A 120799-nucleotide genomic window follows, 5' to 3' on the forward strand; every position below is an offset into this window, starting at 1 on the left:
ACAAGAATGCTTCCACTTTGCTGGGATGAACACATTTTAGGTAAGGCCCTGAGAATGACTTCTTGTATAATGCCAAAGATGGAGATAGCCAAAATCGCTGCGACTTTGCCCTTATTCTGTTGGCTTCTTTTTTCTCTTCTGGTAGGATGCCGTCTTTTAGGAACAGGATGATGGGATCCATCCAAGAGGGGCCTAGTTTTGTGCAACATACTTCTTCTGCTTCGGGGTCTTCTATGCTTGGTCTTGGTAAGTAGTCGATGAGTAATGGATGAGGGATTGATGTATCTGCCATTGAGGCCAGGCCTGCTAGTTCGTCCGCTCGGGTGTTTTCCTCCCTTCCAATTTGTTCTATCCTTACTACATCAAACTTCTTGATCTCTGTTCTGACCAATTCTTGGTACTTGGCCATCCTGTCATCCTTTGCTTCGTAGTCGCCAGAGATTTGGTTTACTACCAGTAGGGAGTCACTGTACACCATTAGTTCGGTGGCCTTCAGGTAGTAGGCTGACTTGAGTCCTGCGAGAAGCGCCTCATACTCCGCTTCATTGTTGGATGCTGGGAAACCAAGGTTGATTGCTTGCTCTACAACCAGGCCGTCTGGGGAGATGAGGACTATGCCAAGCCCTGCACCATGCCGGTTGGATGCTCCATCCACAAAGAGCTTCCACATCTCTCCAACGAATAACTTCCAGCAAGTGGAGGGGTCAGATGATGTCGTGGGGTCAAGGATGGTGTTTTCTTCAAGGTCCATGTTGGCTGTCTGTCCTTCGTCCTCTGTTTGAACTGTTGGTGAGCCTTTGTTTGTCTCTTCCTTGTTGTCCTTAGTATGGTCTGCCTTGGTGCTTGATTGACTACCTTCTACTAGGGGTCGTGCTATTCCGGCGTCAACTTCCGTCCCTAGTTCGGTTGTGTCAGTTAGGTCGACTGGGCAGATATGATGACTTCCAGGAGTAAACTCTGCGACGAAGTCTGCCAAAGATTGGGCTTTTATTGCGGTCTTGGGTTGGAACTTGATGTCGAATTGTCCCAACTCTACTGCCCACTTCAAAATTCGCCCACTAAAGTTCGCCCTTTCAAACAGAGCTTTTAGTGGAAAGGCTGTGAGGACGACTATGGTGTGGGCGTGAAAGTAGTGCGCCAATTTTCTGGATGCCATCATTAATGCTAATGCTAGTTTCTCCAAGGGCAAGTACCTTGTTTCGGCTCCCAACAATGTCTTGCTGACATAAAAGATGGGCAAGTGTTGTATTCCTTCTGCACGAACCAACACTGCGCTAACTGCGTGCTGAGAGACTGCCAGGTGCAAAAAGAGTTCTTCACCAGGTACTGGAGTAACAAGTAGTGGTGGGGAAGACATGTACTCCTTCAAGCTTTCCAGAGCTTGGTCGCATTCTTCATCCCACTCAAACTTGGCTTTTAAAGCTTGGAAGAATGGTCGTAGTCTGTCTGATGACCTGCTTATGAACCGGTTGAGCGCAGCCGCCATACTAGTGAGATGCTGTACTTCTTTGACTGAGTTTGGTCTCTCCAACTCCTGGATTGCTTTAATCTGAGAGGGGTCTGCTTCTATACCCCGGTTGGTCACAAGGAAGCCCAAGAATTTGCCAGATCCAACTCCGAATGCGCATTTGGATGCATTGAGGCGTAACTTGTGCTTCTTCAGGACTTCAAACATCTCTCCTAAGTCCTTGAGATGGTCATTCTCATCCTTGCTTTTGACCACCATGTCGTCGATGTAAGCCTCCATTGTTCTGCCTAACAATGGTTCAAACATCTTGGTGACCATCCGTTGGAATGTCGCCCCTGCGTTCTTTAGGCCAAAGGGCATGACCTTGTAGCAATATAATCTCCTTGGTGTTGTGAAGGATGTGACCTCCTGGTCTGGTTCATGCATGGCGATCTGGTGGTAGCCTCTGTATGCATCCAGAAAGCTAAGTCGGTTATGCCCTGCCGTTAGGTCCACCAGTTGATCTATCCTTGGTAGAGGAAAGCTATCTTTTGGGCACGCCTTGTTGACTGTTTTGTAGTCGACGCAGACACGCCATTTACCATTCTTTTTTGGCACTACGACTGTGTTGGAGATCCATCTTGGGTAGTGTACTTCTCTTATTGCTCCTGCCTCCAGCAGGTTGCCTACCTCTTCTGCCACTATTTCGGCGTGGTGGAGTGCCGATCTGCGTGTGCGTTGAATGACTGGTCTGGCGGATGGGTGGACATTGAGTTGGTGTCTGATGAAGTTTGGGTCAATACCTGGCATGTCGTAGGGCGTCCAGGCAAACACTTCGATGTTAGAGGTCAAGAATTCCAAGACCTCTAATCTCTCAACGCTGGACAACGATGAGCCAAGCAAGAAGAACTTATCCGGGTTCTTCTCATCTATTTTTACCTCTACCAAGTCCTCCACCGCTTTCTGATCAGCCTCTTTACCGACGTCTGCGAACAGTTCATTACTTTCTGGTTCTTCCACCGAATGAACGTATCCTTTGGCAGCGCGGCTGCCATTCACCGTGGCGAAACATTGTTTTGACATGATCTGATCTCCATAGACTTCTTCAATTATACCGGTGTCGTTGGGGAACCGCATTACTTGGTGGTAAGATGATGCCACCGACCGCATGGCATGCAGCCATGTTCTGCCCAGGATGATGTTGTAAGTGGAGGGGACTTTCAACACCCAGAACTCCACTTGTTTCGTTACGCTTCCTGCTCTGACCGGAAGGATTATTTTGCCGACGGGCCACTCTGGCATGGAGTTGAATCCGATTAGGGGAGAAACTGCAGGCGCCAAGTCTTTGTCTTGTAGCTTCAATTGTTTAAATGTGTCGTAGTACATGATCTCACATGAACTACCCTGGTCAATCAGAATCCGCTTGACGTCAAAATCCTTGACTCGGAGAGTGACGACTAGGGCATCATTGTGGGGACAATATATTCGATCCAAGTCTTTATCCGAAAAGGACATAACATTTGTTGCCTCTGTCTTCCCCTTCTTGATGGCAGGTTGGGCACTTAATACTTCCCTAAAGTGCTCAGCCTTCTTGATTGATCCCCTGAGCTCGCATACACGCTCAGGTTCAAAGACTCCATGTATTACATTGATGATGCCTTGTGGTGGGGCGTCGATCGGCATTCCATTGGGGTTATTATGATCCTGGGGGGCTGGCTGTGTACCTCCTTCAATATATTTGTCCAAGTGGCCTGCTGCCACCAGTTCTTCCAAGTGTTGTCTTAGTGGCGTGCAATTCTCAGTTCGGTGCCCCTTTTCTTTGTGGAAGGTGCACCGTGATCTGTCGTCGTAGTCTTTCTGAGCTTCTCCTAGCTTGGCTGGCCACTTGACGAAAGGCTCATCTTTTATCTCGCTCAGAATTCGATATATTGGTTTTTTGAACACTGTGGTTATGGTAGTGCGGATCCTTAACCATCTTTTATCAGGGTCTTCTCCGTTATCCCGTCTGCCATGCCCGTTTCTATTCTGACGATCCATTGTGTTGACCTTTGCTGAGGCCTTCTTCTCTGGTACTGTGGTCGCACCAGATTTTGCTTTGGCACGTGCGTCGTCCTCTTCTACCCTGATGTGCTGATGCACTCTTTCCATCAGGGCTTCCATGGTGAGGGGTGGCGTCATGGTGATTGAGTCCCTTAGTCTGTTCCCGACTGGAAGGCCTCTTTTATACTGCGCAATGGCAAGATTGGTAGGGCAGTCCCCAATCTGATTGAATGTTTCCCAGTAGCGACTGTTGTAGGATCTAAGGGTCTCTTTATCCCCCATGTCGATGGAGAGTAACTGGTCTATCTCCACCGGTGTTTTAGTGTTCGTTCGGAACCTTGTTACAAATGCTTCTGCCAATTGGGCCCATGAGGCTATGCTGCCCTCTGGGAGCTTTTCGAACCAAGTCAAGCCTAGGTCGCCAAGGCTTGATGGGAAGAGTATGCACATTAAAGCCTCGTTTCGCCTGTACACAGCCATGACTTGGCGAAAGTGGCTCAAGTGTGAATACGGGTCCGTCTTCCCTTCATATGTAGTGAATTTCGGCTGAAGGAAGCCTGATGGAAGGGGCGCGTTCTCAATTGCTGGAACAAACGGCGAAGTCTGTAGTCTTGCTAAGGCTTTGTCCGTTGGTTCATAGGCTGGGCGCGGTATTGGCATTCCAACCTCGACGCTTCCATGCGTCCGAGGAGCCAACCGCTGTAAGGCAGAAACTCGGTGCGGATCCCTTGCCCTGGCATCCTCCTTGCATCGTGCTTTTTCTTCGAGCATGGTTCGTAAGTCGGATGACCTGGGCAGCTCTGTCTGTCTAGATCTGGTTTGGTGTGAATGTGAAGGCCAATATGTGCTTCCTTCAGTGTATGATCTCTCAGGTCTCGTCCTCTCAGACCTAGAGTGACGAGTTCTGGAAGACAAGGAATGAGTGTCGCCTGTCCTGAGGCTTCTGTTCTCTCCTTGTGAGGGTGTAGTATTCCTACTACGATTTTCCGAGTGGCGAGGGGGTGTCTTGTGTTTGAGCCCCTCTCCTGTCGCCACTTCTTTGTTCTTCATCTGGCGTTTCAAGGCCTCCATGTCCGCCGCCATCTTTCTTATCAATTCATCTTGTTCCTTCACGCGATCTTCCAGAGTTTGAGGGTCAATCCTCCGTCTTTGTCTGTCGGGACTTTGGGAATGGGATTGACGGGGGCTGTGAGTCCGTCTCCCTCTAGCATCCCTCTTGGAGGTATGTCTTTGGGGCTCCAAGTCCGCCATGGGAGGGACAGAAGGTAATCCTTCACGCCTTGCGCCCCCTTCTGGAGTTAGTCCGTCGACGGCGGACTGCGGCAAGTCTTCAATGTGTGCCATTGAATAAGAAAAGGAGAAGCTTAGTCAAGAGGTTTCGTTCTGTCTGTTCTTCCCACAGACGGCGCCAATTGTACGGGGAAGAAATAATTCTCCTCGTATAATCCTGTTGACTAAGTCCACACTCCTCCGTACGACGTCGCTTTGTCACCTGAAAACACAAACGTGAGCTAGCCGGCGGGTGTGTGCCGGAAACCTCTCCGATGCCAAAGTCAGTAAGCTTGACAAATAGACAAAGCTTTATGTTCTCAGAAAGTAAAATTGAATTACCTCCTCCAAGGTGTTGCTTGTGAGCTTTTATAGATTTCGAGTGGCACAATCCTAGTGGGACTCTTATTTCTCCATGCAGAGTCCTCCTAGGATTCATATTCCTGAAGGATAATGCTTATCCTTTTACAACCCCCCCCCCACTGCTTAAACCAAGTGGGATGGTTTTTACTATGGCCGAACTATCACACGACCGAAGTAAAACTGGCTATGCTGAGCTACAGAGTAGGCCGAACTATCACACGACCAAAGTAAAACTGGCTATGCTGAGCCACAGAGTAGGCCGAACTACCCTTGGTTTGATTCTCACTCTACTCCTCCTTACATCGGTTTTCTCCTGTACAACCAATGGTACGGTCTTAGTCCGAACAAATGGCTTTCGGCCAGCACAATTCCAAGACCGACATAACTCTAAATCGTTCCCAGACCGAAGTATCTTAATAATTCCTGAGCCGAAGTAATTTTACCTCCCTGGCCGGAGTAACTTTGTTTCTCCTAGGCCGGAGTAACCTTGCCTCTCTTGGGCCGGAGTAACCTTGCCTCTCCTGGGCCACAAAGCCCAACTCGCAGCTCGGCCCAATTTTTTCCAAAAATTACCCTCTCAGCTCTTATATGTGTTGGTGTTATATATATGAACTTCCAAAGCATGAAATTTACCTCTGTTTGAACTGTTTTTTCCTAATTGCTGGGAAAAATCATGCAAAGTTTTTAATCTTTTGGACACCCGTTTCGAAATTTATTGGATAGGGTTTGAAGAACATGAGCATTCAACTTTACCAATGTCTATCCTTTCGTGGACTGGGCATAGTTTTGGATATGAGAGATAAGAACTGCATTATCCACTGTTATGATCAAAGTACTTATGGGTTTTATCTTCTGGATTAAATTTGACACTTCCTCTGGTTACTAGTTGCTTTGACACGATAAGTACTAATATCTATATATGTTGTCTCTAGTAGTTAGGCCACATTATTCTATACTAAAACAGGTATGACCTGCAAAGTCATGATGGATACCACTGAGTTCAATGTTTTTTTCTTGGTGAGACCAATCTAACATTGTATATTATTATTGTTGTTGGCATGCTGTCTAGTTTTGTTTTATGTGCTAACCTAACTGCATCTATTTTATCTTCTATTGTATCATTTGCAAAACTTAGGGAATTAGTGTTCTTTTTTGTCTTGTTGGTTATCATGCTCGTTTCTCAAAGTAGAAAATATATTTTTTAATGACTAGTCTGATATTTTGTACAATGCTTTGATTATATTTGCATGCTTGTTTCCGGTACGTTAATTGTTGGGATTGTTCGTTACTGACATTTTTCATTAAATTGATGACTTGTAACAAGACAGCTATGGCATCCATTGATGTTTGGATGAAGAATGCTTCTGGAAAGGCTCCCGATGTTAGTGCGATCTTCATGTCAAACAGAACTACAATAGAAGAGTGTTTTAAGAGAAAACTATTTGGTCTTCCACGTGCTTTTGTTGACTTTGTGAAAGAAGTCAAAGCTGGAATGGTTTTATTTCTTTTCGAATTTGAGCAAAGAAAACTCTATGGTGTATTTCAGGCTGTAACGGATGGTTCAATGAATATTGTACCCCATGCATACCGTTCATTAGGTGCATGCTGGTTCTTGTTTTTGGCTGCTATCCCATCAGATCTTAACGGAGGTGAGTGGGTTGAAGCACTGGGTTCATTTTAGAAGCTTCTCAAACAGCTGTTCAAGGCAAGGTGTTTGGCTCTATAGCTCAGAAAATCTGTATCATCTGATTGGTGCCATTTTCAGTACTGTGTTTTGTCCGTCCTGGTTTTGGGGATCTAGTGCCTAAGCTATCTGGTTTTTCTGGTTCTTTTCTTTCTCTGTTGTGTTAGCTCGTTGGTTTCTCACCAACTTGGAGGTTGGAGCTTGTTTTAGCTCCAAGCTCCACTTTATTGATGTATTTTTCTTTTTCCATCAATAAAGTTTTCCTTTTGCCGATCAAAAAAAAATGCATACCGTTCAACAGGAAAATTATTTCCTGTACAGGTATCAATTGATGATTGTGTGATTTTTTGTTGTTTTCCTCCTAGCTTCATTCTTTCATAGTTTTCATTAGGCTCAAATTTATTGTTGCTTAATTATATATTTTTTCCCCCTTTAGCCTATGTGAATCACCAGATATTGGTTCTTTGAGATGTAACGTAACCTCTTTCCTTTTTAGACCAATTTTATGCCTGTCATTCAATTTTGTCTTGTTAAGGTTTCGTCCTCTTTTTTAACATGATTTCTGTGATGCTATTGAAGATAATTACTATGCAGCGACAAAGTTCAACTTTGGTCTGTCTAAAGGTCAGGTTGGCTCTTATTCACATTTCTTGTAGAATCTAGGCTCATCATTTGGCAAAGGATTCATATTCTGTACAATATGCAGTGTAAGTTCAGTTCAGCTCAATCATAGAATGACATAGCAAGGTACTAACACGACCACTTATTCCTTAGAGAAGTCAAGCAAACAAACATACTTCTTAATGGGATAGTTGGTGTGACCTGATGAAGCTTATTGTGGGAAGCTGTGATTGACTGATTGTGAAAGGAAATGAACTAAATATGTAAGAGTTGGAATTGAACATTACATGTTGGTTATAACAAGCCATAAACTGGACCTGTTTTTTGAACACTCACTTTCTATTGTTTGAGTATGCAGGTTCAAAGGCTCTCATACTTGTTTCATTCTAGTAAGGTCAGAGTACAAAGATCTCTGAAAAAAAAGAAAGTCAAATCTTATAATAAATCCCTTTGGCTGATTCTGGCAAACTTGAGCTGGAGAGAGATGACTCCATGGTTGAAAGTCAAGCTAGGAATTCAGTGGATGTACTCCAGTCACTGAATGTAGGGTTGTCTTTTTTCCAGGCTCTGTTAATGTCTGGAACAAACAACGAGATCACCTCATTTCATGAATGTGCCTATCGGTATTCAGCAAGCTCATCTTTTTCTGGAAGTCAATCGGTCCCATTGCAAAAAGAGTCAGAGCACATAGATATCTCTTCTTATAACGCTTCATTGGTCCTTGGCGATTACATACCACTGTCCTCCCCTAAACATCTTGATGCAAAAGAGAATGGGAATGCTTTCTCAAAGGCTGGGGTTTTGGAAGATAACCAAATAGAATATGCCTCGTGTGGTGGTTATATAGATTCGTCCTCCTCTGAAGCATGCATATTTCCCATGCCTTTTGGACTGATGGATTCAAATCAGCCATCTTTTGTATTCAGTCCAGGGAGGGATCAATGTGACGAAAAATATTGGAGGGTCAAGGGCCTATATATTCTAATACTCGAGGTGAAAGAACAAGTGTATTTTCTCGTTTGAATTTGGTGTCAAAAGCTGATGTAGAAGATAATGAAGACGACTCTGAAGTACTGAATCAGTGCATGAAATTATGGAGAAGTTGCAGCGGTCTCATGAAAATTGGAAAAGGGCGACGAGGAAAACTAAAAGATCTCACGTGAAAAGGAGGGAGCCATCTGAAAAAGAGAGCTAGTGTGTTTTCTCGCTTAAATTTGGCTTCTAACAATGCTGTGGAAGAAAACAATGCAGCAGAAATATTTCGGGGGAATAAGAGAGAAATGCCAAGTAGTTATAAAAAATCATGACAGTGAGAATTTACAGATGACTATCCAGGTGTAGACGAATGAAGATGCATCTCAAGTTAAAGAGGATCCGATGGATACATGGAATGGGAAACAAATAGGAGAATGCATTCCACTTCTGGATGTTAACGAGGAAGGCAAAATGTTGAACATAGAGTGTGAAACTGAGGGAAGAAATCGTGTAGATGGTGAAGAACAACAGAAGAGAAGATTAGTTAGGTCGATGCCAAGAAACAAGTCAAATGCCAAAACAGATGATAATCAAACCAGCTTATCTCAAAATGACATAAAACCAGCTCTAATATACCCAACCATCAGTGATGGCAATGGTGAAGAGTAGTGGAAAGGCTTGACCAATATGGATTCAATGTTGAGAAAACAAGATGGTCCAGGAAAGAACTGCTTTGGAGAGGTGGGCACAAAGCCATTGAAGGCGACAAGGAAAACTAGAAGTATTTCACGTGAAAAAGGAGAGAGCCATCTCAAAAGAGAGCTAGTGTGTTTTCTCGCTTAAATTTAGCTTCTAACAATGCTGTGGAAGAAAACAATGATGTAGAAATATTTTGTGGGAGTAAGAGAGAGACACACGAAGTAGTTATCAGAAATCATGATAGTGAGAACTTACAGATGACTATCCAGGTGTAGATGAATGAAGATGCATCTCAAGTTGAAGAGGATCCGGTGGATACATGGAGCGGGAAACAAATAGGAGAATGCATTCCACTTCTGAATGTTAACGAGGAAGGAAAAATGCTGAAGATAGTGTTAGGAGTATGAGACACCAGAAAACAATCACACACAATAACACAAGAGATTTACGTGGTTCGGCAATTGCCTACGTCCACGGGAGAGATATCACTATAGAATTATCCCGGAGGGAGATTACGTTACTCACACCTCACAATTCTCTCCATAGCACTCTCACTCACAGATTACACTCTCTGTATTTTTCTCTCTCACTCTATGTATTCTCAGTGTGCTCATTGCATTCACTAATCAACCCCTCCTCACTCATCTCAATTTATACACGAGAGAGGAGGAGTGGTTAAGAAACAACACTGAGTGGGTTTGGTTGTGCTGTCCCCACCATATTCCTTTAGCTATCCACCATCTTCCTTTAGCACATGGTGCCACCCTCACCATGTGGATAGTAGGCTCCTCACCTTGTGAAGTGTGGGCTGGAGCTAACAGATAGAGTGTGAAACTGAGGGAAGAAACCGTGTAGATAGTGAAGAACAACAAAAGAAAAGAAGATTAGTTAGGTTGATGCTAAGAAACATACAAATGCCAAAACTGATGATAATCAAACTGGGCCATCTCAAAATGATATAAAATCAGCTCTGATATACCTAACCATCACTGATGGCAATGGTGAAGAGCAGTGGAAAGGCTTGACCAATATCGATTTAATGTTGAGGTCCAAGAAAGAACTGCTTCAGAGACGTGGACACAAAGCCATTGAATGTATACCAACTTCGTTGTCTGTCTGCATCAGCTGGTAACAAAGATCTGGACAAAGAAGTACTCTCTGTAGATGAAGGACAAGCAGAACGCACAAAGACATTTTTTGGCACTAGGCATGAAGAATGTGGTGAGCAAGATTCTGGAGTTATATGTGAACTGGTGTTGTTTGATACCTATAGAACTGGTTAATAACGTCTGACTCCTTTTTGTGTTATGGTACATAATAAGGGAACTTGGAGAATGTTTGAAGGGTAAATTACAAATACATCCCTAAGGTTTGTTTAAAGTATAGATTGCCCCATGTGGTTTGAAAAATTACAAAAACCCCCTTGTTAAAAATTTTTATTTAACAAAATTAACTAAAAAAATGAAATTCATAATTGCTCTCCTATACAATAATAAAATTACCTAAATTATTAATTGAAACATATTTCTAACATCATTAAAAACTGTTAATTGACTTAATGATTTATTAATAAAATGTGCTATTTGTTATGAAATTAGAAACCTTAGGGGGGTGGAATGTAATTTCCAGAATAACAGGGGGCGATTTGCATTTTAATCAAACCTCAGGGGATGTATTTGTAATTTACCCATGTTTGAAAGAAATTGTTAAGTGAAGGAATCACTTGGTATCCTGGTGGTATGCAAAATTGTAAATGAAAATAGTTTTGGGAACACAAATGTTAGTTTTTGTTCCAAGAAGAATTAACTGAAAGTAGAGTTATGATTCCATGTCCATATCCATACTTCTTAGCGGCTCCTTGATGTTGTTCTTGCATTCATTATTCTTTTGCAATTATGATTGCAAATGAGGTGTAGTGGTAGAACATCATAGAAGTGCTTATGTTTAAGGTGGCTCGAAAAGGCTTATGAGCATGCTTGTTTGCTAAGTCAAATTCATTAATCAATCAAATGTCATAAAGGAAGTGCAACTTGTACACAAGATGTACACACATTTAAAAAAAAAAAAAACTACAAAATCAATCATGGCAAAAAGGAAATCTCTCTCAACCATGAGAATGGGGGAAACAAGAAAAGTTCCCTTCACGTTCAAAGATGACTTCTCACAACTATCAAAACATCTTTTCTCTTGTTCCAAAAACACCACACATGATCCAAAGAGAAGAGACCTTCCATAGCTTCATAAAAGGTCTATGATGTTATAGTTAACCAGAATATATATGGTTGTAGCCATGGCTGTTATAACCTTACGATTTATGATTTGATTCATGTAGTTGAATCTTAACTTGAGTGAATCTATGATTCAATTACGATTTACTACTATTCATTGCGATTTATTACGGTTTAAGTGAATCAGTTATATTTTGCATGAAATTGTGTCATTTTTTGCAAAATAAAAAAAAAAGAAAAAAGAAATAAACTAATGGTATTGATATATGTGATTTTGTTTATATTTAAATATGTAATTTAGTTATATTGATATTTATTTCATTTTAAACAATATATTTTTATATGCATATATAAAATTATGTGTTATGCTAAATAAAGTGAATTCTAAGATTCACAATTCGATTCCCGATTTGACAATAATGGTTGTGGCCACATTTTTTGATATAATATCTGGTGCTTGGGTGTCACTTCTAGTATATGGGATGTTTTGATTATTGTTACTGTCCGACTTGTCCCAAATTTAGATATGTTCAAATATTTTTCTAGTGCTATTGGGTTTTTGATGATATATATATATATATATATATTAGAGGACGTGATAAATTGCAATCTATGACTTGAGTCTTGATTTTAGTCCCAAACTAGGCGGGAAAAAATATTCATTCCATTTGTTAGTGCGCTTAATATAATAGGTTTGTGTGTATATGGCATTTTTCACATCTGCCGCTTGTCTTAGTATTGCATTTGTGTTATCAGGGGATGTGGACATGAGATGATATTTGTTCTACTCCTTGAAACTGCACAGAGATCATCTTTGGAGCAGGAGGGACAGAAAAGATGATACCAGAGAATCTTTGAGAAAAAGGCACCGCAACATGAACTAAAGTGAGAGCCCACAATGCAAATCATCTAGCAAAGATAGGGATAGGGAGAAGGAAAGTGACGCGGATAGGGACCAAGAAAGGGATTGTGATAGAGACCGAGGTAGAGCTCATGATCGAGAAAGTGGGAGGGGACGGGAGAAGATGTTAGGATCAAGCGCTTACCATCTCACCAAAATTCATAGGTAGTGGTAAATGCGCAACTTCATTTCCTTAAAGGGTACAATGCAAAGCGCCAGAAGTCGACTGTGACTCGGCCTCAATCCAGACCTCCTCCATGGCAGGATGTTGGCTTAAACCCAGGTCAACAGAAGAGAGAGGGACAACCACGATAGAGATAGTGTTGAAAAATCCAAACCCAATTCCATCAAGAACCAGAAGCTTCATACTTAGCAATGAAGCATCACATGTTAAATGTATAGAAGAAAAGAAGAAGCTCACAAAATGATGAAGAAGATTGAAGAAGAAAGAAGAAGAACCCAGAAGCATAAAGAAGAAGATAAGGAAGCTTCATGGAAGCTCGCCTCCATTAGTGGTCAAAAGCTTCACTATGAAACAAATGAGGAAAACGTGAAGTTATGTGCTTTATACAACTCACACACGTGGTGAACACACGGATTGTAATCCTATAAATAGATTGCATTAGTTATTGTATTAGATCATGAGATATGAGATAGATCAATGAGATAAAAAAACACTACATGTATCCATAAAATTAAAGAATTCCCAAAGAGGTCGAGGAAAATGAAGATTCATTTGACCTATTCAACAATCTAGAAGAGTTCAAGTACAGTGCCAAATAATCAAAATTTTGGACACTCTAAAAAGGACTGTTGGTATCAAAACACCAACACTAAAGAAGAGAAAGTCCATTTTATCAAAGAAGGGAACATAGGATCCACCAGTTTGCTTCCATACAAAGTCAACAAGACACCAGAAGAAGCCTGGAGCAGCAACAAACCAAAGGTCAACCATTTGCAAATTATTAGTTGCATCGCATATGCCAAAGTGCCAAAAGCCAAATGAACAAATGCTCAGACAAAGAGCTTATCTTTAGATGACAATCAAGAAGAAGAGTCACCAGACATGGAGACCACAATGACCCCAAACTTACCGCAAAAGGGGACAAACAACATTTCAAGTGAAGGATCACCAATTCAAGATATCTATGATGTAACCAGACGCATGGATGAAAACTTTGAATTACTCTGCTTTTTCACAGGCAATGATCTGACAAGAATTGAAGAATCTCAACAAAAGGCAAAGTGGAAAAGTCATCAAGATAAAACATCCACTAAATGCCTAAGAATGAAGAAAGTCCAGTGCAATGCTCATACTGGAAAACAACTAAAGAATGCAACATTGAAGGTCTACCACAAGTACAAGAGAATAATCAAATATGTGGCATACAAACATTTGAGGACAAGAGTAAAGATCCTCACAGCAAAAGAGAAAGCTTTAATGCTTGCAGTTACTGAAAGAATGAAGAAACCCATCGAATTGGGTTTGAGGGGGGATATTGAAAATCCAAACCTAATTCCATCAAGAACTAGAAGCTTCATACTTAGCAATGAAGCATCACATGTTAAATATGTAGAAGAAAGAAGAAGCTTGCAGAATGATGAAGAAGATTGAAGAAGAAAGAAGAAAAACCCAGTAATGGTCAAAAGCTTCACCATGAAGCAAATGAGGAAAACGTGAAGTTATGTGTTGTATACAACTCACACACATGGATTCTTATAAATAGATTGTATTAGTTATTGTATTAGATCGTGAGATAGATTATGAGAGATGAGATAGATCAATGAGATAAAGAGATACTACATATATCCATAAAATTAAAGAAATAAAATCAGTATGTTTGTTTTTCCAAATTCATTCTCAATATATTAGTGGGATTCCATTCTCATATCTCATCAGTGGAATTAATTTTCCATAAGTGGTATCAGAGTATATAAAGGAAATTGTCATAATTTTCTAATAGATAGAGATAGAGACAGAGAGAGGGACAAGGATAAGAGAAAAAGGATGAAATGAGTTTGTTGATGGCTATGCATTGAAGCTTTTGAGTGTTGTGGAAGAAGATGAGAATTCTAATCATCAGAAGTGAAATTATTCAGTCAGAGTGGGTTTCGAAAACTGGAGGGTTGGAATGGTTTTTGGTGATATCTCAATTAATCAATAATCTCCTTAAGATGTGACATAGGTTCTGATGTCTAACCGTGGAAGATGGTCAATGTATTATGTGATTGGAATGACATCCATCATTTATATTTACAGTCTGTAAGACAAAACATAGCCACCATAACACCTGTTGGTAGCCAAATGTGTAGTTTGTTCTAAATTTTTTGAGATGTTGGCTATATTAGAATTCTTATAGTTTAAAGTGGACAATTAGGTTGCTAAATTACTTGTTTTGTTATTGAGATATTTTTTAGTATTCAACATTGCTACCGCCTGTTGCACATCATTTTTTTGGGGGTTTTCTCTTTTAGATGTGAAATGATGTTGAGAAAGGTAAACGGTTTGCAAATCTAAATACATATACTTTAAAGAATATATATATATATATATATATATAAACAAACAACAAACAAAAAGAAATTGACCCAAAATAAAATAAATAAATTTTTTATTTACATGTATATATAATCATTATAAATAAATAATAAATATTTTTTGTATTTAAAAGTTGTTTGGGTACGATTTCAACATTTTGGTGTTTTGTTTCACTTTATTTATTTAAAAGATGTGGGTTTAAAGTTTCTTTGGACTTTGGGTCACTGAACAAATTGAGATTGTTTGTCCTTTAATAGTCGAACAATTTAAGTTTGTTTGGACTCCTATGGTCGAACATGACTAGTTAATCAATTTTGACTCGCTCGATGGACATGACCAAACAAACTTGATTTGTGTGGCCATGTACCGAACAAACTTCGACTTGGTTCATCGAACAAAACATGAAAGCTGAAAAAAAAAAAAAAACCAAAAATCTTGAAATTGTCATTTTTCATTTCAATGGACGAGTTAAAAAAGTGTTGCAAATCAAAGACTGTGTAAGGGAGGCAAAGATGATAACGGGTGCTATTTGGAGATGATGGATGCGGGTTAGGGTTTGGAAAATTAAGCGTAAACAGAGGAGAAAGATTAACGATGAGATTATTTTTTGAATTATTTAAGGTAGCAGAGAGATGAAATAGAAATTTTAAAATTTTTGAATGAGTGAAAAGAAAAAGGGTGTCAAGTGGAAATTATGTAGTGGAAATAGAAGCTCCCCAATTGCCAACCCTGTTACATGGCACAAGCTTTGAGAATGCAATCAAACAAAAACAAGACATTACTAAACAATTCAACCTTTTATACAACAGTTGGAAAAGATTCAATCAAACATACTTACACAATCATGTTCAGAGAACACAAAATGTAAAGGCATAACAACTATAAATATAGACACATTTAGACAAGAGAAATAGAAACAATAACAATATTGTAATTTTTCTACAAATCACTCCAACACACTACAATTCTCACTCTAAAAAGATTAGGGTTTTAATTAAAATAGTTCAAGAAGACCATAACCGGGCTCTGAATATGGTTCGGGATCAAAGGAATGAGCGATGACCCATGTTTTGAACTCCATTTTACTTTACTTTGAAAAGTAACTAAAAAATAAGAGAGAGAGAGAGAGTTGCATCAACACTAGAATAATGGCTCATGAACAATTTCTTGCAAGCCAAACCTGCTAAAAAATTTGTAGGGAATATTAATATGAACAAGGTAAAAAACCCAGAAGCTATGTTGCCAAACTTGCTAAAAAGAACCGCTAACCTAAACTGTCAGAACTCTTCAAAGTAAATCAACATTTCAGAACATACCACACTTGAACAATGGCATAGGCCCCTAGCGGCCAAGCTTCCTAAGTAACCATTTTTTCCGAAGGTTGACATCCAAAGCCAAAAATGTCTTTGCTTTCCTCTCATCCTCCAAAAGGTCACAACCATCCAACAATAGCTCATCATCAATATCCGATATTGCTTGAAGTGCATCAATGGCATTTTCTATTGAGTCATAGCTCTTTTCTTGCTTTTTAACCAACCTTGTTACTACACTGGTGGTATCGATACAAGGCTCTTGAATTTCTTCACCAGTTTTCTGCACTTTTCTAGATCGTCCCGAGACTGATGGCATTTTAGTTGGCCATTTTTTCCCTCGATCAGAGGTGTCAACATCCAATAATGGAATTTGAATGCACCCAGAAGCTTGATCCATTTCAATTTCTAGGGCTTTATAGTCAATCTCTGTCCCCATATCTTGACAGCTTAATCCTCTGTCCGCTATTTTGCTCCCAAAAAGTATACACAAGTCATTGTAATACCCCAAGGTTTTATTTTTGTAAGCGATTGCATCTGTGTGTTCCTGCAGAATATCATTTTTATGCTACAGTAATAAGTAACATCAATAATCAACTCGAAGTCAAAGTGGACATATCTCTAGAGCAGACCGATACCAATATGTATAATCCAATAATAGTGAATGGTAAATATAATTCGTTGCTTTGATTTTTAACTGCATTATAGTGAAAAACTTTCAATAGTGGAGAACCAAATAAGATACAAATGGATAGCAGGAATCACCCCTTCAAACAAATTAGAACTGAAATAATCTATATGCCATCTTATGTTTTCGACTTTTTGTGTTTTTTCTAAACTTGTTTTCAACTTTTAGAGTCAACTTTTTCGTTTTTACTTTTTGGGTCCGTCATGACTAGATGAATCTAAACATTTTAAAAGAAAATTTTGAGTCAATTTTGAAAAAAGTTCACTAAAGAAGAATAGCCCATATTACACACACACACACACACACACAAACACATATATATATAAACAACACCCAATTAGTATACATTAATGTGTCTAGGAGGGGAAAGATTGGATACACCCTTAACCTTTGGTATAGTGCACAAAGTGGTTGTCCCGTGATTTGAACCCATAATCTCAAGGTTACTAGGCCAAGATTTTACCATTGAACCAATGGTCACCCTCGGCGTAGCGATAAAGCCCCCCCTTGGTGACCTGGTGGTCACAGGTTCGCGTCGCGGAGGCATCCTCTTCGATAAGGCTGCGTACATCAACTCTTCCCCAGACCCCACTTAAGCGGGAGTTTCGTGCACTGGGTACACCTTTTATATATATAAACTTACAGAAATTGGTTTATTTTCTTCTTTTCTGAGTGTTTTTTTTTTCCATAAAAAAAAGGGCAAATTACACTAATAGTCCCCTATAGTTTGGGTCACTTTAGTCCCCGACTTTTCAATTGTGACATATTTGACTATGAATTTTGATTCTTGTTCTAAATAAGGACAATTGAACATACCATTGCTTAATTTCAAGTGCAAAATCATCAATTTAATAAAATATAAACTAATTTGACAAAAATAAATGTCCAAAAAATATTTTAAATTTTTTTAAAAATTAGTTCTACCCACCAAAAATAAAATTATGTAAAATTGATAAAAATTAATAAAAATTACATGATTAATTTTTAAAAATTAATTTTACATGATCGTCATCCAAATACATAATAAAAATTAATTTGGCAAAAAAAAAAATGTCTAAAAGGTTTATCAATTTTATATAATTTTATCTTTAGCAGCTAGAAATAATTTTTAAAAATTCAAAAATATATTTTTGACATTTATTTTTGTCAAATTAATTTATATTTTATCAAATTGACGATTTTACCCTTGAAAAATCCAATAGTATCTACAATTGTCCTTATTTGAAACAAGATTCAAAATTCAGGGTCAAATGTGTCACAATTAAAAATTCAGGGACCAAAATGACACAAGCCCAAATTATAAGGACCATTAGTGTAATTCACCCAAAAAAAAATCACATTTTTTTAATTTTTAGGATAGTTTAGTCAAGGGCTTAAAAAGTAGAAAAATTAAACAAAATTTTAAAGAGAGTGCATTAAAGACAAAAATAAGCAGAACTAGAAAAGCCAACAAAGCCAAAGAAATGAACCTTTATATAAGCTTCCCATTTATCATCATCAGCCACAACTATTTGCAGCCTTTCATCCCATGCAAATCCGCTTTGATTGAGAAGATTGTTGATGTCGTTGTAATGTTTCATCAAGCACATGTACTGATTTTCTAATGCATATTTGTCACACTGGACACCAAACTTTTCATTAAATGATGCATTCATGTATGCCCAAGCTTGCTCATCGAATGTGTGATTGATGTTATCCCTTCTATGCACCAGCTCCAACATAACGTCAATAAAGTAACGATCCATTGATGGTGTCCAATCCATCACCGGATGTGCACTAGCATGGAACTCGTCTTCCTTCCCATCACCTAGAAATTGAGAAAAACCATTTATAGGAAGATCAAAAATTTAATAAATAAATAAAGGAAACCTTGCTTTAGACGTGCATGTATATCACAAAAAATGCAATTCTGATTTGCTTCAAGTAGAAATGAAAATGGAGCTACACATGGATAAACATCCTTACATTTGTATACCATTAAAAGTTTAAACATTCCAGGATAAGTTATACAAGCCAATGGACAAGTATTTTGCTTCTGTGTGCTGCAGAATAGTGCAATGGTGTAGATCACATGTAACCTAAGATTAAGAAGCACAAACACTTTTAAAAATTTAAAAATACTAGTACACATTTGGATTGTGTTGGACATAAGTCCAAGAGTTTCCTATTATTTTCTTAAATTTTTTAGACCTGCAAACACTTCATACATTTGGGAGATACATGACACATTAAACACATTACAAGTTTGAATAAACTAACTTGGGAGATTCAATGATAACAAAACAACGCATATTTATGCCTATTAACTACAAGTTACATGGGCTTTTATAAATTTGTGAAGAACTCATATCAGACACTTGATACTTGGGTATGCGCTACATGTCCAATATGCCTAATTGGTCATGCATCCAACAAGGATGTATGAGCAATCAAGTTTACTATATAACTATGCATAAGACTTGCATTTTAAATATAAAATGTATTTAATTTTGTAAACATCAATTTATCCTTGAAACATAAAAGTAGTGTTTAAGAAATACGAATTATAGTCATGTCCAGTTGTCTTTAACATGAGAATTAAATGAATCCTACACTTTAGAAACATATCTACACCTAACCCCATATCCAAGTCCATGTAACAGCCAATCAATCTCTCGTCCTTCAAATTTAGAAATGACTTTTTTATTTTTTTTTTCCCATTTGGGCAGTGTCAAATTTGTATATAGACCACAAACATCAAAAATAAGAAAAAAGAAGCCACATACAATGCAAAACAAGGCTAAAAAATTAGATTAGTAGGATCATACCTGAATTGAGATTCCACAACCTAACAAGATCCAACTATCAGGATCAAAAGATCCTACCTATTAGGGATTTTCTACACAATTGGGATCAATTTTGGCCAAATGAATCATAAAATCGTTGGATCCGGATCAGGTTTTAACAACCATGATTTATATTGGTGATTAATTAATTGATTCAGTAGTCTCATTTTAGTATTGTTAATTTATTATTTGTGATTTTTGGAGTAGCGTGGATGATGCTAGCCTTAGTGGAGTTCTAATAAAATTGGGCACATGGGAATCATTTAAAGAGTTTACAAAAGGCGTGGATGGTAGTGCCTATGTGCTTGATGTAGTGTGTTTGGAAAGAGAAAGGAATAGAAACACTTTTGAAGATATAGGGATGGCCATTTATAGAATATCTTCAATTTCTTGTGTTCATTTTTAGCTTAAAGGGAATTTTTGCAAGCCTTCCTTTCGTTTGATTCTTTGGTGTAATCCATTTTGCATAGTGGCTCTAGTTTTGTGTTTTGGATTTCTTTCTTGGTGTATATGTCTAGTTTGCATGGGTGACTCCTTTCTTGAATCTCTACAAATGTACATCCATACTTTATCTATCAAAAATAAAAAAATAGTTTCATTCATTGAAAATTTACTTTGATAGTCCCTGTTCTAGTAGAATCTAAAGAGAAATATGAGTATATATATATATCTATAAACTCATTTAGTTCAACGGAGATGAAATTATAGAAGTTTTTAGCTGCATTTTAGGGGTTACGTGATTGGATCCCAACCTAGTGATTCCAAAAATTTTCTTTGACAAGATTTAATTGTCTTGATCACAATCTGTCCCTAATTTCTGTACCAAAAAACATCATAATTTGATGAATCTACTGCTTTTCTTAAATATTTCTCTTTTCCAAGCATCAAAAACCATAGGATAATATCTGTCTGAAATTTTAGCAATAAATGATCTTAATTCCAAGAAAATCACTTCCACTAAAACTAAGAATTTTTCAACCAATTTTGTATTATACCTTTTATTACACCCTTAAAGCCCTTTTAACCCTATTTTTCCATTATTATTCTTCAATCCTACATTAACTGCAGGATGCATTCTCCTCATTTCTTCAGGATTGTCAATGTCATATATCAGGCAGTGCCAGTGCGTATGAAGAATTCGGAAACAAATCAAGAATGAATTTGAAATATAGCCAATTTATGCAAGTTAGAAAAAATAAAAATATAGGGAAAACAAGAAAAGGCATATGTTCACACTCGAGGAATGTTCAGAAAATCAAATGAGCTTGGAACCATGCACAATATCCAATCTAATATAAGAGATTGAACAATGACATGCATAAGATCAAGTTATGCATGTTAAAAATAAATTCCCAGTAGAGGAGTTATGGGAGAGGGGAAAAAATGCAAATCAATGAATTTTTTGTGCAAGATTCAAGAAGTACTATGGCACCAGAAATTAGACTTGAAAGGCAGGCTGCAAGTCCTAACAAAGACGTGTGTTTTACTAAAAACAATATTCAAGCAAATTCTACGTATCTCATAAAATCACACAAATTGAAATTCATACTTGCTTTTATAGTAAACAGTATTCATTTTTGTCTTATACAAAGTTCATGTCTAAAAGTTGCGCCTTTCCAGTTTTACCACAAAAAAAGAAACGAGTGTGCAGAAACACAGAAACAGAATATTCTTTTCCCTATCTATTATAGAATATTTGATCAACTTGTCACAACCAATAGATGGAACATACCTATCATCAGAAGGGGAACTTCACAGTCTGGGTCTACATTGCGAGCCAAACGGCTGTATTTTCCATCAGATGTGTCTTGTCCGTATATAACACACAATTTATGATAACTTGGCACAGTTTTAACTCTGTATGATCGAGTATCAGGATGTGCCTGCATGAAAAACACTTATTCATAAAACTTGGATATAAGCAGAATGACATAAATGAGTGAATAGAAAGAAGTTCACCTTGGTATAAGTATCCCAAACATGATCTTCAGCTGTTACCATTTCTCGTGTTTCATCCCAAGAAAACCCATTCTGCTCAAGAAGAACCTTAACATCATTGTACTGCCTCCTCAAATGTTTGTATCGATTCTTCAAGGCATCTCTGTCATAATTAGATTTGAATTTGGCATTGAATGATGCAACCATGTCATTCCAAGCCTGGCTAATGAATGTCTGCCCAATTTTATTCCCTTTATGGACCTGGTCTAGCAACAAGTCAATGAGGCAACGGTCCATAGGTGGTGTCCAATATGTTCTTGAACGTTCACTACCTACAAAACCAACATCCTGTTTGTCAGACTAGCCCTTCTTTCATAGAAGATTTTAGGTTTACAAGGAAAAAGTACAATAGTAAATCAATGATGACCTTTTGACACTGCATAACCGTTCTTGGATTCTAAACTAAAATTTTGCAGCATTTATTAGCTCAGCTGGGTTAGGTGAATCATGCAATAAGCCTCACTTGACTCAACTATTTCTAGTTATCAATGTTTAAACCTAGTTAATGTTGGAATGTGTCCCACATCGCCTGGAATTGCCTTATTTGTACTGGTTATAAGGCTCTAGTTTCCCCCTCCTTAAGACTTGGGTTTTAAGGAGTGTGGGATAGGCTTTTTAACTTGGTATCAGAGCTTGATTGGGCTTGTAACTGGTGGGTCGTTTGTCCAGCTAGTGTATGTTGTGGTCCAGGAGGGTGTGTTGGAATGTGTCTCACATCACTTGGAATTGCCCCATCTGTACTGGTTATAAGGCTCTAGTTTCTCTCTCTTTAAGACCTGGGTTTTAAGGAGAAGCGTGGGCTAGGTTTTTCAACTGTTAATATGGGCTACCCATGTATTGAGCTTAGTTTCTGACATGTTATCTCAGGGAACTGGAATGACTGCAAATTGTATTTGCAAAAGCAATTAAAAAAAACGAATAGGAAAAAGAAGCACCCGGGGAGGGGAGAAGGGGATGACTAACCTGCATTGAAAGAGAAACAAAGCACTAAGGGGAAAGCTGAAGAGTCTAGAAACACACAAAAAATGGAAGGAAGAGAGGTGGGTAAAATAGCACTAAAAGGACTCTTGGTCAAAGGCCATTAGCTTAAGCAAAAAACCTAGTTCATCATCAACAATCAAAACCAGACAATTTCAAACACAACTCCTATTTACATGTCAATTGCCTCAGGCAAGTCCATTCCCATTACAATAAAATATCAAACAATAACCAAACCAAACACCCACATCTTCACTTGACCACAACTGCTCATGAACTTTACAAGAGATTGTCAGCCCCTTGATCAGAACCAAATCTTAAATTGTGACCATTCAACATCATGGAGTACTAGAAAAATAAAAAGATAACCCATACTATCACTAGCAGAAACAAAATAATTACAACATTGTTTATGATAAATAATAAGTCCCAACTTGGTAATGGAAAATTCAAACACACCAGCCTTTATCCCCGAGGTATCATCTTCAAGCTCTTTATCCTGACGTGAATCACTCTGAATCCCGTCGTTGATTGCATCTCCAAATATGAATCCCAAATCTTTATAATTTGGCAACATTCTGATTCTATATGATCGCGCATGTGGGTGTGCCTACATATATGTTAAGTAAGCAACATCAGCAATGAAGAAAGGAACAAACAAGCTCTAGTTAAATAAGAAATATACCTTGACATAAGCATCCCAAACATCATCATCAGCTACTACCATTTCTTGTGACTCATCCCAAGAGAACCCATTTTGTTTAAGCAGAACTGTTACATCATTATAGTACTTCCACAGTTTCTTGTATCGATGTCTTAAAACCCTCTTACTATGTTGAGGACCAAATTTTGCATTGAACAAAGTTAGCATATCTGTCCATGCTTGTTTGTTAAATGTATTATCAAGCTTATTGCCACTCTCTTGTTGGTTCAGCATCAACTCAATGAAATATCGGTCCATATCTGGATTCCAATCTGTCCTCAAACGCTCACTACTTGAAGGGGCCAAGCTACGAATTCCATCAGCTGAAGAATGAAATCATTGATAAATGTTGTAATTTTATTACTAACATGTATAGTTCACTAACTAAAGAACAAAGATATGAAACATCAGAAGAGAAGTCCGATTACATACAACAGCATTTCTTTCAGAAATTTACTGAAGTTCAAATTAGAGTAAATCGTGAAGACTTCTGGATCAGTTCATAAATCAAAAGCAACGTAAGGTGATGCAAAGCTTTTGACTTCTTAATTATGCTTACTCCATTTGGAAAGTATCGAATTGACAGGACTTAGCCATTCAGAACAATAACACATTATAACAAGATATTTTTCCGAAGGCAACGACAAAGCCAAGTGTGGCCTATATCCATAACAGGAAAAAAAGAAACACACCCAAATTCACTCCTTGGATGTCATCCTCAACATCTACATCATGACTTGAACGGCTGTATCTTCCATCAGCACTCGTATACCCATATATCAGGCATAAATCATTGAAGTTCAGAACTGTTTTAGTCTTGTAAGGCCATGCATCAGGGTGAACCTGCATGTAATTTAATATTAATTAAGAAGAAGGATATAGAAAAATTTAGGATATGAAAGGAAAAGTGATGCACCTTGAGGTATGCATCCCAAACATAATCATCAGCTACCAACATTTGTCTACTTTCATCCCAAGAAAATCCGCTCTGCCCAAGAAGATTCTTTATGTCGTTGAATTGCTTCCACAAACTTGTATAACGACTTTTCAGGACATCTTTGTCATATTGAGAGGAAAATTTCGCATTGAACACGGAAAGCATATCTGTCCATGCTTGCTTGTTGAATGTATGGCCAGTCCTATTCCCCCTATGCATATGATCTAGCATAAGATCAATAAAATAACGTTCCATTGTCGGTGTCCAGTATGTTCTTGAACGATCATTGCTTGTGGGAGTTTGGCTACCCATTATTTCTCTAGAACTTAAGAATATAATTCATTTATATAACTGCACGATAAAATGTCACACAAGTCATCATCTAGCATGGCCAACCAAAAGTGGAAAAATAATTAGCAAGCAAATAACGTCAATCCAAAGAACTCTATTACTTAGATTATAACAACCCTCATTCTTGTCTTAGTCATATTCATGAGCATTAATATGATTTTGCCTTGTTAAGCTTGCATTTGCAGACTTTGAATTGTGATGCCTAAGTAAAGGATCCTGCTTTGTTTTGTGCTAACGTGTTTTGCCTAAGTGTTATATGCATGCTTTGTTCCTTGCTTTGTGTGTTGAACTTAGGCTATCTATCCTTGCTGTCTCATGCCTAGGTCACACATTTGAACCTCTTACACCTAGACCGTTGAGCGTCAACACCTAGGACCATCTTGGAACCACCTTGGTTGACCCCCACCATCACCCTGGCATGTTGGCCGAGATGTGCATCATCTAGGCTAAGGTGTGCGTCACCTAGGCCGAGATGTGTATCATCTAGGCCGAGATGTTTATCATCTAGGCATCCTAGATCTTTGATCCTTGAATCTTGAAGCCTTGTTGTGCACCTTAGCCAACACCTAGCAACCTAGGCTTGGACTGGTACAACCTAGGACGAGGTGTGGCACATCTAGGCCAAGGTGTGGCACACCTAGGTCAAGTGTTATCCTTCCTAGCCAAGATCAGGGAAACCTTACTTGCCTGATGCCTCCAGGATCATTACCTTGTCAGAGTGCCCATGCCACCTTACTTGTTAAACACACTTTGTCATACTCTTGTCTTTTCATTTTGGCACCTTTTGAGAGCAGATTTGACCAGATGATGCCGCGTGTCCCAGAAGTGGGTATTAGTCAGGGTTAGCAGTGAGAAACCCATTTCATTTTGCTACATCTTTGCCTTGGAGAGAGAAGCTCTAGGAAGAGGAAGAAGAAGTTCTTAGAGAGAACTAGATTTCCAAGCTTGATCCTTAGAGTTTGAACCGTTGGATTCGTGTTTTGAGGTTAGATTCTTGATCTACTCTTATTGTTCTTTATGTTAATCTGATCACATTGCATGATCCAGTATGATTCATAAGCCATGCATTGATTTAAAGCTTTGTTTTAGAAAGAGAAAGTGATGTTCTTATGTTCTTGAAGGAAAACCATGTTTTGATCCGAAAGTTTGTATCAAGTTCCATGTTTTTGTGTTTGTTTTTATGAAATCTCCAAGTATGGGTACCCAGGTCCATGTCTTTGAACTTATATGAGGAAATCTCAGATTTTAAATAAGAAGTTATGATTTTTGGCATTCATGTTCTTCAAGGGGAAACCCAGATTTCTAGACTTCACTATTTCCTTAAGTGTGGTCACCGAGACTACTCTTGTCCAGACCTTACACCTAGGCCAAGCATCGTGTCTCACCTTGGCCTACCTTGTATGATCACTTGCACCTCAGTCTATCTTGCATGCACACCTACGCTGACAATAGAGAAAGAAATAATCAGTAATACGATAAACCAAGACCATAGGTTCTATCGCCGGATTAGGAACTTTGAAGTGGACATTGCACTTAAGAAGATGAAATCAAATAAGGCTTTAGGACCTGATGATATCCCTATTGAAGCTTGGAAGTGTTTGGGTAAAAAGGGAGTTGCTTGGTTGACTAGGTTGTTTAGCAAAATTTTGTTGACTAGGAACATGCCAGATGAGTGGAGGAAGAGTATTTTAGTGCCAATCTATAAGAATAAAGGTGATGTCCAGAACTGTAATAATTATAGAGGAATTAAGCTAATGTGTCATATAATGAAAGTGTGGGAGAGGGTGATGGAACGCCGATTGCGAGACATAACAGAGGTGTCAGAGAATCAATTTGGGTTTATGCCTGGTAGGTCAACAATGGAAGTGATCTATCTTTTGAGGAGAGTAATAGAAAAGTATAAAGAAAATAAAAGAGACATTCATATGGTGTTTATCGACCTTGAGAAAGCATATGACAGAGTGCCCCGAGATATAATATGGTGGGCGTTAGAGAAGAAAGGGGTGACAAAAGGCTACATTGACGTGATTAGGGACATGTATGAAGGGGCGGTGACCACTATTAGATCGCCAGCTGGAGAAACAAATGAATTTCCTATCACTGTAGGGTTACACCAAGGATTTACCTTAAGTCCTTATCTTTTTGCTTTAGTTATGGACGAGTTGACGATAAATATTCAGGATGACGTGCCATGGTGTATGCTTTTTGCAGACGATATTGTGTTAGTGGATGAGACTAGAGAAGGAGTTAACACAAAGTTGGAGATTTGGAGAAAAGTTCTTGAATCTAAAGGATTTCGGATAAGCAGAACTAAGATAGAGTACATGGAGTGTAAATTTAGTAACAGTAACAATGAAAGCAGAGGAGAAGTGAAGATTGAGAACCAAGAACTGCCTAAGAGTGAACATTTTTGTTATTTAGGGTCGATTATCACAACAGCGGGAGAGATTGATGCAGATGTGGCCCATAGGATTAAGGCGGGATGGTGTAAGTGGAGAAGTGCGTCTGGGGTATTGTGCGATAAACGAATACCCACTAGACTAAAAGGTAAGTTTTATAGAACGACTATTAGACCAGTTATGTTGTATGGGACGGAGTGTTGGGCAACCAAGAAACAACATGTAGATAAGATGAATGTAGCTGAGATGAGGATGCTAAGGTGGATGTATGGTAAGACTAGACAGGACAGGATTAGGAATGAGTGTATTCGGGAATGGGTAGGAGTAGCACCGATAGAAGATAAGTTGAGAGAGAATCGTTTGAGATGGTTTGGTCATATTCAACGGAGACCAACAGAGGCAGTAGTGAAGAGATGCGATGCTGTAACGGTAGATGAAAGTGTTAGGGGACGGGATAGGCCTAGATTAACGTTGACTAGCGTTATAAATAGAGATAGGGCAAATTACATATACACCCCTCGAGGTTTGGCTAAATTACAGATACCCCCTTGAGGTTTGAGAAATTACGAATTCCCCCCTGAATGCTATATTTGCATAAGAAATTAGGGGGTAATTTGTTATGTAATATAAACCTCAGGGGGTAAATTGTTATGAAAATACAAACCTCAGGGGGCGGGATGTAATTTCCGAAACCTCAGGGGGGTATATGAATAAAATGAGTTTGGTGTGCATGATGAATGTTTTTTTTTTTTTTTTTTTTTGAAAAAATAAGGGAATCGAATAATAAAAAAAATATGGAGATAGTGATGAAATGATAAGCATGGTGATGATGAATATATAATAATGAATAAAAATAGAGCACCAATTAAGTTTTATAATAAAAAATAAAATTTGGGCGGTGGATGAGTGTGAAAAAAAAAAGTGAGTGAGAGTCGAGGGTTGGGTTGTGTGGGTGGAGAATAAAGAAAAGAAAAGAAAGGGGTTGTGTTGTGTGGGTGGAGAATACAGAAAAGAAATTAATGAAAAAAGGGATGATGCTCACTTCCTCAGTTGTATAAATATTGAAATCTTGAGAGAGAAAAGGGATGAGGGGTTCGGAGTGTTAAAATAATGCAATCTTGAAATCTTGAAATTTGGAAATTTTGATTTTGAAATTTTGAAGTCACACTCGCACTGATGTAGCAGATGTGTATTGCCAGTGGTGTGCCGTATTGTATTGGAAATTTTTTTTTTTCTTTATCAATTTTCCCGCTATGCAAGACAAGTTGATTGAAAGTGGTGGGAAGAAAAAGTGAAAAGAAATGATGGGTGATAAAATAAAATATAAAATCAGTGGGTTGGTGGGTTGGTGGAAGAAAAGTTTAAAATAAATGGGTGGAAATATTAAAATAAAGGTGGGTGTTTGGTGTTTGGAGCTTTAACAGCCTGTGGAGCATGGTTTAGAGAAGAGAAACCCACCCAACTTCTCTCTCTCGGGTTGGTTCTCCACACACAACACACAGCAGTTCATACACACATTCACACAGAGCCACAACACATACACAGCAGTTCATTTTCAGTCAAGTCGCTTGTGATCATCTTTAAATGCAAGAGATATTGCAGCAGAGGGCTTAGATTTGTTGCCAGATTTTAATGTGCAACAACAGCAGCTCCTAAATGAATTATCCCGTCTCTCTCAGCCGGGCTTAGATTTGTTGGTCTCGTGTAGCTATGACAACACCATCAAGGATTGAGCAGAAGAGTTCTCCGGTGACTGAGCGAGAGCAGCATGGCGGAGTTCTCCGGCGAGCTCGGTGGCGGCAGAAACAAAGGGGCAGGAACAAAATTGGACTGTCTGATCATGAATCAACGCAGATCGTCAAGTGAGTATATGTAGAAAAACTCCAGCGGGCAGCGAAGGCAAGATTGCCGGCCGACTGCCCGCCGGCGAGAAAGAAATATAGGCCTAAATCTTATAGCTCTGATACCATGTAGAAATTTAATGTATAAAGAGAAATGATTGTATTATTGATTGTTGTATGTTGTGTATTACAAATGGTATGAGGGGTTCCTTATATAGGAGATATAGGTGTAGTAGGTAGTGGAGTAGGTGAAGTGGGTGGAGTAGGTGTAATGGAGTAGGTGAAGTGGGTGAAGTAGGTGGTAGGTTTTAACACTCCCCCTATCCACAACTTCTCCTCCTTCATCATCCCCCAATTTCTGATTAGGTTCCAGTGGGGTGGCACATGCCTTGCAGCCAAGCATCCCAGTTTCCTTCAACAGGTCAAGCACATATTTTCTCTGTGAGATAAATATCCCATCCTTAGAGCGAGCAACTTCAATTCCCAGAAAATACTTCAAGCTTCCCAAGTCTTTGATTTCAAATTCTTTGGCTAAATATTTTTTCAACAGAGGTATTTCCCCACTATCATTGCCTGTAAGAACGATGTCATCTACATAAACAATAAGTGCTGTAGTCTTACCGCATGAGGAATGTTTCACAAACAATGTGTGATTTGCCTGACTTTGTTTGAAGCCATATTTAAACATAGCCTGAGTGAATCTCTCAAACCAAGCCCTTGGAGACTGTTTGAGACTATATAATGACTTCCGAAGTTTGCATACTTTGCCTTCTGTTTGATGATCCTCAAAACCCGGAGGAATGTCCATATATACTTCTTCTTCGAGGTCACCATGGAGAAAAGCATTCTTGACATCAAACTGATAAAGCGGCCAATCTAGATTAGCTGCTAGAGAGAGAAGAACTCTGACTGAATTCATTTTAGCCACGGGTGCGAAGGTCTCCTGATAATTAATGCCATATGTCTGAGTAAACCCTTTTGCCACAAGTCTTGCCTTATAACGCTCAATAGACCCATCTGCTTTGTGTTTCACAGTATATACCCATTTACATCCCACAGGTCGTTTGCCCGTAGGTAGCTCAGTCAATTCCCAAGTGCCATTCTTCCTAAGTGCTTTCATTTCCTCAATCATGGCTAGTTTCCACTCAGAGGTAGCAAGAGCATCCTGAAAATGGTTAGGAATGCTAACAGAGGAAATATTGGACACAAACGCTCTATATGAGGATGACAAATGAGAGTATGATACAAACTGTGAGATAGGATGTTGAGTACAAGATCTCACACCCTTCCTCTGGGCAATAGGAACATCCAGATCAATGGACTCACGAGATTCAAAGTTACCTAGACTCTCATCAGAAGCAGGAGATGGCAGTGGTGTAGTAGAAACGGTCCCGTGTATCCAGTTAACTTGTTGTCTGTCTATGTCTCGGACATAAACATGCCCGTCCTTATTCTTGGTGACAGTGGGTTCTATAGTTCCAGAAGAAGAGGGGGGTGCAAGAACAACTGGTTCCACCATAGGAAGCACAGTAGTAGAGGGTGGTGCAAGAGCAACTGGTTCTACCATAGGAGGCACAGAGGGTGGTGCAAGAGCAACTGGTTCTACCATAGGAGGCACAGGACTCACTTCACACCAAGGCTCCCCCGGAAATGAGGACGGTGACACCGGAGAGGACAAGAAATAGGACTGGGACTCAAAGAAAGTGACATCCATAGACACAAACCACTTACGAGAAGAAGGGTGGTAACATTTATACCCTTTTTGAGTAGGAGAGTAACCAAGGAAAACACACTTAAGGGAGCGAGGGTCCAACTTACCACGAGAGGGAGAGTGATTATGGACAAAACAGACACAACCAAAGATTTTGGGAGGAATAGAAAACAAGGACTGAGAACCGAGGAGGACGTGAAGCGGAGCCTGTTTGTCCAAGACCTGGGTAGGGAGACGATTAATAAGATGGGCAGCGGTGAGAACAGCATCGCCCCAATAGGGTCGAGGCACATTCATAAAAAAACGCATGCACCGAGCCATGTCAAGAAGATGCCGATTCTTGCGTTCGGCCACCCCATTTTGTTGAGGGGTATTGGTGCAAGAGGTCTGATGGATAATGCCATGAGTAGAAAAATATTGTCCTAACCCAGAATCGATGTATTCCCCGCCATTATCAGAACGAAATATTTTGATAGTGGCCCCAAACTGAGTACAAATCATCTTATGAAAAATGCGAAACACAGAGAAAACCTCACTTTTATCTTTCATGAGATACACCCAAGTAGCACGAGAAAAATCATCAATAAATGTAACAAACCAGCGATGACCTTTTACAGACAGAACACGAGAGGGACCCCAAACATCAGAATGTATTAATGAAAAAGGAACGAAGCTTTTATTCAAACTGGGAGCAAAAGAAGCTCTATGTTGTTTTCCAAGTTGACAAGACTCACAAAGAAAGTCAGACACATGATGATTTGCAAAACTAGAAGGAAATAAATGCTTAAGTAAATGAAAGGAGGGATGCCCAAGACGCCGATGCCACAGCCATACATCAGCGGGGGTAGTAGAAGACGTGGTGGAAGAATAAGCAAGTTTGTCCGGTTGATCTAGGAAGTAGAGACCATTTTCTGCACTACCACTGCCAATCGTCCTCCCCGTGACAAGGTCCTGAAAAAGGCAATGATCAGGAAAAAAAGTCACACGACAATTCAAATCCTGGGTAAGACGACTTAAGGATAATAGATTAACAGAAAACTTGGGAACATGGAGAACAGAAGATAGATGTATGGTAGGAGTGACTTGGACTAAACCTTTTCCAGAAATGGAAGAAACAGTTCCATCGGCAATCCTAACTTTGTCCTGACCTGAAGAGGGCTTATAGACAGAGAAAAGATCAGCGGAGCCAGACATATGATCTGAGGCACCAGAATCAATAATCCAAGGCAAAGATGTATGACATAGGAAAGCACAAGGAGAAGATGCTAAGTTACCTGAGGGGGCAAAGGACGAGGAAGCGGTACTGAGAGCAGTAAAAGATCGGCGGTCCAACAATTGGCGCAAAGCATCCTCCAGCTCAGTATCAGAAGCTTGGGTAACAGAAGTAGAATTAGAATCAAGGGTATCAACGGCACTAGACTGATGAGCCCGGGAATAGGAACCACGTCCCCTAGATTGACCTGACCGACCTCCTCGAGAACCAGACCGATCACCGCGACCCCCGGATGGAGTCCCATGAAGCTTCCAACACGTCTCACGAGTATGCCGCGGCTTCTTGCAATAATCACAAAATATAGACTCCTTAGCAGCAGACGGATGAGGCAGGCTGAGGCCATCTCTAGGAGTAGACAGTAATGCGGAATGGTCAGTAGAGACAGGGGACATCATAGCAGATCGGCGACTCTCCTCATTTTGTACATAGGAAAATGCCTCCTGAAGTGAAGGAAGAGTATCCATACTCAGAACTCGACCCCTAACTGGATCATACTCCACATTTAGGCCGGCCAAAAATTTAAAGACCCGTTCCCGTGCGATGAACTTCTTGTACCCGACAGAATCAGTAGGGCAAACGGGCTTATAGTCTTCCAGGTGGTCAAGGCGTTTCCAGCCGTTGGTGAGGAAAGTGAAGTACTGAAGAACAATTTGCTCCCCCTGAAGTGTGCTCTCAATAGAGCGGCGCAACTCAAATGCCTGTGAAAAATTCCCTTTGCGGGAATAGGTAACAGCCACAGCCTCCCAAACGTCCTGGGCAGTCTCCATAGACAAGTAGCCCTCACCAAGTTCTGGAACCATCGAATGGATAAGCCAACTCATAATTAAAGAGTTGGTAATCTCCCATTGGTCATAACCTGAGTCAGTGGTACTAGGGGCCTGTATCCTGCCATCAACATATCCCATCTTCCCTCTGCTCTTCAAAAACATAGTCAAACTTTGAGACCATGCTAGGTAGTTCTGACCATTAAATAGAGAGGTGGTGATTTTCATACTAGGGTTGGGGTTCTCAGTCATGGTAGTAGGTAGAATGGGACTCTCACTCTTTGGTGTTTGAGAAGAAGGGGACACACTGGTGGAATCTGTCATGGATACTGCTGGAAATTTGTGTTAATAAGATAGTGGCATATGATAGTGGTGTTGGTGGCATATAGTGGCATGTATAGAATATGATAGTGGTGTTGGTGGGAGATAGTGGCATGTATATAATATGATAGTGGTGTTGGTGGCATATAGTGGCATGTATAGAATATGATAGTGGTGTTGGTGGAAGATAGTGGCATGTATATAATATGATAGTGGTAGATAGTGGTAATATATAATAGGTAAGTGGCATATAATGGGTTATAATGATGTTTGTAATATCTCCTATATAAGGAGTGTCATTTTGTCTTGTAAGATAAGAAGTTTTGAATATAACAGAAATATATTCCTTCTTCCTCATATTTTCGGAGTTCTTCTTCCTCATATTTTCTAAGTTGGTATCAGAGCAACAAAAAACACAGCAGCCCTAAAACCGTAATAGCCATGTCGGAAGTCATTCCGGTGAAAACGTCCAACTCTCACTCTGTCCAAATCACCACCATCCGCCTAAATGGTGATAATTTTCTCCGCTGGTCACAATCTGTCCGGATGTATATCCGTGGGCAAGGAAAGATCGGTTACATCACTGGTGACAAGAAGGCTCCTGCTGTTAATGACCCGCTGTTCGACAGTTGGGACGCTGAAAACTCTATGGTTATGACATGGTTGGTCAATTCCATGGAGGAGGATATAAGCTCTAATTATATGTGCTATACTACTGCACAAGAATTGTGGGATAATGTTAGTCAGATGTATTCTGACCTAGGAAATCAATCTCAAGTTTTCGAATTAACTTTGAAGTTGGGAGAGATTCGTCAAGGAGATGATTCCGTCACCAAATATTTCAATTCGTTGAAAAGGTTATGGCAGGATCTTGACATCTTCAACACATACGAATGGAAATCGGTTGACGACTGCAACCACCACAAGAAAACTGTGGAAGACAGCCGTATTTACAAGTTTCTTGCCGGCCTCAACATTGAGTTCGATGAAGTGCGAGGAAGAATTATTGGCAGACCTCCTCTCCCATCCACTGGCGAAGTATTTGCCGAAGTCAGAAGGGAAGAGAGCCGAAGGAGCGTCATGCTTAAGAAAAAAGGTACTGGTGAATCAATTGAAATTTCTGCTTTAATTAGCGATGCTGCGGCCAACAAGGCTGCAAATTACCAGCGCAGGTTTGATGATAAGCCACGGGTCTGGTGTGATTTTTGCAACAAGCCTCGCCATACACGCGAAACGTGTTGGAAGATCCATGGCAAACCTGTCAACTGGAAAAGCAGCAAACAAGGAGAGAAGAATCGTGGCTTTCCTACCGCTAATGAAGCCGATTCAGGTCCCTTCAACAAAGAGCAGATTGATCAACTCTTAAAGCTGATAAAATCTAACTCCTCATCCGGTACTCCTAGTGTTTTGTTGGCACAAACAGGTAGAAATCCTAAAGCCTTCTCTTGCCTAAACTTCTCTCCGTGGATCATAGATTCCGGTGCCTCCGATCACATGACTAGTTTTTCCCATTTATTTAGTACCTATTTCCCTTGTTCTGGTCATGACAAAATCAGAATAGCCGATGGTAGTTTTTCACCTATTGCAGGAAAATGATTTATTAAACTAACTGAGAAAATTAATCTCAATGCTGTTCTTCACGTCCCCAACTTAGCCTGTAACCTTTTGTCTGTCAGTAAACTATCTAAGGATTCTAATTGTCGTGTTTCATTTTTTGAATCCCATTGTGAATTTCAGGACCAGAACTCGGGGATGATGATTGGGCGTGCTAGGATGCTTGAAGGTCTTTACTACTTTGATGAAGTACCTGTTAGTAATAAAAAAGCTCAAAGCTTTAATAGTACTAGTTCAATCTCTGTTCGAGAAAAAATAATGCTATGGCACTATAGGCTAGGACATCCTAGTTTTCTTTATCTGAAACATTTATTTCCAGCATTATTTAAAGGGATTGATTGTTCTTCTTTTCATTGTGAAAGTTGCATTTTTGCAAAATTTCATCGCTCTACTTATTTGCCAAAACCTTACCAGGCTTCCAAACCTTTTTATTTGATTCATAGTGATGTTTGGGGCCCTTCTAAAATCACTACTCTTTCTGGTAAAAAATGGTTTGTTACATTTATTGATGACCATACCCGCTTATGTTGGATTTATTTGATGAATAAAAAATCTGATGTGAAAAAATTATTCACAAATTTTTACAATATGATTGAAAACCAATTTCAAACCAAAATTGGTATTTTACATTCTGATAATGGAACAGAATATTTCAATGAGCAGTTGGGTGAGTTTTTGGAAAAAAATGGGATTTTTCATCAATCTACATGTCGGGATACCCCTCAACAAAATGGCATTGCAGAACGAAAAAATAAACATCTACTTGAAGTAGCACGTGCTATAATGTTTTACATGCATGTTCCTAAATATTTATGGGGTGAAGCAATTTTAACAGCCTCTTATTTGATAAACAGGATGCCTACAAAGGTGTTAACATACAAAACACCTTTTGATTGTCTCAAAACTTTTTTTCCTGATACGAGGTTGTTTTCTGATTTACCTGCCAAAGTTTTTGGATGTATTGCCTATGTTCATGTTCCCAGTCAATTTCGTTCAAAACTTGACCCCCGTGCTATAAAATGTGTTTTTTTGGGTTATTCCTCAAACAAAAAGGGGTATAAGTGTTTCGATCCTCAAACCAAGAAATTTCATGTGAGTATGGATGTGTCATTTGTGGAAACAAAATCCTATTTCCCCAACACTTCTCTTCAGGGGGAGACAAGTGGAGTAGAAGACCGTTTTTGGGATATTTCTATCCCGCTCCCCAATGTCATTTATCCTACACAAAAACCACATCTGTCTGATAATGATCACTTAGGAGAACCAAGTTCTATGGTGCCTAGTCAAGAAGATTCTTGTTTAGGGGAAGAAGTACTACAAAATGATCTAAATCCTGAGCTTCAGGTTTATACTAGGAAGCGATTTCATCTGAGGAATAATGACCCGAATGTCCATCCTAATGACCCGAATGTCCACCCGAGTTCTGGCATCGAAATTTTAGGTAATCCTATTCCTTCTATTTCCGACCTTGATGTTCCTATAGCAATTAGGAAAGGTGTCCGAAATTGCATTAAACATCCTATTGCAAATTACCTCTCCTATCAAAGACTGTCTAAAAACTATAGAGCTTTCACATCTAGGATTTCACACTTGTTTGTTCCAAGGAATATACAGGAAGCATTGGATGATCCGAATTGGAAATTAGCAGTCATGGAGGAGATGAATGCTTTAAGGAGAAGTGGTACTTGGGAGATAGTTGATCTACCCAAAGACAAGAAAACAGTTGGGTGTAAATGGGTGTTTACGATAAAATGTAACGCAGATGGAAGCGTTGAGAGATACAAGGCGAGACTGGTGGCTAAAGGCTTCACTCAAACTTATGGGATCGACTATCAGGAGACGTTTGCTCCTGTTGCTAAAATAAATTCCATCAGAGTACTGTTATCTCTTGCAGTAAATTCAGATTGGCCTCTACATCAACTTGACATTAAAAATGCATTTCTCAATGGTGATCTTGAAGAGAAGGTGTTCATGAGCCTACCGCCGGGATTTGAGCAGAGACTTGGAAGCGACAGAGTATGCAGATTGAACAAGTCATTATACGGACTCAAACAATCACCAAGAGCGTGGTTTGAACGCTTTGGGAAGGCAGTTATCAGTTGTGGCTTCTCGCAGAGTCAAGCAGATCACACAATATTTTATAAACATTCAAAAAACAGTAAAATTGCAATTTTGATTGTTTATGTTGATGACATCATTTTAACTGGTAATGATGAAGCAGAGTTAGCAGCCCTCAAAAAGAAACTCGCAAAAGAATTTCACATTAAGGATCTGGGAGCCCTCAAGTATTTCCTCGGAATGGAATTTGCAAGATCCAAGGAAGGTATATTCGTTAATCAGAGAAAATATGTTCTTGATCTCCTTGGAGAAACAGGTATGCTTGGTTGTAAGATGGTGGAGATTCCGATCGAGCCTAACTTGAAGTTACAAGCTACTAAGGCTGAAGAAGTCAAAGAGAGGGAACAATATCAGCGACTTGTAGGGAAATTGATTTACTTGTCTCATACGCGGCCTGATATTGCCTTTGCAGTCAGCATGGTAAGTCAGTTCATGCACTCACCAGGGGCAGAGCACTTTGAGGCCGTTTATAAGATCTTAAGATATTTGAAAGGAACTCCAGGGAGAGGCTTACTGTTCAAGAAACATGGACATCTTCAAGTTGAAGTATACACAGATGCAGACTGGGCAGGAAGTGTTACAGACAGGAGATCAACATCCGGATACTGCTCCTTTGTAGGTGGGAACCTAGTTACATGGCGGAGTAAAAAACAGAATGTGGTAGCTAGAAGTAGTGCAGAAGCAGAGTTCAGAGCTGTTGCCCATGGAATCTGTGAAGTAATGTGGATTAAAAGAATTCTTGAAGAATTAAAGCTTTCTCACCCGACACCTATGAAGGTCTATTGTGACAACAAAGCAGCTATATCTATAGCTCATAATCCAGTTCTACATGATCGCACAAAACATATAGAAGTGGATAAACATTTCATCAAGGAGAAAATCAATGCTGGCATAATCTGTATGACCTACCTTCCAACAGGTGAACAATTAGCTGATGTGCTAACGAAGGGACTACACAAGAAGCAATTTGATAAGCTGACTAGCAAGCTGGCTATGGAAGATATCTTCAAACCAGCTTGAGGGGGAGTGCTGGAAATTTGTGTTAATAAGATAGTGGCATATGATAGTGGTGTTGGTGGCATATAGTGGCATGTATAGAATATGATAGTGGTGTTGGTGGGAGATAGTGGCATGTATATAATATGATAGTGGTGTTGGTGGCATATAGTGGCATGTATAGAATATGATAGTGGTGTTGGTGGAAGATAGTGGCATGTCTATAATATGATAGTGGTAGATAGTGGTAATATATAATAGGTAAGTGGCATATAATGGGTAATAATGATATTTGTAATATCTCCTATATAAGGAGTGTCATTTGGTCTTGTAAGATAAGAAGTTTTGAATATAACAGAAATATATTCCTTCTTCCTCATATTTTCGGAGTTCTTCTTCCTCATATTTTCTAAGTGATACAATACTACCGAACCCGCAACACAACTAGTGGCAATCACAAACCTGGAAGGTGGTAGTGATATAACAGGCACAATGACCACTATAAAGATATAACAAATTAAGAAACCATTTTGTTTTTTTTTTTGTTTTTTTGTTTTTTTTTTTTTTTATATATATATTGATTTATTTATGTATATATCAGGATATAGACATGTATTTATATATAAATATATATATATATATATATATCAGGCTATTTTTATATATATATCAGTATATATATATATATATTTATATATACTCTAGGTCTGAGATCATACCACAGTGAGGACGACGAGGGACGACGAGTGACGAAGCTGAGGACGACGAGTGACGACGACGACAGAGGAGCTGAGGACGACGAGGGCGATGAGGACGAGTGACGAACGGCTGGAGGAGATCGACGAGCTGAGGAGAAGACGAAGACGAGCTGAGGAGATCGATGAAGACGAAGCAGATGATCCAATCGGCTGATGAAGACGAAGCGGAGTGACGACGGTGGCTGAAGATCGACCCAGCAGATGATCCAACTAGGTATGTTTTGAACCCTAACCCTAGAGGCTCAGCTCTGATACCATGAAGCTTGGGTAACCAGCTTAGGGTATGATAGAATATCACCCCTTATTTATAAATGAAGATTAGGGTTTACAATTACAAGATGATCCCTGAGTGCATAAAATGATTACAGACCATAGTGACTTTCAGCTAATATAATATGTTAATACTTTCGGCTAATATAATATGCTAACAGTTCCAAGTTACAGCAGATTTTCGGACAGATTTTTGCCCAGAACCGCACATGCGGCAGGGAGTTCTGCGCGTGCAGAAAATAGAGCTGAGGAAGCTGCACATTCTGAAACAATTGCATGTGTTGGTGCACATACGATGGGAGTTCCGCACATGCGGTTTTCAGGCTGGCTCGGTTTCATTTTCCTGCTTCATTTTCCCATCTTCCGAGTCTCCGTTAGCATGATTTTCACATGTATTTGACGTTCATATGCATTTCACGGGCATAATAGAGAATAAAGAAGAATTCAGGCTAACCGAACAAACAAGTAGTGATAACAACTAGTTGCTTGGACTATGAATTGAACGTGTTATGCTTGCATGTGTCTGTGTAGGTCAAATGCCACGCCCTATCCACGTGTTTCGCGAAGCCAACTGTGAGTAACACTATTGTAAAGATATGTTCACTTATGAGTATTTTCCAACCTATACTATACTTGAAAATGATATTTCTGTTTAAATGAATGATTGCCCTGTTTTTTTGAACTATATTTGTGGCATTCATAGCATCTGGTTACTGTTACTGTTACAGAGATCTTTGGAACTTCTACCTATTGTATTGATGGCCATCATATATGACTGTTCGGTCTTCATGACCGTCTGTTCGGTCTTCAGGACCATTTGTATTGTTTTGCTATTAGATGTAGCACGTATGACCACTATATTCCTGAATGAAATATGAATCTGCTATGCAATTGGTTCTGATTTTCGGTTTACTGCTATAAATAACTATTTTGGATTACAGTAAGGAGGACATCATTCATAACCTCTTTACACTGTTGTTATTCACTGGACTCTAGCTCATTCTTGTATATATGTATGTAGGTGATCCAATGTAGGAGAGAACGTAGTGACGTCGACCTTGCCTCAGTTTTGTCAAGCTAGCTTTTGTGCCTCACTGCGAGATTCCTATCAGCCAAGTGTTAAGGCTTTTGGGTGGCCCGGAGATCACCCTTTTGGGATTCAATCATGTCTCATGAATGGTTTTAATTTTTGTGTATCTATTGATGATGGTAATGTAATCCCTCTTTTGTTCATGTTTTGATATACAACCTTGCCATGAATTGATGTATTTAGACTAATGTATATACGGGTATATATAAAGGTTCATTTTGTTCCATTTATTCTTCACAGCTTATAGGACGTTTTATTTTCTTATGTAATGGCTTCCGCCAGCCCCGTTATTGTACTACTGTTAAGCAGGCTTTTAGTAATCACGGATTACTGACCGGTTACGACACTAAACTTATAGGGGCGGGTTTGAGTGGTGACACCAGCTTGCCTAGGATGTCATGCAATGGCTTACTCCCAACTCCCTTGGTGAGGATGTCAGCGAGTTGTTCACCAGATTGTACAAACAGAATTCATATTGTGCTACTAGTGAGTTTCTCCTTAGTGAAGTGGCAATCAATCTCAATATGCTCTGTCCTGTCATGTTGAACCGGATTGTGAGCAATGTTGATGGCAGCCTTATTATCACAGTATAACCGCATGGTGTCCGTCTGATCAATACCTAGATCACTCAACAATAACTTGATCCATACGAGTTCACACACCCCTTGTGCCATAACTCTAAACTCAGCTTCTGCACTTGACCTGGCAACCACATTATGCTTCTTACTCCTCCAAGTAACTAGGTTGTCTCTAACAAAGGTACAATACTCTGAAGTTGATCTCCTATCAGTTACTAATCCAGCCCAATTAGCATCTGTATAGACTTCCACACGAACCCTTACCAGGAGCAGACTTCAAGTACCTCAAAATTCTTATGATAGTCTCGAAGTGAATCTGATGAGGAGCATGCATAAACTGGCTAACTACACTGACAGCAACAACAATATCAGGACGGGATTGAGATAGGTAGATGAACTTACCCACTAATCGCTGATAGCTCCCCCTATCAACAGCTATTACTCCATCATCCCCCAGTTTTTGATTGGGTTCCAGTGGAGTGTCACAGGCCTTGCAGCCAAGCATTCCAGTTTCCTTTAACAGGTTAAGCACATACTTCCTTTGTGAGATAAATATCCCATACTTGGAGCGAGCAACTTCAATTCTCAGAAAATACTTCAAACTCTCCAAATCTTTGATTTCAAACTCACTTGCTAAATATTTCTTCAACAGAAGTATTTCCTTACTATTATCACCTGTAAGAACTATGTCATCCACATAAACAATGAGCGTTGTAGTCTTACCACTGTAAGATTTCCTGTATTTCTGTATATTCAATTGTGTCTATGATTACAATCAGACCCTAGATTATATAGCTCTAAATCCTAAACCAAATAGGAAAATACAATTATGTCTCTACTAGGACTCTAACACAATCACACCTCTAACTCTAACATAATCACGCCTCTAATTCGGAAAAATAGAAAATAGAATACAACATATATTCTAACACCCCCGCTCAAACTCAAGGTGTTTTAGCAAAAAACACTGAGATTTTGCTAAGAAGAAATTGAAACCGGGCTGTAGTGTGAGTCTTGGTGAAGAAATCCGCAAGTTGCAAAGCCGAAAAGATGAAAGGAAGCGAGATAGAGGCAGACTGCAGATGCTGGCGAACAAAGTGACAATCAATCTCAATATGTTTCGTCCGCTCATGAAAGACAGGATTGTGGGCAATCTGAACAGCACTGCGGTTGTCACAATAGAGAGCGGTTGGAGAGGATTGAGAGACACCCAAATCAGACAAGAGATAATGAAGCCAAACAATCTCAGCAGTGGCATGAGCCATAGCACGATACTCAGCTTCGGCAGTAGAGCGAGCAACGATTGATTATTTCTTACTTTTCCAAGAAATCAAGGAATCTCCAAGAAACATACAGAAACCAGACGTAGACTTGCGATCAGTAACATCCCCAGCCCAATTAGAGTCAGCATAGGCCACCATATCCAAAGAGGAAGTAGAGGACAATAATAAGCCCTGAAAGATGGTACCTCGGAGACAGCGAAGAATGCGAACCAAAGCAGCCCAATGGGTAGAGTAAGGAGTAGAAACGAACTGACTAACCACATGAACGGCATAGGCAAGATTAGGGCGAGTGACAGTCAGATAAACTAAACAACCCATAAGCTCGCGATATAAAGTGGGATCATACAGAGGAACACCATCAGTAGAGTTAAGCTTTACATTAAGCTCAATAGGTGTATCAGAAACCTCAGTATCAGTAAGACTAGCACGATGAATGACTTCATTAGCATACTTAGCCTGAGACAGAAAATAGCCCTTGGGAGAAGAAGCAACTTCAACACCAAGAAAATACCGTAATGGACCCAGATCCTTCATTTCGAAGGTGCGGAAGAGATGCTGCTTGACCTCAGAGATAGCAGAAGAGTCTGAGCCAGTGATGATCATATCATCCACATGGAGTAAGAGAGCAACAAAACCAGCCAATGTATGTCTCATAAATAAAGCAGAGTCGGAAGCAGAAGGATGAAACCCAAACTCGGTAATAGCAGTTTGAAATCAATCATACCAAGCACGAGGAGACTACTTCAGACCACACAGAGCACGCCGAAGACGACAAACCTGACCAGAGGGATGGTGAAGGCTAGGGGGAGGACGCATGTAAACCTCCTCAGTGAGATGGCTATTAAGAAAAGCATTCTTAACATTCATCTGATAAAGAGGCCAAGAACGAACAGCAGCGATGGAGATCAAAGTACGGACAGTAATCATCTTGGAAACAGGAGCAAATGTCTCCTCATAATCAATACAATACTCCTGCGAGAAACCTTTGGCAACCAGGCGAGCTTTGTAATGCTCAAGAGAACCATCAGAATGAGTCTTGACTTGGTAGACCCATTTGCAACCAGTAGGCAAAGGAACCAACTCCCAAGTACTAGTGTTCTGTAGAGCAGACAACTCATCCTCCATAGCTTGAACCCAATGAGGATCCTGACAGGCCTCCTTGCAAGACTGAGGTTCTGAAAAAGAATGAATAGCTGACAAAAAAGTACGATAGGAAATAGAAAGACAGGTATTAGACCAACCCAACCTGTTTGGAGGATGACGCGCTCGAGTAGGATAACGGTGTTCAACAGGATCGGAGTCGTCAGAAGCAGGGGGAGCAGCAGCAAGGGCAGAAGCAACCGGTGGAGGAGCCTTGCGACGAGAATAAACTAACAACGGAGGAGGAGAATGAGCCGAAAGAGGAGAAGCAGCCAGAGGTGTAGGAGGAGAAGACGGGACAAGCTCAGGGGAAACGGTGGAGATGTACGCATCAGATAAGACCTCAGAAGGAAATGGGTCAATGTGAACCAAATCCGCTTTGGAAACGGGAGCAATGAGAGGGGGAAGCTGAAAGTAAGACAGACGTTCTAGAAAGCCAACATAAAGGCGACAGGAGACAAGATTGTAACAGCGGTAGCCTTTCTGAGTAAGACTGTAACCCAAAAAGACACAAGACAGACTGGGCACTGAGTTTAGTCCTATCTTTACGGGGAAGGAGGACAAAACAAGCAGACCCAAAGACACGTAGGAGGGAATAATTAGGAGGTTGGGAATACAAAGCCTCATAAGGGGATCGACCGGAGAGTAAGGGAGTCGGCATGCGATTAAGGAGGAAAGCAGTGGTAAGAACAGCCTCACCCCAGAATGGTGCCGGAACAGAGGCAGAGAGAAGAAGAGATCAAGCTGTCTCAAGGAGATGACGGTGTTTACGCTCAGCACGACCATTTTGGGCAGGGGTATCAGTACAAGAGGTTTGGTGAATGGTGTCAAATTTGGCAAATACTCACATAATTCAGTTTTAAAGTATTCCCCACCCAAGTTAGACCAGAGGATTTTAATTGTGGCCCGAAACTGTGTAGTGATCATAGATTGAAAGGTACAATATATCTGGTAGAAATCAGATTTATGAGCCATAAGATAAACCTAGGTATAGCGGGTACAATCATCAACAAATGACACATAATATGCAGAACCCCCATTAGTGAGAACAGGAGAAGGTCCCCAGACATCAGTATATACAAGAGAAAAAGGGGAAGTAGAAATAAAAGTACTGTTATTAAAGGTAAGGTTGTCCTTTTAGCAAGTTTACATCCTCGACACTCATTAATTTGACTAGGAGAAACTTCACCTAACAATCCTGACTAAGCTAAAGATCGCAAGCGGTCAACAGACAAATGACCTAAGCGAGAATGCCTTAAATAAAGCTAACTCGACTGAGAATCTAACTGAAAAGATGAAAGTGCAACGGGGGAGGTAGACTGAGGAAGATGCAGGCTTTCCACTACATAGAGATCTCCAACTCTACGGCCGGTTCCAATCTGCTTCTTGGACACCCGATCCTGTACACAACAGATAGAAGAAGAAAAGATAACATCAAAACCAGAAGCATCAAATTGACTGATAGAAAGCAAGCTAACAGACAGTTGAGGAACATAAAGAACAGAGGGAATAGTAACAGCAAACATAGCAGAGGGTAAAACAGACCCAATAGATAAGACAGACATACCAGACCCATTAGCAGTATTGATAGTAATAGGAAAGGGAAGGGGGATACAATTTTGGAGTAAGGAAAGGTAAGGAGTCATATGATGAGAGGCACCAAAGTCAAAAAGCCAGACAGAGAAAGGAATACCTGAAGAGGACCCAAGCAAACCTGAATAAAGAGAGGTGGAAGCAGAGGCAGATGAAGATGACTGAGAGGTGGACCAGAGATGCTGGAACTGAGAAACTTGGGCACTCAAGGAAGCCAAGTCAGGATCAAAAGCCGGGTCAGAGGCAGTATAAGCAGCAGGAGGGCGAAAAGTACTCGGAGCAGGACCTCGGGACTGTAGCTGAAGCTGCTGAGAAGACTAAGCAGACTGACGGCCCTTCTTGGGACAATTGTACTTCCAATGGCCCTTCTGATGGCAGAAAGCACTCATCAAATGCTAGTGGCCCTTCTTGGGCTTTGCATTAGTCTGAGGCTGATGAGGTAGGGGGTTCGACAGCAGAGGAGATGAAGTAGGAGCCAAGAAGACAGATGGAGACAGAGTCTGACTGGCCGTCTTAAGACGGGTTTCTTCGGAGAGGAGCTCGCGAACAATAGCATCCACAGAGGGAAGAGGAGAATGGTGAAGGATGCCACTACGGATCGCCTCATACTGAGGGGAGAGAGCTGTTAAGAACTGCACTAAACGACCTTGCTTTCGAAACTCAACATAAACGTCTAGTGTCTTGAGGCTAGATGGTTCCATGAGGACCAACTGATCCCAGAGACCTGTCATCTCAATGTAGAAATCTTGAATAGACAGATCCCGCTGACGAGCTCCCTGAATAGTTGTTTCTAACTCATACCGTTTGGCAAAGTTTGACTGGTGATAAACACTTTGCAAGTAATCCCACACCTCTTTGGCAGTGCTATATTTAGAGAACATCATCCCGATACGGTCATCCAAAGAGTTATGGAACCAGGTCAAAACTTGAGCATTATCACAATCCCAAGTGTCACAGGAAGGCAGATATTCTTCTTGTTTAGGATCCGATGGACGGGGAATAGAGCCGGAAACATATCCCCATTTTTTTCGACCAAGAAGAAAATTTCTCATAACACTGGACCAATAAGCATAGTTGTCACTTGTAAGTTTACATTTAATAGCTTGGATTTTATCTTCCGACATTATAATAAAGCAAGGCTTAACAGGTTGAAAGATAATACTAATACCAAGAGCCAAACTGTAAATAAAATTTTACAAGTGACAAACAGAGCCAAAGAACAGTACTATAGAGCCAAAAAAAAACACGAACACAGAGAGACAAACAGAGCCGCAGACGACGAAGCAGATGAACCGTGACCCAAGAGAAAGATCAAAACCCACGAACCAGATATGTGTGTTTGAGTATCTGAACCAAAGAGAGTAGTCGACCACGATCGCGATGGCGATCAACCACGATCGTGATGGCAAGACAACGGAGAGCGTCCGACTAAAGATCTGAAGAAGAGACAGAGAGACCAGGATCGATTTGAATGGAGACCAGATGAACCAGACCAGATGAACCGAACCCAATCTCAAATAGGATGGGTCGTGTGTATTCACAAGATTGAACCAGAGAGTTCAACAAAACAAAAAAGCTTCAACAATGGCTGCTAGGGTTTCGAAACTTGGCTTTGATACCATGTAAGATTTCTGTATTTCTGCATATTCAATTGTGTCTATGATTACAATCAGACCTTAGATTATATAACCCTAAATCCTAAACCGAAAAGGAAAATACAATTATGTCTCTACTGGGACTCTAACACAATCACACCTCTAACTCTAACACAATCACGCCTCTGATTCGGAAAAATAAAAAATAGAATACAACATATATTCTAACAACCACGTGATGAATGTTTCACAAATAAAGTGTGATCTGCCTGACTCTGTTTGATGCCGTATTTGAGCATAGCCAAAGTGAATCTCTCAAACCAAGCCCTTGGAGACTGTTTCAGACCATATAATGATTTCTGAAGGCAGCATACTTTACCCTCTGTCTGATGATCCTCAAAACTAGGAGGAATGTCCATATATACCTCTTCTTCTAAGTCACAATGGAGAAAGGCATTCTTTACATCAAATTGATAAAGTGGCCAATCTAGATTAGCTGCTAGAGAGAGAAGTACTCTGACTGAATTCATCTTAGCCACAGGTGCAAAGGTCTCCTGATAGTCAACGCTATATGTCTGAGTGAACTCTTTTGCCACAAGTCTAGCCTTGTAATGCTCAATAGAACCATCTGCTTTGTGTTTCACAGTATACACCCATTTGCATCCCACAGGTCGTTTGCCCTTAGGTAACTCAGTCAATTCTCAAGTGTCATTCTTCCTAAGTGCTTTCATTTCCTCAATCATGGCAAGTTTCCACTCAGAAGTAGCAAGAGCATCCTGAAAATGGTTAGGAATGCTAACAGGAAATATTTGACACAAAAGCTCTATATAAGGACTACAAATGAGAGTAGGACATAAAATTTGAGATAGGATGTTGAGTACAAGATCTCACACCCTTTCTCTTGGCAATAGGAACATCAAGATCAATAGGAGTATCAAGATCAGTAGACTCAAGAGATTCAAAGTTACCTGGACTCTCATTAGAAGCAGGAGATGGCAGTGGGTGAGCAGAAGTGGTCTTTTATATCCAGTTAACTTTCTGTCTGTCTTTGTCCCAGACATAAACTTGCCCTTCCCTATCCTTGGTGACATTAGGTACTGCAGTCCTAGTAAGAGATGGTGGTGCAAGAACAACTGGTTCCACCATAGGAATCACAGGCATCACTTCACACCAAGGCTCCCCTTGAAGGGAGGACTGTTGCATCGAAGAGGACAAGAAATAGGACTGGGACTCAAAGAAGTTGACATTCATGGAGACAAACCACTTACGAGAAGGAGGGTGATAACACTTATACCCCTTTTGAGTAGGAGAGTACCTGAGGAAAACACATTTGAGGGAGCGAGGATCCAACTTACCGGGAGTAGGAGAGTGATTGTGGACAAAATAGACACAGCCAAATATTTTGGGAGGAATAGAAAATAAGGACTCGAAACCTAGAAGGACTTGAAGGGGAGTTTGTTTTTGCAAGACCGGGGTAAGAAGACGATTAATAAGATGGGCAGCAGTGAGAACAGCGTCGCCTCAGTAAAACCGAGGCACACGCATAAAAAAACACATGCACCGAGCCATGTCAAGAAGATGACGATTCTTAGGTTCTACCAACCCATTTTGTTGAAGGGTATTGGTGCAAGAGGTCTGATGGATAATGCCATGAGCAAAAAAATATTGCCCTAACCTAGAATCTATGTATTCACCTCCATTATCAGAACGGAAGATTTTGACAGTGGCCCCAAATTGAGTACAAATCATCTTATTAAAATTACGAAACACAGAGAAAACCTCACTCTTGTCTTTCATGAGATACACCCAAGTAGTACGAGAAAATTCATCAATAAATGTAACAAACCATCGATGACCTTTCACAAACATAACATGCGATAGACCCCAAACATCCAAATGTATTAATGAAAAAGGAACTAAACTTTTATCAAAATTGGGAACAAAAGAAGCTCTGTGTTATTTTCTAAGTTGACAAGACTCACAAAGAAACTCAGAAACATTATTGTTTGCAAAAACAGATGAAAATAAATGCTTAAGTAAATAAAAAGAAAGATGCCCAAGACATTAATGCCATAACCATAAATCGGATTTGGTAGTAAGACTCGTGGTGGAAGAATGAGCAAGCTTGTCCGGTGGATCTAGGAAGTAGAGACCATTTTTTGCACTACCACTGCCAATCGTCCTCCTTGTGACAAGGTCCTGAAAAAGGCAATGATTAAGAAAAAATGTTACACTACAATTCAAATCCTTTGTAATACGACTCAAGGATAACAGGTTAACAAACAAATTAGGAATATGGAGAACAGAAGATAGACGTATGCTAGGAGTGACGTGGACTAAACCTTTTCCAGAAATAGAAAAAACAGTACCATTTGCAATCCTAACTTTGTCTTGACCTGAAGAGGACTTATAGGCACAGAAAAGGTCAAAGGATCCAGACATATGATCTGAGGCACTAGAATCAATAATCCAGCGCAAAGACTCATGAGAAAGGAAAACACGAGGAGAAGAGGCTAAGTTACCTGAGCAGGTAAACGACAAGGAAGATGTACTGAGAGCAGTAGAAGACTGGCAGTCCAGCAAGTGATGCAAAACATCCTTAAGCTCATGAGTAGTCATGCCAGAGAGACCATCAGAATCCTAGCCAACGGAAGTGGAAGTAGAATTAAGTGTATCAACGACACTAGATTGACGAGCCCATGGATGAGAGCTACGTCCTCTAGACTGGTTTGACCGACCTCCTCTAGAACCAGACCGATCACCTCGACCCCAGGATGGAGTCCCATGAAGCTTCCACATGTCTCACGAGTATGCCGCAACTTGAGATAGTAATCACAGAATACAGACTCCTTGGCGGTAGACGGAGGAATGGGAGTCAGGCTGAGGCCATCTCTAGGGATAGACAGTAATGCGGAGTGGTCAGTAGAGACAAGTGACATCATAGCAGACCGGCGACTCTTCATTCTGTACATAGGTGAATGCCTCCTGAAGTGAAGGAAGAGTGTCCATACCCAGAACCTTACTCTGAACCAGATCATACTCCACATTGAGACCTGCTAGAAACTTGAAGACTCTCTGCTGTGCAATGAACTTCTGGTACCCGACTGAATCAGCAGTGCAAACAGGCTTATAGTCCTACAGGTGATAAAGGTGTTTCCAGCCGTTGGTGAGGAAGGTGAAATATTGAAGAACTGTCTGCTCCCCATGAACAAAGCTCTCAATAGGGTAGCACAACTCAAATGCCTGTGAGAAATTCCCTTTGCAGGAATAGGTGGCAGCCACAACATCCCAAATATCCTAGGCAGTCTCCATAGACAAGTAGCCCTCACTAATTTTTAGTATCATCGAATGAATAAGCCAACCCATAATCAAAGACTTAGTAATCTCCCATTGGTCATAACACGGGTCAGTGGTGCTGGGTGCCTGTATCCTGCCATCAACATACCCCATCTTCCCTCTGCTCTTCAAAAAAATGGTCAAACTCTGTGATCACGCTAGATAGTTTTGACCACTAAATGGAGTGGTGGTGGTTTTAAGACTAGGGTTGGGGTTATCAGTCATAGTAGTAGATATAATGGAACCCTCACTCCTAAGTGTCTGAGAAGTAGTGGACACACTGGTGAAATCTGTCATGGATATTGTACTATCGAATCCTCAACAAAACTAGTGCCAATCACAAACCCGAAAGGTGGAGGAATACAAGCACAATGACCACTAAGAAAATTAAAGAACTAAAAAACTTATCAACATTTTTTTTTACAGATATTTTTTTGTTTACTGCATTCTTATTTATTTATTATTATTTTATTTTTTTGTTGAAAAACAAAGAATAAGGTTACAGTACAGACTAAACAATGAGAGTGCAGGTCATCAAAGTCATACCAGTCAATACAGAGAGAGTCGGACTGGGCAAGAAGTTGACCGCAAGGGTGCTATGGGACGGCCAGGAGGGTCGACAGACCTAGAAGAGTAATCTAGGTCTATCAACAGGCCTAGAGGAGAACAGAGGGTGAGTCAGAAATCTTACCCAAGCACTACGGGTGAGCCGCAACCCCTAGAACGACATGGTTGTGGCCTGAAATCAGCCAAGGTAGGTCGGAAAAGGGAAAGAGGCGCCGATTGGTGTTGGGTGATGGAAGAAGGTTGTCGGCTGAGGCTGGGTGGGCTAACAGAGAAAGAGGTGAGTTGGCTCTGATACCATGTAGGTCTAGATAATAGAAAAGGATTAGTGAATGATTGTGATATCATCCCCTTTTTATATTAATGAAGATTAATAATTACAAGGGAGCCCCAAGGCATAGAATAATTACAATCGAATAATAACCCAACTAATAATATGTTATTCTAACACCAACTTGAGGACAAGTTCTTTTATGTGGTTCAAATGTTAGTTTACTTAGTTAGCATAGCACCAGTTATGCTGAGTGCTTGTATTCTGTCCCATTGTAAACACCCCATTTTGACTAGTCCTAAGACTTGGGCGCTTTTTTTTTATTATCCTATGAAGACAAAACAAGGTGTTTCTCACAAAATTCTCAATAAGAAAACTTAGAATTTGAGCTCTGTTTCCAACCCTAAACAACCACAAATTACCTTTCCAAGGGAATATTCTGACCTCACGGTTGCGTCCAGAATAGTTCGTTTAGCTAGGGTCGACCTTCGCTGCACTTCCGGGGGCCTCACTGAAACATTCTCCCAAAATTTAGGTTACAACACAAATATTTGAAACTTCTGGGCTAAATTGAAATTTTCAAAATGCAGGGAATATTCAGTTATGTGAGGGAATATTCTGTTAAGTCAGGGAATCTTCCGTTCATATGTAGAATATTCCATCAATGCTGATTGTGACGCTGACGTGGCGATTTTGCTGACGTGGCATGACTAGATTGGTCCTTGCGGATGATGTGGCGCTGACATGTCTTTACCCAAAAAAATGAATTTAAAGAATGCTTGGAAAGGGGTTTGAACACCCAACCTACTACTCAGCACCCAGCACCTTAACCACTTTGCCAAAGCTTTATCTTGTGTTATATTTCATTTCAAATAATATTTGACCATTTCAAACCAACAGGCAGAGAATGAAAGAAATTTGTGAGAAACACCTATATATCACCTATATATCACCATTTCAAATAATATTTTTTTGGATGGAACACTCCTCTATCCCATTGGCCGACCCATATATCACCAAATACATATCTAATCATCCCCCGTTGTGAAAAAGAAATTTATTTGCACGCATGAAAGAGGGATCCAATCTAACCACCTTGAAAAATTTGCCCTCCTATCACATTCTTGTCTCCCACCTTCTTTTTGACCTTAACTCTCCCTCATTGCCTATATAGAATGATCAAATTGTAAGAGAGGGAGAGGACCACGAAATTGAAGAGAAAAGAGTGAAAAAAGAGAGAAAAGTTGAGTTTTTGAGCTAAAAATTCTCCTATCTTCCCTATAAACTCCATACATTCCATACAAACTGAAATTCCATCTTTTCTACACCCAAAACTCCTCCAACAATTCTGAAATACTTGAATTTCAGTAGCTTTGATCAAGAGGAAGAGTGGGTGTTGGTAAAAGTGAGCAAAAACAAGAGAGATAATCATTTTTCACCACAAACACCTCCAAGCCATTATTTTAGCAAAAATTCCAAGCTTTCAAATTGAGAATTGAGGACATAATTCATACACTTGAGGATGATCAAAAGGAAGTTCGGAAATCATTAAGTTCATCCTTTCTTGAAAAGGTGAATTTTCAATTTATTTCATTTTCTTGCATGTTCTACCTTATATTTGTTTTCTTGTGTTAGCTTCATGTTAGTTTTGTTATACTCTTGCATGTTCTATCTTATATTTGTTTTCTTATTTTAGTTTCATATTAGTGTTGTTGTAATATTGCATGTTCTATCTTATATTTGTTTTCTTATTTTAATTTCATATTGGTTTTGTTGTAATCTTGCATGTTTTACCTTATATTTGCTTTCTTGTTTTAAGTTCATGTTAGTTTTGTTGTAATCTTGCATGTTCTATCTTATATTTGTTTTCTTATTCTAGTTTCATAGTAATTGTATTGTAATCTTGCATTTCCTAACTTATATTTGTCTTCTTGTATTAGTCTCATATTAGTCTTGTTGTAATCTTGCATGTTCTATCTTATATTTGATTTTTTGTTTTAGGTTTATGTTAGTTTTGTTGTAAGTTTGCACTTCTTATTTTATATTTGTTTTTTTGTTTTAATCTAACCGGTAGTGGTTAGTTGAGTCACCTATATATTTCTTGTTTGTTCATTTTCTTGGTTTTGCAATAAGACAAGTTTTGCTAGGCCTAGTTGGCCGGCCAGCCTATTTGGCCGGCCAGTTACCTTCTTTTGGACAAGACGGCATTGTCTTCCGATGTTTACCAACTTTCGGTGGTTTCCAAGGCACATGAAACTTTTTCTTTTGTTTATTTTATTTTAAGTGTATTGTGAGATTTTTATTTTGTTGTAATATTCACCTCACCCCCTCTAATTTGGTTTGTAATTATTTTTCTTTAAATGTTGTAATAATTTCCCTTCCCGCTCTTTCTATCCCGTTCTTTTACTTGTTTTCTTTATTTGTGAATATGGATCATATTTTGTTTTCCGTTATATCCATGCTTTGCATCCATGTTTCATGCATCTTGATTTGGCTAAGTTTGCATTTGTGGATTTAATAAATTCCTATGCGATTATGTCCGCTACCTCATGTTCTTGAGATGATTCACATGTCATACCTTAGAAGCCGAATCTTTAGTTGCATCTCATGATTAAATTGCATTAGAATTTTGTATATAAGATCATATATGTTTTACTAACTTTGTTTTGTAATTGTTCGCGGGACGTCGGTAAATATGTAAGTTTTTATGTTTAAGCATCCTACCATGTGGCTGCTTGCTTACTTAATACAACTGTATGAATGCCAGTGGATGGAGGTTGTGTCGTTTAATTTAGAATAACGTTGATTTTTCATGTTTGTAAACTCAATTTATTTGGGTTGTACATCTTCAAAACTCTTTCAAAATACATAAAATCAAATTATTCCAAGATAAATGACATAGTCTATACTTGTATGCTTCATATAATAATTTTTAGGATTTATTAAATAATATAAACATCAACATGTAAAGTAAATAAAATTCATATCATGTTTTAGTAAAGGCCGATCTTTTGATCGGGTGAGTGGGGTGCTAAATTAATGACCTTCTCCTCTCATATTTAAGGTTCCAAACCGAGACAACTTTGGTTATAACGAACAGTGGCCTTGGCACGAGTCATGGGTTTCCTAATTTCCCAAAATATTAGGTGGCAACTCTGAGATCTGATGACGCAGTCCATTTCTGGTAAAAGGTTTTGCAATAAAATGAATTTTTTAAAAGTTGCCAAATCTGGATTCTCATCTGTGTTTCATATTGCACTAGTGAGACTAGATCAAAGAGACTGAGGGTCCGAACTGTTTAACGTGCACGGGTACTCCCCGGGCATGTTACACCCATGACTATAAATAGGTGTGTAGGCTTCTAGAATTTAGTTTGGATCAATTTGAGATTGTAGTTACAGAGCTCTAGCTCTTATACCCTAGATTTGGGAAATCTCTCTCTAATAAATTCAATTCTCTTGATTTGGTCCCATCAATTTCTTATCTGCATTTATTTATTTGGTAAGTTTATTTTTTTGAGAGGTGAGTTTTTGTCTGCATCTATGGATTCAGACAAAAAGCATGCAACAGTATTTTGAGATTCTTTTCCTGTTTCTTTTCTTTCCTCTATTGAAAATTCTTCTTCACATTCAACAAACAGTGTAATGGTGAGTCCGACTAAGATGTATGTACAATAATGTTACCAAGGTTCAATGTAGGGGTGAGCCTAGTTTTGTTTGATTCAATTTAGGAGTAAACCAAGGACCAAACTGCTACCTAAGATTCCAAGATATTTGGAACCAAATCAAAACATGAAAAACTAGGAACCAAATTAGACCGAACAAGTAAACTGCAATTGGGTTCAGTTTGGAACCACAAGTTTTTCGAAACCCTGTTATCATTACAACATGATAACAAAATATTGATCACAACCTGCTCAAACATCAAGTAATATGGCATCAATTTACAAACAATAATGGTTTAGATGATTGTTTAGAACTAGTTCTACTACCATACAGTGAACATGCTTGCAAGAGTAGAGAACTGATAACTTATGCACAAAAATGGAAATTTAATTAAATACTTGAGTGTCTACGGCAAGTAATAAATATATATATATATATATATGTATATATCTATTCAGTTCAATTAGGTTCCACACCGAAAATGTAACAATAAAATCATGGACCGAACCATGAAGTAGAGTTCACTTATTTTAAGAACTAGGACCAAACCATGCATTGATAAAACCAAACCAAACCAGTTAAGATCGAACCAATTTGCAGTTTTTTCGATTTTCTTGCTCAACCCTAGTTCAATGGTATTCCACTTCTTCTTCTTCTTCTTCTTCTTCTTCTTCTTCTTCTTCTTTATTTTATTTTATTTTATTTTATTTTATTTTATTTTTTTTATCAACAAGAAATAAAATTGTATCAAAGAATGAGTCGAGGAGGCACAACCCTTTCACAGTACCGAAAAAAAAAAAAAAAAAAAAAAAGAAGCAAAGGAAGCAAGAAAAGTAAAAACAACATGACAAATGTCCAACACTCAAAATACCCTCAAAGAAAATAAAAAATAGGGCAAAATTCATTTTAGCTAGGTATGGCTCGTTAGCACTTTATCCCCCCGTCTTTTAGAAATAGCCATATACACCCCATGTGACTTTGGATTCAAATGCAACCATAATAACATTAACAATAAAAAGACAATTATACCATTTATGTCTTCTTCTTCTATTTTGGACTCTCTTTATAAATAAATAAATTTACCTCCATGACTAAGAAAAAAAATTAAAAACATAACACGAAAATCATTTAAGAAACTCGAATTTTCCAAATATATATATTTTTAACAAACTTAATTTTTAATTTTAATTAGATATCCTAATATATATGTATACATACCCTATATATAGACACTGTAATTAATTTATGATTTAATTTTTAAATATATATATATATATATATATATATATGTACATGTTTAATTTAAAATGTTATTAAATAATAAATTGGGTTAAAATTTGAAAATTAGATTAAGGTACTTTTATGATCTAATTTGTTATATATATGTATATGTTTAATTTAAAATGTTATTAAATAACGTAGTTTTATGGTGATAAATTAGGATGTTTAGTTTAATTTATGATTTAATTTGTTATATATATGTATGTTCTTGTTTATTTTAAAATTTTATTAAATAAAAAATTGGGTTAAAAATTAAAAATTAGATTAAAGTAGTTTGATAATTAATTTTTTTAAAAAAATAAATTAAGGTATTTAGGTTAATTTATGGTTTAATTATATATATATATATATATATGTAATATGTATGTTTAATTTAAAATGTTATTGAATAAGGAATTGGGTTAAAATTTAAAAATAAAAATTCAATTAAGGTAATTTCATGATAATAAATTATAGTGTCTATACGATTTTTTAAATACACTATGTGGTGAGAAGAGGTGGGTTTGGGTTAGGCTTTTAAGGTGGGTACAAGACAAAAAAGTAAAACAAGGCTAATTTCGTCTTCTGACATTGAAATTCAACTTTGAATAATTTTTTTTTTCCTTCTCCACTATCAAAATAGGCATGTGAGACACTCTTCGTTAGTTTTGATGGAAAATCTAACTGTAGCATTTTAGTCCAAAACCACATGGAAGGTATGTGGCTATTTTTAAAAAACATGGGAGGTAAAGTGCTACCAAGTCATACCACAAGGGGGCAAAATAAATTTTTCCATAAAAAATAATCACATTAAACCCTTGAAATGCCTCAATGGCGTGCCAATTCCAAAAAATGTTGTTTTCTTATCATCTGTCATCATCAATTATTATAAATCACTACCTTTTCCCCCAATAATTACAGCAAATTTAACTTCCGGGTAGTTTTCTATAAACTTCCTTCGATAATCATCCATGAAAATAAAAAAAGGGCCAACATTTTTGCGCCAAAACGATTTTGTTTCCTAGTGTAGGGGGTCCAAAATCAACAGTAATAATAGCATCACTTGGAGAGAGAGAGTTATGCTAATGAGTCAACAATCTTAGGTAACTGGAGAGTGAGTGGCTGGGTGAGGGTAGAGTAAGTGGTTCAAGAGAAGAATGTGGTAGTGGAGCATCTCCCCAGGTGACCAAATAGAGTGATGACACGTGTCCACGAGGATCACAAGGAATATTCGTTGTCCTGAACTACCAGGCTTTGGTAGACGTGTCCTTTTGCATGTACTATCTATTTGGCACGAACCTCAGCATGTGCCACTGTTTGGCACAAATCTCAACGGGTGCCGTTTTTGGTACGAACCTCAGAAGGTGCACTTGCTTCGGTGGTACCCTTTGCGATGGTACTTGTTGCAGCACCCTCCTCAATTCAGTTTCCCAAGGCATATATTCTCAACACTCATGACCTGCTATCAGCCATACTTGTGTCTACCTCAGCAACTCCTCTACCCTTAGCTACCTAACCACAAACTCCCTAGCTTCCCAAGGCAGAGGCCACAGCCAGGCCTACTCTCAACCGTGTTGTGCCTTTGTATCAAGCCCAAGGGGGCTTCCTTGATCCTGCCAGTGCGACTGAGGCTAGTCCATAACCTGGCTAATGGAAAAGGAGTCTCTTACTTTCAAGCTACCCACTCCCATCTTCGTAGGGTTGCCACAATATACTGGTACCTCTGAGGCCTGCTATCAGCTCCAACCAGTAAGCTTTGGGGCCTACTATTAGCGCCAAGCTAGTAAGCTTCGGGGCCTACTATCAGCGCTGAGCTAGTAATACTTTGGGGCTTGCTACCAACTTTAAGCATTAGTCTCTGTTTGCAGAGAGGAGGCCTCCCTCGACGGCTGCTATCACCTTGGGGAGTCTTGCCTCAGAAGGTAGTTGCTGAGGCTGCAGTCACCTCGGCGATTTTCCCTCATCAAGTGCACTTCAAGCACTGTCTCAAAGGCGGCGCCGCAATGACCTTCCAGTGGGTTGGCGGCGCCGCAATGGCTTACCTCAGCTACTGGACCGCGGTGAGTATTACCTCGACAAGTTCCCTCGAATACTTTCACACGGATAGTCCATTTGGATCTAGTGGGTCGAACCTGGTTCAGCCTTCTTGTTGGCCCACTTTCCTTAGGCTTTGGCCCATGCTCATTTAATCATCATTAATTGTCTAATTGAGGCGACCTCGGAAGTTAGATCAATACTTAGAATTTTTGTCCCTCTACACCTAGAAAACCAAAATGAAACATTAGTGGAATACCAAAACTCTAATGTTTCCACCAAGAAAAGCACCACAATACTACAAACCATACTAAATAATCTATTTGTCTTTTTTGTCAAAAGAAAAGATTTGAGAACCAAAAAAAAAAAAAAAAAAACAAATCTTATATTTATTATAAAAGTGTGAAACTAGAAAGAAAAATAAGAGAGAGAGAGAGAGAGAGAGAGAGAGAGAGAAGGCAAGTATGATGAAGTCACACATTCTATTTATGTATTTCCAAAAAGTACCTTATATAAAAAATAAAAAAGACTGTCACCTCAACGGGAAAAAAAAAAAAAAAATGAATTCGTCCATAATAATAAAATTTTCCCTTTTGTATGTTTTTTCTTATAATGGAAAACCCCCTTCCCCAACTAGGCCTTTAAAGCTTTTGTGTTCTGTGCCTCTAATATTCATAGATTTCTTTTAAAATTTTTAGAGCAAAAAGCAAAACTGCATCTATGTTTTCAATTATTTTAATTAGCGAGAATGTAATAAAATTTAGGTTTTAGTTTTTATTTCTAAACATCTCTAGACGTTTCCAAATTCTTTTTTCATTTCCCTTATGTTTCCAAAACATTTCCAAGCTAGCTAAATGACATACTGAAACAAAATTTTAATCCTTGCATTCTTCTTAGGTAACAACTTCCCTCCAGAATTGGACTTAACAGGCCCTTAGAAGGCATCATCTCATTACTAACCTCAACCCCATATCTACTTGCCACCAAACTTAAATCATTTGCTGATTGTTGACTATCAGCAGACAGTATTTGCTTGGGTTTTGCATGTTTGACATTTTAGACTATGCAGTCCTTAATGCCATCTTTTTTGTGCCAACAGCATTAGGTGATTGTGTTTGGTAAACTTTCACTAACAGAACTTATTAGAAACACATGGAAAGAAAATAAATTAAATTTGTTCATCATTTTCATCCATTTGATTTGATTGAAAACATGAAGAAAAATGATCTCTATTCAAAAGTCAGAGATTTGGTAATGAAGGGAAATTTTAATGGCAACTTTACCATTCTAATCCCTCTTTTCGTCTAATGATGGAGAAAAAACATTCTACGGGCTATTATTCCTCCATAAATGTCCCTTTATTTCCCTTTCAATGAATATCTTAGTACAAAACTTTATTTCTTTTCCTTCGGTTTTTGATTTTCTTTGCACACTTCTAGGACGACGTCTTGCCATTTAATTTTCCTCCTTTTATCAATATTTCCTCTCATTAGTCTTGTCCAGGTTGGTACTACTATAAACTTCATAAGTAATTAAAATTTTTCCTTTTCAAGTTCAAACACATTTAGTTAAAAGAATCACCAATTTCCAGGTTTTGACAATGTGAAATAGTTTTAGACTACTACATAACACTGATGTTTGATAATAACAGGATTTTCTTAAATTTTCTGCTCATAGGACTATCACCAAAATACTTTCCCAATTGATTAAAAAAATGTGTGCTCCCTTATCACTTTTTTCTGGTCATCAGCATATCAAGTGGGTAGCTTGGCAGCACAGCACACTAATAAGATTACAGAATAACTAACCCTGAGCAGTAACTAAATAAACAGAGGAAAGAAAAGCTAATCCTAAGTTCAAATGGACTTGGGTATGTGTTATGGGCGGAGATAAATATGTACATCTCAAATTGGTCTAACCTCCAAATTTTAGCGCATGACCACTGTCTAATTTTATAAGTTTCTGGTTTTTCTTGTTTACACTCTCTGGATGAGGGAGGAGTCTGTGACATAACTGGTCTTGCATTGAAATTGGAAAGTAAGACTTTATTGGTAAACCATATTTGAGAAATACTAATCAACTGGCATATGTCTCAAATCCTTCTATGTCAGCCATGAACTTATCAACTGGCAAGCATGTCTGAAATATATACCAATGCCAAAATTTTCAGACACGAGTAGTTCGCATGCTATGAACTGTCCATTTAGCATATAGCTAATCGTTGGGAATTTCTAAAAGATTATGTTCTGCCTGAAAAAAGGAACAGTCTTCCCATTATAGAGGTACTGCTAGCAGTATGAATGTTGGTAATCCGCACCTCATGGTAAGTCGGTGGCTTCATACTGGGACCATATTGTCCAATGGTTTCAATCATTGGTCCAAAACTCTCATAATTTACTGCATTAAAAGGGATACCAGTATCATACATCCACCTTGCAAATCTTTGCACTGCCCGAGCTCTCATTTCTTTTTTCTAAGGTTCATTCGCATCAATTTTGGTTTGCTTCCCTTTTGCTTGGTCTCTTCGATTTTTCACCACTCATTCAGGATTTGGTGTGAAGTAAACATCCATAGGCCCTTTTCTCTTTTGGCATTTTTGATTTGGATTTGGATTTGGATTTGGATTTGGATGAACCTTAGCTGCTACTTGTCAACTTATGGCATTGATTGACATTGATCTCAACAACATCATCATCTTTGTCTTCATCTTCCATGTCCATGTCATCGAAATCAGGTAACATGTTCATTTCTTCTTTTTGTGTCTTCTTTTTTGACATGAACTCTCTAATCTCGTCTCTTACGTGAGTTGGACACTTCGGGTAAGCAGTGACATTCCTATAACCTCCCACGAGGTGTTGTTTCACCCCGATAAACACCTTCATTTGATACTTTACCACAAAAATTACACTTAGACTTGTTTAAATTATTCTCCTCTACAAAATGGGCATGTTGCCATGCCGGATCTTTTCTATTGCTTTCCGATGTCATTTTCTACACAATAAATTTAATAAATGGAAAATAATTTTAGTGTAATATAATGTGTGATTAATTAATTATTTCTAATTTTTTTTCCTAATAGAGAAAGAAAAAAAAAACAGAGACCAATAGCAGTGTATTAATTAATTATTTGTAAAAAAAAATTCAGTGTAATTTTTTAGTTAATCAATCAATAATATAAGTCTTATTTTGTATTTGTATATATATATATATATATTTTTTTTTGTTTCTAACAGAGACTCAAAGGCATAATTGAATAAAAAAAACAAAACAAAAAGAAAACAGAGTAGAGCAGTCGACAACAGAGACAGAAGCAACGAGGAAGAGAGAAGAAGGAGGAGAGAGAGAGAGAGAGAGAGTCGAAGTCGAAGTCGAAGAAGCCCAAAAAAAAAAGACTACCGAAGTAGCGAAGAAGAGAGAAGAAAAAAAAGACCTGAAATGTCGAAGAAGAAGAAGTAGAAGGGGAGAGAGAGAGAGAGAGAGAGAGAGAGAGTGAGAGTTGAAGAAGCCAAAAAAAAAAAAAAAAAAAAGGCGACACAGATTAGGGGCAGAAGAAGAAGGAGAGAGAAAGAGAGAGCTGAAGTCAAAGTCGAAAAAAAAAAAAAAGACAACACAGTTAGGGGAAGAAAAAGAAGAAGAAGAAGTCGCAGCGCACCTAGAATGTCGAAGTCGAAGTCGAGAGAGGAAGAGACGACACGGATTAGGGATTTCATTTGATTCGTATTTGGGTTGTATTGTATATGAGTTGTAATCTTCTGTGGTTAGAGCCATTTGAACACACACCACGGCTGTTAGATCAAAATTAGGAATTAAACCATCAAGCGCGCCTAGACGCGAGCCTTGCGCCTCTCTCGCCTGCTTCAAGTCACGCCTAAGGCGCGCGACTGCTTCAAAGCGCTTCGCTTGGGACCTATTCAGGCGTACAGTCTGCGCCTCGCTACGCCTTACGCCTAGGTGCGCTTTTCACAACATTGGGTGAGGGTGCCCTCACGCTTATATGCTTAATATTACTTTAGTACTCAGGCGATGTAGGACTTTGCTTCAAAAAAATATCCAATATATATTAGCCAAGTACATTACACTGACACCCCCTCTGTTCTTCTAAAATCACACTAGTACCCCCTCTATCACTTGAAATCACAATGCCTGCCCCTGTTAGATAACTCCATTTGCTGCTATGGCAAATTTACCATAATATCCCCCATTATTTTAATGGGTTGTAAAGAATGAAATGAGTAGAAAGGAAAAAACAATTATGCCCTTATGAGATAAAGGATCTATTTATGAAGATTTACTATCTCACTCTCTTACATATCTCACTCTCTAAAACGTAGAAGGCATCTTTAGAACTAGATCTCTCTCTCTCTCTCTCCCCCCTGGGCTCTCGTCTTCATCGTTTGTTCATCGTGAGAAGTTGAACGGAGAGAATCGAAGAACTTAACAAGGGAGAAACAAAAGATCAAACAACGAGTTCAGCATAAGAATCAACAAGCAAGGTATGAAAATCAAGGGTTTCTACGATTTGATTGTGACATTTTTGGTTTTCTGTGGTGTATGACGTTTTTGATTTTTTGGGATTGTAAAAAATTAGGGTTCTTTACGATTGCAAAGTTCAGGGTTTTTCGATTGTAAAAATTAAGTGGGTTTTTCTATGAATGGAAGGGTTTTAAAAGAATGAAAAGAATGATTTTTGACTTCCCTATGGATGAGGTAGAGCCTTATATTTATAATGAAACAATATTACAAAATAGGAAACGAACAAAATAGTAAACAATGATAAAAAAAGGTATTAAATCTGTGATTGACACAATCACAGATTTTATACACACTACCATAATTACAATATCACTATTTTCTAATTCTAACACTACCATAATTATAATATTACTATTTCCTAATTCTAACACTCCCTCTCAAGCTGGTGTGAACATATTCAATAAACGCAGCTTGCCGATAGACGATTGGAGTAATGTTGGGCCTACAGACTTGGTAAACATATCTGCTAACTGCTAAGAAGAAGAGACAAATGATGGTCTCATAATACCAATCCGAACTTTCTCTCGAATGAAATGTATATCAACCTCTATATGCTTAGTACGCTTATGTAGGATAGAATCAGAAGGCAACAAAATAGCAGACTTGTTGTCACAAAATAAAGAAGCAGGAGCAATCTCCTCAAATCCTAACTCTGCCAAAATAGAACGCAGTCATAGAATCTCACAAGTGCCTTGTGCCATAGCCCTATACTCAGCTTCTGCAGAAGACCTAGAAACAACTGCTTGCTTCTTACTTTTCCATGATATGAGATGATCACCATAGAAAGTACAGATGCCAGAAGTAGAACGCCTATCCGTTCTAGATCCTGCATAGTCAGCATCAGTAAAACAGGAGAGTCCAGATTGAGGATCAGCTGTGAAGAACAATCCCAAGCCAAGAGAGGTCTTCAAATATCTCAAGATGTGATGACCCGCATCAAGATGTTCTGTATGAGGTGCATGCATGAATTAGCTAACCACACTACCTACAAATGTCAAGTCAGGTCTAGTATTGGTTAGATAGATGAGACACCCAACAAGACACTGATACATTCTTGAATCCTCTAGTAATTCGCCAAACTCTGATGTGAGTTTGACATTGGGATCTGTTAGAATTTACCATAAACCTACCACCACTACCACCTCACCTACTCCACTAAACCTAACCCACTACACCACTACCACCTCACCTACTCCACTAAACCTAACCCACTACACCACTACCACCTCCACTTCACCTACTCTCCACCACACTCCTATATAATAGGAATCCTTGTAATTGTAATATACACAATATCAATATATCAATCAATAATAATACATACAATTTATTCTCTCTCTTTCTCTATACATTATTTCTTACATGGTATCAGAGCTGGTTTAAAACCTAGTATTTTCGCTTCCCCGGCGGGCGGCAACCTCACCTTAGCCGCCCGCCGGACCTCAACCTATTCCGCTGATAAAATCAACAAAGATTTGTGCAACTGTAGTCATGTGTGAGGCTGATGGAGAAGAATTCTTCACCTCATATGACGAGACAGTCTGGAACTGGAAACACTGCAACATTCTGCTCTGGAATTCTGCAGCAGCTAGATTATAGCTTGGTTGAGTGCCAAGCTTTGGTTCTTCCACCCACTCTTGAACTTGCCCAGCAAAGTGTGAAGGTTCATGCTTGTGTTGGAGGGACTAGTGTGCGCGAAGATCAGCGCATTCTCTCCAGTGGGGTTCATGTTGTTGTTGGTACTCCTCCTGGTCGTGTGTTTGACATGTTGCGGAGACAATCACTTCGCCCTGTTTACATCAAAATGTTTGTCTTGGATGAAGCTGATGAAATGCTGTCACGAGGTTTTTAAAAATCAGATCTATGATATTTTCCAGTTGCTGCCACCCAAAATCCAGGTTGGGGTGTTCTCAGTTGCTGCCACCCAAAATCCAGGTTGGGGTGTTCTCTGCCACAATGCCACCAGAGGCTCTTGAAATCACCAGGAAATTCATGAATAAGCCTGGAAAGAGAAAAAGCTCATGCTAGGATTTGCGAAGTGATTCGCTGCAGGAATTTTGGCTTTGGATGAAACCCTTACCATACTCCACTCATTCTCTCCAACTGTTCTAACTTTTTATTTTTATTATTATTATTATTATATCAAATAATCAATGCACTCATGTTCCCCACTAACAGTGTCCACTTTTGACCCAAACCATTTTCAATCCATCATTTCTCCTTCACCTTTTGCACCCCACTCACCGACTCTCTCTCCACTTTATCACATGGGTTTGTCCCTCTCTCTCCTCCATTTGATTTCAAAAATCACTTATTTTTATTTATTTTTTCCAAGTCACTTTTCCTCTTTTTTAAATACCCCACTTTATTTTGAAACAATCGCACTGATGTTTTTCATATAATCCATCTATAAATATTTTTTATCTATTTTCTTTCTCCCTTGTTTTCTTTCATTTTATTTTTATTTTTATTTTTTCAACAAAACACTCCCAAAAAAAAAAAAAAAAACAACATTTTACAAACTTGTCATTTCTTCATGCCGGGGATCAACCCCGATCAGCATTTTACACCATAAAAAAAAAATAAAAAATAAAAAAAAATAAAAATAAAAAAAAAAACACAAAACAAAACAAAACACAACCAACACAAATCGGAACAGTGAGATTTTTCTTCTCGCCTATTCTGCCGGTCTTTTCTTCTTGCCACCGTCTTGGGCGGCCCTTGCCGGTGTTGCCTCCGTGTTTCCCACTCCACTGGGCATGATCACTACTCCCTGCTCCTCCACTGCAGCATATGGCGGCCCTCCAAATCGGAACATAAAACTGGCCTTCCGCTTCAGCTCCTTGTTTTCCGCCTTTAGCACACTTATCTCTGCTCGCGCATCCTTATACATGCGTTGGAGCAGAGCCAGTTGGGCGTTTAACTGCTGCACCTCATTTGTCCTACTCTGCAGCCGGTTCGACAAATTTGTAACCGCAGTCATGGTTTCCACACATGACTTCAAGGTATACTGATTGGCCTCCACATCCGACTGCACCGCCATTTTTTGCTCCACCGACCGCATCGGAAAGTTCAACGGAGCAAAACCAGAGGTGTTTGGTTGAGGTTCACGGGCCACCGCACCTGTTATCTCTCCTGTTGACTCGTTGAGGTCGGGAAAGAGAGTGAGCAGACCACGGGAAGATGAGGCCATGTTCTGGGTAGCTGAACGGGAAGAAGAGGCCATGTTTTTTGGGTTGCTGAGTGTTTCCGAGAAGGGTTGGATACAGAGTATTTACAGATTGTTTCAGAATGACAAGTTCAGAGGTTTCAGTCTGGTTTGGTTTCCTCCGCCTCCGCATTGGTTTATATTGACACTGACGACGCGGCCGACACGCCGCTCTGTCGCTCACGTGCCTCGCCGCGTCTCCGGCTCACCTTTTGATGGCTCGACGCTTTCTGTCGGGCACGACTTTTGATGAAGTGGGCGCGCCTTTTGAGGGCGCAACTTTTGATAGCACGTCTTTTCATGGATTGGGCACGCCTTTTGATGGCACGCCTTTTTTGAAAAATTGGGCACACCTTTTGAGGGTGCGACTTTTTAAGGGTCCGACAAGACTCTGTAAACTGTCCCGACATTGATTCCGGTTAGCTCCTTTATGGGTCCGACAAGACTCTGTAAACTGTCCCGACATTGATTCCGGTTAGTTTCTACAAGGGTCCAGCAAGACTCCGTAAACTGTCACACCAACTATCACAACATTGTCTGCTACAACGGTCCGACATGACCCCATAAACTGTCTTCTACATCGGTCTGACACCGCCATCCAGTGTCCTCTACACCGTTATGACACCACCATACAGTGTCCTCTACAACGTTATGACACCCCCATACAGTGTCCTCTACAACGTTATGACACCACCATCGAGTGTCTTCACCAATGGTCTGACACGACCATACAGTGTCACCTATCCTCTTTTATTTTTATGTATTTGCTTGTTTTGTTCCTTTCTTCAAACTCAAGTTGGTTAATTTCTATCCTCCTTGAGTTTGCGGGGGGCTGTTAGAATTTACCATAAACCTACCACCACTACCACCTCACCTACTCCACTAAACCTAACCCACTACACCACTACCACCTCACCTACTCCACTAAACCTAACCCACTACACCACTACCACCTCCACTTCACCTACTCTCCACCACACTCCTATATAATAGGAATCCTTGTAATTGTAATATACACAATATCAATATATCAATCAATAATAATACATACAATTTATTCTCTCTCTTTCTCTATACATTATTTCTTACAGGATCCATAGGAGTAGAAGCAGATTTACACCCCAACATACCAGTATCCTTAAGTAAGTCGAGAGTGTACTTCCTTTGAGATAAAGAAATCCCCTGCTGTGAACGAGCCACCTCAATCCCTAGAAAATACTTGAGATTCCCCAAATCCTTAATATCAAAGGTGTGTCCCAAATCCCGTTTTACTTGATCAATGCCTATAGAGTCATCACCAGTGAGAATGATATCATCCACATACACCAACAAGACTATACATTGACCTGCAGAATTACGACGGATGAAGCAAGTACGCTCTGAATGGCATTGAACAAAGCCCACGGAGATGATGACTGAGTTGAGACGACCAAACCAAGCTCATGGAGACTGCTTTAAGCCATACAAAGACTTGCGCAGTCGACATACTTGCCCCGAGTACTCCCCCACAGCTCGAAAATCTGGAGGAGGTGCCATATAAATCATCTCAAGAAGATCCCCATGTAGAAAGGCATTCTTGACATCAAGCTGATAAAGAGGCCAAGAATGGGATGTGGCAAGAGAGATGAGGAGATGAACAAAGGTAAGCTTGGCAACTGGTGCAAAGGTAGCACCAAAATCCTTGCCAGGAACTTGAGTGAAGCCCTTGGCCACTAAGCGGGCCTCATAACGATCAATGGAGCCATCAAGTAGGTACTTAATAGCAAAGACTCATTTGCAACCCACAGTACTCTCGTCAGAAGGTAAAGAAACCAAATCCGAAGTATGATTTGTTAGAATGTATTAGGAATGTTAGCATATATTAGGAATATTTCCTATTTCATCTTTATGTATATTAGTGTCTTTATTTATGCCTTAGAGAGCTCCTGTATTTTGGCTAATGATCTAATATAAAAGGGGATGAGATAGGACTCATACCTCTAACTTTTCTCTTCTCAAAACTAACATGGTATCAAAGCCTCTCTAAAAATAAAGAGGAAAAAAAAATAATAAAAAGAAAAACAAACCCTAGCCACGACAGCACCACCACCACAGCACAACCACCACAGCACCGCCACCCTAGCCACAGCCCCCCTTCGGGCTTCGCCAGCACCAGCGATCTTTTCTAGGGCTTCGACAATCCCAGTCAAAGCCACCTAGGGCTCTGTCAGCCACAGTCGGCACGTCGGAGCCTTCTTTCTCCAGCCTAGGTTTGTTGGCTGGCTTGGCGACCCTAGGTATGCACTGACCTACGTCATTCGTCTTCATCTCTTGGTCCTCGTACATCTCTCTCTGTCTTCGTCATACATCATGATGTAAATCTTTCTTCTTAATCTCTCTTCTTCTTCATCTCTCTGTCTGTCTTTGATTACCTGTCTATCTTCGTAAACAGCAACAAAAACAAAAAACAAAAAAACAAAAAACAAAAATAAAAAATGTTCTCTTAAATTCATTCGTTTAAATTCATTGGTATATTCTCCCATTTTCCAGGTTTGTGATTCATCCAGGGTTTGTTAGTGAAGGTTCCGTCACAAAGTCTTCATGGCCGAATTGACTAGTGAGTCAACTACTTCGCTGCCTGCTACACAGGGCGCAAGTCCTGTTTTGACTACTACTATGACTAATTCTCTCCACCCTGGCCAGAAAATCACCACTTCTCTCTTTAATGGTCAGAACTATCTAGCGAGGTCGTAGAGTTTGACTATATTTTTGAAGAGCAAAGGGAAAATGAGATATGTTCATGGGCGAGTTCAGACTCCCAGTATTACCGATGCAGGTTATGATCAGTAGATTATTAATTCTCTTATCATGGGCTAGTTGATACACTCCATGGTTTCGGAGATTGGTGAGGGATACTTGTCTATGGACACAGCACAGGATATTTGGGAGGCTATGGCCACTACGTATTCCCGCAAAGGCAATTTCTCACAGACTTTTGAGTTGTGACGCTCCATTGACCGGTCCGTTCATGGTGAGATGACTATTCTCCAGTATTTTACTTTCCTTAATAATGGGGGGAAGCGACTTGATCATCTTTAGGACTACAAGCCTGTCTGTCCCACGGATTCTGTTGGTTACCGGAAATTTGTTGAACAAGTGCGGGTCTTCAAGTTCTTGAAAGGTTTGAATGTGGAGTTTGATTCTGTTCGAAGTCATGTGCTTGGTATGGATGCGCTTCCTTCTCTCCAAGAAGCATTTGCTTATATGTAAAATGAGGAGAGTCAGTGTTCTGCTATGCTTCCGGCTGCCTCTTCTGATTAGTCTGCCATGATTTCTGCCCCCACTCAAGGTGGGGATCGTGGTTGCCGTCCTCCTTTTGAGAAGGATACCCTCTTCTGTGATTTTTGTCGTCGCCCCCGCCACACTCATGAGACTTATTGGAAGTTGCATGGGCAGCCATCTGGGGGTCGTGGAGACTGTTCTGATTCTTGAGGGGGTTGCTTTGGTCAGTCTCGCGGCCGAGCGCCCAATGCCCGAGCCCATCATTCTGATACAGTTGAGCCATAGTCCACCGCTCCAGTTGATCCATCTACTGATATCTCTGAGTTTTCTACTTCTGAGTTGGAGGTTGCTCTTCCCCACTTGCTTGATTGTTGGGCATCTAGTTCATCTTCAGGTAACATTGCCCTTTTAGGTAACTTAGCCTCTTCTACAAGTGCTTTCCTCTCTCATCAAGCATAGCCTTGGATTATCGATTCTGGTACTTCCAACCACATGTCCGGGTCTTCTGAATTGTTCTCTGCATACACCCCTTCTTCAGGGCAGGATAAAGTTCGTATTGCTAATGGTAGTATTTCTTTTGTGTTTGGGAAAGGTTTAATTCATGCCACTGCGTCTTTTCCTTTATCTTCCATCCTACATGTTCCTAATTTTAGTGTTAATCTTTCATCTTTGAGTCGTATTACTCGAGACTTAAATTGTAGTGCGATCTTTTTTCCTGATCATTGTCTATTTCCGGACCTTATCACGAGGAAGATGATTGGCAGTGGTAGAAACGCGAATGGTCTCTATATCCTAGATCAAGCAGACAAGCTGGCTCATTCCTCCATTCTGTTACCATCTACCAAGGAAGACCTATGGCTGTGGCATCGTCGTCTTGGGCATCCATCTTTTTTGTTACTTAAGCATCTTTTTCCTTCAATTGATTTGAAAAAAAATATTTATGAGTTTCACTGTGAGTCGTGTCAACTTGGAAAACAACACAGAGCTTCTTTTGCTCCTTCTATTAATAAAAGTTTAGTCCATTTTTCATTAATTCATTCTGATGTTTGGGGTCCCTCTCGTTTTCTGTCTTTAAATGGTCAAAGGTGGTTTGTCACCTTTATTGATGATTGTTCTAGGACCACCTGCGTATATCTTATGAAGGATAAATGTGAGGTTTTTTCTGTGTTTCAAAATTTTCATAGAATGATTTGCACTCAGTTTGGGGCGGTTGTCAAAATTATGCATTCTGAAAATGGGGGGGAATATATTGACTTAGGCCTTGCTAGCTATTTTGCCACTCATGGTATTATTCACCAAACCTGTACCAATACCCCTCAACAGAATGGTGTTGCCAAGCGTAAAAACCGCCATCTTCTTGATATTGCACGTTGTCTGTCCTTTGAAATGCGTGTTCCTCGATCATATTGGGGCGAAACTGTTCTCACTGCAGCCTTTCTCATCAATCATTTGCCTACCCAAGTTCTCAACAAACACACTCCTCTTCAGGTTTTGCTAGGTTCCTCCTCTTCTAGTTTCTCCATTCCTCCCAAAACCTTTGGGTGTGTGTGCTTTGTTCATAACCATTCTCCTACTCGTGGTAAGTTGGTTCCTCGGTCTCTTCATTGTGTCTTCCTGGGTTACTCTGCCACCCAAAAGGGCTACAAGTGTTATCATCCACTCTCTTGAAAATCGTTTGTCTTTATGGATATGTCTTTCTTTGAGTCTCAGTCCTACTTCCTGTCCTCACCAGTGTCCCAGTCATCCCTTCCGGGGAAGCCTTGGTGTGAAAAGATTCTTGTGTCACTACAGAGATTCCTGTATCACTACCATCAGTGATTGAGCAGGATGTTAAGGGTGACTCAGCTATTGAGACTGTTGAGTTTGAATCTGAATCCATAGTAAAAGATGGCAAAGTTTATGTCAGGGACAAGGATAGAAAACAAGTTACTTGGTTACAAGAGACCAATGCGAATTCTCCACTGCTATCTTCTCCTTCTGATGAGTGTCCAGAATCCTCTTCTGCTGATGAACCTCTAGGTACCTCTATTCTTTCTGATCTAGATGTTCCCATTGCTCAAAGAAAGGGGGTTAGGTCTTACACTCAGTATCCTATTTCTCATTTTGTCTCCTATACTAATCTGTCTTCTTCCTATAAAGTTTTCCTGTCTAAAGTTTCTTCTTTGAGTCTTCCTTCTTATTAGGATGCTCTTTCTACTCCCGAGTGGAAGCATGCCATGATGGAAGAGATGAGAGTTCTTGCAAAAAATGACACTTGGGAAGTGGCTGAGTTACCTAAGGGCAAACTACCTGTTGTATGTAAGTGTGTGTAGACTGTGAAGCACAAAGCCGATGGTTCAATTGAACGTTACAAGGCAAGATTCGTGGCCAAGGGCCTTACTCAGACTTATGGAGTAGACTACCAGGAGACATTTGCACCGTTGCTAAGATAAACTCTGTCAGAGTCCTTCTCTTCCTTGCCTCTAATCTCGACTGGCCTCTCCATCAATTTGATGTGGAAAATGCTTTCCTCTATGGAGATCTAGAAAAAGAAGTGTACATGGACATTCCCCCAGGCTTTGAGGATGTTAAAACCAAAGGAAAGGTGTGCCGATTACGCAAGTCACTTTATGGCCTTAAGTAGTCTCCTAGGGCTTGGTTTGAGAGGTTTACTCAGGCCATGTTGAGATATGGTTTCCAACAGAGTCAAGCTAATCATACTTTGTTTATGAAACACTCCTCACATGGTAAGGCAACAACTCTTATTGTCTATGTGGATGATATTGTACTCATAGGGGATGATGTTGAGGAGGTTCCTCGGTTAAAGGAGTATTTGGCCAACGAGTTTGAAATCAAAGACTTAGGCAGCTTGAAGTATTTTCTAGGGATTGAGGTTGCTCGGTCCAAAGATGGCATCTTCATATGTTAACGAAGTATGTACTTGATTTGCTAAAAGAAACGGGAATACTTGGAAGTAAAGTCTGTGATACAATACTAGAGCCCGGATTAAAGCTTGGTGAGGATCCAGACGGCGAGCCTGTAGACAAGGGAAGATACCAGAGACTAGTGGGTAAGCTGATCTACTAATCCCATTCGGGTCCTGATATTGCTATTTCAGTAAGTATGGTTAGTCAGTTCACGCATGCTGCTTGTGCAACTCACTTAGAGGCGGTTATGCGGATTCTGAGGTACTTGAAATCTTCTCCGAGAAAGGGTCTCTATTTCTCAAAGCATGGTCATCTTAGTGTGGAGGCACATACAGATGCTGATTGGGCTGGATTAGTCACTGATAGAAGATCCACCTCTAGCTATTATACCTTTGTCGGAGAAAATCTAGTTACTCGGAGAAGCAAGAAACAAAATGTTGTTGCGAGGTCTAGTGCAGAGGCCGAATTCAGAGCTATGGCCCAAGATGTGTGTGAGCTTTTATGGATTTGACTGTTCTTGCGGGATTTGGGGATTCATCAGACAGATTCTATGAGGCTAGTAGGTTTAGAGAAGAGAAGGAATTAGGGAATGAGTTAGACTTCATTCCCTTTTATATTAATAATTAAGTAATCACAGGTAACTAAAAAGGAATAAGAATACAATCCATTATTTCCTATTCTAATATTTCCTATTCTAACACTCCCCCTCAAGCGGGTGTGAAGATATCTTGCATGCCTAGCTTGTTGAGAATGCCATGAAAGGATTTGCTCCCTAGTCCCTTGGTGAGAAGATCAACTAGTTGGTCTCCAGTCTTCACAAATGGAATACATATAGTGCCACTAGTGAGTTTTTCCTTGATAAAGTGCCTATCAATCTCCACATGCTTAGTTCTATCATGCTGAATTGGATTATGAGCTATGTTGATTGCGGCTTTGTTGTCACAGTATAGTCGCATGGAGTTAGTCTGTTGCATTCCCAAGTCTCCCAACAATAGTTTAATCCATAGTAACTCACATACCCCTTGAGCCATAGCCTTGAATTCTGTCTCAGCACTAGATCGAGCAACCACATTCTATTTCTTACTTCGCCATGTGACTAGGTTGCCACCAACAAATGTGCAGTATCCAGAAGTGGATTGTTTGTCAGTGACTGATCCTGCCCAATCTGCATCAGTAAATGCTTCCACACTGAGATGGCCATGTTTTGAGAAGTAAAGACCCTTTCCAGTAGAAGACTTCAGGTATCTCAGGATTTTCATAACTGCCTCTAAGTAGGAAGTTGTAGGTGCATGCATAAACTGGCTGACCACGCTCACTGCAATGGCAATATCTGGACGTGAGTGGGATAAGTATATGAGCTTACCCACTAGTCTCTGATATCTCCCTCTATCCACTGGCTCTCCCTCTTGATCCTCTGGCCTGGTTCTAGAGGAGTATCACATAGTCTACCTCCAAGCATCCCAGTTTCCTTTAGCAAGTTAAGTACATACTTTCTCTGGCATATGAAGATACCATCCTTGGACCTAGCTACTTCAATGCCCAAGAAATACTTCAAAGTGCCCAAGTCATTGATTTCAAACTCTTTGGCTAAGTAGTTCTTCGACCGAGGGATCTCCCCAATGTCATCTCCTGTCAAAACTATGTCATCAACATAAACGATAAAAGTTGTGGTCTTACCAAGTGAGGAGTGTTTCACGAATAAGGTGTGATCAACTTGACTTTGCTTGAACCCATATCTCAACATAGCTTGAGCAAACCTTTCAAACCAAGCCCGAGGTGATTGTTTTAGCCCATAAAGTGACTTTTGAAACCTACATACTTTACCGTTGGACTTGGCATCTGTAAACCAAGGAGAATATCCATGTAGACCTCTTCTGCTAGGTCTCCATGAAGGAAGGCATTATTCACATTAAACTGCTGAAGTGGCCAATCCAAATTTGCTGCAAGAGATAGTATTCTCACAGAGTTCATCTTAGCCACTGGTGCAAATGTCTCTTGGTAATCTACCCCATCAGTCTGAGTGAAGCCCTTAGCAACTAGTCTTGCTTTATACCGTTCTATGGAACCATCGGCTTTGTGTTTTACAGTGTACACCCACTTACACCCAACTGGATTTTTTCCTCCACGTAACTCCACCACCTCCCAAGTGTCATTCTTACTGAGAGCTCTCATCTCCTCCATCATGGCATGTTTCCATTCAGGAATACAGACAGCATCCTGAAAATTGGTAGGTAGACTCACAGAAGACACTTTAGACAAAAAGGCTTTATATGAGGAAGACAGATTAGAATAAAAGACATGATTACTAATAGGATACTGAGCACATGACCTAACCCCTTTCCTATTAGCAATGAGAACATCAAAATCTGAACAATCATGAATATGAACACAAGAATCAAAATTACCTGGACCCTCATGAGAGTCGGGTGGCTCTGGACACTCATCAGGAGAAGTTGGCAGTAGAGGAGGAAAAGTAGCCTCTTGCATCCAGGTGACTTGTTGTCTGTCTTTATTCTTGATATAAACTTTGCCTGCGTCCTTTTCCTCAACAACTGTGGGCTGATCATCCTCTATCTGGGCAACCACTGGTGGAAGGGGAACAGGAATCTCTTCACACCAAGGCGCCCCCTGAAGGGAGGACTTTGAGACCAGGGAGGACAGAAAGTAAGACTGAGACTCAAAGAAAGTGACATCCATTAAGACAAACCATTTGTGAGTGGGAGGATGATAACAGTTATAACCTTTTTTGGTGGCAGAATAACCCAGGAAGACACTTAAGAGACCTAGGATCTAATTTACCACGAGTGGGGGAATCATTATGGACAAAACGAACACAGCCAAAGGTCTTAGGAGAAATAGAGAACCCGAAAGAGGTAGAGTCGGACAAAACTTGAAGAGGAGTCTGTTTGTGAAGGACTTGGGTAGGAAGACGATTAATCAAACAAGCGGCAATGAGAACCACTTCCCCTCAATAAAAACGAGGAACCCACATATCAAAGTGTTAGAATTTACCATCACCTACCACACACTTACCATCTCCTACCACACACTCACCTACTATACTCACCTACTCCTCACCTACCACCACCTACTCCACTACACCTACATCTATATAAGGAACCATTTGTAATAGACAGGATAATCAATATATCAATCAATAATAATACATACAATTTATTCTCTCTCTTTCTCTATACATTATTTCTTACATGGTATCAGAGCTGGTTTAAAACCTAGTATTTTCGCTTCCCCGGCGGGCGGCAACCTCACCTTAGCCGCCCGCCGGACCTCAACCTATTCCGCTGATAAAATCAACAAAGATTTGTGCAACTGTAGTCATGTGTGAGGCTGATGGAGAAGAATTCTTCACCTCATATGACGAGACAGTCTGGAACTGGAAACACTGCAACATTCTGCTCTGGAATTCTGCAGCAGCTAGATTATAGCTTGGTTGAGTGCCAAGCTTTGGTTCTTCCACCCACTCTTGAACTTGCCCAGCAAAGTGTGAAGGTTCATGCTTGTGTTGGAGGGACTAGTGTGCGCGAAGATCAGCGCATTCTCTCCAGTGGGGTTCATGTTGTTGTTGGTACTCCTGGTCGTGTGTTTGACATGTTGCGGAGACAATCACTTCGCCCTGTTTACATCAAAATGTTTGTCTTGGATGAAGCTGATGAAATGCTGTCACGAGGTTTTTTAAAAATCAGATCTATGATATTTTCCAGTTGCTGCCACCCAAAATCCAGGTTGGGGTGTTCTCAGTTGCTGCCACCCAAAATCCAGGTTGGGGTGTTCTCTGCCACAATGCCACCAGAGGCTCTTGAAATCACCAGGAAATTCATGAATAAGCCTGGAAAGAGAAAAAGCTCATGCTAGGATTTGCGAAGTGATTCGCTGCAGGAATTTTGGCTTTGGATGAAACCCTTACCATACTCCACTCATTCTCTCCAACTGTTCTAACTTTTTATTTTTATTATTATTATTATTATATCAAATAATCAATGCACTCATGTTCCCCACTAACAGTGTCCACTTTTGACCCAAACCATTTTCAATCCATCATTTCTCCTTCACCTTTTGCACCCCACTCACCGACTCTCTCTCCACTTTATCACATGGGTTTGTCCCTCTCTCTCCTCCATTTGATTTCAAAAATCACTTATTTTTATTTATTTTTTCCAAGTCACTTTTCCTCTTTTTTAAATACCCCACTTTATTTTGAAACAATCGCACTGATGTTTTTCATATAATCCATCTATAAATATTTTTTATCTATTTTCTTTCTCCCTTGTTTTCTTTCATTTTATTTTTATTTTTTCAACAAAACACTCCCAAAAAAAAAAAAAAAAAAAAAAACAACATTTTACAAACTTGTCATTTCTTCATGCCGGGGATCAACCCCGATCAGCATTTTACACCATAAAAAAAAAAATAAAAAAAATAAAAATAAAAAAACACAAAACAAAACAAAACACAACCAACACAAATCGGAACAGTGGGATTTTTCTTCTCGCCTATTCCGCCGGTCTTTTCTTCTTGCCACCGTCTTGGGCGGCCCTTGCCGGTGTTGCCTCCGTGTTTCCCACTCCACTGGGCATGATCACTACTCCCTGCTCCTCCACTGCAGCATATGGCGGCCCTCCAAATCGGAACATAAAACTGGCCTTCCGTTTCAGCTCCTTGTTTTCCGCCTTTAGCACACTTATCTCTGCTCGCGCATCCTTATACATGCGTTGGAGCAGAGCCAGTTGGGCGTTTAACTGCTGCACCTCATTTGTCCTACTCTGCAGCCGGTTCGACAAATTTGTAACCGCAGTCATGGTTTCCACACATGACTTCAAGGTATACTGATTAGCCTCCACATCCGACTGCACCGCCATTTTTTGCTCCACCGACCGCATCGGAAAGTTCAACGGAGCAAAACCAGAGGTGTTTGGTTGAGGTTCACTGGCCACCGCACCAGTTATTTCTCTTGTGGACTCGTTCAGTTCTGGAAAGAGCGTGAGCAGACCACGGGAAGAGGAGGCCATGTTCTGGGTAGCTGGACGGGAAGAAGAGGCCATGTTGCTGAGTGTTTCAGAGACGGGTTGGTTACAGAGTATTACAGAGTTTCTTTCTCAGCAAAGGAAGAGTTGTTTTCAGAGGATTTTCAGAAGTTTTTTTGTCTGCCTCAGCCTCAGCATCAACCTTGGTTAAATAGCGAGGCAGCCACGCGTATCGCGCGCCACTTGACGCCAGACGACAAACGGGCGCGCCAGTCAAGGCACTCACGTGCCTCGCCATCATGTCCGGCACATCTTTTTATGACTTGGGCTCGCCTTTTGATGGCACGTCTTTTTATGGATTGGGCACGCCTTTTGATGGCACGTCTTTTTATGGATTGGGCACGCCTTTTGATGGCACGCCTTTTGAAAGATTGGGCACACCTTTTGAGGGTGCGACTTTTTAGGGGTTCGACAAAACTCTGTAAACTGTCCCGACATTGATTCCGGTTAGCTCCTTCATGGGTCCGACAAGACTCTGTAAACTGTCCCGACATTGATTCCGGTTAGTTTCTACAAGGGTCCGACAAGACTCTGTAAACTGTCCCGACATTGATTCCGGTTAGTTTCTACAAGGGTACGACATGACCCCATAAACTGTCTTCTACAACGGTCCGACATGACCCCATAAACTGTCTTCTACATCGGTCTGACACCACCATACAGTGTCCTCTACCACGTTATGACACCCCCATAAAGTGTCATCTACAACGTTATGACACCACCCTACAGTGTCCTCTACAACGTTATGACACCACCATACAGTGACTTCACCAACGGTCTGACACGACCATACAGTGTCTCCTATCCTTTTTTTATGTATTTTCTTATTTTGTTCCTCTCTTCAAACTCAAGTTGGTTAGTTTCTATCCTCCTTGAGTTTGCGGGGGGCTGTTAGAATTTACCATCACCTACCACACACTTACCATCTCCTACCACACACTCACCTACTATACTCACCTACTCCTCACCTACCACCACCTACTCCACTACACCTACATCTATATAAGGAACCATTTGTAATAGACAGGATAATCAATATATCAATCAATAATAATACATACAATTTATTCTCTCTCTTTCTCTATACATTATTTCTTACACAAAGGATAGACAACGGGCCATATCGAGGAGATGGCAATTTTTCCGTTCAGCAACACCATTTTGTTGATGGGTATTTTTCCGTTCAGCACGAAGTTTGGTGTATAATCCCATAAGTGGCGAAGTAATCGGCAAGACCAAAGTCAATATATTCCCTCCCATTATCAGAACACAGAATATGGACAACCACCCCAAACTGAATACAAACCATTTTATGAAAGTTTTGAAACACAGAAAATACCTCACTCTTATCTTTCATCAGATAGACCCAAGTGGCCCGGGAACAATCATCAATGAAAGTAACAAACCATTTTTGACCTTTTAAAAACACAAAACGGGATGGACCCCATACATTAGAATGGATCAAAGAAAAAGAAACTGAACTTTTATTAATAGATAGAGCAAAAGAAGCTCAGTGTTGTTTTCCAAGTTGACATGAGTCGCGTTGAAAATCAGACACATTATTTTTCTCAAAAACAGAAAAAAAATAAATGCTTAAGTAATAAAAAAGAGGGATGTCCTAAGCGACGGTGCCACAGCCAAATGTCGTCCTTGGTGGATGGTGACTGGATAGATGCATGAGCCAGCTTGTCTGTCTGATCCAGAATGTAGAGACCATGTTCTTCTCTACCACTACCAATCCTCTTCCTCGTGATAAGGTCCTGAAAACAACAATGATCAGGAAAAAACGTCACACTACAATTTAAATCACGAGTAATACGACTCAAAGATAAGAGATTAACACTAAAATTGGGAACATGGAGTACAGAGGACAAAGGAAGAGAAGAGGTGGCATAAATTAAACCTTTCCCTGACACAGACGAAATAGTACCATCAGCAATACGTACTTTTTCCTGACTGGAGGATGGGCTATACTCAGAGAATAAATTAAAGGATCCAGACATATGGTCGGAAGCACCAGAATCAATAATCCATGGTACAAATGTATAAGATAGCAATGCACATGGGGAGGCAGCCAAGTTACCTGAATTGTCAAAGGAAGAAAAAGGGGCACCTGTAGCAAAAGTGGAGGCTCGACAGTCTAACAAGTAGCGAAGAGCAATCTCAAAATTCGAGGCAGATAACCCCGAGACATCAGCAGCAGGGGAAACAACCGGAGATGTAGATGGTGGCTCAACAGTGTCTGATAGATGAGCCCGAGCATTGGCCCTGCGGCCTCGAGACTGGCCAGACTTACCCCCTCGAGTACCAGGACAGTCTCCTCGGCCACCAGAGGGGGTCCCATGCAGCCTCCAACACGTCTCTCGTGTGTGTCGAGATCTACGGCAGTTGTCACAGAACAGATAATCCTTCTCGGAGGAAGGACGAGAACCACGACTATCGCGAGGAGGTGCAGAAACCAAGGCTGAGCAATCTGTAATAGCAGGAGGAAGCATCACAGAGCGGCGACTCTCCTCATTCTACACAAAAGCAAAGGCTTCCTGAAGAGAAGGAAGCACATCCATGCCAAGTATTCTGCTCCGAACCGGATCATACTCCACATTTAGCCCTTCCAAGAACTTGAAGACCTGCTCTTGTGCCACAAACTTCCGGTAACCAGCAGAATCAGTGGGACAGACAGGCTTGTAATCCTGAAGGTGATCATGCCACTTCCACCCATTGCTAAGGAAGGTAAAATACTAGAGGATAGTTTGCTCACCTTGTACCGACCTTTCAATGGATCGACGTAACTCGAAAGCCTGTGAGAAGTTTCCCTTTCTAGAATAAGTAGTGGCTACGGCCTCCCAAATATCCTGGGTAGTGTCCATAGACAAGTAGCCCTCTCCAATCTCCGGAACCATAGAATGGATCAACCAGCCCATAATCAGAGAATTAGTGATCTCCCACTGGTCATAATGAGGGTCGGTGATACTGGGTGCCTGAACCCTCCCATCCATATATCTCATCTTGCCTCTACTCTTCAACAAAATAGTCAGACTCTGCGACCATGTGAGGAAGTTCTGACCATTAAATAGAGAGGTGGTGCTTTAAGGCCAGAGTTGAGGTTATCAGTCATAGGAGAAGGAATAACCGAACTCGCACCCTGAGATGGCTGAGAGTAGGGCTGTCAATGGATCGGATTTAATCCGAATCCGATCCGAATCCAACCCGATAACCCGAATCCGTTTACAAAAAATCCGATCCGATAATCCGACAATCCGAATCCGTTTAATCCGTTTATTAAACGGATTGAATTTGCAAAAATCCGATCCGATCCGATAATCCGACAATCCGATCCAATTATTCTCAATTTGAATAAAAAAACACAAAATGAAAAAAAATTTCAAATTATATAAAATTATAGCTCAATAAATAAATAAATCGATCGGATTCGGATTATCGGATAGGATATCCGAAATCATCGGATTCGGATATCTATAATCGGATATGAACTAAATGGATTCGGATCGGATTCAGATTTATCTTAATCGGATCAGATTTGGATTTTGACAGATCCGATCCGAATCCGATCCATTTACAGGCCTAGCTGAGAGGTAGTAGGTTCACTAGTCAAATCTGCCATGGAGACTCTACGCACTAGTTCTCAACCACAAGGCCAATCACAAACCCGAAAGATGAGGTTGGAGGAAGGTTGGAGGAATAAGTACAAGAAGAACTAAAAAAGCATAAAGAATTTAAGAAACCAGTTTTTTTTATTTTTTTATTTTTTTATTTTCAGAAGAGAATACAAAAATAATAGAATAAAATAATAAAAAGTGTGTAGGAATCAACCAATACAGAGGACCAAGACAGATGAAAGGAGTCAAACAGGAGAGTTGAAGTCGAAGATGGCAACAAAGTCCTACGCAGACTGGAAGCTAGTCAACGAGGGCCCAGATGGCCAAAGGGAGTGTCGATGAGGGCCCAGATGGCCAGAGGGAGAGCCGACAAAGGCCTATGACGCCAGAGGGACTGCCGACAACCCCCTAGGAAGCCAAAGGGACTGTCGACAGCCCCCTAGAAAGTGGGAAAGAGGTCGACGAAGCCTAAGAGGCTGTCGAGAGAGCTGCGCAAAGTTGTTTGGACTGGGTGTGGGCTACAATAAGATGAGGCTAGGGTTTTGGTCGGTCTGAACTGTTTTGACGGGAGAGGAAAGGCAACAGAGAGATGGGGCTAGGGTTTTGGCTCTGATACCATGTAGGTTTAGAGAAGAGAAGGAATTAGGGAATGAGTTAGACTTCATTCCCTTTTATATTGATAATTGAGCAATCACAGGTAACTAAAAAGGAATAAGAATACAATCCATTATTTCCTATTCTAACAATACTGTGATAATAAGGCCGCCATCAATATAGCCCACAATCCAGTTCAGCATGATAAGACCAAGCATGTGGAGATTGATCGGCATTTTATCAAGGAAAAGCTTACTAGTGGCACTATATGTACAACATTCGTGCGGTCTGGGGATCAACTGGCTGATGTTCTTACCAAAGGATTAGGGACTAAACCATTCCGTGACATTCTCAACAAGCTAGGCATGAGAGATATCTTCGCACCAACTTGAGAGGGAGTGTTAGAATGTATTAGGAATGTTAGGATATATTAGGAATATTTCTTATTTCATCTTTATGTATATTTGGTATATTTATTTATGCCTTAGAGAGCTCCTGTATTTTGGCTAATGATCTAATATAAAAGGAGATAAGATAGGACTCATACCTCTAACTTTTCTCTTCTCAAAACTAACATGATTCTATTCTAAAGCTGCCATTTCAGTCTGCATTGCCGCCACCCATTTTGGATTCTGAAAGGCCTCTGACACAAACTGAGGAATAGACTCAGACTCAAGCTTGCCAAGGAAACAATGATAGGAGTCAGAAACCTTGTCATGTGAGAGATACTGGGAAATAGGATGATTAGTTCTACACAAATAACCCCAACGAATGGGGGGATGTCGATCCCGAGGAGGATTACGGCGAGGAAGGGAAAGAGAGGTATGTAAAGGGGAAAAATTACCTGACCCAAGATTCGGAGAGGTGGCAGTAGGGGGCCGAGCACAAGGGCGGCGAGAGTATACATGCAAGGGAGGGGGGAAAGAAGCGAAGGTGGAGGACAAGAGGCGGGGCAACCTCATCCGCAACCACATCCAAAATGGGGACTGGGCTAACACTTTGAGTATCTAAAGGGGAAACCTGCAACAGGGGGTTAGGATTAAAAAAAGGAAGATTCTCACAAAAAGTAACATCCAGAGTATGGTGAAAATGACGAGACACAAGATCAAAACACCTATGCCCTTTAGACATGGAAGAATACCCCAAAAAAAACACAACAAATAGACTTGTCATCTAACTTAGTGCAAATGGGACCCCGGTCCTGAACAAAACATGTACACCCAAAAACACGAGGCAAAAGAGGAAAAAGGGTAGTATTAGGCATAAGAATATGGAAGGGAATAAGGCCATGTAATACACGACTAGGAGTCCTATTAATGAGATAGACAACAGTAAGAACAACCATGTGCCAATAAGACTTGGGGACACTCATACCACGAAGAAGACAACGTACGACAGACATAATATGACGGTTTTTACGTTTAGCCACACTATTTTGTTCAGGGGTCCGAAGACATGTAAGTTGTTAAAGAATACCCGTTCAATTAAGGTGAGAACGAAACTCATTGGAGACGTATTCCCCACCATTATCAGAACAGATGTTCCTAACAATGGTATGAAATTGTGTTTTAACCATTTGCAAAAACTAAACAAAGATGGGAAACACATCAGACTTGCGGCGAAGTAAATAGAACCAAGTGCACCTATTGTGATCATCAATAAAAGTGACATAATAACGATGACCTGAAAAAACAAGAACAAGAAAGGGACCCCAAACATCAGAATGAATAAGGTCAAAAGCACTAGTGGCACGTGTCATATGTGGTATATAACTGGTATGGATATGTTTAGACAACTCACAAGTAACACAATGAAATTTAAAATCCTTGCAAGTTTTATTTAATAACGGGAAAAGTTGACATAACTATTGAAAGTTAACATGACCCATACGGACGTGCCATAACTCTAAAGTGTGAACAAAAAAAAACACAAGATATAGAAGCAGGCAAAACAGACGCCTGAAAACTGGTGAAAGGCAAAGAAGGCTGGTCCGGTGGATCCCCAAAGTAGTATAGCCCATCACGCTCATATCCCCTGCCAAAAATCCTCTTGAAACTCAGGTCATGTAAAAGACACGAAGAAGGTAAGAAGATGACGGCGCAATTAAAGGTTTTGGCAAGACGACTACCAGATAAGAGATTATAGGCAAACTTGGGAACATGCAACACAAAAGATAATGTGATATCAGGGGATAAAGACACAACACCCTTATGTTAGACAAAAGAGCAAGAACCATCAGCAAGACACACAGATTGGGCAACAATGATGGGTGCAGGAGAGGAAAGAAAAGAAAACTCACCAGTCACATGATCATTAGCCCCAGAATCCAGAATCCATGAAGGGCTAGCAGACCGAACATGGAAAGAAATAGAAGTATCTGTAGCAAGGGTGGCAGTAGAGGATGATGGACCAAGAGAACCAGTGGTGAGAGACCGAAGTTGGGCTTGAAGTTGACCAATTTGAGTCTGTAACTGCTAACATTAGGAGGCTCAGAAGCAGGAGTAACTTCCACCAAAGCAGCAGTGCGAGCAAAGCCAGAACTACGTGCAGCAGGACCACAAGGACGGGAAGGGCGTTGCCTTAACTCAGGATGAAGTTTGAAGCAACAAGCTCTGACATGTCCAAGCTCACCACAATGATGACAAGTAACAGAACCGGTGGAACTTTGAGAACCAGAACTCGCAGCAAGAGCCATCTGATCTACTAAAACTGGAGGTACTGAAGGAACACTAGGCTGAACCAATTGCCGGTGACGCTCATCACTGTCAATAGTGACAAAAGCCTTATAAAGAGACGGCATGGGTGATGTGTTGAGAATCTGAATTCGAAGAGATTCAAATTCAGAGTTTAAACCCATGAGAAACTGATAAGTGTGCAGTCAGGCAAGCCTCTTGGACATAAGGAAGGCGGCTTCTGGTGGCATAAGGAACTCGAAACTGTATCACAATAGAGGAACATATGATAAATCCGATCTTCCATGGAGTTGAACATCCATCCCAATAAAGTGCAGTTATCGATATCCCACTTAGGGTCTGTTGCAGCTGGCGGGGTAATAGTAGATAAAAGCCAATGGGCCTTTCCTTTTCCCCCAAGGTATAGTTTAAGGGAATGGCTCCAAGTAGCAAAATTTTTCCCATTGAACACCACACTCGTAATACGATGAATAGGAGTGTGATGGAAAATAGAAAAATCAGTACTTGGAATAGGCACAGGTGTAGTGGAGACCGCAGTAGATACCTCAGTAGGAATGGGAGAAGATAAGTTATCCATGAGAAGATGATGAGGGCAGAAATAGACAGCAACACAACAACACAGTCCGAAGTAAACAAGTAGAAAAGCCGGAAAAAAACTCAACGGCTAAATGCTACTGAGTAAACAACCAGAAAAGCCGAAAAAAACTCAATTGCTAAAGTGCTTAAAGCATCAGCACTACACCCTATAAAGGGAGAAAAAGGATTCAAATCACCCTAAAGAGGGTATCAACCCGATCTAAGCTAGGGGAAGACCTGGTCCAAGTGCTCTAGGCCAGGATGAGACTTGGTTGGCAGCAACAAGGCCCTCGGCAGGTGTAATATAGTTCTGCTGAGGGGTATAGGAGGGTGGGTAAGTGGTTTTGGGTGGTCTAGGAGTGGTGAGTTAGGCTGTCGGGTGGTCTACAGGGAAAAGGAGGTCTGTTGGCTATTGGAGGAAGAAGAAAGAAGAAAGAAGATGAAGAAACTGCTGGGTAATGAAGAACAGGGGCTAAGAGGGAGAAGGAGGTGGTCTAGAGTTTTTGTGTTTTGGCTCTGATACCAAAAAGAATGAAAAGAATGATTTTTGGCTTCCTTATGAATGAGGTAGAGCCTTATATTTATAATGAAACAATATTACAAAATAGGAAACGAAGATAAAAAAAGGTATTAAATCTGTGATTGACACAATCACAGATTTTATACACACTACCATAATTATAATATCACTATTTCCTAATTCTAACACTACCATAATTATAATATTACTATTTCCTAATTCCAATAGTTTTTTGGTTTTGTACGATTCGATTGAGAGAATTTTTGGTTTTCTATGATGGATGAAGTTTTCGATTTTCTGGGATTGTAAAAAATTAGGGTTCTTTAAGATTGCAAGGTTTAGGGTTTTCCGATTGTAAAAATTAAGGGTTTTTTCAATGAATGGAGGGGGTTAATTTGATATTTTTATATGTTCTTTGATAACAAGGTAGTGGTGCAACTCGGGCGGATTCAGTCGGGTTAGGAGGTTGTCCAAGACCAGCCCAAGTTGTGCTGAGACCTGCCTAGGCTCGTCCAGGCCCAAATTGTAACCCGAGGCTACCTACCAAAGCCCGACCTGAGTTAAACCCGAATTGCCCGAGTTGCCCGAATTGTAAATAAATTTCAATTTTTTTTTTTTTTTTTTTTTTTTTTTGCAGTTACATTATTAAATTATTAAAATTTGACACTATTTACAATTTTTTTTTAATAGAAAATCATTAATACCATCAAAACAAATAATTTATATAATGTAAGAGAGATGCCGCTATAGCAGTCCTTACAATTTATGAGTGAAAATAAAAAAAGATAGATTTTATGTTATTTGTATGTATAATAATATATATTCAATATGATTTAATAATCTAAATTACATTGATATCATGTAATGGCTAATAATTTATATATGTATTTAATATTTTTATATATCTGTATATGTATAATTCGGACTTCGGGTTAGTCGGATTGTTTTATGTCTTTGCCCAAACCCATCCAAATTTAATTCGGGCTTCTGAATTTTTGCCAAAGCCCGTACCAAATTTGAAAATCTTACCCAAGCCCTAAAAAAATTCGGGCTAGGTTCGGGTTGCTTGAGTTGAGCCTGCCCAAGTTGCACCTCTATAACAAGGTGCACAGAATAGTGAGTGTGGATCCCAATTACTATAGCCACATTATGTTATTGGCTGATATATATGAACTTGTGTTGGGTAGCTTGTCTTCTTCAGTGGCAGCGGCAATCAAGGTTTTCCACATTTCCCCAGGATCACTTCATAGAGTAGAAATTGCTACTGATATGGGTTTATTGGATAAGTTTAAATGATATACTCCAAGTATGAGTCAGATACCATTATATATTGAGGGTGATCAGTGCACAGCTACAATATTAAGTGAATCAGGGAATGGTAATGGTGTAGGGAATGGGCTGGATGTTCGTAAAAGATCTAAGAATGTTCCTGTCTTAAGTATTGATGATGATGATGATGTTTATAGTAGTAGTGAACAAAGTACTGATGATGATAGCCACTGTAATTGTCAATCATTGTCTGATGATAATTGTGGAAGTGCTGATATGTTATCAGATTCTGAATCTGATAATAGTGATGGATCTCAATCTAGTGGTAAGGGTAAGGGTAAGAAAAGACAGTTCAAGATTGGCATGCTATTTCCTAGTATTGACATGTTTAGAGATGCCTTACACGACTATGCTGCTCAAGAAGGTTTCAGCTTGTATGGGGCAAGAATGAGAGAACAAGGATTTCTGCTCACTGCGGTAGCCAGGGTGGTCCGTGGAGAATTCATGCCTTTCTATTGCCTGATGGCATCACTTTTAAGATCAAGACATATCTAGATAAGCATGTCAGGCATGGAAGCAATTACGATGTTCCTTCAGCTTGGATAGCCAAGGCACTTGAAGAAAGATTGAGGGAGAATCCTGAGACTAATCTCAGTGACATGAGAGCCACATCGAAGTATATGTTTGAGATTGAGGCTAGTATGAAATTGTACAAGGCAAGAAAAAAAGCCCTTAAAGAGATTCAGGGTAATCATGGTGCTGAAGCTTCCCATGTATGCTACTGAGCTTAGAAGGAGCAATCCTGGTACCTTGATAAAAATTGAGACGGACATTGAACAACCCCAACTAAATCCTTGTTTTAAGAGATTGTTTGTTTGCCATGAAGCAATGAAAGTTGGCTTTCTTAGGGGGTGTAGACCCTGTTAGAATGTGTTAGGATATTTCTTATTTTATTCCCATTCAGTCTCTTTATTTGGTGTAATGGGCCTTTATTTAGGCCATAACTTGTGTTTATGATTTAATATAAAAGGGTATGATAAACCACTCATACTCTCCTCTTCTAAAAATAACATGGTATCAGAGCAGAACTAGAAGAAAGAAAAAAAAAAAAAAAACCGTAGCCGTACCACCCCAGGTGAAGCCACAGCACCACCACCTTAGCCTGAAAGCCCCATGCGAAGCCACCTAGGGTTCCGACAGCCCCAGTCGGAGTCACAACTCTAGTCGAAGACATAGGCGCAACCCCTAGGGCTTCACCAGCACCCTAGGGCTCGTCGACTCCTTCCTGCTCCACCCCTGGTCTATCGTGGCTTGGAGCCCTGTGGTCTGTCTTCGTTGACACCTCTCTCTCGGTCTCTACATGTAACTCTTTCGTCTTCATCTCTCTCTCTGTCTTCGTGGTATGTAAGTCTCACTCTGTCTCTCTGTATGTAACTCCTTTTCTTATTCTCTATCTGACGGTCTTCTAAATTAAAAAAAACAAACAAAACAAAAACAAAAAAAAACAAAAACAAAAAAAATTTAAAAAAAAAATAATGTTCTCTTAAATTTATTTTAAAATTCATTATTATATTCTCCCATCTTTCGGGTTTGTGATTCACTCTTGGTGTGTTTGTGAGGGTTCCATCGCGACGTCTTTATGGCCGAATTGACTGGTGAGTCTACTACTTCGCAGTCTACTACACAGGGCGCGAGTCCTATTTTGACTACTTCGATGACCGATTCTCTCCACCCTGGCCAGAAAATCACCACCTCTCTCTTTTATGGTCAGAACTATCTAGCGTGGTCGCAGAGTTTGACTATATTTTTTAAGAGCAAAGGGAAGATGGGATATGTTGACGGGCGTGTTCAGGCTCCTAGTGTCACCGATACAGGTTATGATCAGTGGGAGATTACCAATTCTCTTATCATGGGTTGGTTGATACACTCTATGGTTCCGGAGATCGGTGAGGGATACTTGTCTATGGACACAACACATGATATTTGGGAGGCTGTGGCCACTACGTATTCCCGCAAAGGTAATTTCTCACAGACTTTTGAGTTGCGACGCTCTATTGACCGGTTCGTTCAGGGTGAGATGATTATTCTCCAGTATTTTACTTTCCTTAGCAATGGGTGGAAGCGGCTTAATCATCTTCAGGACTATAAGCCTGTCTGTCTCACAAATTCTGCTAGTTATCGGAAATTTGTTGAACAAGTGCGGGTCTTCAAGTTTTTGGAAGGATTGAATGTGGAGTTTGATCCTGTTTGGAGTCGTGTGCTTGGTATGGATGCACTTTCTTCTCTCCAAGAAGCATTTGCTTATGTGCAGAATGAGGAGAGTCGTCGTTCTGCTATGCTTCCGACTGCCTCTTCTGATCGATCTGCCCTAGTTTTTGCCCCCTCTCGAGAGGGGGATCGTGGTTCTCATCCTCCTTCTGTGAAGGATACTCTCTTCTGTGATTTTTGTCGTCGCCCTCGCCACACCCGTGAGACTTGTTGGAAGTTGCATGGGCAACCATCTGGAGGCCGTGGAGTACCGTTTGGCTCTCGAGGGGGTCACTCCGGACAGTCTCGAGGTTGTAGGCCCAATGCCCGAGCCCATCATTCTGATGCAGTTGAGCCACAGTCCACAGCTCCAGTTGATTCATCTGCTGATATCTCAGGGTTTTCTACTTCTGAGTTGGAGGTTGCTCTTCGCCACTTGCTAGATCGTCGGGCCTCTCATTCATCTTCAAGTAATATTGCCCAGTCAGGTAACTTAGCTTCTTCTATAAGTGTTTTCCTCTCTCATCAAACATTACCTTGGATTATCGATTCTAGTGCTTCCGACCACATGTCTGGTCCTTCTGATTTGTTCTCCGCATATACCCCTTCTTCAGGGCAGGATAAAGTTCAAATTACTGATGGTACCATTTCTTCTGTGTTTGGGAAAGGTTTAATTCATGCCACTGCTTCTCTTCCTTTATCTTCTATCCTCCATGTTCCTAATTTTAGTGTTAATCTTTTGTCTTTGAGTTGTATTACTCGGGACTTAAATTGTAGTGTGACCTTTTTCCCTAATCATTGTCTGTTTTAGGACCTTATCACGAGGAAGATGATTAGCAGTGGTAGACACAAGAATGGTCTCTATATCTTGGATCAAGCAGACAAGCTGGCTCACTCATTCATTCAGTTTCCATCTACCAAGGAAGACATCTGGCTGTGGCACCGCCGTCTTGGGCATCCATCTTTTTTGTTACTTAAGCATCTTTTTCCCTCTGTTTTTTTGAAAAATAATGTTTCTGAGTTTCATTGTGAGTCGTGTCAACTTGGCAAACAACACAAAGCTTCTTTTGCTCTTTCTATTAATAAAAGTTTAGTTCCTTTTTCTTTGATTCATTCTGATGTATGGGGTCCCTCTCGTTTTGTGTCTTTAAAGGGTCAAAGATGGTTTGTCACCTTTATTGATGATTGTTCTAGGACTGCCTGGGTGTATCTTATGAAGGACAAATGTGAGGTGTTTTCGGTGTTTCAAAATTTTCATATAATGCTTTGCACTCAATTTGGGGCCGTTGTCAAAATTCTGTGTTCTGATAATGGGGGGAATACATTGATTATGGCCTTGCTAGCTATTTTGCCACTCATGGTATTATTCATCAAACTTCTTGTACCAATACCCCTCAACAGAATGGTGTTGCCGAGCGTAAAAACCGGCATCTGCTTGATATTGCGCGTTGTTTATCCTTTGAAATGCGCGTTCCTCGATCCTATTGGGGGGAGGCGGTTCTCACTACTACCTTCCTCATCAATCGGCTTCCTGCCTAGGTTCTTCATAAACAAACTCCTCTTCAGGTTTTGTTCCGCTTCCAAGCTTCTGTTGCCTTCTCCATTCCTCCCAAAACCTTTGGGTGTGTGTGCTTTGTTCATAACCATTCTCCTACCCGTAGTAAGTTGGATCCTCGGTCTCTTCGGTGTGTCTTCCTGAGTTACTCCGCCACTCAAAAGGGCTACAAGTGGATGTGTCTTTCTTTGAATCTTAGTCCTACTTTCTCTCCTCCCCGGTGTCCCCGTCATCTCTTCAGGGGGAGCCTTGGTGTGAAGAGACTCCTGTATCACTACCATCACCATCAGTTATTGCAACTCCTGAGACTATTATTACTGATGACCCAACTATTGGGAATGCTGACTCTCCATCTGAGAATGCTGACTTTCCATTTGCAGTGAAAGACGGCAAAGTGTATGTCAGGGGCAAGGGTAGACAAAAAGTTACTTGGGTACAAGAGACCGATTCGGATTCTCCACTGCTATCTTCTTCTTTTGATGAGTGTCCAGAATCCTCTCCTTCTGGTGAACCTCCAGGTAACTCAATTCTTTTTGATCTAGATGTTCCCATTGCTAAAAGGAAGGGGGTTAGGTCGTGTACTCAACATCCTATTTCTCATTTTGTCTCCTACACTAATCTGTCTTCTTCCTATAAAGCTTTTCTATCTAAGGTTTCTTCTGTGAGTCTTCCTTCCCATTTTCAGGATGCTCTTCCTACTCCTGAGTGGAAGCATGCCATGATGGAGGAGATGAGAGCGCTTGCTAAAAATGGCACGTCGGAATTGGCTGCGTTACCTAAGGGCAAACGACCTGTTGGATGTAAGTAGGTGTACACTGTAAAGCACAAAGCCGATGGTTCAATTGAACGTTACAAGGCTAGGTTGGTGGCCAAGGGTTTTACTCAGGCTTATGGAGTAGACTACCAGGAGACATTTGCACCAGTTGCTAAGATAAATTCTGTCAGAGTCCTTCTCTCCCTTCCCTCTAATCTCGACTGGCCTCTCCGTCAATTTGATGTGAAAAATGCTTTCCTCCATGGAGATCTGTCAGAAGAAGTGTACACGGACATTCCCCTAGGTTTTGAGGATGTTAAAACCATAGGAAAGGTGTGCCGGTTACGCAAGTCACTTTATGGCCTTAAGCAGTCTCCTAGGGCTTAGTTTGAGAGGTTTACTCAGGCCATGCTGAGATATGGTTTCAAACAGAGTCAAGCTGGTCATACTTTGTTTGTGAAACACTCCTCACATGGTAAAACGACAGCCCTCATTGTCTATGTGGATGATATTGTACTCACAGGGGATGATGTTTAGGAGGTTCCTTGGTTAAAGGAGAATTTGGCTAATGAGTTTGAAATCAAAGACTTAGGCAACTTGAAGTACTTTCTAGGCATTGAGGTTGCTCGGTCCAAAGATGGTATCTTCATATGTCAACAAAAGTATGTGCTTGATTTGCTAAAAGAAACGGGAATGCCTGGAAGTAAAGCATGTGATACACCACTAGAGCCCGGACTAAAGCTTAGTGAGGATCAAGGAGGCGAGCCTGTAGACAAGGGGAGATACCAGAGACTAGTGGGTAAGCTTATTTACTTATCCTATTCGCGGCCTGATATTGCTATTGCAGTGAGTATGGTTAGTCAGTTTATGCATGCTTCACGTGCAACTCACTTAGAGGCGGTTATGCGAATTCTGAGGTACTTGAATCTTCTTCGGGAAAGGGTCTTTATTTCTTAAAACATGGTCATCTCAGTGTGGATGCATATACAGATGCTGATTGGGCTGGCTCAGTAACTGATAGAAGATCCACCTCTGGCTATTGTACCTTCGTTGGAGGAAATCTAGTTACTTGGAGAAGCAAGAAACAAAATGTTGTTGCGCGGTCTAGTGCGGAGACCGAATTCAAAGCTATGGCTCAAGGTGTGTGTGAGCTTTTATGGATTAGATTATTATTGCGGGATTTGGGGATTCATCAGATAGATTCCATGAGGCTATACTGTGACAATAAGGCCGCCATTAATATTGCCCACAATCCGGTTCAGCATGATCGGACCAAGCATGTGGAGATTGATCGGCATTTTATCAAGGAAAAGCTTACTAGTGGCACTATATGTACGCCTTTCGTGCGGTCTGGGGATCAATTGGCTGATGTTCTTACCAAAGGATTAGGGATTAAACCATTCTGTGACATTCTCAACAAGCTGGGCATGAGAGATATCTTTGCACCAGCTTGAGGGGGAGTGTTAGAATGTGTTAGGATATTTATTATTTTATTCTCATTCAGTCTCTTTATTTGGTGTAATGGGCCTTTATTTAGGCCTTAACTTGTGTTTATGATTTAATATAAAATGGTATGATAAACCACTCATACTTAACTTTTTCCTCTTCTAAAAATAACAGACTCTTTATTGGTGTTGATGGGTGTCATCTCACAGGCCCCTATGGTGGAGTATTACTCTGTGCAGTTGGTTTAGATGGCAATGACGAGTTGTTTTCAATTGCATATGGGATCGTGCAAAGTGAAACAAGAGCCCATTGGTCATTCTTCTTCAACTACTTGCATGATTGTATTGGAACCACTCCAGAAAATAGATCATTGACATTTATGTCAGATGGCCAAGAGGTACGCTTGTAATTGAGGACACTTCTGTTTATGCTTGTTCTATTATAATTCTCCTCGCATGTTTGCTAATTGTTTTCATTTATGTATTTTCTTAGGGTATTCCTCATGCTATAGCTGAATTTTTTCCTGGTTCTAAGCATTGTCAATGTTGCTACCATCTTTTTAATAACTTCAAGGTTGTCCATCCTGGTATTCCATTGACCACCTATTTTTGGAGAGCTGTAAGAGCTCCAAATGAAGCTGCATTTAGAAAGGTGATGGATGATCGGAAAAATGAATCTGCTACTGCACATAAATGGCTAATGGACATGCCATTAACAAGCTGGGCCAGCCACAGTTTTGATCATGAATCCAAAACTGACCATTTCACAACAAGCTCGCTGAGTCCTTCAACGATTGGATTATTGATCTAATGCAAAAACCCATATTGACAATAGTGGACTCTTTGCAAAGGAAGCTAATGAAATGGGTTCAAAAGAGATTTAAGCAAGGTTGTACATGGGATTCACTGGTCACCCAAGACACCATGAGGAAGCTAGATATGCTGCAGCAAGAAGCAAGGCAATGTGACATTTTATTTTCCGTGGGTGATGAATATGAGGTAAATGAGGGCAGTTCTACATATGTGGTGCTTCTTAGTAGGAGAACTTGCTCATGTGGGGTTTGGGATCTTCGTGGAATTCCTTGTAAACATGCAACATCAGCAATCAATTACATGAAAATGAACATAGAAGAATTCTGCCATGACTACTTTACCAAACAAAGGTATTTACAAACACATGATATGATTGTTCATCCTATGCTTGATAAGTCCATGTGGCCTGCAGCTATGGATGATCCCCTAGGACCTCTGCCACTTCGTCGTCAACCTGGCCGACCCAAGAAAAAAAGGAGAGAGGCAAATGAAGGGATGACTTAAACTCAAGAGGAATTAGAAGCTGGAAGTGGGAGGTCTGCTAAAATAGGCAAGGGAGGTCTGCTGGAATTGGGATGTCTATGCTTGGAAATTCTGCACCTGGAGTGTCTGCAGTTGGTGGTTCTACACTTGAAGTTCCAACACAATCTAGTGTGATTGGAAGTTCTGAACCTGAAGTGTCTGCAGTTGGTGGGTCTACACATGAAGTTCCAACACAATCTAGTGTCACTGGAAGTTCTAAACCTGAAGTGTCTGCAGTTGGTGGGGCTACACTTGAAGTTCCAACACAATCTAGTGTGATTGGAAGTTCTGAACCTGAAGTGTCCGCAGTTGGTGGTTCTACAGTTGAAGTTCCAATACAATCTAGTGTGATTGGGAGGCCCCCACATGGAGAAGGCACATCAGCTAGGAGATCATCTTCACCTTCAGAATGGTCACTATTCTGATGGCGTTGCAGTTTTTTTTTAACTGAGATGGTATTGCAGTTTGAAGACCTTAATTTTGCATATCTTTTTTGTATATACATGAAGATAATCATGCTCAGATAATATTCTTGGAATATTGTAGGCATTGTATTGCACAAACTCAAACATGTTTGTCCACTTCTTTGGACCCTTTCTAAGTGTGGGCTTTATTTATTATTATTTTTTTTATTGCCAATAACACAATATTTTATTAAAAAAAATTGAAGTACAAAAGAGGACAAGGAGTCCTCAAAAGGAAAAGAAATTATACAACTCAACGCAAAAGAAAACAAGAAACTAGACATCATACACTGACACCCAATCCCTAAAGATCAAAAAGAGCAGAACCTCTTTTAAGGGGAGAAGCCACCAAAACCCAAAAAGATGTCAAAAGACGACTTTATCCTGCAAGTGATTAAAATCCCCAAATTTCTCTTCAAAGATCCTTGTATTTCTTCCCAACCAAATGACCAAAAAAATTGCAACAACCACACAACGCCATTGCACCTTTGCCCTGCTCTTGCCGCCCAAGCCTCTCAAATCAATCACAATCCAGTGGGCATTCACTTCCGGGGCCACCCACAGTGAATTTCCCACAAGAAACAGTCTATGCCATAAACTCAAAGCCACGGGGCAATATAAAAATAAATAATTCAGAGACTCCCCATCTCTTTTGCACATAATGCACCATTGACGATGTAGATAGTGATTAGGCCCCCTTTTTTGCAAGGTATCATTGATCAAAATGTTTCCCTGAACCATCGACCACATAAAAATCTTCATCTTGAGAGGAACAAAATACTTCTAGATAGAAAGGAAAAAAAGGAACACTCAAATTGTCAATGATCATATCAAAAAACGATTAAGAAGAACTTAGAAAATATGAGGAAGAAGAACTCCGAAAATATGAGGAAGAAGGAATATATTTCTCTTATATTCAAAACTTCTTATTTTACAAGACCAAATGACACTCCTTATATAGGAGATATTACAAACATCATTATAACCCATTATATGCCACTTACATATTATATATTACCACTATCTACCACTATCATATTATATACATGCCACTATCTACCACCAACACCACAATCATATTCTATACATGCCACTATCTACCACCAACACCACTATCATATTCTATACATGCCACTATCTACCACCAACACCACTATCATATTATATACATGCCACTATCTTATTATATGCATTAACACAAATTTCCAGCACTCCCCCTCAAGCTGGTTTGAAGATATCTTCCATAGCCAGCTTGCTAGTCAGCTTATCAAATTGCTTCTTGTGTAGTCCCTTCGTTAGCACATCAGCTAATTGTTCACCTGTTGGAAGGTAGGTCATACAGATTATGCCAGCATTGATTTTCTCCTTGATGAAATGTTTATCCACTTCTATATGTTTTGTGCGATCATGTAGAACTGGATTATGAGCTATAGATATAGCTGCTTTGTTGTCACAATAGACCTTCATAGGTGTCGGGTGAGAAAACTTTAATTCTTCAAGAATTCTTTTAATCCACATTACTTCACAGATTCCATGGGCAACAGCTCTGAACTCTGCTTCTGCACTACTTCTAGCTACCACATTCTGTTTTTTACTCCGCCATGTAACTAGGTTCCCACCTACAAAGGAGCAGTATCCGGATGTTGATCTCCTGTCTGTAACACTTCCTGCCCAGTCTGCATCTGTGTATACTTCAACTTGAAGATGTCCATGTTTCTTGAACAGTAAGCCTCTCCCTGGAGTTCCTTTCAAATATCTTAAGATCTTATAAACGGCCTCAAAGTGCTCTGCCCCTGGTGAGTGCATGAACTGACTTACCATGCTGACTGCAAAGGCAATATCAGGCCGCGTATGAGACAAGTAAATCAATTTCCCGACAAGTCGCTGATATTGTTCCCTCTCTTTGACTTCTTCAGCCTTAGTAGCTTGTAACTTCAAGTTAGGCTCGATCGGAGTCTCCACCATCTTACAACCAAGCATACCTGTTTCTCCAAGGAGATCAAGAACATATTTTCTCTGATTAACGAATATACCTTCCTTGGATCTTGCAAATTCCATTCCGAGGAAATACTTGAGGGCTCCCAGATCCTTAATGTGAAATTCTTTTGCGAGTTTCTCTTTGAGGGCTGCTAACTCTGCTTTATCATTACCAGTTAAAATGATGTCATCAACATAAACAATCAAAATTGCAATTTTACTGTTTTTTGAATGTTTATAAAATATTGTGTGATCTGCTTGACTCTGCGAGAAGCCACAACTGATAACTGCCTTCCCAAAGCGTTCAAACCATGCTCTTGGTGATTGTTTGAGTCCGTATAATGACTTGTTCAATCTGCATACTCTGTCGCTTCCAAGTCTCTGCTCAAATCCCGGCGGTAGGCTCATGAACACCTCCTCTTCAAGATCACCATTGAGAAATGCATTTTTAATGTCAAGTTGATGTAGAGGCCAATCTGAATTTACTGCAAGAGATAACAGTACTCTGATGGAATTTATTTTAGCAACAGGAGTAAACGTCTCCTGATAGTCGATCCCATAAGTTTGAGTGAAGCCTTTAGCCACTAGTCTCGCCTTGTATCTCTCAACGCTTCCATCTGCGTTACATTTTATCGTAAACACCCATTTACACCCAACTGTTTTCTTGTCTTTGGGTAGATCAACTATCTCCCAAGTACCACTTCTCCTTAAAGCATTCATCTCCTCCATGACTGCTAATTTCCAATTCGGATCATCCAATGCTTCCTGTATATTCCTTGGAACAAACAAGTGTGAAATCCTAGATGTGAAAGCTCTATGGTTTTTAGACAGTCTTTGATAGGAGAGGTAATTTGCAATAGGATGTTTAATGCAATTTCGGACACCTTTCCTAATTGCTATAGGAACATCAAGGTCGGAAATAGAAGGAATAGGATTACCTAAAATTTCGATGCCAGAACTCGGGTGGACATTCGGGTCATTAGGATGGACATTCGGGTCATTATTCCTCAGATGAAATCGCTTCCTAGTATAAACCTGAAGCTCAGGATTTAGATCATTTTGTAGTACTTCTCCCCCTAAACAAGAATCTTCTTGACTAGGCACCATAGAACTTGGTTCTCCTAAGTGATCATTATCAGACAGATGTGGTTTTTGTGTAGGATAAATGACATTGGGGAGCGGGATAGAAATATCCCAAAAACGGTCTTCTACTCCACTTGTCTCCCCCTGAAGAGAAGTGTTGGGGAAATAGGATTTTGTTTCCACAAATGACACATCCATACTCACATGAAATTTCTTGGTTTGAGGATTGAAACACTTATACCCCTTTTTGTTGGAGGAATAACCCAAAAAAACACATTTTATAGCACGGGGGTCAAGTTTTGAACGAAATTGACTGGGAACATGAACATAGGCAGTACATCCAAAAACTTTGGCGGGTAAATCAGAAAACAACCTCGTGTCAGGAAAAAAAGTTTTGAGACAATCGAAAGGTGTTTTGTATGTTAACACCTTTGTAGGCATCCTGTTTATCAAATAAGAGGCTGTTAAAATTGCTTCACCCCATAAATATTTAGGAACATGCATGTAAAACATTATAGCACGTGCTACTTCAAGTAGATGTTTATTTTTTCGTTCTGCAATGCCATTTTGTTGAGGGGTATCCCGACATGTAGATTGATGAAAAATCCCATTTTTTTCCAAAAACTCACCCAACTGCTCATTGAAATATTCTGTTCCATTATCAGAATGTAAAATATCAATTTTGGTTTGAAATTGGTTTTCAATCATATTGTAAAAATTTGTGAATAAATTTTTCACGTCAGATTTTTTATTCATCAAATAAATCCAACATAAGCGGGTATGGTCATCAATAAATGTAACAAACCATCTTTTACCAGAAAGAGTAGTGATTTTAGAAGAGCCCCAAACATCACTATGAATCAAATAAAAAGGTTTGGAAGCCTGGTAAGGTTTTGGCAAATAAGTAGAGCGATGAAATTTTGCAAAAATGCAACTTTCACAATGAAAAGAAGAACAATCAATCCCTTTAAATAATTCTGGAAATAAATGTTTCAGATAAAGAAAACTAGGATGTCCTAGCCTATAGTGCCATAGCATTATTTTTTCTCGAACAGAGATTGAACTAGTACTATTAAAGCTCTGAGCTTTTTTATTACTAACAGGTACTTCATCAAAGTAGTAAAGACCTTCAAGCATCCTAGCACGCCCAATCATCATCCCCGAGTTCTGGTCCTGAAATTCACAATGGGATTCAAAAAATGTAACACGACAATTAGAATCCTTAGATAGTTTACTGACAGACAAAAGGTTACAGGCTAAGTTGGGGACGTGAAGAACAGCATTAAGATTAATTTTCTCAGTTAGTTTAATAAATCCTTTTCCTGCAATAGGTGAAAAACTACCATCGGCTATTCTGATTTTGTCATGACCAGAACAAGGGAAATAGGTACTAAATAAATGGGGAAAACTAGTCATGTGATCGGAAGCACCGGAATCTATGATCCACGGAGAGAAGTTTAGGCAAGAGAAGGCTTTAGGATTTCTACCTGTTTGTGCCAACAAAACACTAGGAGTACCGGATGAGGAGTTGGATTTTATCAGCTTTAAGAGTTGATCAATCTGCTCTTTGTTGAAGGGACCTGAATCGGCTTCATTAGCGGTAGGAAAGCCACGATTCTTCTCTCCTTGTTTGCTGCTTTTCCAGTTGACAGGTTTGCCATGGATCTTCCAACACGTTTCGCGTGTATGGCGAGGCTTGTTGCAAAAATCACACCAGACCCGTGGCTTATCATCAAACCTGCGCTGGTAATTTGCAGCCTTGTTGGCCGCAGCATCGCTAATTAAAGCAGAAATTTCAATTGATTCACCAGTACCTTTTTTCTTAAGCATGACGCTCCTTCGGCTCTCTTCCCTTCTGACTTCGGCAAATACTTCGCCAATGGATGGGAGAGGAGGTCTGCCAATAATTCTTCCTCGCACTTCATCGAACTCAATGTTGAGGCCGGCAAGAAACTTATAAATACGGCTGTCTTCCACAGTTTTCTTGTGGTGGTTGCAGTCGTCAACCGATTTCCATTCGTATGTGTTGAAGATGTCAAGATCCTGCCACAACCTTTTCAACGAATTGAAATATTTGGTGACGGAATCATCTCCTTGACGAATCTCTCCCAACTTCAAAGTTAATTCGAAAACTTGAGATTGATTTCCTAGGTCAGAATACATCTGACTAACATTATCCCACAATTCTTGTGCAGTAGGATAGCACATGTAATTAGAGCTTATATCCTCCTCCATGGAATTGACCAACCATGTCATAACCATGAAGTTTTCAGCGTCCCAACTGTCGAACAACGGATCATTAACAGCAGGAGCCTTCTTGTCACCAGTGATGTAACCGATCTTTCCTTGCCCACGGATATACATCCGGACAGATTGTGACCAGCGGAGAAAATTATCACCATTTAGGCGTATGGTGGTGATTTGGACAGAGTGAGAGTTGGACGTTTTCACCGGAATGGCAGCGGCAGGGGTTGAAGTGGTTTCGGACGTGACTTCCGACATGGCTATGACGGTTTTAGGGCTGCTGTGTTTTTTGTTGCTCTGATACCAACTTAGAAAATATGAGGAAGAAGAACTCCGAAAATATGAGGAAGAAGGAATATATTTCTCTTATATTCAAAACTTCTTATTTTACAAGACCAAATGACACTCCTTATATAGGAGATATTACAAACATCATTATAACCCATTATATGCCACTTACATATTATATATTACCACTATCTACCACTATCATATTATATACATGCCACTATCTACCACCAACACCACTATCATATTCTATACATGCCACTATCTACCACCAACACCACTATCATATTATATACATGCCACTATCTTATTATATGCATTAACACAAATTTCCAGCAGAAGAGAAAACCCCTCAAGAATGAAGTAGCCAAACCCTCTTATCACACACATTTGGAGCCAAAGAAAATTGATCAATCTGGGAAAGCAAAAAAATCAACTCCCCTGTTTCCCCTATCATTCAGATTCTTGAAGAAATTAAAATGCCAAGAAAGCAAACCCATACTGGAGCATGCCAAAGTGGCAATGGAAAGATTATGAGAACGGGCATTCAAAGGAAGAATCACCCACCCAAACATCCTCCCAAAACTGAAATTTTTCCCCATTTCCACCCTCAAGGAAAGAAACATAGACCAAAATGGGAAGATAAAAGAGATGGATTTCTAAGGAGATCAACTATTACCCCTACTGACCACCTGAGCGTCTCTACAATAACTGGAAACCCCACACTTGCTTCTAATAACAGAATGACACAAAGAATCAAACTCATTTGGAAATCTCTATAACCACTTACCAAGTAAAGCAATGCTCCTGGCCCCAATATTACCAATGGTTAAACCCCCTTTCTCCTTAGCAAGTTGAACCGTTTCCCAATCAACCAATTGATTCTTTTTGCCTTCATCCTTCCCTCCCCAAAGAAAATCCCTCATCAATTTTTCCATCTTCTTAGCAATAGTATATGGGAAAGCCACTCAAAACTTCCCTTACCAGAGTATATTCCCACCCTTTTGAAAGCAAAGATCTCCTCCATCCATCCAAACTTTTGCCAATCTTTTCTACATCTACGTTCCAAAAAGACTCATTCCTCGAATTACCCCCCAACAGTAGACCCAAATATTTGAACGGAAGCTTCTCGATACTACACCCTAAAATACTCGCTATTTTCTAAACTTGATCTTGTTGCATGTTAATGCCCACAATGCCGCTTTTTTTTTTTTTCAAATTAAACTCGAGACCCAAAATAACCTCAAAAATTCTCAATAAAGATAAATAATAACAAACTAACCACCTTATTCTTCTCCCCTAAAAAATATAGTCCGCATACTGCAAATGGGACACAAATCCCATCCCTCCCACCTTAAAACCGTCAACTAAACCTATCTCTCATGCCCTATCTATCATTCTTCCCAACACATCTACCACCAAGATAGAAAAGGGAAAGTGGATACCCCTACCTTAAACCTCTAGAACCCTCGAAAGATTTTCCTGGTTTCCCATTATCAATAATTGACATGCTGCATGATGAAAAACACCCCAAAATCCACCTCCACCTTTTTCCGTATAATTTTCTTTGCATCACATACTCCAAAAGATGCCAATTAACTTGATCATATGCTTTCTCAAAATCAACATTAAAATTGAGCCCTTCCTTCCTTAGACCTCTATATTCTTCCACCGCTTCGGTTTCAACCAAAGCTAAAATTTGTTGACCCTTCACTAAAGCTCCCTGAACTAAAGATATTGTATCCCTCAATGATGTCCTTAATCTCTTTGACAAAACCTTTCCCAAAATCTTATAAAGAGATGTAACCAAACTAACAAGTCTATAACCACTAATTTTAATTGAGTTCTATTTTTAGCAATCAAAATATGTTCCCTTTTCATAAAACTCTGCAGAGACACTCACCGAATTCCCTTTCATCACCTCCAAATTTTTTTAAATACTACTATAGACAACCCATCTGGTCATAGAGCTTTATCTCTTTCACACTCAAAGACTGCTACCCTAATTTCCATCTCCTCATAAGGTCTTTCCAAACATCTTGCACTTTCACCCATTATAGGCATCCACTGCTCAAGGCCCTCGATCCCCAGCTTCACCATAATAGGCATCCATCACTAACAATTTGTTCCTCTCTATCCACCATAGCACCTCGATTCACCTCAGGTCTTTTAATGAACTTCTTTTTCCTTTTCCCATCCACAATCTTAGGAAAGAACTTGGGAGTGCCTTCTACCTCAAATTTGGGAATGACTCTTCCCACCCTAAAGAGAACAAAAACCAATCCAATCTACTACACACCAAATTCTCCTGAACATTAGACCACGTAAACCTAACATTAAAAAAATGAGGATCAACCAGATCATACTCCCTTATGAATGAGTCAAAATCCCTGATACTACACACCAAAATCCCTAACTCCTCCTACCATTCCCCTCTCCTAGAAGGTCTGTTAGGTCCATAAACCCCAGTGAACCACCATTGATTATTGCCATGATTTCTAAACCTAAATGATAAAGAAAACTCCCCCAAAACAGTCTCACAATCTTAAACAACTCTCTCATCCTATATAATCAAAATTCCCCCCAAACATGCCACAAGATGGCAAAGAAGCCCATTTTCTACACCTAAACCCCCAAATACTCTTAATAAATTGCCTATCACACTCCTCTACTTTAGATTCTTGGAACATTACTAAGGGGTTGTTTGGGATGTTCTAAATAAGTGCACTTTTTGACTTTTATGAAATATGGGTTGGGTTTAAAGTGATGTGGTAGAGATGTGATGTAACTTAAATAAGATGATGTGACTTAAATAAGATAGTGACTTTTTGACTTTTATTAAAGATGCCAAACTTGGCCTAAATCTGGTTGATAGATTCTTAAAAATTTCTAATGACCCCTCTTTTTCCTAGATTTTAAACCTTGCACATTCGAATTGAGAATCTTCATTAAGAACCATCATCACCCCTAACCTCCTTCTGACAACCCTCATAATTGATGATGCTCACCAAACTTCTCAACTCTTTGACTCTTTTCCTACTACTACCTCCTTGATTCCAAAAGCCCACCCCTCTACTGACCACTTTCTCTCTTTGCTAATCGGATTCTTACTCCCCCAAACTCTTTCCAAAGATATATCCATTGTTTGGAGCAATTGCCTAAATTAGGGCACCTCTTCCTCCCCCAATGGACAAGACACGTAATTACTCATCTCTCTCTACCATCTTTCAGTTTCCTTCCTCTCTCTTGTGATCAGAAGAGATCCCGCGATGATTATCATTCTCCTAACCCTTTGTATTAACAGCATTTATCAGTTAAAAATTAGTAAAAGAAATTCCCTTGGTGGTCATTCGGGGTCCTAATGATTTTTTGTCTATTACAAATGGTTTCTTATATAGATGTAGGTGTAGTGGATGGTGGTGGTAGGTGAGTGTAGTAGGTGAGTGTGTGGTAGGTGATGGTAAGTGTGTGGTAGGTGATGGTAAATTTTAACAGCCCCCCGCAAACTCAAGGAGGATAGGAACTAACCAACTTGAGTTTGGAGAGAGTTACAAAACAAGAAAATACATAAAAATAAAAAAGGATAAGAGACACTGTATGGTCGTGTCAGACCATTGGTGAAGACACTGGATGGTGGTGTCATAACGTTGTAGAGGACACTGTATGGGGGTGTCATAACGTTGTAGAGGACACTGTATGGTGGTGTCATAACGGTGTAGAGGACACTGGATGGCGGTGTCAGACCGATGTAGAAGACAGTTTATGGGGTCATGTCGGACCGTTGTAGCAGACAATGCTGTGACAGTTGTTGTGACAGTTTACGGAGTCTTGTTGGACCCTTGTAGAAACTAACCGGAATCAATGTCGGGACAGTTTACAGAGTCTTGTCAGACCCTTGTAGAAACTAACCGGAATCTATGTCGGGACAGTTTACAGAGTCTTGTCGGACCCATAAAGGAGCTAACCGGAATCAATGTCGGGACAGTTTACAGAGTCTTGTCGGACCCATGAAGGAGTTAACTGGAATCAATGTCGGGACAGTTTATAGGGTCATGTCGGACCGTTGTAAAAGTTGCACCCTCAAAAGGTGTGCCCAATCTTTCAAAAGGCGTGCCATCAAAAGGCGTGCCCAATTCATCAAAAGGCGTGCCATCAAAAGGCGTGCCATCAAAAGGCGCGCCCATATTGTCGGCGAGCGTCGAGCGGCGCATGATGCGCGTGTCTGCCGCTTCGTCATGTTCTATATAAATCAATGCGGAGGCTGAGGCAGAAAACCTGCTAAAATCTTCTGAAAAAACTCTTCCTTGCCTGAGAGAGAAACTCTGTAATACGTTGTAACCAACCCGTCTCTGAAACACTCAGCAACATGGCCTCTTCTTCCCGTCCAGCTACCCAAAACATGGCCTCCTCTTCCCGTGGTCTGCTCACGCTCTTTCCAGAACTGAACGAGCCCACAAGAGAAATAACTGGTGCGGTGGCCAGTGAACCTCAACCAAACACCTTTGGTTTTGCTCCGTTGAACTTTCCGATGCGGTCGGTGGAGCAAAAAATGGCGGTGCAAACTGATATTGAGGCCAATCAGTATACTCTGAAGTCATGTGTGGAAACCATGACTGCGGTCACAAACTTGTCGCACCGGCTGCAGAGCAGGACAAATGAGGTGCAACAGTTAAACTCCCAACTGGCTCTGCTCCAACGCATGTATAAGGATGCGCGAGCAGAGATAAGTGTGTTGAAGGCGGAAAACAAGGAGCTGAAGCGGAAGGCCACCATGATGTTTCGATTTGGAGGTCCTCCATATGCGGCAGTGGAGGAGCAGGGGGGATTGAATGTGCTCGGTGGCATGGGAAACACGGAGGCAACACCGTCAAGGACTGCCCAGGACGGAGGCAAAAAGAAGAGATCGGCGGCAGAGTAGAGAAGAAAAATCCCACTGTGGGTGTGGTTGTTTTGTTTGGTTTGTGGTTTTTTTTGTTTTTTTTGTTTTTTTTGTTTTTTTTTTTTTTTTTTGGTTTGAAATAATAATGAAAAAGGTTTCGTGGCCCACGGTTTTGTGAAAACCTGCAATGTTTTTTTTTTTTTTTTTTAATTTAATAATAATAATAATAATAATAATAATAATAATAATAATATATATGATAGATAGAAAAGAAAAGAAAAGAGAGAAAAGAAAAGAAATTGAAGTCAATGTATATCTATGTATATGTTTACATATTAAAAATGATAAATGATTGTAAGAGATAGTGGGTGTGTCGGGTGTGGTTTGTTTTTGTTGTGTTTAATAATAATAATAAGAATAAAAAATAGAGAAAGAAAAGGGAGAATATTTGTGAGTGGAGGATGTTGGGGCAATGGTGTAATGATCAAAAAGAAAAAAATAAAACATAAAATAATGATTTAAAAAACTAGTGATGGTGTGTGAATCTGTCAGTGGGGTGCAAAAAGAGGAAGGAAAGGGTTGAAAAGTGGACAAAGAGGTGCATGTCCTTGAGTGGAGAGAGGAAGTGGGTTAAAAAAAAATATGGTGGGTTTTGCGGAGAGAGAGAGATGTAAACCGAATCTGAGCTGGGTCTTGGTTTTGCTGCTCAGTGTGTCTGCATCCACATTTCCTGCCACTGTCACCTTCCCCTGTTCTGAGTCTATATTGGTTTTGTAAACCCCATCAATTTTATGCAAGATTTTCTTCACTTTGCGCTTACAACCATCACAGTGAATGTTCACTTTCAGAACACAAGTCTGGATCTTCAAGAACTCTTCTTTACTCATGTTTTGAACTGAAACAGAACAACCAGAAGGGTACAATAATGGAAAGAGAAAAGGAGTTTGTTGCTGATAAATTCTTCACTGTTTTCTGTTCTCTGTTTTGGGTCTTTTCCCAAACAAAAACAGAGAGAAAATGAGAGAAAACAAATGGGTCGGCGAGGCACTGAGCAAAGAAAGCTCAAGAAACAACAAGGTTCAGAAGGGTGCCAATGGTAATAACCAGCCCAAAGGCGGTGGTCCACAAGGAGCCCCAAACCAGCAACAGCAACAGCAACAGCAACAGCTTCAGCAACAGCTGCAGCAGATGAAACCGGTTATAGGTGATGGTCAGATGATTCCCAATGTGGTGATGAATGGGCAGCAGCTTATGAATGCTCAGGCCAAGCCTGGTGGCGGTGCTGGTGCTGGTGGTAATGGAGGAAATGGCGGTAAGAAGGGCGGCCCTGGCGGCGGCGGTGGTGGAAATGTGCATGTTCAGGTGAATGGTGGAAAGAAAGGAGGTGTTGAAAATTCCAGCGGGCAGCAAAGGCATGGGTGCCAGTCGACTGCCCGCCGGAAAAAAAAGGAATATAGGCCTAAATCTTATCGCTCTGATACCATGTAAAAAAACTGATGTATTATTGATTGATGTATTGTTGATTTTTTGTCTATTACAAATGGTTTCTTATATAGATGTAGGTGTAGTGGATGGTGGTGGTAGGTGAGTGTAGTAGGTGAGTGTGTGGTAGGTGATGGTAAGTGTGTGGTAGGTGATGGTAAATTTTAACAGTCTACCCCTTGGTTGTCATTCCACCTAGTTGAGAATCAAAAAGGAATAACTAGCAAATAGACTAAAGAATCATAAACCCACCCCCCATTTCTTTGATTAAGACAACTTGGAAGAATTTGAGCGTGTCTCACAAGAGACGAAGAAAATGTGATTTTGTGAAGAAAATGTGTTGTAATCCAAAGAAAACACATACCTTTTCAAAAGAGTCTTGAACCCTTTTGCCTTTGTCCCCCTAGTGCAACCCTGAATTGTGTTTAATTGACTTCATCCTCGTTGAATCTCTCATTAAGTTGGAGATCAAAATCTTTGTAGTCCACAACTTCGTGAACATTGTGGCAATCAGAATCTAACTCTATGATCGAACTCTTGGATGATTTGTAATCTTCCAGAGCTTGTAAGACCTCATGAGAATTAAAACGATCCGATTCTAGGTCTGAAATCACCTTCTCAGCCTTATTTCTTTCTTCAATATCAAACAATTCCAAATTAATCTCCTGGTTACCTTTTTTCTTGTGCCAGATGTCCTTTTGATCTATCCACATCTGCAAGCCATAGTTGAAACTCGCTATTGCTCATATTGCCTTTCGTTGATCGATTATATGAATTCAACCAAACTAAACCAAACCAAGCCTCAAGTCCCATCAAACGGAGTTGGTTGCATGAATCCTTCTTCTCCACTCGACTCTATAGGTCATTTGGTTTGTCAAAATAAGGAGATTCATATCTCTATTTATTACACTAGCTCACGTCAATCTAAGTCTGCCCCTTTCCCTAACACTTCCATCTACTGTCACTGTATCACATCTCTTCACTACTGGCTCTATTGGTCTCCATTGTATATGACCAAACCATCTCAATCTATTATCTCTCAGCTTATCTTCTATCGGTGCTACTCCTACCCATTCACAAATAGACTCATTTCAAACTCTGTATTTTCTAGTCTTGCCACACATCCACCTTAACATCCTCATCTCAACAGCACTCATCTTATCTACATGTTGTTTCTTAGTTGCTGAACATTTCGTCCCATACAACATCGCTGGTCTAATAACCATTCTGTAGAACTTTCATTTAAGTCTAGTAGGTACTCATTTATCGCACAGTACCCCAGATGCAATCCTCCACTTAAGCCACTCCGTCTTAATTTAATAAACCACATCTGCTCCAGTCTCCCTAACCGTTGTGCTAATCGATCTTAGATAACGAAAATGTTCACTCTCAGGTAGTTCTTGATTCTCAATTTTCATTTCTCCTCTATTTCCATGGTTACTGTTACTAAAATTACACTCCATGTAACAAATTTCTTCTCTCCATCCTTTCAATCCTCACAGCAACACCAAGAGGATCTCGTATCTGTGAAGAAGTTAGAAAAATCAACCTGGAATGATCCAAACGTCGATTGTTTCCAAATCACCCTCCCTTTTTTCAGCCCCAACCCAATTTTCTAAAAATAACGAAGTAACCCTTGCATTTGGATTAGGGTCACTATGGCTTCATCGTACCACTAGGTCTAATAAAGATACAATTTTTGGCCTAAATTAAAGGTCTAACCTCCAACGCTCCTCTTCTCATTAAGGCCCATCTACTTCTCAGTGACCCTGTGCTTCTCCAACCTTTGAGACTTAAGATGCATCTTGGAATCATGATACTCTAAGTGATTTCTAACATCTCTCTTACTACGCGTCCTTTGTGTCCCCATATTGTCTTCCCCAATCGTTTTCCTGCCTCCTTGCCTTTTTGGTGAGAAAGGCAAACACGTCCATTATCAGTGACATACAATGTCTCAGACCGATGACGACAAGGCCTTTAATCTGATTATGACAACTTTATCATGCTCCTTCACCATTATCTCCATTGGGATAAAACCATTCTCGCATCCCTTCACCTTCAATCAACCTTCAAACAAAAAGTTTTTGGTTCTTCGATCAATTTCAATTAGGCCTCCACAATGACTTCCTATTCTTGTGAAGATCTTTTCATTCCAAAAATTAAATGACAAATCACACACTGTGATCCAACCACCATATGATACAATAACTTTGGGCCTTTATTTCGAAACCACTTTTCCAGCTTCACTGCGACACCACCATTCAAGAAGCACAATCCTTGTCCCCTAAGAAACTCAAATAGAGCTTTGTTGATTTGAAATGGCCGTAAAGTGAAAAATCCTTCGAATTCCTTGTTTAAAATTTGTTGACTATGTGTCCATCTAGTACATAAGTTTGTTCTAGTACATAACACCATTCTCTTCCAGTCTGAATTTCAAAATTTGCTATCATTTTTTAAATGAGAACCCTTGAGAACTTCAGCATAAGACTGTACTTTGTTATTCTATGAGTTAAGGGAACTCATCTGCTCCTCTGAAAAGCTGGTTCCTCTCCCAGAGCTTTCCTTCCTTACAAAATTTAGACTATCTCCATACAGTAACTTATCCAACATAGAGCCCATTTCCTTCCATCCTTGATCATTGATCCCAGTCAAAATGATAACATTTAATCTTCTTATCCTCGACACCCATTTGGAAATCTCCCAAAAAGTCTCCTCTTTTGCTTGAGAATTTTTGAAAGAAAAAAAAAATTAAAGAACTATTTATGTACTTTATGAAGAATTAACCATATTTGATCCTTTTACTAACCTCTATAAATACTTGTAATGCCCAATAGATTACCCCAGATCTATTCCATTGTGTAGCTTCGATACCTATTCCTTCCGATGATTTTTGCTAGCTCCCCATTCGGTTCATCATTAATCACGACAATGATGATTTTGTGTTCAATCTTCATCTCAAGGATCGCTCCTTGTACCTTCTTTCCATCTTTCTACTATGCAAAAATGTTTCTCCACTTCTTTATTTTTGTTTAAGTGGGCAATTTGCACAACAATACACACCTGTGCATTTAGTTTTGGATGCTACTTTTTTAATGTAACTCAATGAACAACCTAATGGATGTTGCTTTTTAAACATGGATGAAAATTAATAGATTTAATTCAATGTTGGCTCAGCTTTTATGTTTTGATTCTCAAAATTTTGCTGTTCGATGATTTGAGAAAATGTTGGTTGAACTTATATTTATAAATATAAAGGTTGTGATGTTATTTGATTCTCAATGTGTGTTATATTTATTTGACCTTCTCACTTTCAACATATATATATATATATATATTTACTTTGGATACTTTTATTATGTTTCAATCACGTTTTGCGCCTCTTATTGAGAACTCAAGTTTCGCGCCAATTTGATTAGGCTGATCAACCAATCTGGTCAAAATCACCGACACATTAAAAATCATCCCAGGGCATTTGGCTCTCACACTCAATTATTCATTTATGGTAAATTCCCATATCTTTTTTTCTTTTCTTTTTTTAATGTAATGAGCCTAGCCTCTCGAACCCACCCAATACCATGTTAGCAAACCTTACCGTTGGGCCAAATCACGCTTTTATTACAAAAATTCAAAAATAAAAAAATAAAAAGTACAAGAGTGATTGAGTGCAAAAAAGTTGACACTAAAAAATCAATACCGAGCTACCCAAAAGAAAAACTGCATTAAAATTACAAATAAAAATACCAATGAAACAAAAGAAGAAAAAAAAGGTTCAAAATAAGGTGGGTTTCAGATTGTGAATAAAAAAAGTCATTACAGCCAATTCAGATATAAATTAAATTGGTTTTACAAAAGACTCGAATATATTGTGTTCCTCAAACTAGAGCATAGTCAGGACGAAATTCAAAAGCTAAGCAAGAAAATTATGCAGAAACGAGGCAAGAAAATGAGAAATAGAGGTAGGAAAAAGAGTGTGCAATTGAGAGAAGACACGGTTTGAGTCGTTACCCGTTTTTTGTTTGGAGACGCAGAGTTTGGAGTTTGGCGCCTTAAGAAGATCTCTCTCTCTCTCTCTCTCTGGCTGGCGGGGACGATTGGCGACGAAGAGAGTAACCCTACTCCGGAATAAGGGCAAATCGTCCGAGTTGTTTGGTTACAGATTGAAAACAAATGTTTTACAGTGTGCTTTTCAAATGATGTAAAGTAAATTATTAATAGGTTATAATAGTTAGACTTAATTCTTATCAAGTTCTATTGAAAATAAATTTTAGTAATATTGTCACTAAAAATAATTTTTTTGTGATAATTTTTTATATATGTCGCTAAAAATTGATAATTAGTGACTTTTTTTGTCATAATTTTTATAAATTATCTTTAAAATTTACAATTAATGAATTTTTTTGACAAATTTTTTCTATAAAACCTATTAAATAACAAGTGTATTTATTAAAACTTACACGTAAATATCCCTTCATAATATAATGCCCTCTAACAGACCTATTTTACACTGTTGACGCAATTCACAATTTTTTTTTTTTTTTTAATTAAGAAAAAGAACGTTCCATGAAAATATCATGACACATGAGATTAAGACCTATGAGATAATTGATTGTAAATGAATCTTACCCACATGTCACAATATAAGAGGTAGCGTCTTAATTGAAATTATTCACGCTCTCTAAAATTTGTGGCATGCTCTTTCATGTAAAATGCAGGTGCGTTATTCACCTGGCCACTACCCGATAAAATCCTCTCTCTCTTTGTTAACATTTTTTTTAGCAGCCCGTCCTACCATTACAATTGCATGCCTAGAGCAATTTCAGTGGCCAATAATGGTTAATATTGTTACAATGTATATAATATAATAAAAGAGTAATGGTATATAAATAAATAAAAAATTATATAAATAATATGATTCATTACAAATCTTTCACGTTAAAATAAATAGTTAATTACAAATCTTTCACGTTAAAATAAATAGTTATTGAAGTAAATGAATTTATTTACAAGGCATTGTGACATCATTCTTATGAAATTTATTGTCTAAACTTTTGGGAATATTAAAAAAAAAAGAAAAAAGAATTTATAACAAAATAAATCATGAATTTTTAATTTTATTAATTTAAATAGTAATTTTATTATTCGGTTTCAATCTAAATCATTAGTCTATTTCTATTAAAGAAAAACAACAAAAAAATAATATTTTAGTCAATAAACTTAATATAGGTGTACCTTTTTAAATTAAATTTAATGATTAAAATTTTTTTTTGTCAATTTTTCTTAACATAAATAAATAATTTAGATTGAAAACAAATGAAAAATTCAAGATTTAAACTGACAAAATTAAAATTCAAGATTTATTTTGATACGTTGGTCAAACTCTGTGATTTTTTTTTTTTTTTGTAATTTCTCTTAATTTTTTTTTGTATGAATAGAGTTTTCCTTACAACAATTAGTTTTCTACTTATGCTATACACAGTTTTGTTTAAAATTTAATTTTTTTTTCTTTTTTAAGGATTATTTTTTATATTTATTAGTAATTATATCATTTCTTTAAATAAATGAATAATCATAATGTTGTATTGATGATAATTTAGCGTGTGTGTGTTTTTTTTTTACAATATAACGAAAAGCGTTTGGGATGAATTTGCTTAGAGTGCTACTATTAGCACCTGTCAAAATTCTTTGGACCCCTCATTTTATAATTTTTTTTTATTACAATTATACTCTAAAGTAAAATTACAGTAAAAGACATTATGAAATGGAACACCCACCTATCAATAATAACTAATACTCTATAATATTAGACACCCACCCACACCTCCACCCCCACCTCCAACTCTAACTATACGTATTTCATGTTTGTAAACCCTAAACCTATTACTTTTCATAACCAATTAACATAAACCCTAAATCTATTATTTTTCATAATCATATTAAATCATGAATGTGTCATCTTCATCACCATCATCAACGCTATTGAACTTGAAAGTTTTGCTTCAAGTATAACGTATACTTCATCACTTATTTCACTGTGTAGAGCAATGGAGGACGAGGACAACATTCTCGGTCGTTTATCTGTCTTGTATTAACATTCTCGGTCGTTTTCGGCCGTTCTTGTTTCGTTCGAGCTGTTCGGTACTGGTTTGCTGACTGTTACAATTATGTTCGATAACACGGTACTGAACATAATCCTTTCGTTCAATACATAAGTTCCGAACATTAATGCAGATAGTCAGTTATGTAATTTTCTTTGTTAAACTAACTTAGAATGAAAAAGAGTGAATTGGAATGGATTTAAGTTATGTATTTTGAATGGATTTAATTCATGTTATTTTAAGTTGTGAATTAGAATGGATTCAAGTTACACAGTGATGAACAAATTTTGTTCGGACATACAGTGCTGACAGGATCATTATTGTTCGGTAAAATAGTTCTGAACAAAATACATTTTTTCGGCTACACAGTGGTGAACAAATTTGGTGGGTGTGCTTTTCATTGTGAAAATATGGAGATTAGTTTTCTATTCTGAAAATATTATGAAAATATTATGGAGATTAGTTTTCCATATATATACATTGTTTTCTATTCCTACAATTCGCATCAATCTTCACTTTCTCATCTGAATTTCCCAATCAATAGCAAATTCCAAAGAGACCCACGTCGTCGAAATCCTAATCAACGAAGAACACCAACCTCACAAGTAAATGCATTGTGTTTTCAGGAACCACTTTTTAGATGTGGTTAATGTTGAAGAGAGAAGAGAGAGAAAAAACTAGGGTTTTGAAGGGGTTTTGAGAGAGAGAGAGAGAGAGAGAGAAAAAAGAGAGAAGATAGAGAAAAATCTTCACTTTCTCATATGAACAAAAGGGGTTTTGAGAGAGTGAAAGAAAAGAGAGAGAAGAGACATCACTGATGAGGAGAGAGAGAGAGAGAAGAGAGGGAATTGGAATGGATTCAGGTGGGTGTGCATTTCATTGTGAATATGGGTAGATTTGGTAATAAGTGGGGTGTCCAAAAAAATATTATTAAAATTTAGGGTTTAGGGTTAGAGTCCAAAGAAATGGGGGGTCTAAAGAATTTTGGTAGGTGCTAATAGCAGCACTCTTTGCTTAATTTAAATTTGATATTTTCCATTGTTTTTATAGTTTCTCATAAAGAGAATGTTTCAAATCCCATAAAAATTTTTCTATATTTAAAATTACCAACTCATTGCCATGAAAGTCTCAGAAGAAATATAGCCATGAAAATTTGACAAACAATTAGGTTCCCTATGGTTTAGTTTTTTTAAGAGAGTTTTGTGTTATATTTTGAAAGATAAGTTTTTGAAAAATATTTTGAAAATTGAAAACTTGTTTAGTTATGAATTTTAAAAAGAGTTTTGAATCTAGTTTTTGAATTGTATATTTTGAAAGCAATTTTTAGAGTTTTAAAAAGAGTGTTATTATTGGCACATTCCTTTCTTCTTTGGACCCCCCACTTCTTTAAACCTCCATCCAACTAAATGAGGCCCCTTCATTTTCTCTTTGAACCCCCTCCACCTTCCCAACGCAACCATTGTCAGCTCCGGCCACAACCTCCACCGCCAGCGCCACTCTCCGGTCAACTCCGGCCACAAACTAATTTGAAAATATTTGCTTGACATTTATTTTTGTCAAATTAGTTTATATTTTATCAAATTAACAATTTTATCCGTGAAAAATCTAATTATATATTCAATTGTCCTTGTTTGAAACAATATTTAAAATTCAGGATCAAATGTGTCACAATTGAAAAGTTAGGGACCAAAATGACACAAATCCCAAATTATAGGGACTATTTGTGTAATTTGCCCAAAAATAAAAAATAAAAATATATTTTTTAGAAAATTGGATAAAAAAATATATTTTTCGAAAAAAAAAAGTTTTGAAAAAATAATAAATAATAAAAAATATTTTTTTAAAAAAATAAAAAATAAAAAAAATATTTTTTCAAAAAAAATTGAAAAAATAAAAAAATAATTATTTTAAAAAATAAAAAAAAAATATTTTTTTTTTGAAAATTGAAAAAATATATATATAGCAATAAAGTTAAACTTCACTTATCATTCCATGAATACAAAAATATTTTGGAATAATTTCCATGATTACACATTAATAAATTAAAGAATTCACAATTGATACAACAAAAAATAAATAGAATGAATAAGAGTTAATATCATTACAATGCCAAGTTATACCACCATGTGATAATGCAACATAATCATAAGCAAGCACAAAAATAAAACTATTATATAGAAAAACTGAAACTATTTTACTTAAATTTCTCTTAAAACAAACCTGTTTGGAGATAATTTATACCGTCTAAAACCTTTCGATTAGACAAATCTCTTGAAATTTTCAAAACACGAATTCCAATACTTTGATTTTTTCAAAATTTAATTAATCGAATTAAATCAAAATTGTTATCAAACTTTCAAAACAACATACGGAATAAATCCGAAATAGATCTAAACTTTAAAGTGAATAGACAAGTTCACAAATTGTTCAAAAAATCTAAAGGTCCAATTCTTTCATCCATGCTTAGGTTATCTTGTTCAAAACAAAAATTAGTAATCTCATTTACTAATTCTAATTTGTTTTGTTCATATGTATCATCCTTTCCTACTTAGCTAAACCTATAGAGAAAGCTAGCTACAAAACAAAATAAATAACAAACAAATCAAATAAATTAGTACGAACCTTGAGAAATAAAATTCTTATTTTATCTTATCAATTCTTAGTAACTTATGCACTAATAACCAAATTACTCATGAAATAACAACTAATTAACATAAAATAAATTGCATGAATAAATTACTAGAAATGAACAATTCCAATCCAATAATTCTTGGCAATTAAATTAATTCTAAGAATCACTGGAATAAAACTATAATAAAAATTAAATTATTTTAACAAAACTATTTATAAAAAATTGTTTTAAGATTGTTGGCATTTTTCCATAATAATACTAGAAAAATGTATAGGATAAAATTAAACAGAAATGATAAACCAATTATTTTTTTATTATTAAATAATGAAATATAGAATAAATTACAGAACTAAAAATAAATAAATAAATATTAAAAAAATAAATTAGATTATATTATGGAACATATTACAAGATAGATTCAAATGGGCATATAAAATAAGGGTCTAACTTGTCTCCGGTTGGAGATCAAGACTGGACTCTTCAGTCCTCTTCGTGGGCCCACTTTGGGCCTCATTTCGATAATCTGAACCATTTATATTTTAGGGTTCGTCGAGTATATATTATTCTTATAAAAAAATCAAGTCAATCAAATAACGACAACTACGTGTTTGAATTAATTTTATATGAACCATTTATTTTTTTATTGTCAATTTTTTTATATAAAATTAATTCAAATACATAATTGCTGTTATCCGATTGACCTGATACAACATATGCTAGTATGGCCATCCAAGTGGAGAAACAAAGGGTTTGGATGAGGAGGGGCCCACTCTATTCTTTTTTGTATTTTGATAAAAGTAATCATGTTTTTATAGGCTGATTGGTTCATGCCAAGCATCAAAAAAGAATAAATAAAAAATAAAAAAGAACTGCCTTCCATCAAAAAAGAGAAAAGTATGAAAAAGAGAGAGATAATAGAGAGGAAGAATGATATTTCCCATGCATTTTGAGCTTGCTGGGTGGGTTGAATCTTTCTTTTGAGTTGGAATAAACTGATAATGGGTTTTGGAGGCTTATTCTAGATGAACCGAACTAATGAGGAACAATTGGGAGAATGATTAAGGGAGAGAGAAATAGTTTGTAATGCCCCATTACCTAGTGGCCTAAATAATTTGTGGATCTACCAACATGACTCAAAAATTTAGATTCAAATTATTTAGTAGAAAGCTAGTGGTGCCTTATATGCTTGAGATCACTTATGAAAATATTCGATATGAGATGGAGTCGTTACAATTTTGCATGAGTGCCTTTGTAATGACCGCATCCCATATCAAAAGTTTGCAATTATGTTTATTTTTTGAGAAAATTTGACGTTAGGATTGTTCTTTCATCTAAATATTGAATAATTGAGATTGCTAGTTCAAATTCTATAAAGAGAAGTTTGATACCCCTTATATTTCCTACTAACATCTAACAAACTAACTCCTACTGATGTATACTGTGTGACAAACAAATTAAAACATATGCATGTACATGCCTAAACAAGTTACAACTCGATCTGACAATAATTTGGTCCAATGTTCAATCTTTTTTTGTTGCAAGAATATGAGTTGAAAAATTATCAAAAAAGTTATTGGCGTCAGAAAAGTCATTGGAAAGTCACTGGTGCAACGATTGGTGGTGATGAACTGGACAAATAAATGAATATGAATATGAATAGATAGATGAATAAAAAGGCGATATTTGAACAACTAGGTGACACATGTAAATATACGTTGTATTTGGATAGATAGACATATAGATAAGTTTTGGACAAATAAATATTCTTTTAGACAAATCAATACCGTTTCAGTTTAAAAAGTTTTAAGCTTGGGGTTGTTAGACATTTGACTTGAGTGCCCTAAACAATTTGTATTGCTTTTAATAGATGTAATTGGATCTGACCCTACTCAATTTCGTCAACGACACAAGCCTAGTGTATCATATTATCACAGTGGGAAATTCTATTGTCACGACCTAACCCCAGAGATTTAGAGTTGGAATCACAACTTACTAATTTAATCTATTCGTAGCAAATTAAACTGCGCAAGCAAAAATAAGAATAATTAAACAGGAAATTACTCCATTTTACTATTTTAATAAGAGAAAATACATCTATAGGGCTTTTATTATTTTATTATTCAGTGACCGCCTCCGAGTAGAAACAAAAGGGAGCAAAAATATTAAAAAAAAAAAAGAAAGACAAAATAGTGGTTCAACATCAATACTCGTGCGGGTTCCATTACGTGAGGTTATGAGTTTCCCCTACATCTCATCACCTCAAAGGGTAACAACTATAAGCACGCAACAGAGTGAGAAATATTATGCCAAGAGTATAGGGAATACAAAATAACCCTGGATAGTTAGTTAGGCCAAAACATTTACATAACTCAATTTGGTAAATAAATCATTTAAGTAGCAGAACTGAAATACAGAAATTATGCAAATAAATAAACATAACCATGGTACAGAACAGAAGAGAGGTCACAGAAGTGACAGTCAGAATAGAGGGCAATGAATCCATGACAAACAGAGGACTACAAAGTGGCCAAACAGAGGTCAATAGTTATTTGAGTCCCCCAAGGCGTGGGACTCCCGTGGTGGTACTTACAAAGCATAATTGTTTATAAGGTCATAATCAAATATATACTAAAATTTAAACAAACATATCCATGGGTTTCATTTTAAACAAATAGAGTTTAGAAAACAACCCACGTAATTGAAATATTAATATAATTTATAAAACATAACTTGTATAAAATAAATTATGATAAGTCAAAATATACGTAAAATATATATTATGATAACTCAAGGTATAATATAATTCACCTTAAGATTGAATCTTATTATTTCCTTTCTATTTTTCCTTCTATTTTTCCTATCTTTTCGAAACTATTCTTCCTCCTTTCAGTCTCTCTTTATTTCTCGCTCTTATTTTCCCACATTCCTTTATCTCTTCCACAGTTCCCCCCCCCCCCCCTCCCCCCAACTTCTTATATACATACAAACTCTTGATGCCTACATAAGGTGACTCATTCTCCCTAAAGCTAAGTGATACAGGTGGCATCTAACCTTCTCTCCTGAGAGATTACAATCCAAGATTATAATCCACTAATTAATGGCAAGTAACTGCTTGGCCTCATCTCATTAGGAGACTTATTAATATTACTATTTATTTACTCTTACTTTTACATTTATTTATTTACTATTTTTAAATCTAATTTGACCCAACTAGTATTATAATTCTATATTTGTGTTAATTTGGCCCCAAATAATAATCCCTATTTAATCCCATATTTGATAATCCAATACCAAATTAGATTTATATATTTATTTATTTAATAATATATCATCACATACAACCATAATTATATTTAACTATAAATATTTATGTAGTATTTAATTAAACGTTCAGAGTGTCACATCTATGGTACATATCCTACTACAAATTGGTATGATTTTATCAAAGATTTCATAATATCAATCTCAAAATGTGTAACATCGCCACAAATTGGCATAACAAAAAAATGTTATAACCAATTCACAAATTTTTGTTACACGAACCACAAAATTTTGAATATTTTATTACACTAATTTGTGGCAAAATTACGCACGTTATTATTGATATTACAAAATTTTGTGATAAAATTATACTAATTATAGTAGGGTGAATATGATACACACCCTTGGAAGGGTATATACCATAGGTTTCCTGCTTGGAGGGAGGGGGGGTATTTTTATCCAAGCAATTCCAAGAAATATGGGTTAGGTGGTAATTTTCATCAATTAATGTATTTTTGTGTTAATATCTCCACCAAAAAAAAAAAAATTAATAGCTTTAATGACCACCATTGTTGTCGCTGCCTCTCCACCTACATCTTGCCGCAATTACCATAACTACCACTAGGGGTGTAAATTTGGCCCGGCTCACCCGGACTTGAGCTCGGGCTAGCCCATGTCAAGCCGTGCGGGCTCCTACCAAAATTCAAGCAGGGTCGGGCCGGCCCATAGGCTAGCCCAGGGGGTATTCGGGCCTAGGCTTGAGCTGGGACTTGGGGTGGGCTTGTCCTGAACATTTTTTTTTTTCTATTTTTTTTTTTTCCACTAACAATTACACTAGGCCTCAGGTGGGCCGGACAGGCTGGGCCTTGGGCCGAGCCTTCAACAGGCTGATGGGTTGGGCCCACAGGTTGGGTCGGTCTTCAAAATGATAACCCAGCACAGGCGCAGGGTCCTAAGTTGGGTGTAACAACCCCGATCTATAATTAGCTAATAATTCTTAATTAAGAATGCCTAACAAATAATTAAGGCGAGATTATGAGTTAATTGTGCATTATGTGTGTGTTTTGTGTTTATATATGTCTATTGTAAGAACATCTATTTAGAATTTTGCTTTTGCCCCTATTAATTAAAGGCCTTATCGGCATCTAAACATGAAATTGACTACATATATGTGTTATTTAGAATTTTTTAAATTTTATGATAAATTTAATTAGAATTCGATTCGGAATCAAATAATTAGAATTAAATAATCATAATTGATTATCCTTAACTCAATTTAATTAAGTCTCATTAATGAAGCTTATATAAGGCTAATTCAAGAGCTTGAGAATGGTTTGCACATTCATTTCTTCATCTTTGAGAGGCCAACGTAGGAGAGAGGGAGATAGAGAGAGAAGAGTTTGAATTCAAGCTAGGAGGAAGAGAATTGTTTGGAAAATTGAAAGAATTGGAAGAATCATACAAGGAATTACTAGATTTTAAGGGAATTGGGAACTCTAAGTAAGAATCATACTCTTAACCTTTATATTCAAGACATTAGTAAATGAATTCAAGATGTTTAAGGGTTTAAACATGAGAATTGAGTTTGGAGAGTAGGAAGAAGAGCATTCCATGTATGAGTTTAAGTCCATTTCATCACCTTTTGAGTTTGAGTTCATTTCATCACCTTTTGAGTTTGAGTTCAAAGAATTCTCACATGCATGAGTTCATCTTGCCTTTGTTTTGGGAATTCATGAAGTTTCATACCAAATTACCACAATAGTTCATGTTTTGAAAGCAAGGAATTCATATCATTACATGCATAAGTATTTATACAAAGTTTCAAGCTTGATTTCGAACAATTGACTTACTTTTGGGCTTTGATTTTTGCGAAATGACTTTCAATTGATGAAGTTCTATGATTTTCTACATGTTTTCTAAATTTTTGATCCCAAAGAATGTGTTTTGAAGCTTTGAATTTGAGTTTTGCATCTTGAATAGCAATCTGAAAATTCTAGAATTTAGTCGCACTACTTGAGCGTAAAATTCGAGCTCTCAGAAGTTTTGCAGAGTTTGGGAGTTGGCTCGAGCGACAAAAACTGCGCTCAAGCGACCACCCTTTGTTTTGAACCTTAGCTTGAGCGACCAAAAGTTAGGTCAAGCGTAAAATGCTAGCATCCAATACTTTTACAGACTTTGCAGACCGCTCAAGCGACCAAAGTTGCGCTCGAGCGAACTGATCTGTTTTTCAAATTTTGGTTAAGTGTTTTAAAGTATAGTTTGCATCCTCATTGCATTTTAGGCATTCATAGGCCATGTTTAAGTTATAATAATGAGGATAGGAGTTAGAAACACACGCTAAGAAAAAAGAAGGATAAGTTAAACTCCTTTGAGACGTGTACCCATTGTGTATCTATCACGTGTTTGTGTAGGTCACGTGTTACCGCCTGCCTGATCAATCTGTTCTGTTCAAGTGATTTGTTCTGCTCCTGGAGTTATCTGTAAGTAATAACTTTGTAAAGTTATGTTTGATTAAAAGTATTTTCTGATTGATATGATATGATCTGTTTTCTAAAATACTATTTTATGAATCATGAATGAATGAATGTCCATTTTTTTTTATATATTTGTGGCATCCTTAATTCACATGGCCCTTGCCCAAGGAAAACAATACCGTGGCTTATGTTCATATGGCCCTTGCCCGAATGAAACAATACCGTGGCCTATGTTCATGTAGCCCTTGCTTGAGGGTAGCAATACCGAGGCCTATGTTAACATGGCCCTCACTTGGGGGATACAATACCATGACTATATGTGCACAAAGACGTTGACTTTATGGTCGTCGGTACCGACTATGCATGTGGGTCCTATGACAATCTGATCTGTTAGCTAATGGATGTATCACATATAACTGCTTATGAATTATATATAAGTTTGTGAATCTGAATCTGTTTCTGATATGAATTCTGATTTCTGAATCTGTGATGGACATCATTCATAAACCCTTTACTCTGTTGTTATTCACTAGACTCCAGCTCATTGTATTATGTATGTATGTAAGTGATCAGGTGCGTGACCAAGCCTAAGTTACTACCTGGAGTTCTACTTTGGTCAGCCAGCCACCGTGCCTTCCAAGAAGGTTCCTGAATTAAGAAGTGATCAAGTGTGGTGAACCATGCTTAAGACTTATATTTTCTTTTGTTTTGCCTGAACAAGTTTTTGTACTATCTGTGTTAGGCTAAGACCCATTCTGGTTTTTATATATATAAATTGACGTCATATATGTAAATACAAGTTTGAAATTTTCTATCCCATGTACATCTACACAACTCTATGGACATTAGATTTAAATAATTGCTTCTGCTAGCTTCTTAATTTTACTAATTTGTTCAGAGACCTTCGGTAATCCCAGGATTTCTAGCTGGTTACGATGCTAAATCCACAGGGACGAGTTTGGGTTGTGACATTGGACTCAGGCATGGGCCTAACCGAGCCAGGCTCACCGCAAGCCGCGGGCTGGCTTCAAGCTACCCACAAGCCGCGAGCCATTTTTACACCCTAACTACCACCATCACCACCCCCACCTATCTACCTACCACCACCACGGTAATTTTATTGCCACTAATGTACTTTAAATACTACCATAAACCCACCTTCATTGTTGCTACCACGACCACCCGCTACGTTGCTTCCACCACCAAAACTATCAACCTACCACCACAATTTAAGATGGAAAGTAAAAATATAAATATTAATAAATTTAAAATCCAAACTTCTCGTATGTGTCAAATAGCATGATTAAATTCAATCTACATATCATAGAATTTTTC

At 39.1% G+C, this 120799-nt stretch overlaps 2 protein-coding genes, 1 long non-coding RNA gene and 1 pseudogene across 4 annotated transcripts; 2 read left to right on the forward strand and 2 right to left on the reverse strand.

Moving 5' to 3' along the window:
* Positions 1-15544: 15544 nt before the first annotated feature.
* On the reverse strand, positions 15545-109177 carry LOC114312180 (uncharacterized). Of its 2 annotated transcripts, none has more exons than XM_028258384.2 (9): positions 109008-109177; positions 24185-24556; positions 23961-24111; positions 23251-23591; positions 23025-23175; positions 21549-21859; positions 21322-21472; positions 18234-18571; positions 15545-16623 (listed from the first exon to the last, which is right to left on the reverse strand). In XM_028258384.2, the coding sequence occupies exons 2-9, from the start codon at positions 24515-24517 to the stop codon at positions 16108-16110; spliced, it is 2292 nt and encodes a 763-aa protein (XP_028114185.2). In that variant the 5' UTR covers positions 24518-24556; positions 109008-109177; the 3' UTR covers positions 15545-16107. The 2 variants fall into 2 exon arrangements, with proteins under 2 accessions (XP_028114185.2, XP_082722464.1); XM_082866338.1 differs by having other exon boundaries at positions 21549-21855; positions 23021-23175; positions 109008-109163.
* On the forward strand, positions 71135-71449 carry LOC114312154 (secreted RxLR effector protein 161 pseudogene; annotated as a pseudogene).
* LOC145789550 (uncharacterized) lies at positions 73938-75546 on the forward strand. The gene is made up of 2 exons (XR_014327601.1): positions 73938-74681; positions 74719-75546. It is a non-coding gene; the product is annotated as an uncharacterized LOC145789550 (long non-coding RNA).
* On the reverse strand, positions 78500-78976 carry LOC145824087 (uncharacterized). Its single transcript, XM_082923678.1, has 2 exons — positions 78750-78976; positions 78500-78701 (listed from the first exon to the last, which is right to left on the reverse strand). Exons 1-2 carry the CDS (start codon positions 78974-78976, stop codon positions 78500-78502), a joined length of 429 nt encoding a protein of 142 aa, XP_082779804.1.
* Positions 109178-120799: the final 11622 nt, after the last annotated feature.

Source organism: Camellia sinensis, chromosome 4 (assembly GCF_055761805.1).
Source record: "Camellia sinensis isolate YWXY chromosome 4, ASM5576180v1, whole genome shotgun sequence".
Classification (NCBI taxonomy): Eukaryota; Viridiplantae; Streptophyta; class Magnoliopsida; order Ericales; family Theaceae; genus Camellia; species Camellia sinensis.

Bases quoted from the DNA above. Each gene is read 5' to 3' on its own strand.
- LOC114312180 (XM_028258384.2), bottom strand. From the start codon at position 24,517: ATGGGTAGCCAAACTCCCACAAGCAATGATCGTTCAAGAACATACTGG. The intron at 21,860-23,024 runs GTGTGTTTGAAT...TTGGTTTTGTAG, and splicing joins TACCTCGGGGATAAAGGCTG to GTAGTGAACGTTCAAGAACA. The intron at 21,473-21,548 runs GTGAACTTCTTT...TTTTTCATGCAG, and splicing joins TTTGGGATACTTATACCAAG to GCACATCCTGATACTCGATC.
- LOC145824087 (XM_082923678.1), bottom strand. From the start codon at position 78,976: ATGGATGGGAGGGTTCAGGCACCCAGTATCACCGACCCTCATTATGAC. The intron at 78,702-78,749 runs GTCGGTACAAGG...TACCTTCCTTAG, and splicing joins TTACGTCGATCCATTGAAAG to CAATGGGTGGAAGTGGCATG.